General features: G+C 44.4%; 5 protein-coding genes across 33 annotated transcripts; 2 read left to right on the top strand and 3 right to left on the bottom strand.

The window, feature by feature from the left end:
• Window positions 1–13,394: 13,394 nt before the first annotated feature.
• On the bottom strand, window positions 13,395–24,989 carry SELE (selectin E). 2 transcript variants are annotated; one of them, XM_030573359.1, is made up of 15 exons: window positions 24,810–24,989; window positions 23,935–24,014; window positions 22,744–23,130; window positions 22,069–22,176; window positions 21,745–21,930; window positions 21,191–21,376; window positions 20,487–20,672; window positions 19,783–19,968; window positions 18,879–19,064; window positions 18,586–18,771; window positions 17,974–18,159; window positions 16,883–17,002; window positions 15,480–15,501; window positions 15,300–15,372; window positions 13,395–14,910 (listed from the first exon to the last, which is right to left on the bottom strand). In XM_030573359.1, the coding sequence occupies exons 2-14, from the start codon at window positions 23,969–23,971 to the stop codon at window positions 15,315–15,317; spliced, it is 2,034 nt and encodes a 677-aa protein (XP_030429219.1). In that variant the 5' UTR covers window positions 23,972–24,014; window positions 24,810–24,989; the 3' UTR covers window positions 13,395–14,910; window positions 15,300–15,314. The 2 variants fall into 2 exon arrangements, with proteins under 2 accessions (XP_030429219.1, XP_030429220.1); XM_030573360.1 differs by lacking the exon at window positions 19,783–19,968.
• Window positions 24,990–48,236: 23,247 nt separating this feature from the next.
• Window positions 48,237–51,395, top strand: LOC115656668 (14 kDa phosphohistidine phosphatase-like). The gene is made up of 3 exons (XM_030573706.1): window positions 48,237–48,475; window positions 49,034–49,158; window positions 51,190–51,395. The coding sequence occupies exons 1-3, from the start codon at window positions 48,334–48,336 to the stop codon at window positions 51,280–51,282; spliced, it is 360 nt and encodes a 119-aa protein (XP_030429566.1). The 5' UTR covers window positions 48,237–48,333; the 3' UTR covers window positions 51,283–51,395.
• A 16,600-nt stretch (window positions 51,396–67,995) lies between these two features.
• On the bottom strand, window positions 67,996–71,331 carry METTL18 (methyltransferase like 18). Of its 7 annotated transcripts, XM_030573623.1 has the most exons (3): window positions 71,248–71,306; window positions 70,443–70,551; window positions 67,996–69,419 (listed from the first exon to the last, which is right to left on the bottom strand). In XM_030573623.1, exon 3 carries the CDS (start codon window positions 69,157–69,159, stop codon window positions 68,056–68,058), a length of 1,104 nt encoding a protein of 367 aa, XP_030429483.1. In that variant the 5' UTR covers window positions 69,160–69,419; window positions 70,443–70,551; window positions 71,248–71,306; the 3' UTR covers window positions 67,996–68,055. The 7 variants fall into 7 exon arrangements, with proteins under 7 accessions (XP_030429483.1, XP_030429482.1, XP_030429481.1 ...); XM_030573622.1 differs by lacking the exon at window positions 70,443–70,551 and having other exon boundaries at window positions 71,269–71,331; XM_030573621.1 differs by lacking the exon at window positions 70,443–70,551 and having other exon boundaries at window positions 71,248–71,322.
• Window positions 71,332–71,399: 68 nt separating this feature from the next.
• C8H1orf112 (chromosome 8 C1orf112 homolog) lies at window positions 71,400–110,269 on the top strand. Of its 13 annotated transcripts, XM_030573729.1 has the most exons (24): window positions 71,400–71,521; window positions 75,500–75,539; window positions 76,936–77,024; window positions 78,322–78,426; window positions 79,403–79,543; window positions 81,249–81,411; window positions 81,707–81,791; window positions 82,200–82,338; window positions 82,879–82,959; window positions 84,754–84,818; window positions 88,902–89,050; window positions 89,966–90,095; window positions 91,245–91,431; window positions 92,913–92,995; window positions 94,358–94,409; window positions 95,183–95,272; window positions 99,698–99,883; window positions 101,590–101,712; window positions 105,660–105,755; window positions 106,269–106,382; window positions 106,836–106,940; window positions 107,333–107,413; window positions 108,332–108,451; window positions 109,468–110,269. In XM_030573729.1, the coding sequence occupies exons 1-24, from the start codon at window positions 71,423–71,425 to the stop codon at window positions 109,651–109,653; spliced, it is 2,709 nt and encodes a 902-aa protein (XP_030429589.1). In that variant the 5' UTR covers window positions 71,400–71,422; the 3' UTR covers window positions 109,654–110,269. The 13 variants fall into 13 exon arrangements, with proteins under 13 accessions (XP_030429589.1, XP_030429596.1, XP_030429598.1 ...); XM_030573736.1 differs by lacking the exon at window positions 75,500–75,539 and having other exon boundaries at window positions 76,934–77,024; XM_030573738.1 differs by lacking the exon at window positions 76,936–77,024.
• Window positions 110,270–110,329: 60 nt separating this feature from the next.
• Window positions 110,330–142,156, bottom strand: SCYL3 (SCY1 like pseudokinase 3). Of its 10 annotated transcripts, none has more exons than XM_030573744.1 (17): window positions 142,049–142,156; window positions 138,871–139,116; window positions 135,806–136,014; window positions 135,551–135,657; window positions 134,143–134,430; window positions 133,463–133,648; window positions 132,539–132,652; window positions 131,421–131,477; window positions 129,657–129,759; window positions 123,232–123,343; window positions 122,265–122,342; window positions 120,433–120,572; window positions 119,395–119,582; window positions 118,326–118,497; window positions 115,349–115,507; window positions 113,639–114,360; window positions 110,330–110,716 (listed from the first exon to the last, which is right to left on the bottom strand). In XM_030573744.1, exons 5-17 carry the CDS (start codon window positions 134,305–134,307, stop codon window positions 110,654–110,656), a joined length of 2,259 nt encoding a protein of 752 aa, XP_030429604.1. In that variant the 5' UTR covers window positions 134,308–134,430; window positions 135,551–135,657; window positions 135,806–136,014; window positions 138,871–139,116; window positions 142,049–142,156; the 3' UTR covers window positions 110,330–110,653. The 10 variants fall into 10 exon arrangements, with proteins under 10 accessions (XP_030429604.1, XP_030429610.1, XP_030429608.1 ...); XM_030573750.1 differs by having other exon boundaries at window positions 134,143–134,356; XM_030573748.1 differs by lacking the exon at window positions 135,551–135,657.
• Window positions 142,157–142,477: the final 321 nt, after the last annotated feature.

The following is a 142,477-nucleotide window of genomic DNA, read 5'->3' as shown; positions in this document are numbered from 1 at the left end:
GCAAAGATGTCTGTTAGGGCCAGGCACACAGTGTTAGCCCTGGTGTTGCCTAGAGCCGCTGCTTCTGGCCATCGGGTAGCAAAGTCCACTAAAGTCAGTACGTACTGCTTTCCTCTGGGCATCTTTTTTGGGAAAGGGCCCAGAATATCCACAGCTACTCGCTGAAATGGGACCTCAATTATGGGGAGTGGCTGGAGAGGGGCCTTAACCTGGTCTTGAGGCTTACCCACTCTTTGGCATACCTCACAAGACCGGACATACTTGGCAACATCCTTGCCCATCCCCTCCCAGTGGAAGGACTTCCCCAACCGGTCCTTGGTTCTGTTCACCCCAGCATGGCCACTGGGATGATCATGGGCTAAGCTTAAGAGCTTCCCCCGGTACTTAGTTGGAACCACCAACTGTTTTTGCGGCTGCCATTCTTCCCGGTGTCCACCAGAAAGAATTTCCTTGTATAAAAGTCCTTGGTCTATAACAAACCGGGATCGATTAGAAGAGCTGAGAGGCGGTGGGGTGCTTCGTGCCGCCGCCCAAGCTGTCTGAAGGCTGTCATCCGCTTCCTGCTCAGCCTGGAACTGTTCCCTTGAGGCTGGAGTCACCAGTTCTTCCTCAGACTGTGGACTTGGGCTTGGTCCCTCTGGAAGCGATGTAGGTGATGGGGTTGTTTCCGTTGCTGGTGAACCGCTCTCCGCTGGTGCACCTGAGGGTATTTCAGGCTCTGGCTGAGCCTTTTGGGTATGGCTGTCTTTTGCTTCGGCCAGTTCTGGCTCGCTGGCGCCCTCTGGTGTTGAGGTTGAAGATGTGGTTGCACTTGCTGGTGCTGGTTGCTGTTCCAGTTCCGGGCCTGGGACTGGAGATGCTGTGGCTGTTTCAGTGGTAGGCATGGAATCCGGGTCCACTACCTCTGTCTGGGTCTCTGGTAACACAGACGGGGCCTCTGTGGACGGCTCAGGAACAGGAATGGGTCTGGAAGCTTGCCTGGTTTGGCTACGTGTAACCATTCCCACTCTCTTGGCCCGCCTCACCTGGTTGACCAAGTCTTCCCCCAGTAGCATGGGGATAGGATAATTGTCATAGACTGCAAAAGTCCACATTCCTGACCAGCCTTTGTACTGGACAGGCAGTTGAGCTGTAGGCAAGTCTACAGCTTGTGACATGAAGGGGTAAATTGTAACTTTGGCCTTTGGGTTGATGAATTTGGGGTCAACGAAGGATTGGTGGATAGCTGACACTTGTGCCCCCGTGTCTCTCCACGCAGGAACCTTCTTTCCGCCCACTCTCAAATTTTCCCTTCGCTCCAAGGGTATTTGAGAGTCATCCGGGCCTGGGGATCTTTGGTGTGATGGTGGTGTAACGAATTGCACTCGCATGGTGTTCTTGGGACAGTTGGCCTTGATATATCCCAGTTCATTACACTTAAAGCATCTTCCATCTGATGGGTCACTGGGCCGAGGTGAGTTACTGGAGACTGGTGAGGTTGAAGGGTAGGGTATCTGTGGCTTTACTTGGGTGGTATGTGGGGTCTTTGGCTGTCCTCGGTTGTAGGGTTTATGGTCTGTGTGCCCCCTGGGGTAATCGTTCCCCTTGACAGTAGCTATCTTGCTTTCTGCCAGTTCCATCCATTTGGCTCCAATCTCCCCCGCCTCAGCGAGATCTTTGGGTTTTCCATCTTGTATGTACCGTGTGATGTCTTCAGGAACACCATCCAAGAACTGCTCCATTTGTATGAGGAGGTTCAGTTCTTCCAAGGTTTGAATGTTGTTTCCTGTTATCCAGGCCTCATAGTTTTTTGCAATGTAGTAGGCGTGTTTGGGAAATGACACCTCTGGTTTCCACTTTTGGGTTCTGAAGCGCCGACGGGCATGATCTGGGGTTATCCCCATCCTGTATCTGGCCTTGGTTTGAAAAAGTTTATAGTCATTCATTTGCTGCTTAGGCATTTCAGCTGCCACCTCTGCTAAAGGTCCACTGAGTTGTGGCCTTAATTCTACCATGTACTGGTCTTCGGGGATGCTGTATCCAAGACAGGCTCTTTCAAAATTTTCCAAGAAGGCCTCGGTGTCATCACCTGCCTTGTAGGTGGGAAATTTTCTGTGCTGTGGAGCAATAATTGGCGCCGGGTTGTTAGGGTTGGCTGGCACATGCAGCCCAGCTTTTGCCAACTCCAGTTCATGTTTTCTCTGTTTTTCCTTCTCTTCATTCTCTTTTTGTTGTTTTTCCATTTCTTTTTGGTGTTTTTCCATGTCTCGGCGGTGGACCAACTCTTCTTCTGCTTGTTTCCTTCGGTAGGCCACCTCTTCTTCTTCTAGTTTTCTTCTGTGTGCAGCCTCTTGGGCTGCCTGTTCTCTTTGGAAGGCTGCCAATTTGATGCTTTCTTCCTTTTCTTTTATCTCCATCTCTTTTTGTTTTATTTCCAGTTGTCGCCTGTGTTCAACTTCTCTGAATTGGTCTTCGGCCTCAATTTTTGCCTTGGTAGACATGGTTCCTGTTTTCTTGTGTTGGGGTGCCCTCCGGTGTTTCTCTTCTGAACTGCAGGCTCTCTGTTGCCTCCTGAAGTCTGCCTAGCAACAGTGCCTTTAGCTAATCTTCAATGTTAAGTAAACCTGAAAAACCACTTTATTTGCATTTATATAGTGCAGGGATGACTCTCAATGGGAGTGCTATTGTGTGACAAAAGACTCTTAATAGTCTGGTAATGGCTTCTTGCTTAACATGCAAGCCACAAACTGCCAGAGAGAGCAGAAAAAAAAATTCTCTCTGGTTCCCTTTTAAAACCAACTGTTTCTCTCTGCTAAAAAGCCCTTAGCAGAGAAAAGAAAAATATAATATTCCTACTGGCTTCTGGATTCTGTCTAGATCCCACCTCTGCCACCATGTCAATAACCTTAGTCCCAGATTTGGACCTTAGCGTCCAAAATATGGGGGTTAGCATGAAAACCTCCAAGCTTAGTTACCAGCTTGGACCTGGTACTTGCTGCCACCACCCAAAAAATTAGAGTGTTTTGGGGCACTCTGGTCCCCCTGAAAAACCTTCCCTGGGGACCCCAAGACCCAAATCCCTGGAGTCTCACAACAAAGGGAAATAATCCTTTTTCCCTTCCCCCCCTCCAGGTGCTCCTGGAGAGATACACAGACACAAGCTCTGTGAATCCAAACAGAGTGACTCCCCCTCTCCGTTTCCAGTCCTGGAAACAAAAGCACTTTCCTCTTCACCCAGAGGGAATGCAAAATCAGGCTAGCAAATCCAACACACACAGATTTCCCCCTGATTTCTTCCTCCCACCAATTCCCTGGTGAGTACAGATTCAATTTCCCTGAAATTTCCCAGAAAAGAAAACTCCAACAGGTCTCAAAAAGAAAGCTTTATATAAAAAGAAAGAAGAAATACATACAAATGGTCTCTCTGTATTAAGATGATACAATACAGGGTCAGTTGCTTAAAAGAAATATGAATAAACAGCCTTATTCAAAAGAATACCAATCAAAGCACTCCAGCACTTATATTCATGCAAATACCAAAGAAAAGAACCCATATAACTTACTATCTGATCTCTTTGTCCTTACACTTAGAAACAGAAGACTAGAAAGTAGAAACTACTCCTCCAAAGCTCAGAGAAAGCAGGCAGCCAGAAAACAAAGACCCCAGACACACAATTCCCTCCACCCAAAGTTGAAAAAATCCGGTTTCCTGATTGGTCCTCTGGTCAGGTGCTCCAGGTGAAAGAGACATTAACCCTTAGCTATCTGTTTATGACATAGGCACCAACTTCCTCCAGGTCCCGGGGACTGCTCAGCCCCCTACTCCACCCCAGACCCCACCCCCACCCCTGTCCTGCCTCTTCCAGCCCCTGCTCACCTCCAAGCCATGCCTCCACCCCACTCCTTCCCCAAACCCCGACCCCTTCCCTGCTTCTTCCTGCCCAGTTCCTCCCCTGAGCGCACCCCATCCCCGCTCCTGCCCCTCCCCCCAGTGCCTCCTGCATGCTGTGAAACAGCTGATCATGGTGTGCAGGGGGTGCTAGGAGGGAGGTGAAGGAGTTGATTGGTGGGGCAGCGGGCAGGCAGGAGGCACTGTGGGTGAGGGGGGAGCTAGCTGCCAGGGGTGCTGAACACCTGCTAATTTTTTCCATGGGTGCCCCAGCCCTGGAACACCCTCATAATTGGCACCTATGGGACAGATTGTTAGGCATAAGGGTTCACACATGCTGAAGAAGGCTACATAAAATGAAGTGGGCAATTAAGGGTAGCAGGCAGTAAGGTTGTTACAAAGTGTCATAATGAACCATAAAATCAGTGTCCCCATTAACACCATGGTTTTTAGCATCCAGCAGAGTAATGAATTGAAACTCCTAGGTTTGTCTTTGAAAGCGTTGTGCGGGTTGCCTTTGAGGATGAGGAATGATAGGTCAGATATGGAGTGATTGCTTTGTGAAAAGTGTTCGCCAACAAGCGATGGGGCATTTTTGGCTTTCATCGTTTTTCGGGTGAATTCATTTGAGAGTGCAGTAACTGTCTGGTTCCACGCACATAATTATGGTTGGTCCACTGGATGACACCACATGTTGTGATAGGCATGTGTAGGACCCAAGGATCTTGCAAGGTGTTTTGATCATGGTAGCAGTGGAGATATGTCTGCAGGTTTTGCATCTGTTGCTCTGGCAGGGTCTGGTGCCACTTGGAGTTGGCGTGTCTTGGTCTGTGGGGAAGTTGCTTCTGAAGATGAGCTTGGCAAGGCTGGGGGTTGTTTGAAGGCCAGAAGAGGGGGGTTAAGGAAAGATTTATTTCAGGATGTGGTTATATACAGGTTGTACAAATACAAGACTGATTTTGGGTTCCCAATTTGGGACATCTTCAAGGTGCCTGATTCTCAAGGAGCTCATGCTAAGCACTTTCTAAAACCAGGGCTATTTCAGATATGTCATGTTGGGCAGCCTAAATCACTAATCACTTTTGAAACTTTAGGCCAAAGAACACAGACTCCAGTCAATCAGGGAGGACCACATTTTGTGTGCATCCCCCCAGGCAGCGTTATGTGCACATCAGGACAACCAGGGCCCCAACATCTCTCCATGGAAGGCTTTGTGGGAAGGCTTTTTATCCCCATCTACTGTTTGATTGCAGGGGCACGCACCAGGAGCAGTCTGGGCAGCTCAGCTGATTTCGAGAAGAAGGAGAAGTGTTAAGTTACGTGAGAAAGACCAACAAAAATCCTCGTTGGCTATTTGCAGCTCAATGGCAGGAGCTCCGCCAAAAGGCATGTGTGCCTCCCAGTTAATGTCCCTTTCACAATGTCCAGCGGTCACAGTACATAGCACAGCATCAGTTCTAAAGTGAGATGCTTGGCAGATATCAGATCCCTCCCACAGAAATGCCACCAGCCCAGAAAGATTTTGGAAAGTTGTAACAGAAATAGAACAATTCACATCCATGCCACCTCCTCCAGCAGATGGAGTCTGGTGACCCCATTGGGGCATGGGCATCTGATACAGGCAAGTCTCATCTTACGCGGGGGTTCCGTTCCGCGGTTAGCACGTAAAGCAAAAACCGCGTATAATCAAAATTACATTGAGTTGAATGGTGGGCGGAATCGCCCGCACTACAGCTACAGTATTAAAATTGTTATTTTTCTGGGTTTTTTGCTTTTGCTGACCATGTAAAGCAAAAATCACACATGTTAAATGCGCATAAGATGCGACAGACCTGTAATAAATAACAACTATTTTCATTTATATGGAGTCCTTTTAGGTCATTTTACCACAACAATATATTGTGGTTCCGGCATTAATTAAGAGATGGATACAGAGTAATAATAATTCTGGGTACCGTGGTACAGAAAGGGAGGAAGCTCCAGTTTTAAAAATTATTATTTGCCTTACAGAAGTCTCCTGAGATTGGAGCCCCATTGCACTAGGCCCTGCACAGATGCATAGGAAGGGAGAATACCTGCTGCAAAATACTTACAGCCTAAATAGACAAGACCAACAAAGGGTGGGAAGAAAGAAGGATCAGTAGCCTCACTGTACAGCTGGGGTGACTGAGGGAGGGACAAATTGAGTGACTTGCTCAAAGGACCTGTACCTAGATCTTTTAACTACCAGGTCCCCTTTGAATGGCATCTCCACCCAGAACAGCAACAGGACCTTCCCCTTCTGCCCCAAATGCTGCCATTGCAAACCCCGGGCATTCCCCCTCTGGCCCAGTATACCTCCTAGTAATGGTGACTTCGGAAAGGTCCATTGAGGTCCTTGTGCAGCAGACCACCTACTTCCAGCAATGCTGGTGACAGAAAGTGCTTCACCCCAGTGCTCTACTTCTCGCATTGATCTGCCTGCAGAACACCCGGACCTCAGCCCTGATCTGCACAGCTCTCCTCCGAAGCCGATCAAGCAACCACCACAGCCTCTGCACTCCTGGCCGCTCCCGACAGAGACATGGGAGTAGCACTCACAGGAATGGTGGGTGGTGGAGGCAGTGTGCTTGGCTGCTGGCACTTCTTCATTCTGCTGGAGCCTCCCTTGCCTCAAATTCCCAGTCACACCTGTGACACACACAAACATATAAGCTCAGACCCACAAGGAAACGGTGCTGGCTGATGGCATAAAATGCTCACCTTTAATTACACCTCCACAGCCTCCATCCGATTCTCCTCCCTGGCAAAATCCATGCACACAGCATTTCCAGTGGGCATCACATACCTAGCGCAGAGGGGATGGTTCCCTGCACGGGAGTGAAGTGCAGTGGTTCCAATGTTAGCAGGAATCTGTGTTTGCTACATTGACTTGCAGTGCCTCTTGCTTTCCTGGGCTAAAGTATCTTTTACTTGATGCAATAATGAAGAATGTTTACAGAGCCAAAAAATCAATTTATTGAAAAGAAAATTCATGTATTGAAAAGAGACATAACTGCTTGGGAAACAGAAAGGGCAAGAGGGTGGGGTGGGAACAGTACAATCACAGATTTGCATATGTCCTGTCTGGGGAGCTGTGTGATGAGTGCTGCACTTCAGGACGGCTATACTGCATGGTGATGGGGGTTGAGTGCAGTGGGTAAGGGTCATAGTTTTCAGAGCTGGGTGGTGAAGCCACAGGTGTTATAGGCAGCTGGTGGTGGTAAGAACCCAGAGGCTGGGGAAAGTGGGTTGGAGGTGACATGGGGGCACAAGGGAAAGAGTTTTGGGACAAGGACTGCTGGGGGTGAGTGGGCATGGTAGTGTTCCGCCTGCGTTGCTACGAGTGCCTGTATCAAATCCGCTTGGCACTCCAAGATGCTTAGCAGCCGCTCTAGGCTTTGGTGCTGGCAATCAGCATTCTGCTGGCTGATCCTCCTTTCACTCTCCTGCCACTCCTGCACTTTTTGATTTTCATTACCTGAATGCTGCATTACTTCATGCAACATGTCTCCCTTGCTTCTATGTGGCCTCTTTCTGCTTGTTTGGAGTCTTTCGGCTGATGATAGCATGGACGGCTGAGATCTCAAGGTTGCATCTGTAAAGGCAAAATTCAAAACTTAACAGAGGCAGTATTGTTCACACCACACAGAGCAATGATTCTGCTGTACTTAAAGGAAAGCACAGTCTACACAATAGCATAATTTGCCCGTCCCAAAGCGAGCGCGCACAACCCACAGGAGCCCCAAAATGGTGAGTAAGCACAGGGTCAAGCGTAACTGACTTTTTCATGGTTGTACTGTCCTCTGGGTTTCTGTGCTTTGGGGAGAGCCAACAGCGGCAGGGGACCCCTATACTAAACACTGTCCCCAAATTTTCCACAGGAGTTTGTTGTGGAAGGTATCTCTCTGCTGAGGGTGACCTGGGAAGCAAGGGAGGGTCTTCTACTGTAATGTGGCTTCCACCCTGACCCATATGCAGCTTGCCTGTGTGCAGCAATGCCCCTCCTGTCCCTCATAGCACAGTGGAGCGGACAAGTTAGTCTTACTGGAACAAGGACCACAGTGGCTCTCCCAAGAAACATACGCAAGCACATTGCCCAAGTTCTGGATGAGACCTTCGAAGAGATCACTGAGGCTGATTACTACTATGTGAGAGAGCACATCAATGCCCTATTCCGCATCTAGGCCTGCATGCAGCCCTAACCCTCCTCGCCCCAAGAGCCCACATCAAATAACTTCCTTCCCAAAATAAAAGCCACTTAACTGGGAACCTCCTCTGGTGTTTGTCTTTCCCCAAGCACTGGCTGCCACGACTGCCTACCTTCCTCCTGGCTTGAGAACAGCTCCTGGCTGCATGCATCTAGGGATGCTGGGGTGTCTTCCTCCTCCTCAGCACCCTCACTCCCACTTTCCTCCTCCTCCTCCTGCCTTGTTGAACTGGGCTCTGAAGTGTCCATGGTGGTCCCCAGAGTGGAGGTGGGGTTGCCCTCAAGTATCACATCCAGCCCTTTATAGAAATGGCAGATCGTGGGGGCAGCACTGGAGTGGCGGTTTGCCTCTCGGGCTTTGTCGTAGGCATTCTGCAGCTCCTTCACTTTAACCCTGCATTGCAGTGCATCCCGGTCATGGCCCCTTTCCATCATGTCCCTTGATATCTGCCCAAAGGTATCGTAATTCCTATGGCTGGAGCGCAGCTGGGACTTGACAGCTTCCTCCCCCCAAACACTGATGAGGTCCAGCACCTCGCCATTGCTCCATACTGGGGATCGCCTGGGGCATGGAGACATGGTCAAGTGGAAAAATTCGCTGAATGCACTCCACACCTTGCTGAGCAAACAGGAAGGGGATTTTTCAAAATTCCCAGAGAATTTAAAGGGCAGGTCTGACAGTTGGTCACCTGACGGCAGGGGAGTAGAGTTCAAAGTGATGACCAGAGTGACTAGCACAGGAATTGTGGGACACTTCTGGAGGCTGATCAGAGTGCACTATAGGACCAGGGCGTCCACACTGGCACTTTGGCACTCCAGCAGGCGTGCAGCAAATGTTATTCCTCTCGCCAAGGTGGATTACCAGCAGCGCTGTAGCTGCGGCGTCAGAGCACTCTACATGCTTTGCCAGTGTGGACGGGTAGTGAGCTAGTGCGCCCGGGGCGCCTTTATTGCACTGTAACTCGCAAGTGTAGCCCAGGCCTGAGTCAACAGCAAAACTCCCCTGAATGTTAGTGGATGAGTGCCAGAGAGAACACCCCTCCTCCCCAGAAGTAGGTTATATAGGCAGTGGAGGTAAAGGGCAGGGTGGAGAACTGTGGTGAGTTAGCTCTTGAACAGCATTGGACAGGATTCCAAGCAGGGCGTTTAGGGCTAATCTACACCTCCCCTCAGGGAACTTGAAGGATTAACACTTGACATCTGTTCAGGCTGTCGGGCTCTGTCTTGTCAAAGGGGGACACATTAGCAGCCACTCTCAGCTCAGTAATCGGTTTGTAACAAGCCGTTGCAATGCTGTGCAGTGTTGGGCTGCTTGTTCTAACCAACTCCCTGCTTGGATTTGCTGCCCTGAGGTCTCACTAAGGCCCTGATCAGGGGCGGCTCTAGACATTTTGCTGCCCCAAACACGGCGTCATGCCGCAGGGGGCAATCTGCCAGTTGCCGGTCCCGCGGCTCCAGTGGACCTCCCGCAGGGGGAGGTCCCCTGGAGCCGCGGGACCAGCGGACCCTCCACAGGCATGCCGCTGAAGGCAGCCTGCATGCCGCCGAAGGCAGCCTGCCTGCCACACTCCCAGCGAGCGGCAGAGCGCCCCCCCCGCAGCATGCCACCCAAGCACGCGCTTGGCATGCTGGGGCCTGGAGCCACCTCTGGCCCTGATCCTCAATGGTATTTCGGTGCCTCACTCCCAATGGTTTCAGTTTAAAAGTCAAGGAACAAAGGGTAGGAATAAATGATAAATGTTCAGACCGGAGAGAGGTGTTCCCCTAGTAGTGTTCCCCAAGGATCAGTCCAAGGACCAATCCTATTCAATTTATTCATAAATGATCTGGAGAAAGGGGTAAACAGTGAGATGGCAAAGTTTGCAGATGATACTAAACTGCTCAAGATAGTTAAGACCAAAGCAGACTGTGAAGAACTTCAAAAAGATCTCACAAAACTAAGTGATTGGGCAACAAAATAGGAAATGAAATTTAATGTGGATACATGTAAAAATAATTGGAAAAAAATAATCCCAACTATACACACAATATGATGGGGGCTAATTTAGCTACAACTAATCAGGAAAGAGATCTTGGGGTCATCATGAATAGTTCCCTGAAGACATCCATGCAGTGAGCAGTGGCACTCAAAAAAGCAAACAGGATGTTAAGAATCATTAAAAAAGGGATAGAGAATAAGACAGAGAATATTTTATTGCCCTTATATAAATCCATGGTATGCCCACATCTTGAATACTGCATACAGATGTGGTCTCCTCATCTCAAAAAAGATATACTGGCATTAGAAAAAGTTCAGAAAAGGGGAACTAAAATCATTAGGGGTTTGGAATGGGTCCCATGTAAGAGATATTAAAGATGCTAGGATTTTTCAGCTTGGAAAAGAGGAGACTAAGGGGGGATATGATAGAGGTATATAAAATCATGAGTGGTGTGGAGAAAGTGAATAAGGAAAAGTTATTTACTTGTTTCCATATTATAAGAACTAGGGGCCATTAAATGAAATTAATGGGCAGCAGGTTTACAACAAATAAAAGGAAGCTCTTCTTCACACAGCACACAGTCAACCTGTGGAACTCCTTACCTGGGGAGGTTATGAAGGTTACGACTATAACAGGGTTTAAAAGAGAACTAGATACATTCATAGGGGTTAAGTCTATTAATGACTATTAGCCAGGATGAGTAAGGAATGGTGTCTCTAGCCTCTGTTTGTCAGAGGGCAGAGATGGATGGCAGGAGAGAGATCACTTGATCATTACCTGTTAGGTTCACTCCCTCTGGGCACCTGGCATTGGCCACTGTCAGAAGACAGGATACTGGGCTCGTGCTTGGGGCGGCAGATTCTACGGGGTGGCATTCTGCCCAATCCTAGGGCGGCACAGCCGCTTTTTTTTTTTTGGTTTGCCGATCCAGCTGCCCTGTGGGGGGCAGTGGTGTGAAGGAGGGGCATGCCCTGCTGGGAGCGGGCTGCACACTTCATCTGCCCCAGCCGATGCCAGCTATGCAGCAAGCCTGACAGCCCACGTCCTTCCATCCCTGCAGACTGGAGTGGCGCAGAGCCTGCCCGACAGGTGGCGCAGCGGTCAGGGCCGTGTAGCAAGAGCCCCGCTGAAGCCCTGGCCGCCCCCCTTCTCTCTGTGCTCCCCGCTCCCTCTCCCTCCCTTCCGCTAGCCAGGGCACGTCTGCAGCACAGGGAGTCCTCATGCACCCTGGCTCTGGCCATCCCACAGGTTTTTTTTTCCCCTGTTTTGCCGCTCCGGCTGTGCCGCAGGGATTTTATTTTATTTTATATTTTTTTTGCTTGGGCAGCAAAGAAGCTAGAGCTGGCCCTGAGTTGATCATCACCTGTTAAGTCCACTCCCTCTGGGGCACCTGGCATTGGTCACTGTCAGTAGACAGGCTACTGGGCTGGAATGGACCTTTGGTCTGACCCAGTATGGTCATTCTTATGTTCTTAATACATATGCACCAGCAGCAGACACAATTTTCTACACTCTGGGTCCTAGTGGTGCCACCCCCTCCCCCAGTCTGGCACCTAAGGCAGCCGCTTCAGTTGGCCTCATAGTAAGGCCAGCCCTGATGAACACTCCCTTCCCCAGGTGTGACCTGGTGGGCTAACTGGCCTAACACATCCATTAACTCTTTGTTTGCCAGTGTAAGGCACACACCCATCACATTTTGAATTAACAGTAGACCGTTACCATGTCCTCTCAAGCACCTCTTAAATAAGCTCTGTATAGCTAGCCCTTTTAAACCTTCCTCGTAAAACGATCCTTCCCGCCTCCCAATCAGTTGTGTTCCGTTCTCTGAATACCCATCAGTATCCTTCTGGTAAGGTGGTGCTTGGAAATCAGTGCAGCATACCAGGTGCAGTCCCAGGACAGCCATAGGAGGAGATGCAGTCATACTAGAACCATGGAGGGAAACTCCATCCTGTTAGAGCACTGCCTTGAGGAGTCAACATGACGTTAAAGACACAGCATAAACTAAGTCATGTTTAACATCATGTCAGTCGTCTGTAATTATCCCTAGGGTCAACAATGACTAGCTGACACGTTAAACATGACAGTACATGTCTATACTCAGGGCTAAATCATGTTCCACTCTGTATTCATTACAACAAATCCTGAAGGTCATGTTGTAATGCATGATTTCCCAGTGTAGATGGGCTTCAGTAAGAAGATTGGCCATGTTATATAAACACAGAGATGAACTCTTACCTCCCTGCTAGACAGCATGATGCCGTTGTGTATGCAGCCTGAAACTGCATTCAGCATTATTGCATTAATTTGTTTCATTTGTTGCCACCATTTCAGATCCATTTCTATGTGCGAGAGTTATGAAAAATAACTCACCATGGAAATGGATGCTTGTTGGTCCTCATTAAAAAGTAAGTGATGAACTGTCGAGTTTGTGATGGCAGGACTGTCAGCCTGCATGAGACTGTGCGCAAATGAGCCAGAACATCTGTGGATTTTGTGGGAGGGCAGGAAATGCTGTGTGTGTGTGTGTGTGTGTGTGTGTGTGTGTGTGTGTGTGTGTGTGTGTGTGTGTGTGTGTGTGTGTGTGTGTGTGTGTGTGCGCGCGCGTGCGCGTTTGAGAGAGAGAAAGAGTTGACAGTGACTCCGCATACAACTCTACATTGGCAAAAAATGAGCAGCTTTACCCCAGTGATGTGGCTAGACTCTACAACTTGGCACTGTATTTCCCTATTGCTTAGCACAAGACCTCCTCTAGTGTGATTGCATAGACTGCCAGGACAGCACTCATAGTCACCAGACTTTCCATCCCCATATTTTCCTTGTATATGGTTAAAAATCCAGCAGAGCAGGATGCTAGACACACATGTGGTGTGCGTCTATTCTGGATTCTGGTAGCTGATACATACCCATATCGCCTGATTACTTCTACTTCTGTTGTCATCTCCCACCTGCCCCATGTTCAAAAGAATGCTTCTCTTTCTTCCAGTGCTCATTGCTGCCGCAGGCACCTGTCTTATGTACCATGTACCTGAGCCGTTCTCTTTGCAATTCAGCACCTTGGATACTTTTCTGGGCTGTTTATACCGTGGTGGTTTGGCAGCCCTACAGTGGTTGGCAGTGAGCGCCATCTTCTGGCTACTCTCTGACCTCAGCCATTTTACCAATATAAAGAATGGAAACAAAGAATGTGAGAGCAAGCCAACTTCCTACAGCCCCAAGCCCTTTTACCTGTGTCACTCTTTTTTTTTAAACGGAGCTTTTTACTGAAGCAACATCCACATATCTTATACAAAGACTAATAATACACATTTCCAAAATGTAAACAGTAATCTCAAACCATTTTATTAATCAACCTCACATAGAGCACAGCACATACCAGATTAAAAGCAGCCACAACTGTGTAATCATAAATACAATAAATACATAACTTATTCAAAACCATACTGATAATATAAAACCGAAGCAGATTATATTCATTATATATAAACATCTTCTTATGCTGCCAGTTTATATTTAAATATACGGACATGAAAACCATAAAAGGGTACCTCTGATTGAGCTGTGACAATTTATATCAGGTGAAGCTCTGCCCCAAATATTCAGTCGCACATAACTGCTTCTTACAGAAACATCAGCCACTAAAATATGACCTCAGGTCTTTTCATTGGACTATTGTGTATGCAATGTTATCAAACGCAATATTCACAAAGGTGTCACAAAGAACAACTTGTAAGTTATGAAGGGCCTTTTCCTGAATCATTGAAATTAACGGGAGTTTTGCCATCAGTGTTAATGAGAGTAGGATTAGACCTCAAAGGTCTAATACATGATATTTTACTTCTATCTAGTGTTATGTTATGTTCTTATGTTCAGACACACATGAATGCACATACAGACCTTTAATCATGTCTGTCCCTAAATGACAAATAAATTTAAAGGAATAAGTACACAGAAGGCCTGTAGTCGCTACCTTTTGCGTTATACAACTGGCTATTTTATCTGAACAGAGTAGATGTCACATACTTTTTGCAGAACATCTATGATCCTGAACTCTAGGGCAGATATCCTACAGCAGTTCTACGATTTACAAACAGTATAGAAAGTGCACAAGAAACAAAATATATATTTATATAGATTACAATACTTAATCCCATGGGGATGAAATTATTTCAGGTCTACTTGCTGCATTCACGAACCAGGGTGCCTGGCATAATTACCAACTCTGATAGTGCTCCCATTAGCAAGGGTTTAACGTTACAATATAAAAACTCCTTGGGAACTGCAGCAAAACACCTTGCCCATAGTGTTACAAACAGATCGATTAACTGTGACATATTGTTACAGCACATTTACTTCAACAATTACCAGTGAACCAAATCAATGGTTTGTAAGGAAATTCCACAGATATTTCCCATTCTAACTATTTTGCTTTAAAAATTGTGACCCATGTGTTTCCATGGGAGAGATCTCCAGCCGTGTATATTGCAAAGTGTTCACTCCACCCTGGTACCTACAGACTGACCCTAGAGGAGTCCAACCTCTCCCATAGATAGCAGCTTTTTTTGTCCCCATCCAGAGAATGAATAGAGATCTCCCAATCACTGTAGCTATACATTGACGGGACCCATGTAGTCTCTTGGTAAACAGCTAGGGTTTTACCCACAGCTTGCTTCTCTTCAGTGGCAGAACCAGATGACTGAGCTCAGTATTTAGTAGCAAGACCCAAGGCTAATCATCTTGTCAGCAAGATGCATCAACACCTGGCCGCTTGCTGAGGACTGCATAGCTCCATTTCCTGAGCAGCTCTGAGGCATCAGTGAAAATAGCTTCAATTCCTGCAGAGAGAATAGATTTTCTTTTAAAACAGGAATATACAGGCAAAGGTTTGTATTCCCTTATTCCAAAGCTCTTTTGCATCTGGCCCATAGCCACAATGTAAAGGAGTTTCTACTATGTCCTAAGGCTGGGCACAGAACCTAACACAATTATCCTTTAGTCGTAGGAATGGCCATCGTTCAATCGATTAATCTGTCAATCTCTGGGTACTTTTATGGCCTCATCACCACGGCACGTATGCTAGGTGTCCCACGGTAAGTAAGGGGTTAATCTTATTGCTGGAAATACACAGCAGTTAAAGGTCATTCTAAAGAGCAATGCGTTCTGTGTTTGTTTGTGTTTTAAAAAGGAAACTAAATGATGAGTGTAAATATCTCACGTATCTTACCAGAGTCACTTGGCATTAGATTAGATGAGCAGTGCTTTGGAAGGTACTCTCTGAATTGAGACTCTGGCAGCTGCTGTAAGACATAGAGAAGAATTTATATACAACTGTTCTGTACATCAGTGTGATGTTAGCAAAGAATGATTGCAATGCTTCTCATGTGGTTTTTTAAATACAACGTACCTGGCAGGAGTAAATTTCTTTGCTGCAAGAGAAAAAAATAATATCATTAGCATTCTGCAGATGACAGGGATTAGTCCTGCTTTGAGCACAGGGTTGGACTAGATGACCTCCTGAGGTCCTTTCCAACCCTGATATTCTATGACCATCTCCATCTTGCAGGCTATTTATTTCATTGTTTTGTTGGAGAATTACCCCGCTGATCTAACAACAGAAATCTGTTATAGGCCGAGATGAGCTATTCTTCTCCTCTTTTCCATAACTTTTCCAACCTGTACTGGCCTTAGACCTGGAAGCTGTTCCCCAAACTGTTATAACCCATGAGCAGAGCAACTTGTTACATCTGGGTCTCTAGGACCAACCCCTCTGCTCCCTGTGAGAAATCAGAACTTACTAGTAGAACTAAACAGGTATCTCAATGAACGCTCCACATATATTTGCCTAACTAACACAGTGTATTCTCTTACGGTGCCTTTGTATCTCTCTTGTGTTCATGTTCCATTCATATTCTAACAAACACATTGATTGTCAAGAAAATTGACAGAAAAAATGCATTTTAAGTGACTATTAGGGAATATTCCTGGGAAGCAAATTCTCATCTTGTAAATATAAGTTATTTCACTGGAAACCTGATTTTATGTCTCATATAATCAGGGAAATGAAAGATAGCATGTGACTGATTTGTCCAATTAAAACTAATCAGTATTGCTCATGTTCTGAATATCAAATGCTTGTAACAAACTGTGAGCAAACTACAGAGGAGAAAAGTATTCAGCGAAAATAATTTTTAAAGTGCAGATCAATCAAAAACGGCATAAACTGCTTATGCACTACTTGTGAGAAGAAAGAGAGGCTCCATTTGACAAATAAATGATTTGCTCTGAATTATTCAGCTCTGTAGTCATAATTGTTTCTATAGATATCTGTTTCTATAACAGTCATTATTCATATCTCTAGAAACAAGGCAGTCCAATAAAAGACATAATTTCACCCACTTTGTCTCTCTAATGTATTGGGACCAACACAGCTACAACAACACTGCAAATGCCCTATCTGGCATACTGAGCAACAGCAGTTGGAGGCACCAGTGTCATTTCTGGTTGATGTCCTCCTAGCTGATCCCTGGTCAGTTCTCCTGGCAATAACTGCTAATGATTAGAGCTGGCTGAAAAACATATTTTATTTTCTGCAACAATGTTCAAAGAACATGAAAATTCTTCATTTTTTATTGAATTTGGGGAGATGTTTGTCAAAAACCTAAAAATGGAATATTTCAAGGGAAATTTGAAAAATTTCAACAAAGATGGGAATTTTCTCACTGAAGTTTCCACTTTTTTTTCTGAAAATTTTCCATCCAGTTCTACAGAGGGTGCAAATAAAGAAATGAACCTTGGTCAGTATCTCACCTTTCCTTCGAAGGCGCTTTACAAGCCATATGAGGAATGATGCTGTCGACAGGAGTGAGGCTCCAGTGGCTGCTATTCCAACAGAGACGTAACTGAGCAGTTCTTCAGGCACTTGAGGAGCTAAGAAGGCAAAAAAGATCCTATGAGATCAGGAGAAATGCACAGTCTCTGAAGTGCTTTCTGCTTGTTCCATTTTCATTTAGGCCTATTGCAAGCAGCCGGACAGCTGCTTATTTCCTTTGGTTTCTCTCACTGAGTAGTGGCACCTGCTATATGCAGGACTGGGCAGGGAAAGCCTCTGCATATGCCAAACAATGGCTGAAAGCTTTATTCTGAAAATAGTCCCGTCTAACTGGTGGCAGGTTAGCGAGGATGTAATTCTGCTGGGTCCCTTGTTACTTTGAATGGATGTTTAGGGTCAGATTTTGATATCTTTACTCCCACTGAGTAATGTCTGACTCCTTGAGCAGTCCCACTGAAATCAATGAATTTACTCAAGGAGTAACGTACAACACAATGTGAGGAAAGGTATCTTAGGGACGATAGGTGGGATTTTTAAAAGTGTTCAGTGTGGCCCATTGTTGCTCCTATTCCAATCAGTGATACAACTCCCGTTGACTTGGATAAGAGCAGAGTTAAGCCAAGGTGGAACATTTTTTAAAATCCTGCTCATAATTTGCAACCACTTATAGAAGTGAGCTATTTGGTTCTAGCCTGAAAATATTTAAGCTATGAGGTATGTAGAGCTGGCAAAAATAATTCAGTCTAAATACTTTTTTTTATTATTGGGTTTTTGCCTCAATGAAAATTTTCACAGAAATTGTTTCCTTTCCTTGAAATTTTTCAATTTTTTGATGGAAAGCCAAAAAATCAGAGACAGGAAAAATTTCAGCTGAAAACCAAAACCATCAGTTTCTGAGTTTAGGGGATTTTTAACAAAAAGTCAACTATTTTCAGTGGGAAAAATATGTATCTGACCAGCACTAGAAATGACAAAAGTCATTGCATTCCATCCTTCCCTAGATTCTCATCCAATAACAAGGCCAGGTCTCTTCAGCACCTAGTCACAAGTAAAAACACACATAAAATACCTTCGCATGTTGGCTGACTTGCAGTCCAGTTCCCTGCAGCGCCACACTGAAGTACGTGAGAGCCTTTTAGCAACCATCCCCCTGTACAGTTAAACTCGCAAACTGTGCTGTATGTAAAATCCCCAAGAGGGTGTGAACAATTCATGGAGCCCTTCTCAGGGAGTATCAGGGTTTCACACTGTGTAACTGAAATACAAAAACACATACAAATGGTTAACACAGACTCTAAGAAATGTCCAAAACTGGGTCCCACTATTGATGCTAGTAAAGGTGCACCATACTTCACCATCTGCATTTCGTTTCTGGGATAAATGACCTTGCAGTGAGTTTTTGCTAAAATATATTAGATTTCAGCAAAGTAAAGAGCTGGTAGTACTACTGTATCAAGCTAAATGTTCTGCACTTTAAGACTTCAGTGGGAATCACTTTAGATCAGATCCTCAGCTCATGCAAACTGGTGTAGTTCCATTTATTTCAATGGAGCTACATCAATTTGCAACAGCTCACGAGCTGGCCTTACTCTTCAATACACAGGGTTCGAGGTGTTATGTTTGTAACAGATACCTAGGCTCCTCAGCCTCACTTGATTATTTTGAAAGGACAAAGACCTACCTTCACACTTTGGGAAGGGCTCTGACCATTCTCCCTGCGCTGTGCACTGAATCTTGGGTGATCCACTTAATCTGTAGCCCTCCTCACAACGGAACTCACAGGCTGAGTTGTGGGTGAATTCTGGATGACGGGCGGTACACTCCACAAAGCCATTTTCAGGCCTGTTCACTGCTTCACACGTCACAGCTGAGACACACAGAGAGCACATCAGCGGTTAGTTTGGACGCCACAGGAGCACTCTACACAAGCAGTGGGAGCCGTGTACTGGGAAGGGCAGTGATAAAGAAAGGTACCTTCGCATTCTGGCTGCTGTCCATCCCACTCTCCAGAAGCACTGCACTGCCGCCTATTTGATCCCTTCAACACAAACCCTTCTTCACAGGCAAAGTCACAGGTTGAATTCCACAGAAAGTTCCCAGAGGCAGGAGAACACGTCACGGAGCCATGAGTCGGAGCCTTTAAGCCATCACACTGCACAACTGCAAATCACATGCAATAGCAGGGAGCTTAGTTTGGAGCAAACTAAGAGAAAAACGTTTCTTCTGTGTGGTAACAGAATATACATTGGCGGGAGCTGGGCTTTAGAGAGCGAAGCTATCTCCCTGCAGGCTAAGAAAGTGACAGGGGCAGAGGCAGTGGAGAGCTGAACTATACTTCTTCTGAGACAAAGAAAGGCCTGTAGGCTCCAGATCTGTCAACCTGAAACCCAATTGGAGCATCTAAAGGGAAAAACTTTTCTTCTGCATGGTAACAGGATATACATTGATGGGAGCTGGGCATTAGAGAGGGAAATTATCTCCCTGGAGGCTAGGAAAATGACTAGGAGCAGTTGGACCTGGGTGACTCAGGGGACTGGACATGGGATTTCGGGATGTCTCAGTATTTCATAACATTTAACCAAAATACAAATATATTCTTGTAAGATGTATAAAGTGTCTTTAAAAAAGGTTCTAAACTATGTCCCATTTCTGGTACTGACAGATGTGCATCAGACCTCACTCCAAATCAATCTGCATTTCAGATCTGAAAAAAATGATCTTTCAGAGATCTTTCTCTCAAGCACCTTAGAGTTCAGCCTTTCTGAAAAAAGGTGCTACGTGAAAATCAAGAGCTTATATTGTCATTGTACCTAGCTGATTGGCTTTGCAAAGCTTCTGCACTCGAAGCACTTGATAAGAATTGCTTAAGCTTAAGTACCTTCACATTCCGGCTGCTGTCCATTCCACTTTCCAGAAGTGCCACACTGCAGCCTGTCTGATCCCTTCAACACAAACCCTTCTTCACAGGCAAACTCACAGGTTGAATTCCAAAGAAAGTTCCCAGAGGCATGAGAGCACATCACAGAGCCATGAGCTGGAGCCTTTAAGCCATCACACTGCACAACTGCAAATTACATGCAATAGCAGGGAGCTTAGTTCGGAGCAAACTAAGGGAAAAACTTTTCTTCTGCATGGTAACAGAATATACATTGACAGGAGCTGGGTGTTAGAGAGTGAAACTATCTCCCTGCAGGCTAAGAAAATGACTAGGAGCAGTGGGATCTGAGTGTCTCAGGGGACTGGACACGGGATTTTGGGATGTCTCTATTTCATAACATGTAACCAAAATACAAATATATTCTTGTAAGATGTATAAAGTTTCTCTAAAAAAGGTTCTAAACTATGTCCCATTTCTGGTACTGATAGATGTGCATCAGACCCCACTCCAAATCAATCTGCATTTCAGATCTGAAAAAAATGATCTTTCAGAGATCTTTCTCTCAAGCACCTTAGAGTTCAGCATTTCTGAAAAAAGGTGCTACGTGAAAATCAAGAGCTTATATTATCATTGTACCTAGCTGATTGGCTTTGCAAAGCTTCTGCACTCGAAGCACTTGATAGGAATTGCTTAAGCTTAAGTACCTTCACATTCCGGCTGCTGTCCATTCCACTTTCCAGAAGCGCCACACTGCAGCCTGTCTGATCCCTTCAACACAAACCCTTCTTCACAGGCAAACTCACAGGTTGAATTCCACAGAAAGTTCCCAGAGGCAGGAGAGCACGTCACGGAGCCATGAGCCGGAGCCTTTAAGCCATCACACTGCACAACTGCAAATCACATGCAATAGCAGGGAGCTTAGTTTGGAGCAAACTAACAGAAAAACTTCCTCTGTGTGGTAACAGAATATACATTGGCCGGAGCTGGGCATTACAGAGTGAAACTATCTCCCTGCAGGCTAAGAAAGTGACTAGGAGCAGTGGGACCTAGGTGTCTCAGGGGACTGGACATGGGATTTCGGGATGTCTCAGTATTTCATAACATATAACCAAAATACAAATATATTCTTGTAAGATGTATAAAGTGTCTTTAAAAAAGGTTCTAAACTATGCCCGATTTCTGGTACTGACAGATGTGCATCAGACCTCACTCCAAATCAATCTGCATTTCAGATCTGAAAAAAATGATCTTTCAGTGATCTTTCTCTCAAGCACCTTAGAGTTCAGCCTTTCTGAAAAAAGGTGCTACATGAAATTCAAGAGCTTATATTATCCCTGTATCTAGATGATTGGCTTTGCAAAGCTTCTGCACTCGAAGCACTTGATAGGAATTGCTTAAGCTTAAGTACCTTCACATTCCGGCTGCTGTCCATTCCACTTTCCAGAAGCGCCACACTGCAGCCTGTCTGATCCCTTCAACACAAACCCTTCTTCACAGGCAAACTCACAGGTTGAATTCCACAGAAAGTTCCCAGAGGCAGGAGAACATGTCACGGAGCCATGAGCCGGAGCCTTTAAGCCATCACACTGCACAACTGCAAATCACATGCAATAGCAGGGAGCTTAGTTTGGAGCAAACTAAGAGAAAAATGTTTCTTCTGTGTGGTAACAGAATATACATTGGCGGGAGCTGGGCTTTAGAGAGCGAAGCTATCTCCCTGCAGGCTAAGAAAGTGACAGGTGCAGAGGCAGTGGAGAGCTGAACTATACTTCCTCTGAGACAAAGAAAGGCCTGTAGGCTCCAGATCTGTCAACCTGAAACCCAATTCCCTTTAAGAATTTAATTTTAAAATAGTGGGCCAAAGCCTCTATTGCTGTAAAGGGACAAAGCTGTATTGAAGTCAACAGCACCATGAGGATTTATGCCAGTTGGGATTTGGCCCACAGTTCCTTGAGAATTTACCTCTACATGCTGGAATGGGTGCAGACCAGTTTCCAGAAGAGGTACACCAAACTGGTTCAAACCCAGTTGATTCATAGCCTTCTGCACACTGAATCTCACAGGATGAGTTGTAGCTGTAGTTCTGCAGTGGATGGCTGCACTCCAGTGTCCCTTGATCGGGTTCTTTTAATTGATCGCAAGTCACAACTACAAAGGGACACAAGCAGGCCTACAGTCAGTACCACTTTCTCAGCAGCAAATGAAATAATCAAACTAGCTAGACCTACTGAAAACTAGCTGACATGCACATGTCCCTGTTTGAAAGGCGATAAGAAATAATCTTACCATGCTGGCATTCAGGCCCATAGAAACCAGCATCACAGAGGCAGGTATGATTGTTAATGGTCTCCAGGCATTCACCATGGCCACTGCAGGAAGACTGGTGACAGGAAGCTAGAAGGAAATTCAGCATGGTTATAAAACAATCTACCCCCTTTACTAGTTAATCTGTTTAGAACCATTGCAGTGCTTTACTTATCCAGGAGAAAACACACTCTGGATAATAAATACTTTGCAAAGTAAACAGTTATGCCATTTGAAATTACATTGGTTTTGCATCACAGCATTTCAGAAACCAAGACAATTGAACCTAGCCACTCACAAAAGTATTGCTGTGGCTGGAAAATGACTCAATTAATATCAAAAGTTAAATCACAGAAAGAACAATAGACTTTTACATGATTTAATAAAGGCTCTAAGTTCTGCATTATTCGTGTTAAGCAAGCGAATAGCCCTCAGTGGACCACTCACATGTTTAAAGTTAAGCCTATAGTAACAATGTTTAATGTGTGTGTGTGTGTGTGTGTGTGTGTGTGTGTGTGTGTGTGTGTGTGTGTGTATATATATAGAGAGAGAGAGAGAGAGAGAGAGAGAGAGAGAGAGAGAGAGAGAGAGGTTAGCTAATAAACATCCATGTTCTTATTCTCATATAGGTTCTTTGGGATTGATTGCATTCTGTACCTGCATAGCACAAGGCAACCTTCTGTTTGCTGCATCTTTCATCATTCCATTTGCCTGCATCCTTCTCTCTTTTGATGTAGATTTCAACACAGTCCTCATCATTCTTTTTGTTGTTTGGTTCACCCTTAGCCCAGTTTTTAGCCTCGTCAGTCAGCCGTTTTCTTGTTCCAACCCAGGTCCACTCATTATCAATCTTCCTGATTCCAATCCAGTAATAACTTGGATTGAAGGGTAAAAATGCATTCAGATGGACAATTTCCTCCTTATTCTGAATGGCAACCATATTTGTATAGTGTTTCCTACACCATTCCTCCGCAAGCTTATAGGTCATATTTTTTTCTGAATAGTGGTATGTCCAGCAATTGCCCTCCTCAAGCACCATGAATCCTAGAAAGAGAAGATGCAGAGAAGTTGGTATCCTTTTACCTGCACTTCCTGTTCTTTTATCAAAGGCCATTTTTATCCCTTTATATTACTCTGCTTTACGAAGAGCATTTCCAGGAAGAATTAGAATCTATCTCTTTGAGAGAACCGATCAGAAAAAGAGTTTCAGCAGCTAGAACTGCGGTATATAGCACAGAGATCTTTAAAAATACAGAAAAATCCCAGAACGTTACGGAGAGAGAGAGAGAGAGAGGAATGGAAACAGCATGGAAATGTAGTCCAAACATACAAAATGTCAGTGTCAAAATGCTCTTCCAAGAGCTAACAGAAATAAAGCTTTTGAATTAGGGATCTCACCTGCATGCTACGTTTTGGAAATAACTTCTACAGCAACCTAGACCTGATTGCTTTTTTCTAAAGAAGAATATATCTAGATCTCAGTGGATATTGCATATGTGCAGTTATTTGAGCCTGTGTAGGTATGGCTGTATTTGCTTTATACAAAGTTACAATAGACTCCCAATCAGATGTGTCAATATCAAATGTAGTGTCTCCAGCTTGTCCAGGATGTGGGCAGTCATTGCCCACACTGGGTGGGTATGCTGCACAACCCCACATAGGGGCCACTTTGGCTTTAACAGTTGAGAGAGGAAGCATGCCATGGCATCTAATGCTTTCTGGGCAAATGTGCCCTAAAACTTAACCCAGCTACTGCCCCCCATTTACTTCAGAAGGAACCTGCGAGAAAACAGCAGTGCTGTTACTTCCAGTCTAACTCGTTTTCCATTCAGATACGCACTCACTTACCGTAAGTGAGAACAGAGAGGAACCACAGGCCAATCATGTTTCTGGGGAACTTCGCTTCACTTTGCTCTTTGAAGAAATGGCTGCAAAAAACAAACATGCAGGATTACAGCGCATGGTTTAAGTGCTGACATTAACTTATTGCAATACAATAATATCATACGACATTATTGTCTATAGCATCCTTCCTATATGCTATTTCACAAATGACTTTATAGGGTTAAACAAGAAGTCTCTTCATTGGGCTTGTGTATTGTCTGAAGCAGATCTTAATGGTGAGGCAGACAGGAAATTAAAGTAACTTGTACAGGACATTTGTGTAGCATTACTTCAGATCTGACTGAATCTGACAGCTCTGAGCTGAGATCACTGGCAATGAGCTCAGCTCAGATATGAATACCTTTGGAAGGATTTGATTTTTATCAGTAAAAGTCGATAAACCTTGATTTCAAGTAAGAAAAATGCTGCTTGAGAACTTTTTAGAGTTTCATTTAAGGATCTTTATTTTGTATATTGTGACACAAGATATTGACAGTTTGTGTTTTAACTGTCATAAAGCTTTAACTTTTTGAATCTCAGTGTCTACTGTCATGAAATAATTATTGTCCAAGCCATACAGAGACACACACACACACACTTTCTGACACCCCATAATTTCCTAACACTGTGAAAATTTAAATTGATAAAAATTGAAAAAAAATGCTTAAAAGATATAATTTTGCACAAATGTGAACATTTAAATCAATAAAAAAATCTTTAAAATGCTTAAAAATAAACTAAACTTTTTATTCATCAAAATTATACAAAAATAAAAATTGAATTCTGCCAAGCATGGATATGAAATATAACAAAATTACTTGAGAGGTTATTATACTTACAGATTGTGGCTTGATGCCTGGTGCTACGTAGCAGCCTGGTAAAGATGTGTCTTCAGCGACTGTTTTCCTTTGCTAAGTCACTGCGGTGGTTCTTATGCTAAGACGCAGTGGAGAGCTGCCAGTCAGTGTGTACCCTTTGCCTTCAGCTCACAGCCTTTTTATTCTCAGCTCCTACTTCCTAGAAATTCCAGTGACATAGCTAAGAGGATATCCCCTAGTAAGAAAGTGAAAAATTCCCCAAGTATATCCATGATGCCAAAACTCACAAATACACACCCATATGCCTTCCTCTCCCAGACACAAACCAACACCATAGATTTTAATTCAGATTAAAGCACAATTCCAGGATTTCAAGAGAAAATAAAAATTCACACTCAATTAATCTTAGAATGTGGGTGAACTGATTCCTTACAGCTTTTCTGTTTTCATGGATGTGCTTGTTTTGTTTGACTATAGTGAGCTTTACGTTGTTCCCCCCACATCCACCTTCGATACAGTAGTAAAGTTGTGCTGTGTCTTCCAGAAATGTAAGAAAGAAACATATCATTTACTGACTCCCCTAGATGCTCAGATATCATGGTGATGGGCATGGAATGAGAACCAAAATAGATGGAAGTGGCATTTCACTAAAAAACCATCCTCCATCTCTATTACATTTCTAGATGCTTTTAACGTGAATGGGGGAGATATTCAAAGCCAGCTGGTGGATTTAGATGCAAAACTCTTGTTAATTTCAATGGGAATTATGTGTCTAAATTTCCTACGAAACTTGGAAAATCTTAGCCAATGATTATATTTCTGAAATATACAGAAATTTACTCAGCATTTCACCCACATCATTCTCACACTCTCCTGGGAGTCATGCATTGTAAATATATTAAAGAGATGTTCCTTATGAGGATATCATAACAACTCTAAAGTTAAAGCTGAGATGAATTTTGCAATTAAAATAGGAGGATGACAAATTCTTTGTTATGGATGAATAGTGCAGTGTGTCCTCCTCAAACATACTCCGGTTACTCTTTGAGTACAGAATGAATTTTCCAAGGATTGACAAGTTAATCCATTAATTTCTTTGTGAGCAATACTTCTTGTAAAATGTGCCCTTGAAACAGCAATGAGAGTTAGGCATCTAACTCGTTAAGAACTTTATAAAATCCCAGCCTTGGGTGTCATGGTAGTAAATGCACTGGAGATAGATAGATAGATAGATAGATAGATAGATAGATAGATAGATAGATAGATAGATAGATAGATAGATAGATAGATAGCCTTGTGCTACAGCAGAATCAGTGAAATGTTTAAGAAATAGCTATGATTGGCCACAATGCTCAATCTTTGACTTTGACAGAGAAAAGATCCAACAGAGAATATTGACTGTGCTGATCCCAGCCCTCATCTAATTCTTTCAATGACCAAAGCAAAATTATTGGGTGACAAGATATTTCTTGTACACAATGTGCACTTAACAATCAGAGCTTTCCACAAGAATTACAAGGCACTAGGCTAGGACTCAGGACATCTGAGTTCAGTTTCTGGCCCTGCTACCGACTTCCTGTGTGACTTTGGTCAAGCCACTTAGGTCTTGATCAGTTCCATTGAAATCAATGGGAATCTTCTCATTGACCTCAATTAGTGTTGGATCAGGGTCTGTGCCCCAGTTCCCCATCTACAAATTGGAATAATCATCCTTCCTTTCTCCCAGCCTTTCCCTGCCTTGTCTATTTAAATTGTAAGTTCTTCAGGCCAGGAACTCTCTCTCACTGTGTGTGTACAGTTCCTAACGTAATGGGGTTCCGAGCTCATCTGGGATCTCTAAGTGGTATTATAATACAAATTAATAAGAATGATGAGTTTAAGTACGACCTTCCTGATCATTTATTATTATGTATACAAAGACACAGACCCAGTGAGAAGAGCTTCAATACTCTTGGAAGTCAGTGAGAAAATTTTAAAAATCATTTATATTTTTTTCTAACATTTTTTATGAGCTTCCTATTTGGCAGATCCATATACTCAAACCTCCTCTTTTGTGCTAGAAGCAGTGAAGCTGCCTAGTGGAAAATTTAATCAAAACAACACTGTTGTTGGTGGATTTACAAGTGGGGGAGTGGGGGGAAATCCAGGAAGGTGTAGACTTATTAGTTTAAAATATCTTTCCTGCAGAGTGGTAGGCCAGACCGCTTGTCTGCAGCTTTGGCAGGAAAAATATCCCTGTGGCATACAAAACCCCCTATCAGGCTGTTTGCTTTGGCTGAATAAACTGCCTCTTTTCGTAACCCCGGCCATTTTTTTCTGTGTATGGCTCACAGTGGATTATTATTAGCCTTTCCATCAAATCACTTCTAACTCTTCCCTATTCTGTGCAGATGAGTCCTCAGAAATTGTGCATCCCCATGCAGAGGCAATTACACCAGTTCTCAGATTTGCATGTAGTTCAGAACATATAGGACTTGAAAGGAAATTGATAGGGAAGATGTGTTACCTGTAATTTCTGAAAAACTGTACAGGCAAAAATTCCTCAATGTAAAAACCAATGAAGTTTTGAAAAGATGTCATCAGGGGAATTAAAAGAACTGGGGTGCCTGCATCTCATCAATGCCCATTACAAAGGCGACTGCTTACTATTACAGTTACTAGTCAATGAAGAAAATGGGTCTTCGGTGACTGGCAAAAATTGGCTGTACACATTTTAACTTGCCTGCAGTTCCATGCACAACTTGTTGGATCTAGTGGGGGAAATTATGGAAAAATAAAAATTTGTATTTAATATACTCATGAGGCTAGGAAAAGCTGTGATGATAAAGCTACATGTAGACTCAGGGTCTGTCTACGCTGCAGGGTAAACCCAGAGTTAGTAGAACTCAAGTTAGCAGACCCTGGTTTGTTAACCTAGGACTTGAGCCCCTACACTTATTTGTAATACCAGGTTAGGAATTGTTGAACCCTAGTTCCCAACCTGGATCTCCAGCATTCACACTATATTACGTGGGCCTCAGTTCAACCACCCATATCCCGGCTTCCTAGTGCCCTCCTAAAATGTGGCCACTCTAGCCTTTTGTTCATGGTGGAGTTTGGGAAAACTTGACTGTCCAGAGGACAAAGGAAGTCAACCAGTGGGACTCAGGAATACTTTAAGTGGACTCCATGAATATGAGTCCAGGAGGTCTTCATCTGTACAGCAAAGCAATAAGGCTTGAACCCTGGGTCCCAGCTTGACTCAGGTCCACATAGTGTCCTGGGACTGATCCCTGGGTTAGCATGATTTGTGTATAGACAGAAGAGTTGAGCCTGAGTTCAAACCCTGGGCTTTCATTGCAGTGCAGACATACCCTCAGTATCTAAAGGCTTGTCATAGGCCTCATGCTTCATGAAACCAATAGAAAGGCAGCTAGAAGAACTGCAAAAACAAGGAAGATATTTTGTCCCCAGAGATCAATAACAGGCGGCACCAGTTGTATGTATTCCAAAAATACTGGAAGTGTAATTTGTGAGGACTATAAATGTACTATAAACCCCTAGCTGGAGGTGGATCAGCATCTCATTTCAAACCTCAAGACTTATTTGCTAAGCTGGCCAGAGACCTGAATTGTACAAAGTTGACCTGTCCTAAACAGGTCAGCAGGGGTGTTAAAGCCTGATTCAAAATCACTCCTTATTGTGAACTGACACATGAGGTGTTTAGTTATGAAAGGTCCCTGTGTAATGTAGCCACTACACTGGGAGGGCCTGATTCTCCCCTGCATTGTGTAGCCATTTGTACCCAGAGGAAGGTGGTGTGAAATCCTATTCTTCTGCTCTGGGTGTGTTTTACACCAGCTCTTCACACACTTTGCACTGGTGTCAATGTTTAGACAAGGTGCAAGGCACTGGAGGCTGGTCCACTCTGTGGCTCATTTGAATCTCTGTCAATGTCCCCTACCCAGGTCTGTACGTATTTTGGGTTGCATGGCCATATCCTCCTTCTTCATCACTTGCTTCCTTCAACTGATAGCAGTTTTCAGGTATCTAAAAGGGTGTCATCAGGAGGAGGGAGAAAACTTGTTCACCTTAGCCTCCAATGATAGAACAAGAAGCAATGGGCTTAAACTGCAGCAAGGGAGATTTAGGTTGGACATTAGGAAAAAGTTCCTAACTGTCAGGGTAGTTAAATACTGGAATAAATTGCCTAGGGAGGTTGTGGAATCTCCATCTCTGGAGATATTTAAGAGTAGGTTAGATAAATGTCTGTTAGGGATGGTCTAGACAGTATTTGGTCCTGCCATGAGGGCAGGGGACTGGACTCGATGACCTCTCGAGGTCCCTTCCAGTCCTAGAGTCTATGAGTCTATGAGTCTATTTGGCAGTGATGGCAGATTTCACCATCTGCTCTACATGCTTCATCCAGCAGCTCCGAGGGCCTCTTGCAGACCCAGTGCAACATAAACCACATGACCATTCACAGAACCATATGTTAACTTAAGACAGAAATAAAATTACATTACCTTAAAAGTCATTCATTGCACATATCTGGGCCAACACAATGTGCCCTCTTTGTGTAACCCATGCCTGCTTGGTGTGTTGCCCTGTCCCCCTTTAGGGGCATCAAGACCATCTAGAAATTAATGAGTCTGCTACAGCTTTAGCTAAGCACCTTTTAGCTCATGCAGTAGAGGCTTATACATTAAATTGCAAAGGTCCACAGTTCGATCCCACCCACCGACAACCAAGGTCTGTCGGCATTACATTTGCACTACTCAAGCCGCACAAAATGGCCACATTTTGGCTGTAAATGTCTGGCAGTGAATTCCCCCACTGGAAGGGAATTATCTGGTGGCATAAACCTGGCCGAAGCTACTCTTGCACCAGCTACCCCCAACCTGGCAGCGGGGGCATACCATGGGAGAGCAGATATTGGGTAGAGCAGAGTTCTGTAAAACCAGTCCTCCACCAGGGGCTGGACCAGCACAGAATCAGGGAGCCACCAGCTTCCTGATGCCCCCCACCCTTCCCTGCACTGAGCAAGGCTCAGACTAGGAGGCTTGACTGTCCATGTCCTTGTTTAGAAGGAATTCCCAGGAGTTATTGTGCAAGCAGGGGGGAAGGAAGGCGCAGTGGCAGCAGCCTGAAGATGTTTCCTGTTAGGTGGATTTCAGCTTAACCTTTAACACTATTCCTTTGAAGTATTCCTTTTGTTTTTAAAATAAAAAAAATGGAAAACTGATGCTGGCAGTTTTCACTAGGATCTTTACTGAAACACAGAGGGAGGTGTTGTATGAAACACTCAGTGTCTCATCCCACTTTGCATTCACTGGGGAAAAGCAAGGAGACGAATAATACAATTCCATAGAGAAAGGGAATTTTTCTGGTTGTGCAAGACAGTCTCCAGTCTGTCTGGATCAAGGCACTAGATGCATGAAATAGTTTATCTCCCTTCCTAGTGTCCAGAATTCTCTCCTGGTGATACCTTGTATGACTCAGATAATAGTCTGCCTGCTCCAAACAGATAATAATAAATAGACACTCCCACAGCCAATCTGAGGCTAGGGATCATGCATATTGGAGACCTTGGACTCCTTTAGGCAGCCACACTAGGCTGAATAAAGGAGCAGAGGAAATTGCACTTGGCAAAATGACAGGGGCTTATTAACACCTTTTAAAATAAAAGATTGCATTTCAACATAAATATGGATACATGCTAAGGCCCCATCTGCTCTCCAGCAAAAGGGATCTTAATTCTGTGACAAAATTTCTGCTCGGAAAACACTTTTTTTGATGGAAGACCCATCACACTGGAGCGTCTCTATCTCCACTGATCATAATTCTAGATCCAATTCAGAGTCCTGGACCTCATCTAGAAAGTCCTTAGTAGGATGCAGCATCAGTTCCTATGAGACAATCTCTCTACCAAAGCAGCTGTGATCATAATAACTTTGCATCCTTCAAGACCAGGATGAAACTGTCAGGAGTCCGTGGCTGAAATTTTTTTGTGCTGGGCCATAAATTATGGAAGTCCCTACCAGCAGAGCCTAGAATGAGCATAAGCCTCACCACCCTCAGAAACAAGTATCAGATCCATCTCCACATGCAGACCTTCCCATGAGGATGTCCCCAAGGAGCATACCACCAAACTCAGAAAAAGAAAAGGGAAACTGTCTATGAAACATAAAATAAAAGAATAAAAAACAATCCACTCAAGAAAGCAAGAGCCGCTGAGCATAGCTGTAGGCATGTTAGGCTGGATATAGTAGTAGATAATCCCATGTGAAGTTAAGGGGAGAAGAACTCACATCCATACTATGCTGTTTGCCTACACTAGGGCACATCGGCAGGTAGGATATAAAAGTTCTGGTTTTCCTTAATTCTGTGACCCGGGCCATAGATCTGATAGACAGGGTTCTATGTTCTTCAGCTTATTAAAGCCGAGGGACTGTTCCTCCTCCTTTTCCACCTTCTCTCTATATACAGGTATATTTTGAGGTTACTCAGGGAGATCTGATGTGCCAGATTGGATTCAGATTTCCTTGGCCTTTCAGTTCTGTGAGGTAGACACATTAATTTACTCCCTTCCATACTTGAAGTATTGGATACTGAAATCAGTCCAATAACAGGGGAAACTTTACCCCTTTCAGAAATGATCTAGAAGTTTTCCTATTCCGTTGGCTCACAGAGGTAAGGGAACGGGGACACACGCCTCCTATGAGGGCCTGTCTACTATCATAACTTCACTTACTGGAACTCAGGCTACTAGAAGCAAGGTTTTTAAGTGCAGGAAGAATTAATTGTGTGCTACGATCATACACATAATGGAAAATTGGGACAAGCCATCTTTATGTAGTCCTGTGATGGGGCACATAAACCTACACTGGCCAGGAAAGGGTTAGTGAGCTGCTGTGAATGCAACAGGAGTTGGTACAGAGGAAGCAGTAGATTTGGCCTGCTGCATCACTGTCAAAGCCTTGGCACAGGGACCCTTACAAGCTTCAACAGCAGCCTCACTGGCCCATGAAGTCTCTTGACAGTGAACAGTGCAGGGAAACCATTCTTTTTTTAGAACAGATCTTCTGCAGGGACTGCCTCTAATTTTCCCCAGTGTATTTTACGTAGCTTCTCAGAAAGCTCTTTGTCAGACTTTCCTGAGGAAGCAGCTGGAGCCATATCTGATGGGGTTCTGAAGCTGTCAGACCCTGTGCTGATTGGAGCACTACTGGAGACAGGAAGGTCTTGTACAGAGGGGTCAGTGACACCAAATCTGAAGCCAGTCTCATAGACCTATTGAGTAGAAACATCTGGAGACAGGCCTCTTTTGATTTTAAGGTCCTCTTGGAAAAGGACTTATGTATGACCCATTTACTGAGGATGTGAGATTCTCCCAAACAGAAAAGACAGTTAGTGTTCCCATCTTTAATGGACGTTGAGATTTCACATGAGGGACCGTACATATCTGGGGAATTTAAGACTGGAAGCTTGTCAAAAATTAATTGCCAATGGGTAAACAAGTAACTTAATCATACATAGAAACTAACCAGGTCACAGGGAATGGACAACAAACAACTCTCTCTTGTAGCCTGAGGGAATGAGAAGGAATTTAATGATGGCTGACCTGCTCCATCTTATATGCCCTCAGTGTGGGGCACAAGAACACTCAGAATGCATGCATGACTCCAGCGGACACTGCTGGCCAAAACACTCCAATCACGAGAGCACAGACACCAGAAGTGGAAAATGTTTTTAATCCAGCATGTAAAGGAGAATATCAGATCCTAAGTCTGAACGCAGGGACTCCTTGATGTGTCAGCCTCTGTATCCAGAGCCAATTCATAAGGGAGATGTCCATGCGCTTCAAGTACCAGGGGGTAGCCGTGTTAGTCTGTATCCACAAAATGAATAAGGACTCCAGTGGCACCTTAAAGATTAACAGATTTATTTGGGCATACGCTTTCACGGGTAAAAACTCCATTTCTTCAGATGCATGGAGTGAAAATTACAGATGCAGGCATTATTAAACCGATACATGAAGAGAAGGGAGTTACCTCACAAGTGGAGAACCAGTGCTGACAGAGCCAATTCAATCAGAGTGGATGTAGTCCACTCCCAACAATTGATGAGGGGGTGTCAATACCAGAAGAGGGAAAGTTGCTTTTGTAGTGAGCCAGCCAGTCCCAATCCCAATTCAAGCCCAAATTAATGGTTTTAAATTTGCAAATGTATTTTAGTTCTGCAGTTTCTCTTTGAAGTCTGTTTCTGAAGTTTTTTTGTTCAAGGATGGCTACTTTTAAATCTGTTATTGAATGTCCAGGAAGACTGAAATGTTCTCCTACTGGCTTTTGTGTGTTACTATTCCTGATGTCCAATTTGTGTCCATTTATTCTTTTATGTAGAGACTGTCCGGTTTGGCCAATGTACATGGCAGAGGGGCATTGCTGGCAGAGGGGCATTGCTGGCACATGATGGCATATATCACATTAGTAGATGTGCAGTTGAATTGGTCCCTGATGGTGTGGCTCATGTGGTTGGGTTATCTGATGGAGTCAGTAGTGTAGATATGGGGACAGAGTAGGCAATGAGGTTTGTTACAGGGATTGGTTCCTGGGTTAGTGTTTCTGTGGTGTGGTGTGTAGTTGATGGTGAGTATTTGCTTCAGATTGGGGGGCTGTTTGTAAGTGAGGACTGGCCTGCCTCCCAAGGTCTGTGAAAGTGAAGGATCATTTTCCACTATAGCTTGTAGATTATTAATCATGTGCTGGAGAGGTTTTAGCTGGGGGCTGTATGTGATGGCCAGTGGTGTTCTGTTATTTTCCTTGTTGGGCCTATCCCATAGTAGGTGACTTCTGGGTACCCATCTCACAAAGCTCAGCCACCAGGTGTGCCGTGGCCTCATCAGGGATACTGTTCTTGATAGCTGGAATATTGGTGTAAAGAATATACAATATGCGCTTCAAGAACATTTAAGGAACTGACAAGCAAAAAGGACTCTGTTAAAAGAGCCAAGAGGCATTGTGTGGATGTGTTGGATCCAATAACTTCAGATCCAATTAGAACCAAAATCCAAACACAAGAAAGGATTGAGCTCCAAAAAGAAGGTTATCATACCTTCACTTAGAAAGTTTTCCCTAATACTTAACCTAACTCTCCTTTGCTGCAGATTAAGCCCATTACCTCTTGTTCTACCTTCAGTGGACACGGAGAACAATTGATCCCTGTCTTCTTTATAACAGCCTGTAAAAGGGCGATGACTCCCCTCTACGGCGCCATTCCCTGGTTGTCCAGGGAATTAGCTCGCCAGCCTCCAGAGCGCTCTCTGCAGACCAGTGTCTCACCATGCTGCTGGCCCCAGTGTCTCTCCCGGACCCCAGTGCCCCTTCTCTCAGGGTTTCTGTGCCTGAAGTCCCCAAAATCTCTCAGGGTCTCCCCTCCCCGGGTAACCCCCAACCCCCTACCCCCACCTAGCCTCAGTCTTGGGCTACTGCCAGTCACCATCTAGCCCCCACTCCCAGGGGCGGACTGCAGTATAATTGCCACTCATCATTGACCTACTGCCTCTGCCTACCCTTGGGCTGCCCCTCTGCAACCCCAGTACCTTTCCGGCCTTTATCAAGGCCTGCAGCCTGGGGGTTTACCAGGCTGGAGCTCCCCAGCTCCTCTAGCCTTCCCCCAGCCCTGCTCCACTCCCAGTATCCTGCTCAGCTCCCAAGCAGTCAGGCCCTTCTTTCTCTACAGCTAGAGAGAGACTTTCTCTTGGCTTCTGGCCCCAGACCTCTTATAAGGGCCAGCTGGGCCCTGATTAAGCTGGCCACAGCTGGGGTCAGCAATTCACTCGGCTTCTCACAGCTGTTCTCACTGCCTTTCCCTGCTGCAGTCCTCTCCAGGGATGCTTTTAACCTCTCCCGGGCCGGCTCCAGGCACCAGCTGAGCAAGTTCGTGCTTGGGGCGGCAGATTCTATGGGGCGGCATTCCGCCCTAACCTAGGGCAGCACAGCCGCTTTTTTTTTTTCCGCTTCTCTGGCAGCCCTGTAGGGGACGGCGGTGCAGAGGAGGGGAGCGCCCTGCAGAAAACTTGGCAGGGCAGCTCGCGTCCTTCCCTCCCTGCCTACTGGAGCGGAGCGGAGCCTTCCCGGCAGGTGGCGCAGCGGTTGGAGCCACATGGCGACCGTCCCGCTGAAGCGCTGGACACCTCCCTTCTCTCTCCCCCCCCGCTCCCTCCCTCCCTCTCCTTCCCTCCCATTAGACCAGGCATGCACACTGCAGCACAGGGAGTAGGGTTTTTTGTTTTGTTTTTCCCCTGCTTTGCCAGTTGCACCGTTGTCGTCCCCCCCGCCGCTTTGCCGCTCCAGCTGCACCGTGTTCCCTCCTCCCCCCGCTTTGCTGCTCCAATCCCTTTTTTTTTCATTTGTTTTGGGGGGTTTTTTGCTTGGGGCAGCAAAAAAGCCAGAGCTGGCCCTGCAGGCCGGAGCGGGGTGATCACCCCGTTACACAGCCCTTAACATATATGAAGACTTATCACATCTCCCACTTCCACCCAATCTTCTTTTCTCAAGACTAAACGTGCCCACTTTTTTAAACTTTCCTCATAGGTCAGATTTTTTAAACACTTTGTCCAGCTGAGGCCTCACTAGTACAGAGTACAGCTGAACAATTACTTCCCATGTCTTACATACGACACTCCTGATAATGCATGCAAACTATTACCCTTTTTCACAGCTGCAGCACATTGCTGATTCATGTTCAGTTTCTGATCTACTGTAACCCCGATTCTTTTCAGCAATACTACCACAGAGCCAGTTATTCCCCATTTCGTAGTCGTGCATTTAATTTTTCCTTCCTAAATAAAGTATTTCGCATTTGTCTTAATTGACTTTCATCTTGTTGAATTCAGACCAGTTCTACAATTTGTCAAGACAATTTTGACCCATTCCATGGCCTGAACCATGTGTGCAATGCCTTATACCCATCTAAGAAGGAGACCTTTACAATATTAGTTAATAAAAAATTACAAACCCAACATAGATACCATGTTTTGGGAATTAATCATTCCAGAGAAGGTATTTCTATCTCTAATGTGTTGGGCTTGCCATCACAACGTAATGAAGAAGGTGTCTTTCCATCCTCCCAAACCTTCAATGATAATCACATCCACTGTGTCCAGTCTAGACACATAATTGTGTAGAGCTGTAGTGTCTTTGAATAATAAATGAAACCTAAACATAGTTTCTTTTTCCTCAAGTGTTCATTTCCTCATGTCTTTGTAGCATTTGGTAATGAAACCAAATAACCAGCATTTAAATAATCACAATGTTGTCAATCTATTTTCCGGAGTTATTAATATATTTTGGTATCATCACATGAATATAAACATTCTGAGGAAAAAAAATACAGTTCCAAGAGTGAGGCCTTGTAATAGAAGAACTTAGTCTTTTATTACAGAATCGTAATAGTTAGCAATCCATTGAAATACAATGGCATAAAACTAATGTAATGAAGTAAAAGATCCCATAGAAATGAAACCTGATTAATTGAAAGGGGCACTCAACATATGTTAGCTAACCCAGACCTAACTTCAACTTTTCCTAATCTAGACACACGTAAGATTCTTTAAAACCTTATGTTTATTAACACCTATTTAATTCAAGACACCTGAGTAAATTCTACCAGTTTACTCAGATGTCTGAGTTAAATAAATTAAACTCCTGTGTGAACACTCTTAATTAGGTTTAGCCTAATTAAGGCTATTTTATTTCTGAATGAGAGTGTCCTCACAGGAGTTTAAAACAGTTTAACTAAGCGACTTTAAATTCATATCTTTAATAATTAACTTTCCTGAGTCTCCCTCTATAGATAAGCCCTAAAATTTCATACACATCAATTAAGTGATGGGTTTATTCCTCAGTAGACTCTATCACGGTGTTCATCCCTGCAGAGCACAGGCTGACATCTGGGATGATGGCACCATCCCTACACATAGTGGGTAGTCAGACATTCTGCAGGGCATAGGTACCCAGGGGCATGGGGACACTGGGGAAGAGAACAAGAAAGTAGGGGCAGAGTCCCGGAGAATAATCTTCAGAGAGACACCTAGAGACAGATTGATTCCTGTCTCCCCTACAGCAACTCAGGCTCTTCACTCCTCTGAGCTGACTATTCATGTGAGTGTTTTTTATATCATGAAGGATGAGGTTAATACTATGCATCTGTGCAGGTTTTGCTGCTAACCTGTGGGATTCATGAGCTAATATGACAGGTTTCAGAATAGCAGCCATGTTAGTCTGTATCTGCAAAAAGAACAGGAGTACTTGTGGCACCTGAGAGACTAACAAATTTATTTGAGCATTGATGCTCAAATAAATTTGTTAGTCTCCAAGGTGCCACAAGTACTCCTGTTCTTTATGAGCTAATATGGTGACTAAATTGGAGGGGGTAGGGAGCGTACACTAGCTGTGGAAAGGTATTCATGTAGAAACTACTATAAATGGCTGCTGCATGCACAACTGGCAAACCAGACTCCCAATCTGCCCAGAGCCCATGCTGAGTGAGGGTCCATATAACATGCATATCTGATTAGCATCATATTATTGGCCACTTTCATGTTCAGCTGGAGTTTGCCCCCTCACTATGATGTTAGTCTCATGCACAGGTCTTTGAAAATACAGCTCTAGTTATCCAGCAATGAACCTTTATCATCAACTCCTATTTTCTATCTTCCATTGTATCTGTGAACTTCATCTCATGGAAGTTACCAACTCCGTATTACAAGGAAAAAATTAGCATGTGTTAAAACTTAGTAAAAAATCTTTAAACCACCAGCCAAAATATCCTCACATCCTGTGCCAGATTGGCAAAGGGAAAAATTTACAAGTTGGACTTTGAATACAGATTGTTTTCCTATTCAGGGATACATTAACCTGATCGAATATTCTCTATGGTTTGCGACAATCCGCACATCAGCTCTCACTGTCCCCTAATGCAAGTAATGTAAGTGCATCCCAGATTTCTATAATCCAGAATCTTCCTGGCCCCCTGGAATATAAGAGACTCCTTTGCCAAAGGGCTGGCAGGCAAATAGGTCAAAGAGTGAAAGATGATAATACTCATTTTGCTATTAAAATATTTGTGGATTGCAGCTATTTTTCACAAATGTTCCTGAAAGAACCACTCCACTGACTGGCAATTCAGCTTTTTCCTTTTTTCAGTCTCTCTTCCTTTCTCCTCCTCATATTTCAATCTGAATTGGCATGAGCAGCAACACCTGCCAATAGCTCACATTACAGTTGTACTCCCAGATTCTATTAAAGGCCAAAGTAGTTTCCAGCCCCCCAACTAAACAAACTAGACTATCACCCCCTGAAATGACACCCCCTCAGTGCTACTGAACTAAAACAGATCTTTAGGGATCCTTTCCATGGAGGGCTATTTGGGAAGTAGACAAAGTATATTCCCTTTGTAGGATTTAGCTACTGTGTAATAATACATTACACGTCTATCATGGTTTTATCTGAAGCCTGAAAAACACAAATCAAAAAGATGAGTGAGAGTGTCACTGAAAACACCATCATTTTGATAGTTCGAGTCAACAAGGAATTTAGTATCATCTAGGGTGGAGAGCCAAAATTCCATCCTGTGAGAGAAGCTGAACTCCTATACATAGAGCCAAGCTTAAATCTGAGAACCGTGTCAGTGACTCAAGCCAAGTTAGAAAAGAAATACTGTATGGAGTTCTGGCTTACAGGGACAAAACCAAGCTTTGGAACTTTATTATTTGTGGGGGATTTTTGCACAGACCTAACCACTTAGTGTTTAATTTGTGCCAGGGCTTGCCGGGGCTGAGCCCTGGCACCTCTAGGCTTGGCAGTTCATAGCTCCAGCACCTCTGGGCTTGCTGCAGCAGTTCTGAATGTAAAAAGTTGCTTGAGCCCCAGTACCTCTGTACAGTGCTTAATTTGTAATGAACCCCTCTAATATCACAGACATCAAATCCCTTTAATAGGAGCACTACCTACTGGGATATGGATGGGGTCAAACAGAGAAATTCCTTTACACTGTATTTTTGTTGAACAGCAAAAAAATCTTGAAGCCTGAATATGAGGCTTAGCCACTACTGGCATCACCTGTGTGGGGACTACCTGAGCACAGGAGGCCAGATTCAGCATTGCATGATTGCCCCTTTGCCCTAGCCTGACTGGTCAGAAAGCAGGTGTGAGGCTCTTCCCACAACAAATACTCCTCGCAGAGGAGGCTTCCTAAACCAGGCACAGAGCTGATTCTGCCAGCTCCGTGCCACCACTAGAGTAACCTCAGGCACAGAGGGGTGTTCTGGGACACAGCAAAACAGGGGCAGACTACAGGGAGGGAGCAGATCAGAAGTAGAAGGAGATATGGCTGGGCAGACAAGCATCCCTGCCCTGTGCTGGCCTTCATTACTCCTTAATAAGGGAGACAGATGCTCCTTCCCCTCTGGGGCACCCATGCCAGCACAGGGGTGAGTCTGCCCCAGGACTCTTGGCACCTGCTGTTGCCAGCATTCCTAGTTTCTAAATCCAAGCTCATAGTTTAGAATATCACTTAACTGGCCTCTCTGATGTTACAATGTACAGGGAAATTCTGTATCACCTTCTGAGACAATATTTTAATTATTTAGATTACCTACCTCAAGGTATTTCTCTATTTAAGTACAACTGAGGCTATAGTTATTCCACACAGCTTTAGGTTCTTTTTATAATGTTCTGTTTAGTGCTGTTTTAAGCTAAAGATTGGTTTTGGTTTTTTGCAAACACCCCCCCCTTCTCTGTTTCAAAGGGGTTCCATTGGTATAAAACTGGAGTAATGCAGCTGTGAACCAGGCTTTTTATAAAAACAGACCCATTTCATTTCATATTACATATGATCCCTATATTTATAGCCACATATTTGCATACACAGAGTTGAATAGTTGGTTCTGATCTGTTACTTCCTTACATTCATTTTATGTCATTGTAACTCAATGGATTTCTAACTATTTCAATTCTGTACTAGAAGGCTAAGTCCTTCTATCACAAGGCCTCACTCTTGGAATCGTATTTTTATCTTCAGAATGTTTATCTTCATTTGATGAGGCCAAAATATGTTGTTAACTCTTGAAAATAGATTGACAACATTGTTATTTAAATACTGGTCATTTGGTTTTATTACCAAATGCTACAAAGACATGAGGAAATGAACACTTGAGAAAAAGAAACTGTGTTTAAGTTTCATTTATCGGGCTGTTCATAGCAGTTAGGTTTCAAAGACACCACACCTCCACATAATTATGTGTCCTTTGACTGATAAGTCAAGCAGTGGGAATATCTCTGAGAGAGAAGTGGGGAGTTCCTATCAGATATTCTGAGAGGGGCAAACTGTCCACTATGATAACCAGAAAAAGAAACTGTGGCATGTGTAGTTCTGGGGAAAGATCTGGAAAGAATTTACAAAATGGTAAAAATGTAAACCAGTTTGCCTTTATAATGCTCATTTTCTGATGAAAACAAAACTAAATCTGGCAAATGATTACGAACAAGAAATGATGTGAAAAGAGCATTCTGGCTTGCATCTACAGTCACTCTATGTGGGTACAGCTCTGCACCATTGAAAACAATGGGCTCCTACATCACCAGGCTATGGATCAGCCTCCTAGCCTCTGTGATCCAATCTGTGATTGGACTTATTGCTGAGCCTACCAGCCCAGAAGCTGTCAACTGGTGCCAACTGCCAGTGGTTTTATGATGTAAATATTTTGCTGTCAGAACTGCCCTCAGAGCCACCAAATCACTACTCAGTGCACTAGGAAATTTCAACTCAGTTTTAAGCAGAACATCAAAAGTCTGTCCAGCACACGGACTTGATTTTCATACACACAATAACATTGTTTTATTATAAAACAGGCTTTATTAAAAAAGGTGTCTAACTGTTTAATGAAAGCTCTGACTGTTAGTATCATTACCCAAGTGCAACAAAAGAATATTTCAATAATTTTTAATATTAAAAATACACATCAAGGAGTGCAGTATAATGGATATGGTTATTGTCTGGTGTATCAGGGTGTCTGTCCCCTTTGAGGGTAGTACGGACAGTGAGTCAGTCAACCTTTGTTCTTTGCTCTTAAGATTCTTGGACTTCTGGAATGGATCAAGACCTAGAGAAGAGCAGAGCCAGGTACTGGAAGAAAAATAGTGTTTGGAGAAAACATGGGTATGGCATTCTGTGGTGCAATCCAGCCCAGTGAGGAGCTGTATCACCACTTACCCTGCAACTTGGGGTCCCTCACAAAGATTTGCTGCTGTAGCTCCTCACAAACAGCAGGCAAGTCACACCCTAAGTGTCTCTTGAAAGCCACAGCTCTGATCCAGCAACACTGATCCCAGCAGCCTGTCAGCAAACACCAGCCACACTCCAACTTCCAGCAGCCTGGGTTACTATTTGCAGGGTGACTCCAACACACTCCCAATCTCGGATCCCCACCCCTAACATGTGTTCTGCACTGTCCAGTCCTCTCCTGGACAGTCCAGATATTAGGTCTGTTGTCCCTCTAACGGGGACAAAAAACCAAAGTCTGCTACCTTAAATGGAGTTACCCAAACAATTCACAAGACTGGATTAGTTTTGATTAAAAAAATAAAACAAGTCTATTTAACTACAAAGAGAGAGATTTTAAATGAGTACAAGTAATGAGGTATTAAAGGCAGAAATGGTTATAAGAAAAATAAAGATAAAACTCTTTCTAAACTTCACAAACTAGACTTGGTTCAAGTTGAAGTCCCTTAAAACAGTTTCAGTACACTGCTGACCAAACTCTCTGGCCAGGATTTGCTTCCAAAGTCCATAGGCTGTTTCTTTTATCTTCTTAGTGGAGAGAGATGGAAAAGGAGAGATAACCTGGGGTGCTTTTGCCCTTCACTTTTATAACGCAGTCATTCTTTGAAATGCATTTCCTTAGAGTGAACCCGAGATAAATTTCTTTCCAGCTGAGACAAAGAAGACATGGAGGGTATGTCTACATCTACAATTTTGCAGCGCTGGTTGTTACAGCTGTATTAGTACAGCTGTATAGGGCCAGCGCTGCAGAGTGGCCACACTTACAGCAACCAGCGCTGCAAGTGGTGTTAGATGTGGCCACACTGCAGCGCTGTTGGGCGGCTTCAAGGGGGGTTCGGGGAACGCGAGAGCAAACTGGGGAAGGAGACCAGCTTCCCCGCGGTTTGCTCTCGCGTTCCCCAAACTCCCCTGCAAACCGCAGGGAAGGAGACCTGCTTGCTCGGGGGTTTGGGGAACGCGAGAGCAAACCGGGGAAGGAGACCAGCTTCCCCGCGGTTTGCTCTCGCGTTCCCCGAACCCCCCTGCAAACCGCAGGGAAGAAGACCTGCTTGCACGGGGGTTCGGGGAACGCGAGAGCAAACCGGGGAAGGAGACCTGCTTGATTACCAGAGAGGCTTCCTCAGGTATGCTGGGATACCTGCTTATTCCACGGAGGTCAAGAAAAGCGCTGGTAAGTGTCTACACTTGATTACCAGCGCTGGATCACCAGCGCTGGATCCTCTACACCCAAGACAAAACGGGAGTACGGCAAAACGGGAGTACGGCAAAACGGGATCCTCTACACCCAAGACAAAACGGGAGTACTCCCTGTTTGCAGCGCTGGTGATGCCCTGCAGATGTGTACACCTCCTAAGTTGCAGCTCTGTAACCCCCTCACCAGCGCTGCAACTTTGTGATGTAGACAAGCCCGGAGTCTGGTGGGGGAGAGGTTCTATGCTGTTGTTTTTTAAGATGCGGATCTGTTTGTTCCTGCCCCCATCCCTTGCCAAAGAATGGCCATTTGATAGGTGATGGCCCATCAGCTTTGATGACACGTGGCTAGAGGCATCAATTTGTCCTTTGTCTTTGAGAAACAAGTTTACCCACTCCCCAGACTTGTCTGGTAAACACACTTCAGTCATGATTTCAGCTTACTCTCATAACTTTATATGTAAAGTGGCTACATGCATTTCACCATGATATTATTGACCAGCAAGTTATTAGTTTTCAAATGATACCTTACATGGTATATTTTGTAGAAAGACTGTTATAGTAGTGTGTAGGGTGTGAATTCAGAGTGCATTCCGTCACAGCAGGCAACTGTCATTTTAAGGGCCTGGGACCAGGAGCCCTGTAATGTAGGGTAGGACGAAGCTCCTGTCTCTCCCAGTCAACCAGGACAAGCTCTGGGAAAGAGAGAAATGTATAATCTGCATCTTTCTTTAGAACAAGGGAAGGTTGCTATCTACTGACCTGTATCAGCCTAAGTAAAAAACAGGCCTGAACTCGGCCCAAAGAATGAGAGCTGTCAGACTCCTGGGTCAAGCTGAAGAAACCTCCATAAACTTAGAGACAGACCCAGAAGGAAGGCTGCAGGACTCCTGAACAAAGGAGAAGAAGGGTTGGGCTCATGGGCTAAAAGAGCTCTATTTGGGAGAAGACAAAATAAATAAAACTTATTCGAAGTATTCAGATTTGAGTGTAAATTATTGTGAAGAACTAAGAGGGAACTGAAGACAAGTTGCTGGAGGCCACAAGGTGGGATCTGATTTACACCTCACAATACACTCATGGTGCTAAGGTGTCTGGGGTATCTGCACAACTTGCATTGTGTACCTTTGCACCAAAGATGTGTGTGTGTATTCAGGATAACTGTACCTGCAGTAACTACCTCCCGACAAAACTTCCACAGCATACCCAATGATTATAGCATGGTATTTTTTGTCCCATAGTAGCTGCTCACATATAGAAGTTTTTGAGTCTGCTACAACCGCTAAGAATGCTAATTCTTTAGCTCAACCAGTAAAGGCCTACATTTTTAGATCCAGAGGCCCCAGACATCCTGAGCAAGGGTTACACCAGCATCTCTCTGCTACTGCAGCTGGGCTGCGTATGTGCCTGCTGTAGTCTCAAGGAGCACCTCCTGAGCTAAGGGTGGCATAAACAGACTCCCCTTCTTAGTGCAGATTTTATTGACTGAGTGAAATGCAGAAATAAAACTGACTTTACATTCATATTGGGCCTCAGAGCCTATTGATTTCCATTGACTTCAGTGGCCTTTTCATCAGGCCCGTTGTGTTTGAAACGCTAAACCTATACAGTGAGGGACAGAATTAAAAAAAAGCTGGCAATTACCCTCAGCTTCATGCGTTTAATGCCTTTAATCAGTGAGGATTCAATTTTTCCGTCTTATTGACTAAGGAACTGCTTCAGCTGTTATCTAGTATGAGCCATTAATGTTTCCTTTCCTTTGTAGAAAAAGTGCATTTAGATATTGTGAAGTAGACAACAGTCGCTTGGGCATAGCAAATGAAGAATTTCTGGTCTCTTAAGGAAATGCAGTTTAACTCTCTGGCACTGTCAGTGATGAGTAAGCCTCCTCTTTCTGTAAAGAGGGTACAGCTAGGAAAGTCCCTCTACAAAGTCCTACTTATCTGTCTTAGGACAGATACATCTCAGCCTCTGCTCCATCCGCTTTGTGCTCCCTGAGTAGTGCAAAGGAGACATAAACTGACCACAAATGGCCAGTTGAGAATTCCCCCAGCAAAGGGGAATTCTCCACTGGCATAAAATCGGAAGAGCTGGCACCTATGCCAGCCGACGCCACCACATGCTGGTATAGGGGGTTATGTAGGGATAGGGAGAAGTGGGGACAAAACAGAGCTCCATGACGCTAATTCTTAGCTCATAATATGAGAGAGTTGCCTAAAGACTGCTCTAATGTTCATCAGGGCCAGGGTTAGGATGACCTCTCCCTTGTCAAGCATGTGTCTGTGCAAGGAACCTGGCCCTTCACTTAAAACATCCTGTATGTGTTATAACATGCACATTACAGCTGTATGTTTTTATGGATTCTTATAGCTGTAACCCCTTGGCCTTCCTCCCCACCCCAACCACACAATTTTGTTGCCCCTTTCATTGTGACACATCTGAAATTAGGCTCCAAGTTTTTTTGCAGTAGATGCCACGGACCAATCGTCTGCTGGTGAAACTCTACTGATTTCAATAGAGTTATGTCAGGAGAAAATTTTGCCTCATGCCTTCTTATATGTAGTGTGTCACATTTATGCTTGTGGGCACTGTAGTGTTAATTAATAAACAATAACAATTAGGTAACTTCTGAAAAGGGATGAGGCTTGGTCTCCTTTTGTATTGGTGCCAAATGCACCCACAACATGTATAATGAATTCCTGGTGGAAGTCTTAGACTCACCTCTCTAATTACCTGACTTGCACATACAATCGAGTAGCCAGAAGCTCGGGTATTGATTTATGCTCACAATTCAATTGCAGGCCCCTACGGAAGGGAAATTTGGCCCTCTCTATGGGCTGAGCACATTAGATCTGAAAGTTATTGAGAAACAATGAACAGAGGACCTCACAAAGAAAAGAACACTTTGAATGATAAAACAATGATTAATTAACATGAAAATCTGCCATGACTAAAGTGCTCTTTTCCTCTTACAAGAGCAGGGGTTGGCAACCTTTCAGAAGTGATGTGCCGAGTCTTCATTTATTCACTCTAAGATTTCGAGTGCCGGTAATACATTTTAACATTTTTAGGTCTCTTTCTATAAATCTATAATATATAACTAAACTATTCTTGTATGTAAAGTAAATAAGGTTTTTAAAATGTTTAAGAAGCTTCATTTAAAATTAAATTAAAATGCAGAGCCCCTCCGGAACAGTGGCCAGGACCTAGGCAGTGTGAGTGCCACTGAAAATCAGCTCACGTGCTGCCTTCAGGACGCGTGCCATAGGTTGCCTACTCCTGTACTAGAGCACACTGGTTGTGACAATTCCATATTTCCATTCAGTGCCCTGTCTCATAGATTCTTCTCAGAGACCCTTTGTAACTTGGGAGACCCTGTCTGCAGTTCCTCAGAGGCAGTGTGTTCAGATGTAAAATGCCATTACTGGCACATCAGGTGTGGCTTTATCCTGTTTCTCTCAGACATCCGCTGTGAAACCCAAAAGTTTGAAACCAAAAAAACCCTTAATACCAAACTTAAGAGGTCCACCAAGAAGTGTCTTACCAATGAACTGTATAATCCTATTATTGCAAACCTTGTCCATTCTTCCTCTTTTCTCTTCCTCTGTCGGTTTATGATTCTTTTTTAACATGCCATGCCTGAACTTAGACATAAGCTCTTCCAGACAAGGACTGTCTTCACTTTCTTGTGTGAAGCCATTAGCATACATTAGGGCACTCTGAACTCATAACGAAGACCCAGATTCTCAAAGGTATTTAGGCTTTTCACTTCCACTGAAATCAATGGGCAAGTAAATAATAATCATCAATACCTTGTAATGTATTTACAATTATATCTCTACATCAGAACTCATTCAATTAAGTTCATGATCCCTGGGTACCTAATTTTTTTTTCTTTTCCATCCTATTTGCATGGCTACACATGGAGCATTTTAAACAGTTCTTTAATTCTTATATGTAATTAATATATTCGGTTCAAAAGGCTCTCCTGCCCTTTTGTTGTTGAAAACAGATATTTTATAATGTTGATTATGTCTACAGCACAAAACCACAAAACTGTATTGTCTTGGAACATGGTTGTGAGCAATTGAGTTAGATGACACAATGCTGACTACGCTTCAGCAATCAAAGTAGACCAGGATACACAATGTTCAGACATGTGCCCTACAAATGCTACGTTATAGTGGTCAGTAGTACATCATCTAACTTGATTATTCATACTGTGTTCAAATGCAGTCAAATTTGTATAGTGTAGATCAGTCCAGCTGGTTTCCTTATTTCTCTGGCTACCTTATCAGACAGTAGAAACACACAAATGTCAGAATGAGAAAGAAAGAAAATCTTGTGCAAAACGCGGAACCTAGGAACATCCACATTATTCCAGAGTGCAAACACATTATCTATCCCTTTCATGGCCATTGAGAATACCAAAAAAAAAGGAGTGCATTATATTGCCTCAATAATGAAAATAATAATAATTACTTTCTTAGTACTTATACAGTATTTTGTATTCAAAACACTTTACAGACATTAATTTCAAACAACTCCAAGACATAGTTAGATATTAACAAGCCAGAGAGAATGACCCAAAATGAGCACAGAACATATGCAAGGACCAAATACCAGAAACCAAGATTAGTGAGATAAGGCTTGTGTGGCATCACACAAGAAAACATTGCATTTCTTAGTACACGCCTAAGCATATTTTGGAATTTCCCTTTGAAAGACAGCTCTGAGGGCTTTTTCTTTTCTGAGTAGGCATTTGATGTCAACATACAAGAGAGTGTTTTTTCAGTATTCAGACAGGAAATAACACAAGAACAATATAAGGAACTAATTCGTTACCCAGTGAATGTTGTGGATGCAACTGTTTATATCAGCTTGGTCAGAAGAAATTTCTATACTTGATTTTTTTCCAGTGACTCACTGTGTGGACGTTAACAAATCATTTGGCCTCTCTTATCAAAGATAGAGGGGAAATAAAGAGGGGGAAATAGGCATATGACTCTTTTAGCTTTCTTATACAATATGAAGGTCAGCTATAAGGCTTTCCTAATTATTATTTCTTTTTCCAGCCTTGTTTTTACATTATAAGTTCAGATGTTATCTAAGATGGAATGAAAACTCGAGTCAATGATGACTAGAGAACTAGTGAAATGGTGACATCACAACATCCAAGTGAGTGAAAGCTGAGAAATTGAAAGGTACAAGAATTTAAAACTCTTTGTTTTTGTTAATGCCTGTTTAACCTTAAGTCATTTTCCAAATTACTGGACAAAAAAAGAAGAAGACAGAGAAAAAAAGGAATGAAAAAAAGAGAACATAAAAATCAATTTTTAAAAATATATTTATAAAAACTTTTTTAAATACCTCCAAATTGATCCATGTAAAACCCATAAAATAGAAGCAACTTAAGTATGTTTATTCCTTTTTTTTCAAACAGAAAGTATTGTGAACTTTCACAATCTGATTGCATGTCTTGTGACATCTGATGCATGTCTTAAACACACACCTCCAGGAATGAAGGGATCAACAGATAATCTTGGTTTTAATGTTTTTTTTTAAGTTTCTAGCTCTCATAGTCACAGAGAACAGCTAGAAAAAGTGACCCCTGACAAAGAGACAAATTATTATTATTTCAGTATTGCCAATCTCAAGAGATCAAACCCCATGAATCAGACTCCCCCAAATCATTAGCCCAAAACCCATAAAGATTTTGTTTTTTAAAACGGTGAGATCGTGTTTTCCAGTCTCTCTTGGTTTTTGAACGCCACCTACTCACCCCTCGTGCTCCCCTGCCAGCACAAACCCCCCGCCCAGCCTCATCGCCACTAGCACGGCCCCGCCTCCTAACAGTCACGTCACAAAGCTCACTGCAACTCCGGCCGCTGCTGTCCCTCAGCCTTAACGACAGCCGTAGCCCCGCCCCCTTCCTCAGGCAGGCTGGTAACGGTCCCTTCAGCCCGCCCACTGCTTAGTGCGCTTGGCGCATGCGCGGAGCCCGGGCGGGTCTCGGCCCCGAGGGGTGACCATGGCCGGGCAGCTAGAGTCGCTCCGCGGGGTGGAGATCGATCCGGACGGCACGTTCAAGTACATCCTGGTGCGGGTGCAGCGCGCGGGGGGAGCCGAGCACCGGGACGTCGTCAGGGGCACCGCGGCCGCCGAGTTCCACAGTGAGTCGGTGCCGCGAGCCAGGGCCGGGCGGGGGCCTGGGGACAGAGCCCGCTGGCGCCTCATGCGCCCCCCGGACCGATCCCCCCAACCGCTTTCGTGAGGGGGGAGCCGGCTGCCCCGCCGCGGGCCGCCCCTCCCCAACTGCTGCTGCAGCACCAACGGGGTGGCCCGACCCCCGCAGAGCTGCTGCTCTTACCCCCGCCCCCCGGGGTTGCTCCTAGGCCTCGGCCGCGCTGGGGGGCGGTGCCTCTGCAATCCCCCCGTGGCTGCGCCGGGTGAGGAGTGACTTGCTCTGGTGTCCAGCCCTGGTACATTTCAGTCCGAAACGTGAACTTCTGAGCAGCCTCTGACTTGGTGAGACAGTGGAACCGGCAGCCACTGTTCTGGGATTTGCTAGGGCCCAGCTGCGTAAGTAACAGCGGGCTTTTCCTTAACTTACCAGCTTCCCCAAGGAAACAGGAAAAAAAATACTAGGTTGCTGAAAAGAGAGGACTGGAAGTAATCACCAAGTGAAACCTGAGTTCTGGTTAATGGATTGAACTGGCTTCATTTTGCAGATCATATATTTGAAAAAGTAAACCCTGAAATGGAAAAGTTGGGCTTTGAATGCAAGTGCCTTGGAGGAGGAAAAATTGACCATAATAGCAAAGACAAGAAAATGAGGGTATTTGGTCTCTCCACAGTAAGTGCCATATATTAGTTTCCTTGAAAATCCAACATTTTAGGGCCCTAACCATTAATTAGTTAGTCCACACAGCTCACCTGTGAGGTGGGTAAAGATGGCTTATTTTAGATGGGGAAACTACAGCAGAGAGGTTAGATTGACTTACTCATCATCACACAGTAATTGGTGTCAGGGCTGGAACTGGAACTCAGCAGCTCCTAACTCACAATCCTGTACTGTTGCTATAGAGCATGCCTCTGTCTATGTATCTCTTACTTACATGGCTCAGTATGTAAATACATTCTGTTTATAAAATGACCAATAGAAGCAATGAATTATCCATATATGTGGAACACACTGCAGTCTCCATCCCACCTCACCACTGCAGAGAGCATATAAGAGGCAAGGATTTCTTGAGCTACTGATGTGGAGAGGAGCAGACTAGTTCCATGTGATGTAAAGACATGTTATTTGAATCCTGTACAGAAAGTAGCAGTTCTTCAAGGTCACTTTTCCTCCAGGTCAGTTATAGCCCCAAACCAGATTAAACTTTTTTTTTTTTTAAATTAGGGCTCTTTCTCAGATATCATATTGTGGGGGCAAAGCTCTATGGGGAGGGGAGATGGCCTGCAACATTAGGGGTCTTTTAGAGCCTGCTCAATATTTGTGGCAGAATCAAACAATTAATGACCAAACTCCTGGATTAATGGTGATAGTGTGCAGCACAGGCAGCAGCATCTCTCTCTCTCTCCTGCCACCAAGTTAGTGGGAGAAAGATAGTCAGCTGTACCCCACACCTTGTTTGCCAACTATTGTCAAATGCCCTGAACTTTACAGAAGCAGCTGTGTAACTGCAAAGTTTCACTTTCTCAGACAGAAAAATGGAGATACAGAAAAGCTGAATGGCACTCTGGAATAGTGGGTTACATCTTGGCCTGTAAATCAAAGCAACTTGGTTTTTGTCCTGGTTTTTTGTTGTGTGACTTTAAAAATAGGGAAGTAGTTGTGTTAAATGGGGCTATTGATACTTAGCTCTTGGGTAAACTATGAGAATTAGAGAAATGCTTGAGGAGTTTTTTGAAGTGAACTCTGTGGCTGGGATTAATAGCCTCAAGGAGCTCAATCACTATAAGGCAATGATAGTACCTTTGCCCAGTCCCCTGTAAAGCAATGTCTGAGCCAGCACTGGAGCTCAGCTACTAGCTTCCTACATTATCGGGTGTGGTAGGTTGGCTTAGACAATAATTTAATAGCAGTACACGTTGCGATGCAAAAAGTTCAAGCTTTCTGACCATTAAAACACAAATTGTCAACATCACGTCAAAATATACAAAGTAAATATCCTTAAATCAAACTAAGTTTTCAAGCAGCATGTTTCTTTGCCTATCTGTATAATTTGATTATTACCAATGAAAATATTTTGTGTGTATGGTGAAATTGATATTTACCAATTAAAAAGCTAATTCTTCCAAGGCTACTTATGTCTGATATAGCCATGCTTGTTTATGTGGGCAAACCTTGTGTGTAGAAAACTACTTTTTGTATTAGTTGTGTAACGTGCAGTTTAGATGTCAGTTTACTTATGTGATCCTCTTGGAGCAGAGTTAAGGCTCCTAAGTGAGAATCAATGCCTTGTTAAGTGCAACCTTAATTCTGATTTTCCTGAGTGGTAGCGATGTTAGTCTGTATCAGCAAAAAGAACAAGGAGTACTTGTGGCACCTTAGAGCCTAACACATTTATTTGAACATAAGCTTTTGTGGGCTAAAACCCATTTCATCAGATGCATGCCGATGCACACTCCATTAGTCTGTAAGGTGCCACAAATACCTCGTTCTTTCTTCTGATTTTCCTGGCTTCTAACTCTGAAACATTTTAATTCAGATATTCCTCAAAGATAATAAACAGAACTTGGTTCACCTCAGTGGGACTTCTGTGCAGGGGGAAGCATAAGGCCATAAATCTGAATATTTAAAATGTTAACTGGAACTTGATACTCTTGTAGCCTTACATTTTGCATCCCTTTAAAATCTTTTTTATTTTTTTTGCAGGGATATGGTAAAGCAGATCATGCAGTGACTGTAGAAATACTGAAAAAAGTATACCAAGACTATGAAATCACTTGGTCAGATGACAAGAAATGAAGAACTATTCTGGAATCTGAAATACAAAGCAGATATAGTATTGAAGTCTTCGTTATGCTCAAATAAATCACTGTTAGCTTTATCTGATTAAAAAGATTTGTGTGTTCACCATCCTTTAGAAATTGGAATTAAATCTTACTGAGGAAAACAGAAAGCAGCATAAATGCTGACAAGGTTAAAAATATAATACGAAAGAATTTGAAGAGCAACTAGCTCAAGACACAAACAATCAGCAAAATAATTTAAATACATCTGAGGTAGGCAGCCTGTTAGTCAGTAGGGCTACTGGACAACCCAGTACTAAAGGAATACTCAAGCAGGACAAGGCTGTTGCAGAGAAGTTAAATGCATTCTTTGCATCTGTCTTTATGCTAGAGCAATGTTTCTTAAACGGGGGTCCCTGAGAGTACACCAGGGGGTCCATAGGCCAAGCTGAGAAACTCCTCCCCCTCCCTCTCAGCATGCCGGGGAACAGGCTTCCTATCTGCCCTGGCTCCACACTACTCCCAGAAGTAGCCAGGATGTCCGTAGGAGGGAGAAAGGCGCACGGGGTCTCAGCGTGCTGCCTCCGCCCTGAGCACTGACTCTGCAGCGCCTATTGGCCAGGAACTGCAGCAAATGAGCTCTGGAGGGGCGGTGCCTGCAGGCAGGGGCAGCATGTAGAGATCCCCTGGCTTCCATGCCCAGGAGCCACTGTTAGATGGATGGACCAGTCACTTTTTGAAGCTGCCCCAGGCAAGCGCCTCACCCCCTCCCGCACCTGAACTCCACCCCCGGGGCTTGCACTCCATGCTGCACCCAAACTCTCCCCCAGAGCTCACACCCTAACCTCCTGCCCCAGCCTAGTGAAAGTTTGAGGGTGGGGAAGAGTGAGCAGAGAGCAGGGCCTTGGAGAAGGGATGGAGCAGTGGTGTGGCCTCAGGAAAGGGGGGCAGGGCAAGGCTGAGCAGGGAGACTGGGGGTCCCTGAAAAATTTTAAATCAAAAGGGGGGTCCTTGGGTTGCTAAAGTTTGAGAACTGCTGCTCTAGAGTATTTGGGGTCATTGTCACTCATGATCCTTCTTTTTAGGTAACACATCTCTACTGTCACTTCAATCTGAGGCAGTTCCTCAGAAGACTTTGGAACAAATTGGTAAACAGTAATAAGTTATCAGGCCCAGATGGTATTTACCGAAGTTCCCTGTAAGCTGCATGGCCATGCAGCAGCCTTTTCAGTGCTGCGCAGGTGCTCAGGGAACCTGCCCAGGGACCTGCCACTCCAGGAAGAGGAGTGCCCCTCCCCCAGGCCCCAACCTGCCATGGCTAGGGTAGCCCTCCCCTTTAGACCAAACTATGCCGTAGCCTGGACTTGCCATGACTGGGGTGCCCCTACCCTGGACAGGGTGGCACATCATGGTCTGGCCCCAGCTGTGGCCGGGGCAGCTCAGCGTGAACCCAGGTGGTCTGGCTTCAGCTGCCATTAGGATGGGCCTGGCCCAGACTGGACCTGTCGTAGGGCACTCCTTCCTGAACCTAGTTCTAGCCAGATCTGCAGGGGCCAGCAAAGGGGTGCCTATCCTGCAGCCCCAGCCCGGAGCTGCCATGACAGAGAGGCGCCTCTCCCCTGCTAGTCCAGGTGCTGCTATGGGGAGAGTGGGCTGGGGGGAGTCCTCTTTCCCTGCCATAGCCCAGGAGCACCCTCCTGCACCCCAAACCCCTCATCTCCAGCTTCACCCCAGAGCCTACACTTCCAGACACAGCCTTCACTCCCTGCATCCCAACCCTTTGCCCCAGCCCTGAGACCCCTCCCACACTTTGAACCTCTCAATCTCACCCCCACCACATGAATTTTGTTATGTGTCACATATCTCCTCCATATTTGCGCACACAATAATATTCATTCCACACATGGGTAGGAAAAATTAGAGGGAACACTAGTATTCACTCAGGAGTTCTGAAGGAACACAACTATGAAATTGCAGAACTATTAACTGTGGTCTGTAACCTGTTGCTTAAATCAGCCTCTGTACCATATGATTGAGAGTAGCTAATATAATGCTGGTTTTTTAAAAAGGGTCTAGAGGTGATTGGTTCTGGTAATTACAGGCCTGTAAGTCTAATTTCAGTATCAGGTAAACTGGTTGAAACAAGTAAAGAACAGCATTATTAGACACAAAGATGAATATTATCTGTTGGGATAGAGTCAACACAGTAAAAAGCAACAACGTCCTGTGGCACCTTATAGACTAACAGAAGTATTGGAGCATAAGCTCTTGTGGGTGAATACCTACTTCGTCAGATGCATGTAATGGAAATTTCCAGAGGCAGGTATAAATATGCAGGCCAGAATCAGTCTGGAGATAACGAAGTTAGATCAATCAGGGAGGATGAGGCCTCTCTATTCCATACAGACTATGGCCCATAACATTCTCTTTCTACCATTAAGCTCACTATGTTTCCTTCCACTTCAAATTTCTATACTTACTTCCCCTCCTCCATGGCATTAAGTTTACATTTTTTGTCCTAGCCTTCAAGAGCTTACATATGTCTACATTGGATTTCATCTGAAGTCTTCACTTACTGCATCTTTCCCCATCCCTTCCTATGGTAGTGATGTTATCCTTAATTCCCTGCTAACTAACATATCCCATAATCTTTTCAGTATTTTTCTTCCACGCTGTTCCTCTCCACAGAATGCCCTACTATTACATACACAATTTAAGGCTCTCATCTGCTACCCGTCCTTGTGGGTACTCAGGGACAAGGGACTCAGCTTAACCCTCTGTAGGCTCAGGGCTCTGGGGTCTGCAGAGCTTTTTCCCAGTGAAAGAACATTCACAACAAACAACACATCAATGGCATACACATGCCAAGCATCTAATGCTCACCACTCCCAACAACAACAGACAGACATCTCTCGATGGCCAGTCAGGATCCGCTCTCATCCAGGGCTCTGGGTTCTGCACAGTATGGTCATGCAGGGGTTAAAAGTCCTGGCAGCTTTGGTCTTGAATTGTATCCTGGAATTAAGTTCCAACAAGCTTATTTTCTGACCCTCGTTATAGTTAAAATGAGAGTTCTTCTTATCAATACCGTAATCAATTATTTTACTCAAAGCATGACTATGCACTAAATCTAACCAATCATAACCCCTAATGGACTAAAACAATTTCTCTAGCAAAATAAAACCTGATAATTTCTACTTATCAGCAAAAGCAAGTTCTAACAAGAAACTCAGACAGGCACCCAGTAAGAAATTTGCAGAAACTCAAGGTTATTTTGTCCATACTCCCTTCTATTCCCATGAATCTGTGATTTTAATTTAACTATCCCTGTTAGTAATGCAGCTGATATTTTTCTGTCTATACCAAAGCCAAATACTCCTGATTTTATAGTTATATTTCCAATTTATGGTGGCCGAGCATACAAGTTATGCTAAGTCCATATGCTGTGAGTCATGTCAAGTCCAGGCCGCTCATTACACTATTATCTGTCAACATAATTCCTTTGTTCTTAAAATCTCCCCTGAAGACTACTTCTGTATTGCCTACAAGTAGTAAATCAATAATGTAAATATAGTTAAATCCTTGTTATTCCCTCTGCTAGGATTCTTGATGCATCCTCTACTTGTGGTATCCAAGAGATAAGTTTGCTGCTACAAGATCCATTTTCTATCTATCTGTTCGGCAGCCTATGTGAAATGCATGGTTGCCTCAGCCCAGTTTCCACTATACAGGTGTCCCATCACAAAAAAAAAGCTACCATGGCTGCCAGTGTTAGTGGAGAGGCCATGATACCAATTAGCCACTTGTAGTCAGAATCCCACTTCTTAATTCTGGACAGCACAAAGCTAGCACTTGTGAATTAACTAATAATAGTTGAGGTCACGATAATACAGATCCCAGCTTTGATTTCCCTACAGGGATTATGACTACAGAACATGTTTCCATGCCAATGTGTCTAGTAATCAAGAATGGGATAAGAAAACCAGAACTGTTTCTAAATAGAACATTTCCCAGTGAGCATTCCCTTATGCATCTTCCCCTTGTTTTTGCCCTAAACTTTTCAACAGAAAAAGATAACTGTAAGTGCTGCTGTTGTACTGCCTCACTGGTTCCTGTGCATAAAATTGGACTGATTGATGGTCTCAGTTCCTGTAATCAGCAAATACTCTCTTCAAAGAAAGGTCATCAGATAAGGCAAACTCTTTCACAGAAACAAAGTCTTTAAAACTCATTTTCCTGAGAGAATTGGAGAGGATTGTTATAAGTCTTCCTGCAGTACTGATTTACTGGAAAGACAAAGCCAGACTGGATTTCTGATCATACAAGTCACACTTCCAAAACGTGAGGGTGGAGTTGGGATGAGTTCTGGGAATGTGGAGATGAGAAAGAGGTGTTGGGCTGCAATCTAGTTTGCACACACAGGAAATTGTAGATGACTCAGTGGTGCATCGTGCTCCTACAAAGGGGACTTGAGGGGATAGAATCCAGAGGTTTCTTCCCACCCATCTAGTAGCAAAGAGGTAATAGGAGTGGGGGGAGGTGGGGGGTTGTGATGTGGTGTACAGGGAACGCTGATTACTTGCATTCCTCACTTAGCCAGAAGAAGGGGGTAGGGTAAGAGGCTATTAATTCCAGATTTTGAAAAGATGAATTAGAACTAGTCTAAAGGGTTGTAATGATTTGTCAGTTGGGGGAAGCAGTAGCATCACTCCTCGTCTAAGAGTGTGCACGGGTAACTTGAATCCAGCTAGCATAGGTAGCAATAGCACTGAAGACAGTGCATAGCGGGCAAATGAGCCAAGTATATACGCAGGGTTCGTGCCAGACTTGTACTTCCCATCATCAGCATGGGTAGTACAAGCCTGACATTGACACTGGGTATTTACTTGGCTTGCTAGCCTGCTCTGCACTGTTTTCACTGCTATTGTTATCTGTGTCAGGTGGATTTAAGCTAGTTCAGGTAGGCCAGCCCATGCAAGGCTTTTGCTATGCAGACTTACCCAGAAGGGAAAGAATGATACTTGTGATAAATGAAGAGGGGGGTAGCTCCCTTTTATGGACACCAAGCCAGCCACTTAGCTATTAGTAGCTGTAAATCCCTGTTAGTAGCTGTTCTCTACTGGCTTTACCTGTAAAGGGTTAAAAAGTCCATAGGTAAAAGGAAGGGAGTGTGCACCTGACCAAAAGAGCCAATGGGAAGGCTAGAAATTTTTAAAAAATTCCCCTTTGTCTGTCTGTTTCTTGTTCTCCTGAGAGGAGAGATAAGGCTGGAACTATGCTGTATGAGCTGGCACCAGGTATGAAAAACCATCAAATCATACCTAGAAACTACTCATTTGAAACCCCAGATATGTAAGTAGATCAGGAAATGTCTAGGAAGACGTGATTAAATTAATCTCTTTTACTTCTTTATGGCTTGTGGATTTCTCTGTGCTAACCCCAGGTGCTTTTGTTTTGCTTGTAACCTTTAAGCTAGACCTCAAGAAAACCATTCTTGATGCTTAATTATTGTATTTGCTCTTTTTAGATCTAGAAATAGCCTAAGTTCTAGATATATTTTCTTTCTTTTTGTTTTTAATAAAATTTAGCTTTTTTAAAGAACAGGACTGGGTTTTTGTGTCCTAAGAGGTTTGTGCACAGGTTGTTTAATTAGTTGGTGGCAACATCTGATTTCCTTTGTTTTCTTTCTCAGCTTGGGGGTGTGTGTGTGAAGGGGCTTAAGGGTACCCCACAGGAAGGAATTCCCAAGTGCACCATCCTTGGTTTCCAAAGGGTTTTTTTTGCACTTGGGTGGTGGCATTTATCCATCCAAGGACAGAGGAAAAACTCCTAAGGTTACAGCTTAATACAACCCTGGAGTGGCCAGTATTAATTTTTAGAATCCTTGGGAGCCCCCACCTTCTGCACTCAAAGTGTCAGAGTGGGGAATCAGCCTTGACATGGTGTTAAAGGTGGGATCATCTTGAACCAGAAGCACAGACCTCAGGATTTTAAAAGGACACATTTTTCCTTTTGGCAGCCTGCAAAGTCAGGAAGGTTTGTTTTCTTTCTTTCTTCTTTTCTTTTCCTTTCCTGCCTGAGGCGGAACAGGCACTGTCATGGTATAAACCCCCAGTCCGAACCTTAGCGTCCAAAAGATGGGGTACCAGCATGAATTCCTCTAAGCTCAATTACCAGCTCAGTACTTGTAGCGCTGCCACCAACCAGGAATTCCAGTGCCTGGTACACTCTGGTCCCCACAAAACCTTGCCCAGGGACCCCCAAGACCCAGACCTTCTGGATCTTAACACAAGGAAAGTAAACCCTTTCCCTCACCATTGCCTCTCCCAGGCTTCCCCTCCCTGGCTGACCCTGGAAGATCACTGTGATTCAAACTCCTTGAATCTTAAAACAGAGAGGAAAATCCACCTTCCCCCCTCCTTCTCTCTCCCCCTCCTAGACTCACCCTGAGAAAGTAATCCTAACACAGAGAGAAAATTAACCTCTCTCTCTCCCTTCCCTCCTTTTTCCCCACCAATTCCCTGGTGAATCCAGACCCAGTCCCCTGGGGTCTCACCAGAATAAAAAAATAATCAGGTTCTTAAACAAGAAAAGCTTTTAATTAAAGAAAGAAAAAACAGTAAAAATTATCTTTGTAAATTTAAGATGGAATATGTTACAGGGTCTTTCAGCTATAGACACTGGGAATACCCTCCCAGCCTAAGCATACAAGTACAAATTAAAATCCTTCCAGTCAAATACACATTTGAACTCTTTCCAGCCAAATACACATTTGCAAATAAAGAAAACAAACATAAGCCTAACTCACCTTATCTACCTAGTACTTACTATTCTGGACATATAAGAGACTGTATCAGAGAGTTTGGAGAGAAACCTGGTTGCACGTCTGGTCACTCAGAACCCAGAGAGAACAAGCACCAAACACTAACAGCACACACAAAACTTCCCTCCCTCAAGATTTGAAAGTATTCTATCCCTTGATTGGTCCTCTGGTCAGGTGACAGCCAGGCTCACTGAACTTGTTAACCCTTTACAGGCAAAAGAGACATGAAGTACTCCTGTTCTATTAACCCTTAACTATCTGTTTATGACACCCCCCCCCAAATCGCTGACAGTGTGTAACCACACTGGCAGTGATTTCTCCCTAGAACTTTAGAATAAACAGATTAATAAACACATACACCTTTACATATACTACTAATTATGTAAAACTACAAGATTCTTCACATCGTAAGGACAATTTTTAACCAGTTGATTCTGGGAAACTTTCACGGGAGAGTGCATCAACTCCTTGACCTGTTGCCGCTGCAGACGTTCCCGGGTTGTGGAGAGGTTCACGTCTTCCACGCCACCATCACTTTTCCCTTCATAGTAGACACTGTCAGGCCATTCAGCGTCATCTCCTCCCTGGGCTGTAAACTGACAAACCTGTAAGTCTCTGGAATAAAAAGGCTTGAGAGAATTAACGTGGTACACTCTGGGCTTTAGGGAGGAATTGGGAAATGCTATGAGGTAGTTAACAGCTCCCAGGCGCTCTTGGACCGTGAATGGCCCTTCCCATGATGCTTCCATCTTATGGGCCTGTTGCGTCTTCAAGACCATAACCTGGTCTCCTACCTTGAAGGAACGCTCTCTGGTATGTCTATCATACCAAGCCTTTTGCTCTTTTTGAGCATCCTTTAGGTTTTTTTTAGCGAGGACTAAAGAGTGTCGGAGGGTGTTTTGTAGGTTGCTTACAAAGTCCAGAATGTTAGTTCTTGGAGAGGGTGTAAACCCCTCCCATTGCTGCTTCACCAACTGTAATGGCCCTTTAACCTCGGGGCCATACGCAAGCTCAAACGGTGAAAACCCTAAACTGGGATGCCCTGTAGGCAAAGAGCAACTGCTGCAACACTAGGTCCCAGTTATTGGAGTGTTCATTCACGAATTTACGTATCATGGCCCCCAAAGTTCCATTAAACCTTTCCACCAGGCTTTGGTTCGATGGTGGTATGGGGTGGCAACTAAGTGACTCACCCCATGAGTCTCCCACAGTTCTTTCATGGTCCCGGCCAGGAAATTAGTCCCTGAATCCGTAAGGATGTCAGAGGGCCAACCTACCCTGGCAAAAATGTCTGTTAGGGCCTGGCTCACAGCTTTAGCCCTGGTGTTGCCTAGAGCTACTGCTTCCAGCCATCGGGTAGCAAAGTCCACGAAAGTCAGTATGTACTGCTTTCCTCTGGGTGTCTTTTTTGGGAAAGGACCCAGAATACCCACAGCTACTCGCTGAAATGGGACCTCAATTATGGGGAGTGGCTGGAGAGGGGCCTTGACCTGGTCTTGGGGCTTTCCCACTTTTTGGCACACCTTACAAGACCGGACATACTTGGCAACATCCTTGCCCATCCCCTCCCAGTGGAAGGACTTCCCCAACTGGTCTTTGGTTCTGTTCACCCCAGCATGGCCACTGGGATGATCATGGGCTAAGCTTAAGAGATTCCCCCGGTATTTAGTTGGAACCACCAACTGTTTTTGTGGATGCTAGTCTTCCCGGTGTCCACCAGAAAGAGTCTCCTTATATAAAAGCCCTTGTTTTATAACAAACCGGGATCGGTTAGAAGAGCTGAGAGGCGGTGGGGTGCTCCGTGCCGCCGCCCAAGCTTTTTGAAGGCTGTCATCTGCTTCCTGCTCAGTCTGGAACTGTTTCCTGGAGGCTGTAGACACCAGTTCTTCCTTAGACTGTGGACTTGGGCTTGGTCCTTCGGGAAGCGATGTAGGTGATGGGGTTGTTTTCGTGGCTGGTGAACCGCTCTCTGCTGGTGCACCAGGTGGTATTTCAGGCTCTGGCTGAGCGTCTTGGGTATGGTTATCTGCTGCTTCTGCCAGTTCAGGATCGCTGGCGCCCTCTGGCATTGGGGTTGAAGATGCGTTTGCAAGCGCTGGCGTCAGTGCTGGCAATGGTTCTGGTGCTGGTTGCGTTTCCAGGTCCGGGTCTGGGACTGGAGGTACTGTGGCTGTTGCAGTCGTAGGCAGGGGATAAGGGTCCACTACCTCTGTCTGGTAACACAGACGGGGCCTCTGTGGACGGTTCAGGAACAGGGATGGGTCTGGAGGCTTGCCTGGCTTGGCTGCGTGTTACCATTCCCACCCTCTTGGCCCGCTTTACCTGGTTGGCCAAGTCTTCTCCCAATAGCATGGGGATGGGATAATTGTCATAGACTGCAAAAGTCCACATTCCTGACCAGCCTTTGTACTGGACAGGCAGTTCAGCTGTAGGTAAGTCTACAGCTTGTGACATGAAAGGGTAAATTGTCACTTGGGCCTTTGGGTTGATGAATTTGGGGTCCACTAAGGATTGGTGGATAGCTGACACTTGTGCCCTCGTGTCTCTCCACGCGATAACCTTCTTTCTGCCCACTCTCAACATTTCCCTTAGCTCCGAGGGTATTTGAGAGGCATCTGGGCCTGAGGATCTTTGCTGTGATGGTGGTGTAATGAACTGCACTCGGTTGGGGTTCTTGAGGCAGTTGGTCTTTATATGTCCCAGTTCATTACAGTTAAAGCATCGCCCAGCTGACTGGTCACTGGGCCGAGGTGGGTTACTGGAGATTGGTGAGGTGAGAGAATAGGGAGTCGGCGGCTTTTCTTGAGTTGTAGGTGGGGTCTTGGGTTGCCCTCGGGTATAGAGTTTGTTGTCGGTGTGACCCCTGTGATATTCGCTTCCCTTGATAGTAGCTTTTTTCTTTTCTGCAACTTCCACCCATCTGCTCCAATCTCCCCTGCCTCAGTTATAGTTTTGGGCTTCCCATCTAGGATGTACCTTTCTATTTCCTCAGGAACACCCTCTAAGAACTGTTCCAATTGTATTAGGAGGTGAATGTCGTCCAGAGATTTAACATTGGCTCCTGATATCCAGGCATTATAATTCTTTCCAATGTGGTAGGCGAGTCGGGTGAATGACACATCTGGTTTCCACCTTAGGGCTCTGAACCTTTGACGAGCATGCTCAGGTGTTAGCCCCATTCTGATTCTGGCCTTGGTTTGAAAAAGTTTATAATCGTTCATGTTCTCCTTAGGCATTTCAGCCGCCACCTCTGCTAGGGGTCCACTGAGCAGTGGCCTCAGCTCTATCATGTACTGGTCTTCAGAGATGTTGTACCCATGGCAGGTCTTTTCAAAATTTTCTAGGAAGGCCTCAGTGTCATCACCTGCCTTGTAGGTGGGAAATTTCTTGGGATGTGGAACAATAACTGGCGAAGGGTTGTTAGGATTGGCTGTGTTCTTCTGCTTAGCTTGTTCTAATACCAGGGCCTGCTGGTAGCCCTCCCTGTGGAGTTCTATCTATCTTTTATGGGCAGCCTCTCTTTCTCTTTCTCTCTCTTTCTTTTATCTTCAGCTCTCTCCTGCGGGCAGCCTCTCTCTCTCTTTCTCTCAGCTCCATCTCTTTTTGTTTTATTTTTAATTCTTGTAGTTTCTTTTCCATGTCTCGCTTGTGGTCTGCGTCTTTGATTTGTTCCTCTGCCTCCAGTTTTGCCTGTTCCTGTTTCAGAGTGTCCTTGGTAGTCATGGTTTCTGAGTGTCCTTGGTAGTCATGGTTTCTGCTTTCTTGTGTTGGGGCGCCCTCTACTGTTTACTGCCTGAAATGCTGCTTCTCTGTTGCCTCCTTAGGGTTGCTTAGCAACAGAGTCTTTTTTTAACTCCTTCTACCTAGCTATTCCCGACAGAGTTAGAAAGAAAAAAAACCATTCATTTGCAAATGTGTTTTGCTGGTGTATGGTAACTCACAGCTGGAGTCCCTTTGTTTAACAAAAGACCTTGTTAAACCCTAAAGCCTTTGCCTTCAGAGTACTCAGAAGGGAAAGACCAAAAAAAACTTGCAGGCCTTTGCTTTTAAAAACAATCTCCTCTAACTTGCTTTACACACAGCTAGCAGGGAAAGAGAAAGTAAAAATCCTACTGGCTTTTGCTTCTAAACCCAAACCTCAGTCTGCCTGCAGATAGCTAGCAGGGAGAGAAATAAAAACCTCACTGGCTTTTGGATTCTATCTTATCTATCTATCCCACATGCTGCACACCATGTCATGGTATAAACCCCCACTCTGAACCTTAGCGTCCAAAAGATGGGGTACCAGCATGAATTCCTCTAAGCTCAATTACCAGCTCAGTACTTGTAGCGCTGCCACCAACCAGGAATTCCAGTGCCTGGTACACTCTGGTCCCCACAAAACCTTGCCCAGGGATCCCCAAGACCCAGTCCCTCTGGATCTTAACACAAGGAGAGTAAACTCTTTCCCTCACCGTTGCCTCTCCCAGGCTTCCCCTCCCTGGGTTACCCTGGAAGATCACTGTGATTCAAAGCCCTTGAATCTTAAAACAGAGAGGAAAATCCACCTCCCCCCCTCCTTCTCTCTCCCCCTCCCAGACTCTCCCTGAGAGAGAAAGTAATCCTAACACAGAGAGAAAATAACCTCTCTCCCCCTTCCCTCCTTTTTCCCCACCAATTCCCTGGTGAATCCAGACCCAGTCCCCTGGGGTCTCACCAGAATAAAAACACAATCAGGTTCTTAAACAAGAAAAGCTTTTAATTAAAGAAAGAAAAAACAGTAAAAATTATCTTTGTAAATTTAAGATGGAATATGTTACAGGGTCTTTCAGCTATAGACACTGGGAATACCCTCCCAGCCTAAGTATACAAGTACAAATTAAAATCCTTCCAGTCAAATACACATTTGAACTCCTTCCAGCCAAATACACATTTGCAAATAAAGAAAACAAACATAAGCCTAACTCGCCTTATCTACCTAGCACTCACTATTCTGGACATATAAGAGACTGTATCAGAGAGATTGGAGAGAAACTTGGTTGCATATCTGGTCACTCTCAGAACCCAGAGAGAACAACCACCAGACAGTAACAGAACACACAAAAACTTCCCTCCCTCAAGATTTGAAAGTATCCTGTCTCCTGATTGGTCCTCTGGTCAGGTGACAGCCAGGCTCACTGAACTTGTTAACCCTTTACAGGCAAAAGAGACATGAAGTACTCCTGTTCTATTAACCCTTAACTATCTGTTTATGACAGGCACAAAAAGGGTTCAGTCTGCAAAGCCAAGTGTCCAACAAGCAATTTTTTTTTCTAGCTTTGTGGCAACTAAATAGCTAGGCTATAGTAGGGCAGCGCTGTGCATGAGGTTGCAGTCGGGCACTCAAATCTTAGAGCAACCAGTCTTCCCAAAGCAGCACTCCACGGAGAAGACAGCCCCAGATCAAGCCCAGACATTCTGCTCCATGACAGAAATGCAGAAAGGGGATGGGGGACTGGAGACTTCCTAGAAGGGAAGGGTCATCCCTCCCCAACCTGATCCTGGTGCCAGGATGGAGGGATGTCTTTAGCCCAGGCTGAGTTCTAACTGCGGAAGAAAGGAATTTCTTCTAAAAGATGAAGCACGTGAAATCGGAGGAGACACGCTTGAAGGCAGAAGCAGAGGAGAGGAGAGAGGGCGAAGGGCTTGGAGGCGGAAATGAAGCTGAAGCACTTGGAGCTGGAAAATACTAAGCTGGATCAAGCAGGTAGCTCTAACAGTCCTTTACTGCTCCCCATTCCAAGAAAATCCCCTCCAGACCAGTTTATGGTGGAGCTGAGGCCACCAGTCAGTGGACTTTTAGCAAAAGTGGCAGCTGAAATGCCTAAAGAACACATGAACGAGTACGAACTTTTTAAAACAAAAGACCAGAATTAGGATGGGGCTAACTCCTGAGCATGCCCGTCGGTGGTTCAGAGCTCAAAGGTGGAAACCAGGCATGGCATTTTCCCAACATGCCTACCACATAGTAAAAAATTGGGATGCTTGGGTATGAGGCTCAAATGTTAAATCTTTGGAAAATCTGTCTGTCCTAATACAAATGGAGTAGCTCTTAGAGGGTGTTCCTGAGGATGTAGAAAGGTACTTCCTAGATTGGAAGCCCAAAACTGTAATTGAGGTGGGGAAGATCAGAGCCAAATAGGTGGAGGTGGCTGAGAAGAAGAAATCTAGTAGCAGTTGCTGCGGATACCAGACAGGGCAACCCAAGACAACACCCCACCATCGGAGTCAGCCCAAGGCCCCACCTCACAAGGAGAAGCCCTCCATACAGCCAGGGAAACCCCAGATGCCCTCTCGTCCTACCACCCTACTGTCCAACCACCCACCTCACCCCAGCCCACAGTCAGTTGGGCAATGCTTTAAATGTAACAAGTTGGGACATGTGAAAGCCAACTGCCCCAAGAGCACCAGACTGCAACTCATCACCCCTAGGGTCCCACCAAGGGCCTTCAGGCCCCGTCTCACAAATGCCCCCAGAGCAATGGGAAACTGTGTGTCAGCGGGAGGAAGATGACTGCGTGGAGAGACACTGGAGCACAGCACAGGTGTCAGCTATCCACCAATCCCTGGTGAACCCCAAATTCATCAACCCAGAAGCCTGAGTGATAGTGCAACCCTTTAAGGCCAGATTTTTAAACTTGCCTACCGCCAAGATACCTGTCCACTACAAGGACTGGTCAGGAATATGGATTTTTGCAGTCTATAATGATTATCCCATTTCCATGCTACTGGGAGAAGACTTAGACAACCACGTGAGGCTAACAAAAAGGGTGGGAATGGTCACCCGCAGCCAGACTAAACAGGCCTCCACTCTTAATTTGATTCCTGTGCCTCCTAGAAGAACCCAATCTGTGTCTTCTGATACCACAAGCCCGGGAACCCAGCCAGAGGTGGTGGAACCAGACCCCAGCCCAAAGTCTATGGCAGCAGTTGTAAAACCCGTTCCTGGAACCCAGCCAGAACCAGTCCAAGGATCAGAACTGGCAGAGCAGTCAGCACCAGAGCCTATGCTTGTAACACCACCAAAGTCAGGGGAGCCAGCACCAAAGGGTGCCACAGAGTCTGCACCTGCAGCAGTAGCTAAACTGGCGCAAAAAACTCAACCGGAGCATGAAATTTGACCAAGTGCACCAGTGAAGAGCAGTTTACAATAGACGGAGACACCCCCATCACCTGCATTACTTCCATTGGGATCGAGCCCAAGTCCCAACCCAGCAAGGAACTAATGTCTCTAGCATCAAGGGAGCAGTTCCAGGCAGAGCAGGAAGCGGATAAATGCCTTAAGGGAGCTTGGATGGTGACATGGAATGACCCATCCAAGGACAGAGAAAGGCTGTAACCTTGGGAGTTTAATACAAGCCTGGAGTAGCCAGTATTAATTTTTAGAATCCTTGTGGGCCCCCACCTTCTGCACTCCAAGTGCCAGAGTGGGGAATCAGCCTTGACAATACCCATCTTCAAACCTCAGACTTACTAACCTCCAAAACCAATGGCCAAATCCATCACCCTTAAAGTACATGACTGCTGCTGCTGACTTTAGCAGGAGTAGGATCATGGACAATAAAACATAAGGAAAGTGAATGGGGAATTTAGAAGCTCCAGAGTTGTTTTTGCTGGTTTCATCTCAAACAAATGACCTAAATGGATTATTTTCTTTATCTACCTTTGGGCCATGATATGGAAAGGGGAAATTAATTATACTATGTTAATTCTCTTGTTTTGTAGTTGCCTCTAGTGCCTGTGCTATAGCAGTAATAAAACCTCCAAGTATAAAGCCTGAAAAGGTCTGATATAGAAAAACCTCAAGGATGTTTCAAGAAGCTGTAGCTAAGAATAAAGTGAGGAAATTAAGCAAAGGAAAATTCATGCTGAACATCAGTATAAAGCCTGAAAAGGTCTGATATAGAAAAACCTCAAGGATGTTTCAAGAAGCTGTAGCTAAAAATAAAGTGAGGAAATTAAGCAAAGGAAAATTCATGCTGAACATCAGGAAAGAACAGTGGGTTCTGATAGTGAAGTATATTCTCAAAAGGATGTGGGGAACACTACATTGCATGACTAGTGACATTTACAATGTGGGAGAATACAGCAGTAAGCCAGCTCAAGGTCTGCAGTAATTGGCTATTAGTAAATACCTTGTGTGTATTGCAAGGCACACGTTCAAAGGCTGAATACATTCAACTATCTGAGCATTGCACTAGAAACCTAGGAACTAGGCTGCCATGGCTTATTGGCGCTGGAGGGTGTCTTTCTTTTATATATATAAATCTAAAAGAAGTCTTCTGAAATAGTTTTGGGGACACGAGTGGAAGGAATTAGGCAACTCTTCCATTATGGAAACAAGTACCTTGCAGAAGGATACAATATAGTAGATGGTTATTAGAACCTTTTCATCAACAGAACACATCTAGGATTCTCCTTCTTGCGTATCATGCTCCCAGTGCAAATGGATTGCACTCCCTTAGCTCTTAGACTTTTGACTCCCTGAGGCAATAGTAAAGTGAGACACACACACTGGTCATTATTGCTCACAACAGGTTGTGACTCAGATTGGAAAACAGCAGCAATGCTCTGCCAACCTTTGTCCACAGCCTCCCTCCCTTTATACCCAAACAAGTTGCCATTAAAAGTAGATTACCTTATAAAATCTGCTCAATCACCCTTCTGTGCTTTGGCCAGTAGTGTAAATATCAACATTATATATAGGGCTCTTTGTTTTCAGCTTTTTGTTTTAATCTGCCAGGAATTTATCAGTGTTTATTCAAAATTTAAAAAAACAGTGAAAAATGGGTAAAAGCTGAAAATGAAGGGCAGCAGGTGGTGGGAGAGGGGTGCTCGGTACTCACAATCTGCAGGGGGCAGGTGGTCTCAGCAACTTGGGCCTGGACCCCTGCCTGTCTTCCTCCCTCACTGTGAAGAGGAAGATGGTGCTAGGATGAGGGGCCATAGAACGTGAAAGCTCCACTCCATGAGTACTGGACCTTTTGCCAGATAGAGCCCCCTCCCAATCCTAAGCCTTCAACATGGCCCCAGGGCACAGAGCCCTATTTGCTTCACTTGCCAGACAGAGTCTCCTCCTGACTCCACCAGTAATCAGAAGATGCAGCCTTCCACTCTCCTCCTGACCCCTGCCTGTCAGACAGGGGAAGCAGATAGGGCCCTGCTGAAGGGCCAGGGTCAGGAGAGGCTTTGTCCAGAGGGGGCCAGTACTCAGTGCAGTCTTCTGGTCCCTTCCGAACACCGGCCTTTCAGACCCTGTCCGCTTCTTCAGTGCAATGGGGGAGCGAGATGGGTAGGGAGCTCAGATAGCCCAACCACTGCGCTTAGGACAGAATGTGAAGACCACGCTAGAGACTTTTAGGTGGATAGGATGTAAGTTTGTAGTTTGAGTAGGATATTTACAAGTTTTAAACGAAGCCCAGGTGAGGGTTGATTGCTAGCAATTACCATCTGATGACCCTTCAGTGGCTTACATTAAATGAACTGGTTTCAGTCCAGTCCTTAGTGGACCAGTGTCACTGCCACAATCAGAGTATTCACCACGACACTTGGTGGGCAGCCTCAGCAGACAGGCCAAGAACTGAATTAGAATGGAAGCCGAGTTCCCTTACCTGTAGAGCAGAGAGGAGGTAGATGGATGAAGCAAGTTGCACTGCTGCTTTCTCTGTTATATTTGTTTTATGACAGAGAATTTAAGAGTGCCTCACCTTGTCAATTTGGCACCTTCTGACAACACTTATAAAAACTCGTATGAAAAAAGCAAATATATACAATTATATAGTGAAAATGAATTCTTCACCTTTTTCTCCACTCACCCAAAGAAGGAAAAAGCAACCTGACCTATAAGACATTTCAGAACAACTCAACAGATAAAAAGGCAGCGGGGCATCTGGTTATAAATCACATCTTTATTAAGATATTTAACAGGCACAATGGGGAATGAATGGATTAACTGGAAATCTTAAAGGCCATTTCAATAATGTACCGCATCAGTCCTTCATCGATAACCTTGACAGTTCTAGTCCTGAACACATTCCTCTCTTCAATGAATTTTTCAAAGATATGCACACCACCTCCCACTCCAAAATAATGTGCTTTGGTAGCCAAATACACGCAGCCATTTTTATCCAACAGTTTAGAAATCGTATCATGCAAAGCACTGTAGTAGTCAGGATTGTAGATGGTCTCTGATGTGAGAATAAGGTCATACTTTGAAAAGGGTTTGTTGCCACTTAACAGTAGTTGGCTAAACTCAGTCCATTCTCCGGAAAAAAATCTGCACTTAGACATTAGAGCTGGTATGAAGTCTGCTTTCCTGTGCTTCTTTGAAGGAGGTTCACTAATTCTGCCATCACCACCACCATCAGTCCAGTTAGCCACTACATTAGGCAAGGTTATTTCATCAATCACAGTGCAGTTATAGTCCTGAAAGTGGACTTTTTCAGCTTTTCTCTTTAATGCAAGTATTCCCAGCAGCCCAGCCCCACAACCAAGATCCAAGACTGTCTTGTTGATAAACTGCATTTCAGCCTTTGACAAATAATCCATGAGATCAAAAGTGCATTCCCATATTTTCAGCCCTCCTTCATAGATGCCTGTGATAAGATCAGAGTGAGAAGAAATACTTTGAGACACTATGTCTTCTTCATGGGAGTCATCTGAAAGGGTCATTTCCATCACAGAAATATTTACACAGTATAGGCCCTGTACAGTGTCCATAACTTTATTTTCTAACACTTTGCTGAAATCTTCAGGAATATTATGCTCTTTGGCAACTTTAAAGTCAGCTCGTTTCTTTGGCAGCACCTGGACCTGGCTTTTATCAGGGTTACAGTTTGCTACTGGATCTGTAGTTTTGGGTGTTGCCTCATGTGCGCACACAGACTCCTTGTGCACAACATTTTCTTCTGATGAAATTTTTTTGCTCTTTTCTGTAGATCTGCCTGGATCCAAAGCAGGCTGTGCAGATTCCAGCTGCAAGGCTGTATCACCAAGAGTCTCAAGTTCATTTTCTGCTTTCTCTTCAATAGAGAAGTTAAATTGAAAAGCCATTTTCCTATGAAGTACAAAAAAAATAAATCACAGCTTATATCCAAAGTTACAATCGGGCAGACACTCATCCAATGAAACTGTTAATATAAATGTGATTTTTCTTCTATGGCTTGTGCAGATAAGAACTTGCTCCCTGGCTGTAAGGCTGCTCTGCCATAGTTAAAAGCTGTCTGCAAAAACCTTTACATTAGTCATCACTATGAAAGCCTCTACTTTGCAGGTATAATGGCCACTTTCTCTGCAAATTCATCTGTTGAATTCTATAAAAAGAGAAATATATGTCAAATATCACATTTCATTAAATTGAAAGATAAATACTTTGTGCTTGTATCTATCCAAAGGACAACATAAGTTACAAGTATTATCTAGTGCCACCTTGTAACATCCCTTTTAGGTAAGCAATTTTTACTATTCCCATTTCACAGAGGAGAAAACAAAAGACAATTAAGGGATTTGTGAAAGGTAATGCAGGAAGTGAATGGCAGAGTTGAGTAAAGTCTGGTCTCCTGAATAATTTAATCTTGTGCTTTAGTCACAGCCTTCCTCCTTGCAAAGCACACCGACAAGTTCAAGAAGATATAAATCGCTTGCCTACAGGAAACTAAAATTTAAACTTTGATTGTCCGACAAGAAAATGTCATTGTCCCTAATTTCAGATTGTGGACTCATTCTTGTCTGTAAATTAAAAGATTATTGCTCTGCATTCTACTTGGTCTATTTTAAACCACTATGCCAGGGTTTCTCCTGTTCTTTTTCAGGGCATCTGATTCTCACTTAGTATTATATGTTTGGTTTTGTCCTCACTTTACAATAAAAGTGACACCATCAGTCGGAAACTGTGCCAGAAATGAGACAATTTCTAATTTGAATAAGAATTCTAATATCTAAATAATATTATGGCTCATATGCATACCCATCTAGTTTGAAAACTAGATCCAGCCACACAGACTAGCACTACTCTAGTTCTCCACTAGCACCGCCTGCAGTAGGGTGACCAGATGTCCCGATTTTATACGGACAGTTACTATTTTTGGGTCTTTTTCTCATATAGGCTCCTATTACCCCTCACCTCTGTCCCAATTTTTCACACTTGCTGTCTGGTTGCCCTAGCCTGCAGCTGCACTAATTCTGCACACATTTCACCCCATGCTTAACCTTACTCCTGTGAGCAATCCCACTGCTTTGAGGGGTTCTTGTCTTTAATGGACAACAATCTTGTGAGCAGAGTTTAGCAAGTGCATAAATGTTTGCACGATTGGGGCCTAAGGCTCTGTTCTTCTCACCTTACTATTTGTGCTACAGTAGCCTCTGGAGTCTAAGATCGTGGCCCCACTGTGCTGGGCACTGTACATGTAGAGCAAGAGATCGTTTGTCCTGAAGAATTTGCAATCTCTGAAGAGACCAGACACAGGATGAGAAGGGGAAAAGAGCCAGAGAGTTCAGGAGTGTGACTTGCCTAGACACTCAACAGGCCAATGGCACAGCTGGGAAGAGATGCCATGTCTCCTGGTGCTCACTCCCCTGCTCTATCTGCTGCTTCCCCAGAACAAATCTGTCCGTGGCTGGCTGGGAGGGAGGGCGTCACTCACCCTGTCTGGGGCCCCCCTTGTCCCTGGCTGTCTGGGGGGGAAGGGGGTCACTCATCCTGTCTGGGGCCCCTCTTGTCCCTGGCTGTCTGGGGGGGAAGGGGGTCACTCATCCTGTCTGGGGCCCCTCTTGTCCCTGGCTGGCTGGGGGGGAAGGGGGTCACTCATCCTGTCTGGGGCCCCTCTTGTCCCTGGCTGGCTGGGGGGGAAGGGGGTCACTCACCCTGCCCGGGGCCCCCCTTGTCCCTGGCTGTTGGGGAGGGGTCACTCACTCTGTCCCGGCCCTGGCTGGGGGGGAGGGGGTCACTCACCCTGCCCGGGGCCCCTCTTGTCCCTGGCTGGGGGGAGGGGGTCACTCACCCTGCCCGGGGCCCCCCTTGTCCCTGGCTGGCTGGGGGGGAGGGGGTCACTCATCCTGTCTGGGGCCCCCCTTGTCCCTGGCTGTTGGGGAGGGGTCACTCACTCTGTCCCAGCCCTGGCTGGGGGGGAGGGGGTTACTCACCCTACGCGCAGGGCTACATACAGCACCTACCGGCCCTGTGCCGAGCCCGGCCGCCTCACTCCGCCGCGCGCTCTGCCCCTCCCCTCCCCACGCGGCGCGGCCCTGCCGCGGGGGCTGCTGGGAGAGCGCGAGCCGCGCCGTGGCTGCCGGTGGCGGGACTGAGCCGGGCTGGGCCATGTCCCCGGCGGACCCCGAGCTGCTGCTGCGGGAGCTGGGCGGCTGGGACGGGGCGCTCTGCCGCCGGGAGCTGCCCTGCGTCCTGCCCCGCCTGCTCATATCCTTCTGCGGGGCCCCGGCGTGTCAGTGGGGCTGTGAGTGCTGGGAGGTGTCGGGGGGGTGCGGCTGGGCCATGCAGGGTGTCAGTGGGGCTGTGAGTGCTGGGGGGTGTCAGGGGTGCGGCTGGGCCATGCAGGGTGTCAGTGGGGTTGTGAGTGCTGGGGGGTGTCAGGGGGGTGCGGCTGGGCCATGCAGGGTGTCAGTGGGGCTGTGAGTGCTGGGAGGTGTCGGGGGGGTGCGGCTGGGCCATGCAGGGTGTCAGTGGGGCTGTGAGTGCTGGGGGGTGTCACGGGGTGCGGCTGGGCCATGCAGGGTGTCAGTGGGGCTGTGAGTGCTGGGGGGTGTCGGGGGTGTGCGGCTGGGCCATGCAGGGTGTCAGTGGGGCTGTGAGTGCTGAGGGGTGTCGGGGGTGCGGCTGGGCCATGCAGGGTGTCAGTGGGGCTGTGAGCGCTGGGGGGTGTCGGGGGGTGCGGCTGGGCCATGCAGGGTGTCAGTGGGGCTGTGAGCGCTGGGGGGTGTCGGGGGTGCGGCTGGGCCATGCAGGGTGTCAGTGGGGCTGTGAGCGCTGGGGGGTGTCGGGGGTGCGGCTGGGCCATGCAGGGTGTCAGTGGGGCTGTGAGCGCTGGGGGGTGTCGGGGGGTGCGGCTGGGCCATGCAGGGTGTCAGTGGGGCTGTGAGTGCTGGGGGGTGTCAGGGGTGCGGCTGGGCCATGCAGGGTGTCAGTGGGACTGTGAGTGCTGGGGGGTGTCACGGGGTGCGGCTGGGCCATGCAGGGTGTCAGTGGGGCTGTGAGTGCTGGGGGGTGTCAGGGGTGCGGCTGGGCCATGCAGGGTGTCAGTGGGACTGTGAGTGCTGGGGGGTGTCACAGGGTGCGGCTGGGCCATGCAGGGTGTCAGTGGGGCTGTGAGTGCTGGGGGGTGTCACGGGCTGCGGCTGGGCCATGCAGGGTGTCAGTGGGGCTGTGAGTGCTGGGGGGTGTCACGGGCTGCGGCTGGGCCATGCAGGGTGTCAGTTGGGCTGTGAGTGCTGAGGGGTGTCGGGGGTGCGGCTGGGCCATGCAGGGTGTCAGTGGGGCTGTGAGTGCTGGGGGGTGTCACGGGGGTGCGGCTGGGCCATGCAGGGTGTCAGTGGGGCTGTGAGTGCTGGGGGGTGTCACGGGACTGCGGCTGGGCCATGCAGGGTGTCAGTGGGGCTGTGAGTGCTGGGGGGTGTCACGGGACTGCGGCTGGGCCATGCAGGGTGTCAGTGGGGCTGTGAGTGCTGGGGGGTGTCACAGGGTGCGGCTGGGCCATGCAGGGTGTCAGTGGGGCTGTGAGTGCTGGGGGGTGTCAGGGGGGTGCGGCTGGGCCATGCAGGGTGTCAGTGGGACTGTGAGTGCTGGGGGGTGTCACGGGACTGCGGCTGGGCCATGCAGGGTGTCAGTGGGGCTGTGAATGCTGGGGTGTGTCACGGGGGTGCGGCTGGGCCATGCAGGGTGTCAGTGGGGCTGTGAGTGCTGGGGGGTGTCAGGGGGGTGCGGCTGGGCCATGCAGGGTGTCAGTGGGGCTGTGAGTGCTGGGGGGTGTCACGGGGGTGCGGCTGGGCCATGCAGGGTGTCAGTGGGGCTGGGGGGTGTCACGGGGTGCGGCTGGGCCATGCAGGGTGTCAGTGGGGCTGTGAGTGCTGGGGGGTGTCAGGGGGCTGCGGCTGGGCCATGCAGGGTGTCAGTGGGGCTGTGAGTGCTGGGGGGTGTCAGGGGGGTGCGGCTGGGCCATGCAGGGTGTCAGTGGGGCTGTGAGTGCTGGGGGGTGTCACGGGGGTGCGGCTGGGCCATGCAGGGTGTCAGTGGGGCTGGGGGGTGTCACGGGGTGCGGCTGGGCCATGCAGGGTGTCAGTGGGGCTGTGAGTGCTGGGGGGTGTCAGGGGGCTGCGGCTGGGCCATGCAGGGTGTCAGTGGGGCTGTGAGTGCTGGGGGGTGTCAGGGGGGTGCGGCTGGGCCATGCAGGGTGTCAGTGGGGCACGAATGGGGCTGTGAGTGCTGGGGGTGACAGTGGAGCACGAATGGGGCTGTGAGTGCTGTGGGGTGACAGTGGAGCAGCTGGCAGTGATGGGGCACTGGGGGGTGGAGCTGAGGTGCTGCAGGGTGTCACTGGGATTGAGGCTCTGTGGGGTGCCCCAAGGATGGGACTCTGTAGGGTGTCACTGGGGCAGTGCTGGGGCACTGTAGGATGTCACTGCAGTGAGGCTGGGATGCAGGGCCAGAGCCAGGGCACTGGGGGGTATCGCTGGGGCCAGGGTGCTGTGGGGTGTTGCTGGGACAGGAATGGAAGTGGTATCAGGTGCTGATGGAGTGGCACAGGGGCAGAGTTGTGGGTGTTGGGGGTAGGGATAGGGCAGGTGTCTGCACTGATGAGAGCTGATGTGGGGTAGCTGTTGGGTGGTGTTGGGGCAGTCATAAGGTTGATGGGTTAATGCAGGGTCTCCATTGCCCAGCACTGTTGGTTTCTGACTGCTAGGCACCCATAACTATTTGCAGCCCATTGCTTTCTTACCCTGTTCTCCAACCTTAGCTATCAGTTGTCGCTAGGTTTCTCTGACTTCCTCCCTGCTCCCATTGCTGTGTACTGTATTTAGTTTTTGTACACTTATCCCACTGACCCCTAAAACTATAAAGTTCCTTCAGGGCTCTGGATGAGTGTGGGACTCCTCCTCGCAGAGCGGCTTTTGGGGTCCTGGCTTTTCAGTTTAACTTTTCTAAAGATGAGGTTACCAAAATAAAAATAACAGAGTATCACAGAGTTCTGAAAATAAAGAACATGTGAGCCTCGTTAGCAAATGTAACAGCAGTGCAGTAAAGTGAAAATTCAATTTAAAAATAATTCAGTATTCCAAAGGGGTAAATTTTGAAATGTAGCAACCCTGAATTCTAATAATCTTCTTAAAATAACACACTTTACAAGAATAAACATGTAAAAGGAAAACTGCAGTGAAAAGAAGATTCTGATTCTGACACTGAATTATAAAAGATGAGTAAAAGAATTTATGAGCACCAACTTTTAGTTATTTAAAGTTATTGAATGTTATTCTATGTAGAGAGACAAGGTGGGTGAGGTAATACCTTTTGTTGAACCAACTTCTGTTGATGACAGAGACAAGTTTTTGAGTGCCACAGAGCTGTTCTTCAGGTCTGGGAAAGGAATTGCCAGCCTCACAGCAAAATGCAAGGTGGAACAGATTGTTCAGCATAAGTAGTTAGCACATATTGTAAGGGACCATTGAAGGTAGAGTGGCTTGTTTACTCTTCTGCAGTCATAGGACAAAGAAGGGGGTTTATAGGTTACAGATTGTTGTAATAAATTGTAAATCCACAGTCTCTCTCTTGGGTCCATGGTTTTTTGAAAGCATTGTGCAGGTTTCTTTTGAGAATGAGGACATAAACGCTTTGTGAAAAGTGTTCACCCACAGGGGCTATAGGGTGTTTTTGCTGCTGGGAGTTCCTTTAGCAGACCTGAAGAACCTGTGACTCAAAAGCTTGTCTCCAACAGGAGCTGGTCCAATAAAGATATTACCTCACCTGCCTTGTCTCTCTAATATCCTGGAAACATTACACAAGTACAACTACACTGCATGCTATCTTTTATGTAGACAATCTGATTAACGGTAGGTTAGAGAGTGTGGTTACTGGAATGCATTGGAAAGTAGGAATAATTCAAAATTATAAACAAAATTCTATTCATTTTTGTATTTGATTAAAGTAGTTAAGAAATATTTTTTTTTGTTGCGCTAATTCACTTTGAAGAAGGTGTCTGTGTGTATATAGTCATATTTATATTGGTCCTGATCCTGCAAGCATTTAAACACATGGTGGACGCTACTAAGGAAATAGTGCCATTGCTTTATCACATCCTTTAAAGTGTTTGCAGAACTGGAGTCATAGCAACTTCCATAGTAGGATTAGTCTGTACATATTTGGGTTTCTTTTCTTTAACATTTTTACTCTGTGTATCAAAATTCTGACGACTGGACCGAGCATATTCGTAAGTTATAACTTTATTTGGTGTTACAGTGCCTCTTTCCTATAAGGCTTTTTGTATTACAATTATTGTACTGTAGTCCCCGTGTTAATTACAAATACTTTTACAAAACCAAGGAAGATAATGTTATAAGACAGTCTTCAATAATCACAGACATTCTGAACAACTTAAAAACAAAAAGAGAAATAGATTCATGTGTGTGTATGAAGATGTTTTTCCTTTTGGGCCATTGATAATTGCTAGGGTATTTTTTAAAAATAAAATCTCTTTTCACTTTCTGTCTCATTTGTACACTAGTATCGCAATTTGTCATCAGCATGGAAGTGGTTCTAAGCCAGGCATGGGCAAACTTTTTGGCCTGAGGGCCACATCAGGTTTCAGAAATTGTATGGAGGGCCGGTTAGGGGAGAGGGTCGTGGTCCAGCCCCCACCTCCTATCCGCCCCTGCCCCCCAGGATTGCTGCCCCATCTGCCCCCGGCTCTCTGTCCCCTGACTGCCCCTGCACCCCCTGCCTCTGACTGCCCCCGCCGGCCCTTCCAATCCCCCCCTCTCATTCCTGACAGCCCCCCAGGGACCCCTGCCCCATCCAACCATCCCTTCTCCCTGTCCCTTGACTGCCTCTGGAATACCTGTCCCTGACTGTCCCCTGCCACCCCATCCAACCCCTCCTCTCATTCCTGACTGCCCCCCCCGGGACCCCTACCCCCATTCAAGCCCTTGCCCTCTGACCGCCCTGCCCCCCCAAACTCCCCTGCCCTCTATCCAACCCCCCTGCTCCCTGCCCCTTTACCACTTCCTAGAGCACCTGTGGCTTGCGGCGCTACAGCTGCACTGCCTGGCTGGAGCCAGCCACACTGTCAGCACCGCACAGCGTAGAGCACCGGGTCAGGCCGGGCTCTGCAGCTGCACTGCTCCAGAAGCTCGCAGCCCCTCATGCCCAGAGCATTGTGCCCACAGTGGGGCAAGCTGAGACTGCGGAGGAGGGAACATCAGGGGAGGGGCTAGCCTCCCGGGGCAGGGCAGGAGGGTCCTGTGGGCCAGATGTGGCTGGCGGGCCGTAGTTTGCTCACCTCTGTTCTAGTCCATGTGGCCTGGTATCCTATCTATATTATATAGTGCTGTATATCAGACTGTTGCTTCCTGGGAAGGTAAAGACCCCTATATTCATGCACCTCTCCAAATGGGCATTGTTATGGGGGTGGGGTGGGATTCCATTCTTCCTTCCTTCCTAACCCTCTCAGGCTATCAATTTTATTTGTTAAGGTCACTATCCCCTTTTACCGTCAGAAAGAATACTTGTGCAGTTGCAAGTATTTTTATTATAGCAGGACTTTGGTGTTGATATCTTTTTGATCATTTTATGGTGTTCTCCTTTACTGCAAATATTTTGCTTCACAGGTGTGCTGAGGATTCTGACTGAAATGTTTCTGCCTCATATCAACCTTTCAGAATTAGAGCAAACCTTTTTCTCAAAAGTGTTACCCAAGGTATGATGTCTTCCGTAATGTGAAGAATCAAACATCAATACAGTACTAAAAACCTGGTTACTACAAAGTCTGTAGTAGTTTGTATGATAGAATTCTTGTTTTGAAATCAAGCTAATGTTTGAAATACATTCCCTTTCACTCTAAAATGATCTCATGATTCTATATCCTGAGTCCTGCTCCTGTGATTTTTATTGTTGGTTTCAATGGCAGGAAGAGTGGGCCAATGATGTTATGCATGGTGGAGTCAATAATAAAGTGAATTTTAAAAGCCTGTTTTGAGAAAAAATGACCTATTAAAACAGACGATAAGCAACTGCAGAATTACATTATTATGATTATTATTATAATTTGAGGGTGCTTCTTTGGCTAAATAAATTGCAAGGCCCAAGACTAAAGTATTTGTAGCAAATAATCTATAAGACCAAATTAACCTGGGATATGGTCAGTCCTGACAACATGAAATACTCCCTATTTATTATAGTTATACTGAAATTCTTAAATTAAATATTCACATTTTAAATGAAATAGAAGAGACTACAATAGGGGTTGCCTAGCTCCCTAGGGGTTTAATTCCCTAGAACCCCTGCTTGTAGACAACAGGAAGTCTGTAAGAGCTCCTGGTCAGTTCCTACTCCAATATTAATCATCATCAACAGATTTTCAGAGCATAGAAAGAAACTGGTTCATAATGTGCATATCCTAAACCTTTGTAATTTCACCACGTTAGTGATGCAACGTTCTATATATGCTTGGAAAGAACTGCTTATATCTTTCTAATTCCATGACTAACAACGCTAAGGCATCAAGACCAACCAAAAGAAAAACAAGTCTTCAAAATGGCATGACCTCCAAACCTTTTCAGAATAACAACCAACAAAACAAAACAAAACTCTCTATCACCAAAATGATTGATTTGAACCAAACTTAAGAGAAGTCTGTGCTAGGGTATGATGTAGTACATACAATTTGTAGTAATGTGAATATTGGTTAAAGTTGGGGTTGGAGGTTAAATAGGAAGCTCCTTTAAAGTAACTATAGAGAGACTCATTTCTGTGTACTAACAGAATACGTGATATCTGCCCCCATCTTAAATAGAAGTGCAGCCTGTGGAAACTGCAGGTTATGACATGCAATACTTCTTGCTTCAAACAGCTAGGCTGTGAAGCATAAGTGTCTGCATTCCACACCTCCATGCCAAAGATGAAAGTGGATGTATGATGAGTGCCCTGGTTTTATACTGGGTATATGTTGGAGTCTAATAATATCAGTTTTATTTTAATTTGCCATATTCTGACAGGCAATACAATTATTTGATGATTTGTTGTATGAATTATCCAGTCAAGCCAAAGGACTAACCAGCCAGAACAGAGAATTATGCAAAGCGATGAGGAATGTTTTACAGGTAAGTCTATTGAAATGAGCTGTAAGAGCAGTGGTTAGGTGATTATATATTTTTTACCAAAAATGTGGAGAGATTTGTGAAGTGTTTGTGCCAGTAACAACTGAATGTAAAATTCCATTCTGGATTTGTCATAGTGCAACTAGTTTGAATATGTCAGGCAGTGTCCATACATTTCTGTTGATAAAGGGTAGTTCAGCATGTGTATAAATACTTTCAAGATTGGGGCCTTAGACCTCCAGCCCTCAGCATTGTTAGTCTTGATTTTCATCATGTTGCATTGTGAGGTTTCATGTTTATCTGTCATTGACTCTATGTGATATTCCATCATCAGTAATAAAGATTCTGCCAGCCAGATTCTGCCCTTCATGACACACATGCAGTTCCACTGTATTCATTAATGTTACAAAAGTGTAACTGAGGGTAAAATTTAACCTGCAGTTGGATTTGAGTTAAAAATTTGATAGATCATGTGTAAGCCAGAATAGAATCCATTTTTTTATCCAGGATCTGGACTGGGTCAGCTGTGCTAACAGGAATAATTAGTAGTAAAAAAAAGCAAGCAGATGTTGTTCTAAATGCTCTCAAGGAGCTGAGCCAGTATTTAGGAAGGTGCCATTTTTTTCATAATCACCTTTTAGGGTATAATTGTGCTTTGACAGCTCTGTTAGTTGATACTGTCAATCTTGAAATAATAAATAACTGATAAACAGCAGACAATACAAACATGATTCTCATGTAAAGAGAATATGACATCACAGAAAAGCTGTGGTCTGAAACTGCTGCTGTCTTTTTTACAGAGCTTCATTCATCTTTCTGGCTTCCTAATACTTTTCCGTTTGCTAATGTCCTAAAAGACAGAGAACAGTTTAGCCAAATGCACAAGGGAAGAGCTGCTTAACAATTTTTGCTTTTTGAATTAACTGCTTCAGTGTATTGTTATAGATTGTGCCTTCAGTGATGATGATCTCACTTGCAGACTATGGTGCAGCTGCTGGAAACTCTGACGGGTTGTGTGCGACATATCTGTACCCTGCAGGAGCCTGTGCCTCTAGAGAGTATCCGTAGCCTTCCCTCTTCCATTCTTTATGTAATCAAAAACACATTTATGCACTGCAAGGTAGGTCTCTGGATTAACAGGAGAAAAAACTATTCTAGTTCTAGTTATAGATCATTTGAAAAAATCCTTTGAGATGTGATTTTTGCTTTGAAAAGTTACTTTTGTGTCTTTCCATATTTGTTGTCTCAATATTGGATCAAATGTGCTCAGTTTACAAGTATGAAGATGGCTTTTCCAACTGCCAGCTCTGCAAACTCAACATAGCCTCTGAAAGCCAAGCTCAGTTATTTCCATCTTGTGCATTATTACCAGTAATAAAGGTGATTCTGATGAAATTCATACCGTTTAAGATGAGAAGGGATCATTAGATTATCTAGTCTGATCTGTATACCACAGGCCATTACACTTCACCTGGTTACTCCTATATTGTACCCAATAAGTTGTTTAACTAATTAGGTCCTCATTCAGGGCCGGTGCAACCATTTAGGTGACCTAGGCGGTCACCTAGGGTGCTGGCATTTGGGGGGTGCCATTTTCTTCAGCAGCGACCGCGGCGGCCGGATCTTCAGCCGCCCTAGTCGCCACTGGCATTTAGGCGGAGGGAGCTGGGGCAGGGGAGCATGGGGAGAGCCGCCTGCAGCAAGTAAGAAGGGGGCAGCGCACAGGGGAACTCCCCGCCCCAGCTCACCCCTGTCCCACCTCCTCCCCTAGCACGCCGTGGCCTCTTCACTTCTCTCGCCTCCCAGGCTTGCGGCGCCAATCAGTTTAGGTGCCGCAAGCCTGAGAGGCGGGAGAAGTGAAACGACCACAGCATGCTTGGGGTGCTTGTGCATGGAGCAGGGGTGAGCTGGGATGGGGGAAGGGGTGCCTCAGAGCGGGGGGGGGAGCTGCCGCGGGGGTGTGTGCTCAGGGTGGGGGCGCGTGGGAGGGGGGAGAGCGCAAGATGGAAGTTTCGCCTAGGGCGTGAAACATCCTTGCACCAGCCCTGCCCTCATTGACACCCGTGCAAGCCCATTGTCTTCAGTGGTTTTGCAGAGGTGTAAGTGATTATAGATGTGTTAATATTAACCCTATAATTCAGTGCAAATTTCAAGGGATTGGGATTAAATACTTTGCGTTATGTATAAAAATACGTTGGTGTGACATTTACAGCACCTGCAGATGGAGGAAAACTGATTGTTGTGCTTGAAACCTTTACTGCTCTAAGCAGTGCCAGTATCATAAGACACAGTAATTTGTCATCCATCCTACTGGCATCAATTTCCCTTTTGAGCTTGTCTGCCTTGCTTATTAGAACCTTTAAATACTTATGGAGCCAGATTACACAGTGAGACCTTGCTAAGGACTTCTCCAGTAAGCAATCTATTATTAAGAAAAACTTTAAAGTACTGGGAAACTTTTGGGATACAACTATGTTTATCATGAAGTATGGTCCTAGATTTTGATAGAAATCTGATTTTAGAGTCTTGCATCAAGGGTCTGATCCAAAGTTCAGTTAAATCAGTAGAAAGACTCTTGCTGATTGACTGGTCTTTGGATCAGGCCCTAAGTGAGTAGGATTTTGTATTTCATGCATAGTAACCACAGATGGTTATTTAAAATCTACAGCTCTTGGTGGTTGTGTGAGTTGAAGTAGATGTTTGTATTCCATGATTCTGCGCCCATTGGCATTTGTAACAAAAATCCCATTGATTTCAGCAGGAGCAACATCAAGTCTTGATTCTCAGACATTTTCTAACTCTCCCTAATCCCACATTTCCTACAGGACAGCGAGTCACTGTACAGTGGGTGCCTGCACTTGATTTCTGACCTCCTCCAATCTCTGTTTAAAGAGACCTATTCTCTTCAAAAGCAGCTTATGGAGCTGCTTGATATGATCTCTATGGAATCTGCTTCTGCTGAGGACAGTATTGTAGATATGGTGTCAGGTTTGTATATGAAAAATGTTTCTTTATCCTGCCCAGCCCCCTGTTTTCTACAGACGGTGGGTCTGATCCCCCCAAAATGCAGAGCACTTCCTGCTAGATGTTGAGCACCCTCAATTCTTGTTGCCTTCAGTGGGAGTTAAAGGCGTTCAGCACCTGATAATTGGTCAGTTTTCCAGAACTGGAAGGGGTTTTGCAAATGCAGTGATGTGACAGCTGTGTCTGGGTTTTTTTCAGGCATTGAATATACAGGTCCATTTAAATTCAGTGTTTGTTTGCTCTTACTGTTCCTCTGCAGTGATCCACACTGTGCTGGAGATCTGCTCTGTCATTTCCAACATGGACCATGCCCTTCATGCCAACACGTGGAAGTTCATAATCAAGTATGTTTTAATACTTTGAAGGTTGCTGTTGTGTATTCCAAGTGTATTTTAGAGCCATTGGTTTATAACCTGTTTAAAGCTAGACTTTTCAAAAGTGCCTATGGGAGGTGGGGCCCTGATTCCCACTGAAGTTCAACTAGTAATGCATTCTCAGTGGAAAAAGTTATAAGCCTTCTGTGCTTCAATGAATAGTCACAATGGGACTAGAGAGGTTCTGTCTCTGATTTCCTTGGCATTTGTCAGGACACTGCTGCATTAGTGCACTCAGAAACCCTGGTGACAGGTGCAGTGTAGGAGCCTAGACAGAGTAGATTAGGGTCTATGGAATAGTGCTCCTTATGACCTGTTGTCTCTTGATTTGTTTCTGACAATTAAGCATCTGATCCCGTTCCTCTCTGGCTTTGTTAGGCAAAGCCTCAAGCACCATTCCCTTCTACAGAGCCATTTGAAACACACGGACATCCTCAGTGGCCTGTGCAAGGATACCCTCTTCTCGTTCCATTCCTGTTTGCAGCTGGCTGAGCAGATGAAGCTGTCTGGGACGCAGGTGAATGAACAATCCCCCAAAACTACTTTTGGGCTTGAGAAAGAGTCGGGTTAGGAAGCACTGGAAAGATAGATATGTTTGCTAAGCAGTGTTACTGGTGAAAAAATAGTCTCATTTTACACACTAGATACTTCACATTGCTTACAAGGTTCTCTAGAAAACCACATTGAAAGGGAGTTTAATAGCACTGGTTAGTGTCCAGGATACTTTGGGTAGATACAAAGAGTATTCTCCCTCCCACCCAACCTCCAGTACTCTATCAGGAATCTCATTCATCTCACATACTGCTGCTTTGCCTAAGTCAATTAAAAGACAAAAAATAATGGAAGTTTCCTGTGAAAAATTGTTTTGAGATTCCAGGGACATCATCCATTCTTAGAGGTTTTCCCCAATTTCTGCTGTTTGTGTGGAATCCATGCTTCCTTTAACAAACAAAATAAAGTTTATAGCCCTGTTAATAATGTATCTTGCAATGTTGCTTTCTTTGATATCTTCTTAGTCTGTCCATGGTGTTTTCATTGCTGCTTTCCTTTTTGATAGGAGAGCACTGACTACAAGTTGTTCCAGAGGACAGTCAAATTGTGTAGATTCTTTGCTAATTCTCTTGTTCACTACATCAAGGTAAGATTTATTATATGGGTCCTACATGAGTATAAAACTAACTCTGTACTGTGCAAATAGACACACTGATCAAGTATTATGTGTTGCTACCCTATACTTATGACTGTGGTATCTGGATGACATAATTAACACTCGTACTTTCCTGCTTGTGATTTATTATCTCACATGTAATACAATTTGGATACCTAATACTGTTCACTACTTCTGCCTATCTTTTGCAAAATAGCTGCTTTGCTGTATTCTTCCAGCTGAATACCGTGCTCTCTGACTCCATCAGATTTCACATGCTAAGCAGGGTCAGTACTGTAACTGGATGGGAGCAGCGAGATGCAGCAGGCATTGGCTTCATTTGAACATGTTCTGTTGCTGAGAAGCCAATATGACCATTTGCCACTAGGAGGATGGATTTGATAGCATGAGAGGCAGTATGGTCTGGTGCAGTGGTTTTCAACCTGTTGTCCACAGACCTATGGGGGTCCACAGACTATGTCTAAGAGTTCCAAAGTGAGTCCATGTCTCCATTCGAAAAATGTTTAGGGGTCTGCAAATGGAAAAAAAGTTGAAAACCACTGTTCTAGTGGATTAAGTACAGGACTGAGAATAAAGGATTCGTTCATTTAAGTCCTGTCTCTGAGTCTTTGGCTTTGGTCAAGCCATTTAACTGTTGTGCCATAGTTTCCGTGTCTACAGAATTGGAATATTAATACATCTACCAAGTGACGGTGTGAGAGAGAAACAGATTCACCAGTGGCTTTGGGGCCTAGTGATTTCGACCCCCAACTTACTCGAACAACTGCCCTTTGCAACATCTGTCTAGATGTTGGCAACTATCCATATTGCCAGCACAAATAGTTGGATTCCATTTCTGCAGCAGGAGGCTGGAAGGGTGATACCTGAAGATCTCAATCACTGTCCAACATCTTTTTATAAAATAGGTTAGCTAAGTTTGGGATGTAGCCAAGAGAATCCCCTTCCTAACCCTCCCCACAAATCCTCTGGCTAGTCTTGTGCAGCAGTGTAATAGTGCTGAACAGGAATCAGTTCCATGTGGAGATGGGTGGAGAAAAATTGTTACACAGAAAAAGATGTAAGGCTATCTCTGAATGTGTGAGTTCTGGTGTTCGATTATTCTTGAAAAAGACCTTAAGCTCCCTCTTAAAGCAAATGTGAGCAGGAGATTTAAAAATAATCTGACTGGACTCTTTTTCTCCTGGGATTTTCTGCAAGCTCCTATCACCTACCTAGGGATAACTACAGAAAACCACTTTCCTCTTTCCTACTCTTTCTCTCTGTCGTTTCCTTCTCCCCCCACCTCTTTCTTCTGATATTCTTTTTTTAACCTTTTGGTTACCCGTTTAAGTAACACACCAAATAGCAATAACAAATGCAGAGTAGATGAGGTATATAATCAGCTTGTCTGTTGTATTAATGTCAGTTATCTTTTTGTTTATGCATGAGATAGAATCAATAGTCTTTAAAATACGTGAAGAGTGCGTTTTTGTTTGTTTGTGATTGACTGTGGTTATTGCTCCTGTAAAAGAAGTTTAAGAAAACCCTTAGCTTATTAATTTAGCTTTCTAAAGAGGAGAAACACATGATAATTTTACTGGATAATTTGTCATGTGTTGCGGATTTTGCATTTCTTTTGCACTATGCATCAGAGCAGGCAACAACTTTTAAAAATTAGACTTCATAATAAAGCATTTCACAAATAAATTCAGGTAAGCGGAAGAAAAATATATTTAATCGTTATTTCATTTTGAAAATACCATTCAAAATTGTTGGCTTTTGCAGGAATTTATTCCTTTCCTCTCTGATTCCTGCTGTCGATTACACCAGCTGTATCTTCAGATATATAGGTAAGTGAAACACAAAGAATAGCTCTTTGATTCCACTTCCGGGACATCCCTGTATCAGCTCTGAAAGTGTCTGTTGTAGTTACAGCAGTTCCGAATGTTACAAGACTTGCAAAAATAAAAGATTGCAGCAGTCACTTTCTGATTTGTTATATGTAGAATAGCTTTGGTGTATGGCGGTTAGAGAAATTTGTACTTCCTCATGGGAAACTTACTTTGGGTGCTTTAGTGTGATCTGTTTGTCTGTGTAGCTACTAGGGGAGGGCTAGCTCAGTGTTTTGAGTATTGGCCTGCTAAGCCCACGGTTGTGAGTTCAATCCTTAAGGGGGCCATTTAGGGAATGGGGGTAAAAATCTGTCTGGGGACTAGTCCTGCTTTGAACAGGGAGTTGGACTAGATGACCTCCTGAGGTCCCTTCCAACCCTGATATTCTATGATTTTAACCTGTCCTCCAAATGCCACCAGAAAGGAATCAATGCCATTATTACCAACGTATTACCAAACTCCTCATTCTGTTGCATTTTCGGTGGATCTACCTGGGTAGACCTTACTGTGCAGATGGAGCTTTTAACAACTGAATTTCTTGTGGTTATTCACTCCACAGGGCCTCTGCAATGAAATAACGAGGCAACATTTTGTTTAAAAAAAAGTGCAAAAGAAATTTAATGCACTGTTCAGGTTAAAATTAAACCCCACAAAGGCTAGGAAATAATTATTGTCCCACAATAACCATAGTTCTGTTCTACTTGGTATTGCACTGTGACAAAGTTTGTTATTACGTAATCACTTAACAATGGAACCTGCTCTTTCTCCTTTTAATTGAAAGTATATGTGTGGTGGGACAGTTTATTTTAGTTGCATTCTGGTGAAAACATAAACCACGTTTTATGCGCCTCAGCAACAGTTATTTTGTAAAATAGTTCTTTCACTGTGATCGAACATGGAAATATTCAGCCTGAGCAGATTTTTAATTTTTTTTAACAACTTTAATGAGGGATTGAAAATAGAATTTCACTAAAAAACATTCAGGCCTTAGTATTATACTGTAATCTTGTAAAAAGGAAAGATGCCAGGCTGACTAATCCTTGCTGAAACACTCTTTGCTGCGGCTCTGCAGACAAATCATAGTATCATGGACTTTAAATTGCTTGTCACTTTTCTCTGAGACAGGATACTTATTCAGTTTGCTCCAGCAATGAGGAAAATAGCATCATGTAGGCATAACTGAGGGCACATTTTGATGCTGGACTTGGAATTTAAGCCCAGATCCTTCAGTGAATTGGGTGCAGATGGACACTTGTGCACATTTCATTGCACGATCACGTTGTTCGTTAATCATTTTTGTTTATGATGTGTTCTCTCTTCTGCATGTACTGATTTGGCAGGGCTTACAGGAGTGACAGTGTTAAAAACTAAGCAAATTTATTGAATAATAAGGTGCCATTTTTACATAGTCTCCTCATAATCTGTTTCTATAATGCTCATCTGTGTAGTATCTAAGGGCTTGTCTGCATGGGGAAATTTACTGGTACAATTATATCGCTATAGTTATTAATCATGTTTAGAATGGCAGTGCCTAAGGGCTGGCCAAGAATGGGGCCCAATCTGCTACACTCTGTACCAACACCGAGTAGTAGAGAGTTCCCACCCAGAAGAGTTTACAATCTAGTCCGAGCAGACAGACATGGGATTGGGAAGTAAGTGTGTCCACGCTGGGAATTATACTGGTATTATTAGGCTGGTATAATTAGGCTATATCGAATAGCCCTAAAGTCCTTCCTATACTTCCTACACGTTTATGCCATTCTAGTTTTGAAAAACATGTCTTTGCAACTCTTACTTTTTATACATAAAAGTTTTAACCAAAACACAGAAAACTGCCACACCCATGCCAATTTCAATGTGGAAATAAAATTCAACATCTACCATTATAAAGAAAAATCACTCAGGGAAATGCCAGTTATACTTGTTCTTTCTGGGAGATGCAGAAATTCAAAAATTAAAAAAAACAAACCAAAACACGACCCCAAAACACTTTAGGCCTACCTCTTAGGCAGGCCTACACTTAAAACGCTGCATTGGTGCAGCTGCAGTGCTTAAGTGAAGATGCTCCTACACTGACAGGACAGCTTCTCCTGTTGGTGTAGTTAATCCGCCTCCCCGAGAGGCAGTAGCTGTGTTGATGGGAGAAGCTCTCCTGTCAACATAGTACTGTCTGCATGGGGGGTTAGATAGGTATAACTGTTGCTCAGGGTGTAGATTTTTCGCACCCCTGAGAGACATAGTTATCCAGATACAGGTCTGTAGTGTAGACCTGTTCTTACACTAGTAGGGTGTCCAAATGCACCTCTGCATTCACACCCTACAAGCTACTGTACTAATCTTTGTACAAAAGATCATGATGAAATGTGTGTAGCAACATAATATGTAAAGTAGTGAACATAAGCTGAAATTATGACTGAAACGTTTTTAACAGACAAATCTGGGAAGGAGGTAACCTGTTCCTTAGAGACAACGGACAAGCTAACACCTCTAGCCTGGTGTCATCAAAGTTGATTGGCAAATCACCCATCAAGTGGCCATTTGACAGTGAATGGGCGGCAGGAACAGACTGATCTGCGGTCAGGTCTGCACTATGAATTTACATTGGTATAACTACATCACCCGGAGGTGTGAAAAATCCACACCCGGGAGTGATGCAGTTAGTTATACACCAGTGTAGACAGACCCATGTCGATGGGAGGGTTTGTCCTGTCGAAATAGATACTGCCTTTTGTGGAGGTGAATTAACTGTGCCGCCAGGAGAGGCTCTCCCGTTGGCATAGTAGCGTCATCACCAAAGCGCTATAGTGGCTCAGCTGCGCTGGTACAGTGCTTTAAGTGTAGACCTGCTCTGCACTTTAGCAAGCAACAACATGGAACCTCTTTCACCACGAGATGCCATGTCTCTATCCTCACAATGGGAAGGAACTTTATCTAGAGGTAACCCTCCAGAAAATGCATCTCAAAGGGTGACTGGACTATAAAGGTGAGGGGCAAAAACACCCCAGGGATACCTTTCTTTCTCTCCCTCTCTCTCTCTTCCTCTCTCTTTCACCTAAGAAGACAAAGGAACCAGCCCTTTGACTTGGTGACGGTATCGTGACCTGAGAATTTGGTCAGCCCTGGTGCTGGGAACTTGGGATAAGGATTTTACCTGGAACCAAGACTAGTTTAGTTTTAGCTACTAGAAAGCATTTGATCTGTATTTCTCTTATAACCATTTCTGACTTTAATACTCACGCTTGTACTCACTTAAAATCTCTCTCTTTATAGATAAATAAACTTTTTATTTTTTAACCAAACTGTTTGGGTAACTCCAGTTAAAGCAGCAAACTGTTGGATAATATTTGAACTGCCCAGGAGAGGTTGGACAGTGCAGAACACACATTTTGGGGACAGTCCAGGACTGGGAGTGTGTTGGGGTCACTGCAAATAGTAACCAAGGACTGCTGGAAGCCAGTATGTGGCTGTTGTTTGCTGACAAGCTGCTGGTGTCAGAGTTGCTGGACCAGGACTGCAGCTACACACAGATACTCAGGAGGTGACCTCCTGCTGTTTGTGAGCGGCCCAGGTTGGGGGCTACAGCAGCAAAGCATTGTGAGGCACCCACATTTGCAGGTCAGGTGGTGACAGAACCCCCCACTGGTCTGGATTGCACCCCAGAATGTGACAAGTAGATTTTCACTTGATGCCCTCTCCCTCTCTGCTGCTTTCTCTCATTCTGTTTCCTCTTTTTTTAATATTTTGTTTCTCAGTTATTCTTCCTAAGCTTTTATTTCCTGCAAAGCAAAATGTCGCAGAAGCAGATTAGAGAGTTTTTCTTACTGTGGTTAATAAAATATAGGCCTTCAGTAGTTGGTTTAAAGGCAGAATATAGACACATGCTCACCATTTTAAAATACGTTGTTAGATATGAAACTTATGCTTCTTTTTGCTTGTATTGATAGATCTTTTACTCCACAATAATAGTAACTCACATTTTTTGTCTCTTCGTGCTATTTGAAATGCAGTGCTAATGAGTAGCTCTGTATTTTTTTCCCCAAGCAAATTTCCTCCTAGTCTGTATGCTCCGGTGATTTCAGAGGCCCATCGAGATGAAATAGCCAGGGTTTTTCTGGCGGCACTGGACCCTTTCGTTCACCAGCTTCTTCCCTTCAGGCCTTTTCTGGAGCAGGTATTAAGAGAAAAATTAGGTAGGTTCAAAAATATTACTGCCTGTGTTTAATAGTACAGTTGTGCCATCTCTCAGGAATAGAACAAGGTGTCTTGACTTTGTGCTTCACTCGCTATACAACACTTCTGCATATGTCATAATGTTGGTATCTTATTTCTGTGGAGTAGTTTTAATAATGGATCCTAAGTAATACTTTAAAGTACTAAAGGATCTTCAGCCAAATACAGCACTAGGTGGGGTGAACATTGCACAGCTCACAAAACAACATAAAAGGTTCTTTAACTCTATGACTGTTATTCTGCGTGCACTGGGAAAATTGCATTAAAACACTGATCGATTATATTGAACAAATCATATTTTTAGTTAAGATGCCCTTTCAACACACAAATCAACACAAAAGTGGACTAACTGAAAATAAATTTTCTGCCAAAACTGGTTTTTTGATGGAAAAATTGGGTTTTTGACACCCCCCCCCAAGTGTCTTTTCTATGGAAATCTTTTCATCCAAAACTTGCATGTTTTTCCCCCTTGATTTTCAGGGAAACCCAAAATATTTCAACCAGAAAATAAAATATTGGAATTATAGTCTGACCACAGAGTCAGGGCCATAAAGGAGCATGAGGCACTCTAACCACAACTCTCATGAGGCACTACATTAGCATTTCTGACTCAAAATTCTTTGTTTTTTGGATAAAATGTTATGATTGATTATTTTTTGCTGAAAACATGAAATTTTCTCTGGGACTTCACCTCCCCTCCATTTTCCAACCAGCTCAATCTCTGAGTGACTTTTGAGCTTCACTAGCAGTATTGGTGTGCTTTTCACTCAGTCTTCTGTTGTTAATCACTCGCCTTAGCTTAGTTTTGGTTCCATCAAAAATGTGCCTTACAAATGCAAGCGTATTTCACAAAAAAAAAAATAAATTCCCTGCAGATCTTTCTCCTGAGTTGCATCTGCCACAGTGTCATCTTCTGGTTACCGTAATGGACAAGCTTCCCTCTCAGCCTGAGGATGTGCAGTCTCTCTGGATCACAGGAAGCCAGTTCTCAGAAGAGGTTCCCAGGTAATTTTTGCCTAGAGCAGGCAAGCTGCACAGGCAGACATGAGGGTTCAGGTGCAAGAGGCCTCTCAAGCTAGCAAATCAGTAACATTAGCAGGCTCTGAGGGCGCACTGTCTGATCTGTGGCCAGATGTGCTGGTGGATGTGATGTAATTCCTCAAGGGTGCACAGTACAAAGCAGAGATGCACTGATCAGTTGAGGGAAGGGATGGCCTTTGGGCTCATGCAAGGATGTAGGGGGCCCTCGGGGTCGAATTTGTTTTTATCTCCAAAATGAGTCAACTTTCCCTCAAGTCAGCATGTTTGTTTATTTCCCTGTAGCAGGCATGCCGTATACTGAGCGCCCCCTTATGGCCAGAGGTGCCTCAGCAGTGCCCTGCCTCTGGGCTCCCCCTGGGTCCCTTTAGGAAATCCCCACAGTCTTTCTCAGGATGCCTCCACCCACCCACTAACTGGGGTTGTGTGAGTAGATGAAAGCAGTTCACAGTAATTCTCAGTGTCCCCAGAATAGTTAATTACAGCAACACAAAAGTTCATGCTCGCTTCCCGCTCTTTTGCTGTATGCAGAGCTCTTATTCTACCACAGACTGTTGTTCATGGAGTTGCCAATCCTGTCCTTCCGAGCGGGAGTTCAGTATCCTGGCTCTGGTTTCCTTCTTCCTGTCAGCTTACTCTCTGTTCTGAGAGAGTGAAAGTAATATATATATATATATATATACTGTGCTCCTTCGGAGATCTTCCCCCGATCAGTTAGGGGAGAGGGTAGCCTGCCCAATCCTATACTACAGGCTTCTCATCCTGGCCCTTAAAGGGACAGTGACTGGATTTTTCCTAACGAACTACTAATTCACCAGGATCACTTCCTCTCTTCTTGCTACAAGGCCATTTCCAGGGCCTCTGCCCTTTATTCCAATGTCCCTGGAACAGGATCTCCTGGCCAGTGTACCCTGTTACAGCCCCAAAAGCCTCTGCTAATCATCTGAGTTTATAAGCAGAAAGTTAATCAGAGTTGTAAATCTGTTACTACAAAAATATTGGTGTTATTGCCACAGCTCCCAACAGGACACAAGAAGGAGTTCCCCTAGCTCAGATGTTTGTTCTTGGAGTGTGAGATGTGGACAGCAGTAACCCCACTCTTTCATTGTTCTGCAGGCTCTCTTTGTTCTCAGCCTTTTTTCTCGGTTTCCAGCAGTGCTCTGGTGAGCTCTCTCTTCCTGTTTGTTTGCCGGGAGTGATGGATAATGGACAAGCTGAAGTTCCTGTCACCCTGTATCATCACCTCTGTGTCCACTTGTGTGCCTTCATTGCATCCACACCCCCATCACACTTTCCTCAGCTGGTAGGTTAGTTTTTGGTTTAGCCATGATCACCTTTTCAGCTGTTTCCTTCTGGTGGATTTTAACTTTTTCAAAAAGTGTCCCCTTCCTCACAAACCGAGCTCCAAAGGTGATGTGTCCAGGCATGAATTGGTTTCGCTTTACTTCAGAAGGCACATACAAGGCAGGTAAGACTGCAGATGTGCAGCAAATGTCATTTACCAAAAACAACTGTATAAACATGGTTGGAGACCTCCGATGTATTAGGAACCTGTTTGTAAAACCGCAAAAGGAGCGCAAAAATCCAGCTTCTTTAAAAAAGCTGTTTAGTACTTTCTTTTAATACAAGTTCTGAAGATGGTCACCTCTCTGAGACTGAGAAATTCCAGCTGCAGATTTTATCTCCTAGAGGATAGGACATCGCAACTACTGTAACATAGGCTGAAAGTCTTTTGGTTCTCCACCTCCAGTTTGGGGCCATTTACAGTTCCATGAGCCAAGGGTATTAAGTTTGTCAGTGTTTTAGTCATTCACAGTGCACCTAAATGAAGTGTTATCTAGTGATCAGAGTAGTGGCATACTAGTCTACCACTGTATTTTTGTGATCCAGTTCAATCCTGTGCCATAAAAGAGAAATAAGTAGTTATCTACCTTTTGTAGGCGGGTTCTGAGGCTTAAGTCATTAATGTTTTTATAATGCTTTGAGATCTTATCAAATTCCCCTATGTTTGGGACAGTATATACAGGTAGACAGAATAAAGGACACTATATAAATGCAAAGTATGAATAAGTCCAGGAAGGCATAGCCTTGTGTCTGTATGTTTCTATAATTAAAAAAAATCTTTTCAGACAAAAATTAGGACTGACGCCTGAATTCCTCACTCAGAGATAACTCCTACTGAGGCAATCAGATGTTTTGCCTGCCTAGATACTGAATAAGGATAGCATTTGGTCTTAAGTTTAGATCTGCCCCCCAAAAAGATAAAATTTTCATGAAAAATTTGTCCCCCTTTTTGGTCCAAAATTCTAGCAAAAAAATTAACCATATTTTTCATTGAACATTTTTGAAATTTGAAAATTTTCAACCAGCTGTAGTAAATTCTCACACATGGCCAATGTTAAAAATAAACCTATTGTTGCTTGCTTGCCTTTATAACTGAACATGCAATATTAAAGCCAATTTGCTCCTAGGCATTTTAACTGCACAAACTGACAAGTCTAATTCTATATGCAGTGTAGTTACAGCCATGTCAGTCCCAGGATATTAGAGAGACACGGTGAGTGAGGTAATATCTTGTACTGGATCAACTTCTGTTGGTGAGAGAGACAAGCTTGACCTGAAGAAGAGCTCTGCATGGCTTGTCTCTCCCACCAACAGAAGTTGATCCAATATATTACCTCACCCACCTTCTTAGTCTAATTATGTGTCACACTAGTAAGTGGATTAAAAGTAGAGAGTAGAACTGCAATCTGTTCATAAGTGCCTTCTCTATTCTTTCCTCAGGAGCATGCTCTGCTGGATGCAGTCCTTGGTTCTAGTATGATCACCTCTCTACTGGCTATGGATTCATGGTGCTTCCTGGCCCGGTAAGATACCCAATTATTGTAGGGTGAGGAGCAATGCACTGTATTGTTCAGGCTGCATGAGCATTGGCTTCCTAACTTCATGGTTTAAATTGCTCATAATTCTCAGGAAGTTTAACTTGTAGAGCAGCCATGTTCCAGGGTTGGTCTCTGCTCAAAAATGTAGCTTATTTTGGAAAACAGGAGCAGAAATGGTTCAGCTGTTTTTCCAGCATGAGGGGAAAAAATACTTTTATAAAAGATTTCTTGCCATTTTTTTTCTAGCAGCTCTACAGTGGAATACTGTGGGTAGCAAGTTTAAATGTGGCATGGAAATAGCCATCTCTGAGGAGAGAGAAACTTTAATGCTCCAGGAGGTTTTATTTTGACTTGGGCTGAAGGAAAGGGATGAGAAAGGCTTGAGGGAGGGCTCTTGCAATGTACCTCCTCAGCTGTGCAGCTGCTAAGTCTCTCAGGAGAGGGGCTTTCTGTTACAGTCCTTGTAAAGTGTGTGCGACAGGACATTCTGGTGGGATCTGGCCAGACTATTGAATTTCCATGTTGGACTGGCAAATTTTGTCAAGTCAACAGAGCTTTGAAATCCTATAACGTGCAGGTGCTCCTGTTTTTAGGGGTATTTTTTCTTTGAAAAACAACCCAGCCTTAGGAAATTCCATACCAAAGAATCTCTAGCTACAGGACGTTAACGTTGTGCAGCTGAGCACCCAAGTCACAATATGCCACTACTAAGGATGCACTTGCCACTTAAAACTTGGTCCCCCGGTGCACATGCATTGTGCATTAGTGTTTAAAGACAAGATCACAGACCGTTTCTCAAATAATATATTAACATAACATTTTTTACCAACCTTAGATATATTTCACTAGTATCATGTAACTTTCATTCCCATATATTTACACTAATTTCATTGTTATAATAGTCCAGTGTATCTGTATCCACTTACAAATTTTATACAAGTTCTCTTCACTCTATGCCACTTACTTTAATTTATTATTTATTTGATTAACATCAACAATGTGCATTTATCATCCATGTACTATGCACTTGTGTATACCTCTTTTTTTTCTCTTCTTGCATTTCAATCATGGTCATGCTACACTGGTGTATAGTGGTCCTATGTTTTGATCCGCAAAAGGTGGGTCATATTTCCTCCTTCCTCCTGCTAATGCATGTCCTCTATATTCCTTGATTCGCTGGCCACAGAATGGCTTTGGAATTTTCCCCTGGCAAATGAAATATACAGAGGCCCTTAGGAAGAACCATTTCTCTGCTTAGTGTGGCAGAGTGCGAACTACTCTCTCCGACCCAGCAGAACAGGGCAGCTGTGCTAATTGGCTTACTGACCTCTCTCTCTTGCATCCCAGGTATGGAACGGCTGAATTGTGTGCTCATCACGTCTTTGTGATAGCCCATTTGGTGAGTAGCGTGGCAGAATCTGATGTATGCATGTACATGTGTGTGTTTGGGCAGACAGGTTTTCAGCTGTTTTTGAACAGATCATGCAAGGGATAGAGAGTAAGGAGACCTGAGTTCTAACTCCAGCTCTCCTGCAAACTTCATAAGTGACCTTGGACAATTTTCTCATCCTCTCTGTGCTCCATCTTCGCTATCAGCAAAATGGGGGAAATTCCACCCTCCCGAGGGTTAATAATTAGTACTTGTAATACTATAAATATATTTAGTGGTGGTGTAGGTAAACAATCTGAAGGAAGGGGTGAGAAATATACAGACACTGCAAAACTGATGCAAGAGCTGTTAAATTAGGAGTTACAGTAGTGATCCTATATGATAAATTAGAGGAATGGAGAGAGAAGAATTCAATGAGATGCCCCAAGGATAAATAAGAGCAAAGTAGCATACATATGCAATAAAAATAGCACCATGAAATAGAAAACAGTAAACCAGTAGATGGCCTGTAATGCAGGGAAAGACCTGACTGTAATGGTGATGAACTACCAGTGATCACTCATTGGGATGTTTTGATTAAAAAGGGAAATGTAATCATCTTTGGTGTAAGAGGAGAATTTGTTGCTGCCTAAACAAAAGCCCAATATTAATTTTGTAGGTCATTTTCCTGAGTCACAAAAGTCTTTTGAGTCTTTGAAAATGCCAGCCTGTAGGATTCATGTGCTGGGAGCAGTGTATTTTTCTTAATTTGATTAGCTCAATTCCCTGTTATCCTAATTCAGATAAAGTCTTGCCCTGGTGAGTGTTACCAGCTCTCTGTCTTGGGGGTCCTGCTGAGGCGTATGCTGTTTTTGATGGCTCCAGATCACCAGGCAAGTATAGCACCAATTTCCCTAGTCTTCTGCTAAGCCAGATAGAAATCCAGTTGGCCTCCATTAAAACACAAGCCATCCATTTTCAGTTCAGGAGGGTGGAGCAAAGGTTTCCTGCCATCCTGATGTTGTGAGATGATAAAGCAGAGCAAAAGATAACATACCAATACAGAAAGGACACGGGGGGTTACCTTAATAACTAACTCGGCCCCTGTGCTGTCCCAGAAGTGCCTTCTCTTACCACTTTAGTTCTTCCTTATTATCGATCCAGCTTTGCTTTGCCAGGATGATCCGAGGAATGGAAAACACGTCATACGAAAGGAAACTCAAAGAGCTTGGCTTGTTTAGCCTAACCAAAAGAAAGCTGAGGGGAGATATGATTGCTCTATATAAATACATCAGAGGGATAAATATCAGGGAGGGAGAGGAACTATTTAAGCTTAGTACCAATGTGGACACAAGAACAAATGGATATAAACTGGACATTAGGAAGTTTAGACTTGAAATTAGACAAAGGTTTCTAACCATTAGAGGAGTGAAGTTCTGGAACAGCCTTCCAAGGGGAGTAGTGGGGTCAAAAGACATATCTGGCTTCAAGACTAAGCTTGATAAGTTTATGGAGGGCATGGTATGGTGGGATAGCCTAATTTTAGCAATTAATAGATCTTTATTAGCAGGTAAATGTGCCCAATGGTCTGTGATGGGATGTTAGATGGGGTGGGATTTGAGTTACTACAGAGAATTCTTTCCTGGGTGCTGGCTGGTGAGTCTTGCCCACATGCTCAGGGTTTAACTGATCACCATATTTGGGGTCGAGAAGGAATTTTCCTCCAGGGCAGACTGGCAGAGGCCCTGGAGGTTTTTCGCCTTCCTCTGCAGTGTGGGGCAAGAATCACTTGCTGGAGGATTCTCTGCACCTTGAGGTCTTTAAACCATGATTTGAGAACTTCAGTAACTCAGACATAGGCTAGGGGTTTGTACAGGAGTCGGTGAGTGAGATTCTGTGGCCTGCATTGTGCAGGAGGTCAGACTAGATGATCATAATGGTCCCTTCTGACCTTAAAGTCTATGGGTGTGTGTGTTTGTTGTGCTATTTTCCCTGTGTTTTAGGCTGTTTCCCAGTTGAGAGATGGTGAGAGTTAACTCTGCTTATTCTAATAATGACTAGTTCACTTTTGAGTCACAGTATAAAGGGAGACCATAGCTGTATGTATAATGTTTAAAGGCACAATGGGCGTGTTGGTTGCAAAAAAATGACCGTTAAATAGTAATAAAAAAACCAACAATGCTGAGGTAAATTAATAAATGGTACACAGGAAATCACTAGGGTAAAAAGGATACTCAGCTAAGTGGTTTAGTTGCTTGGGAATCGGCCTCTACATGCTTCTTAAGAAAAGGCTGAATAGCAAAATATTTATGATTTGGTCAGTGTTTCATATTAGTATGCTCCTCTATGGTATGTCTGCATCAAGCTTTACAAAAGCAAGTGTCCAGTGTGGGAATGGTGGCATTTCCTTGCTGAGCTGCAAATCTGTAAAAAAGTCAAAGGGGATCAACCTTGGTTGCTGCAAACATTTGGACTAGGAGTTAAAGAGCTGACCCTATGGACCCTGAGGCACTTTTAGAACTCTCGGTGAAGTCCATTGGTCTGCTCACATGGATAAAGTTACTCAGTGAGTAAATGTAAGCAGGAGTAAGCAGCCTCATCCACCTCTTCCACCTGATTACAGGCCACCTAATCAGGTGGAAGAGGTGGATGAGGCTTTTTTCAAACAACTAACAAAATCATCCGAAGCCCAAGATTTGGTGGTGATGGGGGCCTTCAACTATCCAGATATATGTTGGGAAAATAACACCGCGGGGCACAGACTATCCAATAAGTTCCTGGACCGAATTGCAAACAACATTTTAGTGCAGAAAGTTGAAAAAGCTACTGGGGGGAAGCTGTTCTAGACTTGATTTTAACAAATAGGGAGGAACTCGTTGAGAATTTGAAAGTAGAAGGAAGCTTGGGTGAAAGTGATCATGAAATCATAGAGTTTGCAATTCTAAGGAAGGGTAGAAGGGAGTACAGCAAAATAGAGACAATGGATTTCAGGAAGGCGGATTTTGGTAAGCTCAGAGAGCTGATAGGTAAGGTCCCATGGGAATCAAGTCTGAGGGGAAAAACAACTGAGGAGAGTTGGCAGTTTTTCAAAGGGACGCTATTAAGGGCCCTAAAGCAAGCTATTCCGATGGTTAGGAAAGATAGAAAATGTGGCAAAAGACCACCTTGGCTTAACCATGAGATCTTGCGTGACCTACAAAATAAAAAGGTGTCATATAAAAAATGGAAACTAGGTCAGATCACAAAGGACGAATACAGGCAAATAACAGGAATGCAGAGGCAAGATTAGAAAGGCAAAGGCACAAAATGAGATCAAACTAGCTATGGGAATAAAGGGAAACAAGAAGACTTTTTATCAATACATTAGAAGCAAGAGGAAGACCAAGGACAGGGTAGGCCCACTGCTCAGTGAGGAGGAGGAAACAGTAACGGGAGACTTGAAAATGGCAGAGATGCTTAATTACTTCTTTGTTTCGGTCTTCACTGAGAAGTCTGAAGGAATGTCTAGTATAGTGAATGCTTACGGGAAGAGGGTAGGTTTAGAAGATAAAATAAAAAAAGAGCAAGTAAAAAATCACTTAGAAAAGTTAGATGCCTGCAAGTCACCAGGGCCTGATGAAATGCATCCTAGAATACTCAAGGAGTTAATAGAGGAGGTATCTGAGCCTCTAGCTATTATCTTTGGGAAATCATGGGAGACGGGGGAGATTCCAGAAGACTGGAAGGAGGCAAATATAGTGCCCATCTATAAAAAGGGAAATAAAAACAACCCAGGAAACTACAGACCAGTTAGTTTAACTTCTGTGCCAGGGAAGATAATGGAGCAGGTAATTAAAGAAATCATCTGCGAACACTTGGAAGGTGGTAAGGTGATAGAGAATAGCCAGCATGGATTTGTAAAGAACAAATCATGTCAAACTAATCTGATAACATTCTTTGATAGGATAACGAGCCTTGTGGATAAGGGAGAAGCGGTGGATGTGATATACCTAGACTTTAGTAAGGCATTTGATACGGTCTCGCATGATATTCTTATAGATAAACTAGGAAAATACAATTTAGATGGGGCTACTATAAGGTGGGTGCATAACTGGCTGGATAACCGTACTCAGAGAGTAGTTATTAATGGCTCCCAATCCTGCTGGAACGGTATAACAAGTGGGGTTCCGCAGGGGTCTGTTTTGGGACCGGCTCTGTTCAATATCTTCATCAACGATTTAGATGTTGGCATAGAAAGTACGCTTATTAAGTTTGCGGACGATACCAAACTGGGAGGGATTGCAACTGCTTTGGAGGACAGGGTCAAAATTCAAAATGATCTGGACAAATTGGAGAAATGGTCTGAGGTAAACAGGATGAAGTTTAATAAAGATAAATGCAAAGTGCTCCACCTAGGAAGGAACAATCAGTTTCACACATACAGAATGGGAAGAGACTGTCTAGGAAGGAGTATGGCAGAAAGAGATCTAGGGGTCATAGTGGACCACAAGCTTAATATGAGTCAACAGTGTGATACTGTTGCAAAAAAAGCAAACATGATTTTGGGATGCATTAACAGGTGTGTTGTAAACAAGACACGAGAAGTCATTCTTCCGCTTTACTCTGCGCAGGTTAGGCCTCAACTGGAGTATTGTGTCCAGTTCTGGGCACCACATTTCAAGAAAGATGTGGAGAAATTGGAGAGGGTCCAGAGAAGAGCAACGAGAATGATTAAAGGTCTTGAGAACATGACCTATGAAGGAAGGCTGAAGGAATTGGGTTTGTTTAGTTTGGAAAAGAGAAGACTGAGAGGGGACATGATAGCAGTTTTCAGGTATCTAAAAGGGTGTCATCAGGAGGAGGGAGAAAACTTGTTCACCTTAGCCTCCAATGATAGAACAAGAAGCAATGGACTTAAACTGCAGCAAGGGAGATTTAGGTTGGACATTAGGAAAAAGTTCCTAACTGTCAGGGTAGTTAAACACTGGAATAGATTGCCTAGGGAAGTTGTGGAAACTCCATCTGTGGAGAGATTTAAGAGTAGGTTAGATAAATATCTATTAGGGATGGTCTAGACAGTATTTGGTCCTGCCATGAGGGCAGAGGACTGGACTCGAGGTCCATTCCAGTCCTAGAGTCTATGAGTCTATGAGTCTATGGTTGAGAGTACCATTTGCTGAATCACACTGCCTCAGTAGATCATTCTTACACACCTCATGTGGGGCTCCTTGTCAACTGTTAAAAGTAGCATAAATCAAGGTACAGGTTGTAGGTTTTCCAACTCATCACTTCCAGGTTCTGTCCTGATCTCTTTAATTAACATTTACTTTGACTTGCAGGTGGAATTTACCCAAAAGTTTCCTCCCAAAGAAGCAGAGAACCTGCCCCTGTGGCAGCATATTTCTCTCAAGGCCCTAACTCCTGATGTTAGGAAACAAGTGGCGCACCAGCTCTGTGCGGTGGGGCTCACACAATGCAGGCAGTGGCTGAGTGGCAGGTGCACTCTGGGAGAACTCCCACCTATGGTAAGGGAAGGTGTGACTCTGTTCATTAAAACTGGAGCTCCTAAGTGATAAGGAGCCTATTGTTACTCTGGCCCTGCTTGTTTATCTTCCCCTATTGTGTAGCCTTACAATATGTTTAGATTGCAAGCTCTCTGGACTAGGAAGTATCATTTTATTATGGGCCTGTCTACACTACAAGCTTGCATGGCACAGCTACACCGATTCAACTGTTCTGCTGTAACGCTTCTGGTGAAGACACTCTTAACGCCAATGGGAAAGATATCTCCGGTTGGCTTACTAACTCCACCTCCCTAAGAGGCAGTAGCTATGTCGGTAGGAGAAGCTCTCCTGCCAATATAGTGCGGTCTACATGGGAGGGCTAAGATTGGTGTAACTACGTTGCTCAAAGGTGTGGATTTTTCACACCCCTGAGTGACATAGATATAGCGGAGTAAGTGTTAGTGTAGATCAGGCCTATGTATGTGTACAGGGTGTAGCACAGTGGGACCCTGATCTAGGCCTCTAGGAGTCACTGCAGTACAATATTATGAAGAGAGCTATCTTCTCCCCTCTCCCTCAGTAAGTGCATGCTAATAATTCTTAGTAGCAAAAATGTCAGATAACTCCTGTGCCTGTGTCAAAGGGAGAGCTAAGTTGCAACTTTTGACCAACTTTCTAGAGGGCTGATTACTGAACAGTTCTGACAGCCACAATGGGAGCTACTGGCTATTTGCCATTTTTGAAAGGCAGGTCGCTTGTTTAGGTGACCAAATATGGAATTAGGAACCTAACTTTAGATTCCCATTTTTTGAAAATCTTGTGGATCAGAAAGAGCCCATCTTTGGGCCTGCAGTGCCTTCCTTGCAATGTTGTGTTCACGTCTTGTATGCCCACTAACGATATTTAGCAAAAGCTCCGCGGATCAATGATTATTTTAATTATTTTTTGATCTCTTGCCAAGCATACGTACAGTGTTCTCGCTTAGACTTCTGGTGTGGTTTTGGCTAGAAGATTTCTTTTAAATAAGATCTCTGCTGTTCTCGCCAGGGCCGCCCAAAGGATTCAGGGGGCCTGGGGTCTTCAGCGGCAGGGGCCCCCCGCTTTGGTGGTAATTCGGCGGCAGGGGGGTCCTTCCACTCTGGGACCCACCACCGAAGTGTCTCGAAGACCCACGGCGGGGGCGCCCACTGCCGAATTACCACCGAAGACCCAGAGTGGAAGAAACTCCGGGTGCCGGGGCCCTGTGAGAGTTTTCCGGGGCCCCTGGAGCGAGTGAAGGACCCCACTCCAGGAGCCCTGAAAAACTCTTGTAGGGGTCCCTGTGGGGCCCGGGAAAAATTGCCCCATTTGTGCCGCCCCCCCGGGGCAGCCCTGGTTTTTGGAGGCTGGCATACCTGAAAGACAAGCACTGGTTTTCCTTGACAACCTAAGGAGAGTTGAGTGTGACTGGAGACCTCCACCTAAAAGGCCAGCACTTCAGGGTTCTGCTTCCTATGTTTCTATGGTGATTAATAAGACCGCTAAACCCTCCCCTCCTTATTTGTGCAGAACTACTACTGAAGGCAGTGGGAGTTTGCCTTGTGAAGGGTGGCATGAGTAGGCTTATTGCCTGGTGGACTAGCAGAACTACATTACTGACACATTGGGCCTCTTGTGAGGCTTTAGCAGCTGAATCCAGTAGGCCAGGTGTTTACCTTGCTCCTGACCCCTCTCTCCATCTCTGCTAGAACATTGCTCTCTCTGTCTTGCTGACAGTGTGCAATTCTGCTGGCGACACTCTGGAGGCAGGACTACAGGCGGCAGTGCTGGGAGCTGCTGGTCAGCTCTGGGCACACCTCACAGGCAAGCAGGTGAGGGAACAAACTGTTCCAACAATGTAACACATCGCTACCCAGAAGGGCTCATGATGTTCCAGCATTTGTGTGTTACCAAGGCATTTAACTGGAATTGGAGCAGCTCCTTAAAGCGCAGTGCAGCTGAGTCCCCGAGCTTCAGACATCATGGTGTCTGAGCCATTGCCAAGTGCTTTGGGGATTGAATTCTTTCCACAAGTACGTTTGTCCCCAGTGATATGTAGCTGGAACTGTACATGTAGTGATGAGTCATATATTACCCCACATCAGTTTTAGATGGACTGTTGTCTAAAACGAGCCTAGAAGGGGGATTCTGCCTCAGAAATGGGGAAAAAAATTAATAGAAGCAGATGAACCAGACAGTGGGGATAACTTAATGACCTTATTTTACTAAGAATAAACAAAGGTAATATAGGATTTCCTTGTGATGAGAATTGGATTAATTCTGGCTCTGTTTGGCACTGAACTGCCTGCAAAAGCTCTATTCTGAGCTCAGGCGAGGGATGTGGTTGTACAGAAAACAGAACATAACCATCTTCTGTAGAAACAACATGTGTTTAACTCCTTGCACTGGTGATAAAAGAACATAGAGACATTTTATAAAGTCAGAATTTCCTCTACAGTATTTAAATCTAATGATTACTGTTCTTTCTTCGAAGATCTAAATGTATAAGGCCAGATCCACAGCTGTTGTAAATCAGTGGAACTCCACTGAAGTCATAGTTCTCCCACAGTTCAAATAAAGTCAATGGAGTTATTCCAGTTGATACCAGCTGAGGGCCTGACCCATGTTTTTTTAACCCATTACTAATGTGAATCATAGATCATAGAATATCAGGATTAGAAGGGACCTCAGGAGATCATCTAGTCCAACCCCCTGCTCAAAGCAGGACCAATCCCCAACTACATCATCCCAGCCAGGGCTTTGTCATGCCTGACCTTAAAAACCTCTAAGGAAGGAGATTCCACCACCTCCCTAGGTAACCCATTCCAGTGCTTCACCACCCTGTTAGTGAAAACGTTTTTCCTAATATCCAATCTAAACCTCCCCCACTGCAACTTGAGACCTTCACTCCTTGTTCTGTCATCTGCTACCACTGAAAACACTCTAGATCCATCCTCTTTGGAACCCCTGTTCAGGTAGTTGAAAGCAACGATCAAATCCCCCCTCATTCTTCTCTTCTGCAGACTAAATAATCCCAGTTCCCTCAGCCTCTCCGCATAAGTCATGTGCTCCAGCCCGCTAATCATTTTTGTTGCCCTCCGTTGGACTCTTCCCAATTTTTCCACATCTTTCTTGTAGTGCGGGGCTCCAAACTGGACTCAGTCCTACAGATGAAGCCTCACCAATGCTGAATAGAAGGGAATGATCATGTCCCTCGATCTACTGGCAATACCCCTACTTATACAGCCCAAAATGCCATTAGCCTTTTTGGCAACAAGGGCACATTGTTGACTCATATCCAGCTTCTTGTCCACTGTAACCCCTAGGTCCTTTTCTGCAGAACTGCTGCCTAGCCACTTGGTCACTAGTCTGTAGCAGTGCATGGGATTCTTCCGTCCTAAGTGCAGGACTCTGCACTTGTCCTTGTTGAACCTCCATCAGATTTCTTTTGGCCCAAACCTCTAATTTGTCTAGGTCCCTCTGTATCCTATCCCTACCCTCCAGTGTATTTACCACTCCTCCCAGTTTAGTGTCATCTGCAAACTTGCTGAGAGTGCAGTCCACGCCATCCTCCAGATCATTAATGAAATATTGAACAAAACTGGCCCCACGACTGACCCTTGGGGCACTCCGCTTGATACTGGCTGCCAACTAGACATGGAGCCATTGATCACTACCCGTTGAGCACTACTATCTAGCCAGCTTTCTATCCACCTTTTAGTCCATTCATCAAGCCATACTTCTTTAACTTGCCGGCAAGAATACTGTGGGAGACCGTATCAAAAGCTTTACTAAAGTCAAGGAATAACTCATCCACTGCTTTCCCATCATCCATAAAGCCAGAATGAAAACCATTGCCATCTGGAGTAGCACACCAAAACCCAGGGCCTCCTATTGATCTGCAGCAGAAGGTTACCTAACCAACACTTCCTATGAACAGTGTATCTTGCTGCTTTTGAAGGTGCAGTCAGGGGAGTCATCATGGTTTGTGCTCAGATTGGGGGGTGGGGGAAGAATAACTATTTGCCAAATGGTTATGGAGAAATAGGTTGAGACACATCTTACCTGTTTGGTTTCTGTGAGAGGGAGAGGATACAGATGCCATAGATTTTTAATAAAAATATCACTAGTAGAGTATCCTGTAATATACAACCATCCTAAACAATTCTTTTTTCCTTCTCTTTGATTATCATGAGCATAAGAGCTGCCATACTGGATCAGACCAATGATCCATCTCACCCAGTATCAGTCTTCTGACGGTGGTCAGTGCCAGATGTTTCAGAGAGAACAAACAAACAGAACAGGGCAATTATCGAGTGATCCATCCTGTCATCCAGTTGTAGCTTCTGGCAGTTGGAGGTTCAGGGACACCTAGCACATTTGGTCCATCGATGGACCTATCCTGCAGGAACTTAGCTAATTCTTTTTTTTAACCCATTATACTTTTACATTGGACTTGCCAGAGTTTATGCATCTGTCTATTTTCCTCAGTAGGATTTGACTTCCAGTTTTTAAAGAATGTTTTTTTGTCTCTAACTGCCTCTTTTACTCTGCTGTTTAGCAATGCTGGTGTTTTTTTTTTTGGTTCCGTCTACTGTTTTTTAATATGGGGTATACAGTTAGTTTGAGCCTCTATTACTATGTTTTTAAATAGTCTCCATACAGTTTGCAGCCATTTCAACCTTCTGACTCTTCCTTTTAATTTTAATTTAACCAGCTTTGTCATTTTTGTATAGCTCTCCATTTTGAAGTTAAATGCTACTGAGGCGAGTTTCACTGGTATCTTCCATCTTACAAAGATGATAAATTTAATTACATTATGGTCACTATTACTGAGCGGTTCAGCTATATTCACCTCTTGGACCAGATCCTGTGCTCCACTTAGGACTAAATCGGAATTCTCTCTCCTCTTGCGGGTTCCAGGACTAGCTGCTCCATGAAGCAGTCATTGTTGGTGTCTAGAAATTTGATCTCTGCATCTTGTCCTGAGGTGACATGCACTCAGTCAGTATGAGCATAGTTGAAATCTTCCATTATTATTACCATTTTCTGCCTTTGAGCCCAATTGTCCTGAACATTTCACTGTCACCATCCTGGTCAGATGGTTGATAGTACTTTCCTGCTGCTATACTCTTGTTGTTCAAGCATGGAATTTCTATCCATAGAGATTCTATGGTATTATTTGATTAATTTAAGACTTTTATTTCATTTGACTCTGTACTTTTTTTTCAATATAATGTCACTCTCCCACCAGCATGACCTACTCTCATTCCTACATATTTTGTACCCTGGTATTACCAAGTCTCATTGATGTTCCTCATTCCACTGAGGTTCTACAAAATCTAATATATCAATATATATTAGATAGCTCAGTGGTTTGAGCATTGGCCTGCTAAACCCAGGGTTGTGAGTTCAATCCTTGAGGGGGCCATTTAGGGAACTGGGGTAAAAATCTGTCTGGGGATTGGTCCTGCTTTGAGCAGGGGGTTGGACTAGATGACCTTCTGAGGTCCCTTCCAACCCTGATATTCTATTAAAAAATATTCTATAGCCTCACTTAACACCAGGCACTCTAGTTTACCCCCCCTTAGTATTTAGACTTCTAGGCTTTCTCACTGCATCTCATGGGAATTGTATCTGTGATTGTACTGTATTTGTCTGAAGTTAAAATACTTTGGGCACAATATTTGCAGTCTCATGCTTTTTATAAACCAGTTAAATTGCCTTGTAAACAGAAGTGCTATGATGCTAAATAATATGCTCTTCTGATTTGGTGCAGGTCTCAAGTCAGCCATGCCTCCAGCAGACACTTTGCTTGCTCCTTCCACTGCTGGAATTTTTCATCCAAAAATTAGACCCTCAACTGATAACTCAGGTAAGAAACATCTTTTTGGGCAATATACCTCATGCATGCTGGATCTCTGTTATTAAATGAGATCACATCTAATGAGTTGTTTCATGGTCTGATTTCTACCACTTAGCATGAATGAAGAGTTCTTAACTTCATTTTGATTCCTTCCTACACTGTTTTGATGACTTTGCTATGGTGTTTGCTACACATTGGTTCACATCACTTCTGGGACTCTGTGTCTCATTTTTTTCCCCTGGGTTTAGGGCAGTGATGGCGTATGATGTATGTTTCTCTTTCAAATGCATTTTGGGTTTTTATGTAAAGATTCCATTTTTTGAGGGGTGGGGGTGGGGGTAACATTTTGAAAAGCTCCAGGATACTTGCTTTTGTTCCATTGATGCATCTGTTGTCCTGATCTAACTCTAGATTTGAGTGAACTCAGACTTGATGGTCATTGCAATCGCCAGTTGAACAGAGTTTTTTCGTCTTATTTGTTTCTTATTTGATGGGGCTTCATCCAGATCTATTTTCCTGCAGGTGTTTGCAATGCAGGCTTCCCTCCTTGAGTTGGATCCCCCAGATCATGTTCGCTTGGCAGCACTGGATCTGCTCTCTTCTATGGGGAAACTGTTTATGCCACAAGAAATCCAGGTAAAGGCACCGGAGGCAACATTTTGCCCTGAGCCATTTGTATATATTATTAATGGGTTGTGTTCATGGAATATGTAGTACAGTGCCACTGGACAGTGGTTCTTGGAGACATTGATTTTCAAACTAGGGCATAATACTTCTATGGCAGTTTTATATTCCAGTGAGACTGTTTCTGTTACTCCCATTGCCTGTAGGATGCTGAGTGCATTCATTTGTATATTGTTTTCCAGGAGCTGGATAGAAGGGCTGATGTCTGAGCTCCAGATGGGAAGGAATGGGTTTTGTGTACATGTTCTCTCTTACTGTTTTTTGCCAGCCAAGGCTATTGCAGACTTTTTCGACCTGTAGACTCTAGGCTTCTGACTGGAATATTTCTTTAATGATGAATCAGGAAGGCAGGATATGCTGATTAGCTTGCCACAAAAATCTGACTAGTGTGCGCTTCCCTTTCAGGGGCAAGTTATACCCAAGCTGTCATATCTCTTTGCTTCTCTGTTGGCTGACAAGACTTGGCTGATTTACCAACATGCACTGCAGGCATTCACTCACTTTGCAGAGGTAAGACTGACACCACGTATTAGCTCTGTTAATATTTCCTTGTATATATTAGTTCCTCTAGCATCTTAATTTTTGTTGCTCTTCTCTGAACTCTCTCCACTTTGCTCCAGGATAGATACTGACAAAGTGCTTGAAATTGACCTCAGTATTCCATATGCTATTGCACGAAAATTAAAGGATTAACAAAATGCAAGAGAAATACAGTGGCCCTAGGAAGCTGAAATGAAAACAGATTTCCAGTATTTTTTTAAATATGCCCTCCCTCCCCCCAATCCTCTTAACACAGAATATTTTCCACATTGTTTTGTAGATGCTCAACGGTTCATCTTTATTATGGCTGCATTGAACATTAATCCACTAACCAACTTTTTCTTGCTCAAAAACTTTGACAGGCAACAATGCATGAAGATGTAGTTCCTCAGTGCCTTAATTCTGAAGAAATTAAAAACAAAGTTGTTTGCTTTCTGGCCAAGGTATCGTATTGAATTATTTTACTGTTGTCTTGCTTGATAGAAGAGGGGCTCTTGCCCACAGTAAACTGACACGACTGCTCTGTAACTGGAATCTCATTGTTTTCTTGAGCCTTTTCATGCCTGCTAAAGTTGTCTAGAATGAGGAACAGTGATGGCAAATGCTGTGCAAGTTTCCACCAAAGACTTTCCCAGTGCACCTCACCTCTGATTTGTTAACATCCCCTACTATTCTCTTCCTGAGTACAAGGTGACTAAATTGGCTGCTGCTTCGGGTAGGTGAAGAGGCATCCATTAGTGAGATGAAAGATTGCCGCTCACTTGTGTTCAAAGTAGTTTTAGCTCTCATGCGTCATTTCTTAGTGTACCAATTAAAGTGGGCACCTAAATGAAAATAAGTGACTAGCACAGTGCATTGATTTTCTTCATGCAGAAGCCTCCACAGAGAGTTTTGAGAAAAAACTAATGGAAGAGTATTTTGTACTTCCTAGAAGAGGACTAGTAAATGCACTGAACTCATGACCATTAAAAGGTGAAGAGTTGTCTCTGCTGTTAACAATCCTTGCCCCCTTTGCTGTGCCAGCTTTCCACTGGCCAGCAGCACTTCAGAGGGGACAGCACAGGAGTTTTTGCCCGTTGTACTGCATAGGGGAGAGGCAGCAAAGCAACTGCTACCTGCAGATGTCAGACACGAAATGATGCTGCTGTAGCCCACATCAGACTGAGCTGTTCTCCCAGCCTAGTGCCATACGTGTGCTGGTTAAAGCCTTGCTGAAGAACTGCAGTTTAGAAAATAAACAGATTACATTAAAGAGTATTTTCATTGCCAGAGTGTAATATTCAAGGGGTGAAGTCATGGAGGCTGGAAATGCTGCTGTGTTTGGGTTTGCTTAGTTACCTCTCCTGTGGCTTTTTCCTCAGGCAAGGCAGGGAGAGGAGACAGAAGAAGCAAGGGCAGAACGAATGAAACAGGAAAAGGCCGTTTGCAATGCGCACTTGCTCAAAATGAAAATGGATGGAGAATGGGGCTCAGCATTAGAGGTAGGTGTCTCTTTGAAAGCAGCTAGACTAGGTTTGTATTAGTCCTTAGCTGTGCCCTCATCCATGGGGAATGGCGCTGTCCTCCCCCCAGCACTTGCTGTGAAGAGGGCACACCCTCCTGAGCTGACAGGGTCTTGCTCTCACCCACCTGCTGCACTTCAGTGCTGGGCTCTGTACTGCCCTTGCAACTGCCACAAACTCACTCTCCTTTCTGGGCTGAGGAAGGGAGCTTGGAAAAGCTGTGCCAGTCAGGAGTCCTGGCCTGCCTCTGGTAGTCCTGTCCAACCCCTGGAAGTGCTGCTAGCCCTCAGGTTCCAGGCATCGGGCAACAGGCCAGTTTTGGAAAGGTTAAGGGGGCGTTAATGTGACTTTCAATTTCTTGACAATACAAGGCTGTTAGGGGCAGGTATGAGAAACAAACCTGTCTGAGCTGAGCAGAGCACTCCCTAATGCTGAATACAGCGAGGCTCCCCAGAAATGGCTGAGCTCAAAGCAGCCAGTACAATACTTCAGGCACATTCAAGACTAGTTCTTCTGTTCCTAGCTGATTAACACCTGTTAGACTGGCATAAGCCAGGGCTATGTGATTTCATTTCTGCCCCCCAGTAACAACTGGAGAGAAGGGAGATGGGCGGGGTGTTGAGATGTGCCCTATTGCCTTGTACTCGCTCAGGGAGGAGCATTTAAATGGGAACCTGTTGGCCCTCAGCCTTATGACACTGAAAGGAACTCTGTCCAAAAGTCAGGAGCCCCCATGCCTCTGTTAATTGGGATACTACACTTTATACTGAACCAGTAAGTGAGACATATAAAACTTGGTTAGGAGAAATTCTCACAGCTTTAAACAGAGGTAGGAGCCTCAGAGGTGAAACCTACATGAAACATCCCAGCTGAAGGGGCTTGTATGTGTGACTACAGGGCCTGGCTATTTTTCATCTAAGAGGTTGAGGATGTGGCCTGTATCAATGGGATTAAGTAAATAGTAGAGGTTTAACAGCTCACATTTTAATCTGCAGCCCTTAGCAAAGAGAGCTTGTCACTCACCCTGTGAGGAGCAGTACAAGTCTGCTATAGATGCTGCAGAGAGCGCGCTGGAAGCTGTGAAACTGCTGCTGCAGAGAGGCCCATCTCCTGCTTGGCTTGCAGTGAAATTAGAGGCTCTACAGACAGCAGTAGCCATCTTAAGAAACACTGTACGGTAAGGTGTTAAACCAGTACTGAGCTGTTCAGTGTCTAATACTGGGGAAGATCACAGCTGGAAAACGAACAAACTGAAAATAAGGGGAGTTACCAGTGATACCCTTCTACAAAACACCCTGATTTTGATTCACCCACTGTAAATACAGTTTTGTTTAATGTACCTGACTGTGTTAACTTTTAAGGCAGAAGGCCTGTCTTCCAAAAGAGTTAGTTAAATTCAACATCTTAACCCTTCCAACTGATTCCATGTGCTACTCTAACTTGGACCAGGGAAAGCTTAACAGGATTGTGTAGTAAGGTATTTGAATCTTTTGTATTAAATTGGTAACAATGAGTGTGTGAAGTTTGAGTGTATTTTAAAAAGCAAGGCTCCATTCTCTCATGGAGAAGACAGGCACCTGAGCTGCTCTGTTCGACTCGGACACTGTACTGATCTTTTGAAAATAATTTTTATTGGTCAGGTTAAAGAGCACAGTGAATTTAGAGCTATGATACACTTTGTGTTAAACACTCTTTCCTTTAATGGTTTCCTAGCATACTGCACCCACCCAGCCATTCATTCTGGTAGAACAGCAATAAATAGGTCATCAAAATAAACTGTACAGTCTAAAAAGTTAAGGAGCCCCTTCACTGTGGCTTATTTTTCTAATAAGAAATGGCACAACCATTAATAAAATGTATCTGAACTACTGCAATTTTCATTTATTTTCAAGAGTTTTCCAGAGCAGTGATGATTCCTGAAACAAGAGTATAAATCACGCTTTCAGCTCCAACTCACAAACCATTCAACATGTTCCAGTTTCCACTTGCCAGGGCTATACACCTCACTTGTATATATGGCTTCAGCACAGGCTGGAAAAGGAGCATCCTGGTACAGGAAGATAGGCTGCTTTGGGCTCTCACTGACTGCAGGGGCAAGTGCCTGCCTTCCTGGTGAGGTAATAATCTAACACATCCTGGAAGCAATAGGCCATAGACTGCCCTTGTTTTTTCCCCCATCCATCACCAGTTAGTATCATCTTCCCAGTTCACCTCTTCCTCTTCACCCCAGCCTGCAGTTTCAGCCTAGAATAATTACATAAACTGTGTCAGTAAGAACACACCAGCTGACAGTCATGCAGAGCTACACCCATCCATGTAAAATAGATACATTAACCCAACCCCTGAGAACTACACTAGACATCAGTAGGGCCCCCTGCTTCTGGGGGAATTCCTGTTTGGTTCACAGTTGGCTGAGAGTTGTTGGAATTCTACCTCCTTGACCCAGGTTTTTGGTAATCCTCTGGCCTTTGAGTAAATTGCACAGCTGGTTGGTTACTGGCTGGAGCAGCAGCAAAATGTGCTGTAATGCCATGCACCTCTTCTTGAGGGCCTGGTAAGGGGGCAAGAGAGAGAGACAGTCCTTGCCCCAAGGCCACTAGTACTAGAAACCACCTCAGCAGACTCAACAAGAGTGTCACGTTTGCTGGATTAGCACCAGCTCTCACCCTAAACTCCTGGCAGTTCCAAATCCAGCATCCCTTCCATTAAATCTTTATATACACATCATATTCCATTCTAGAAGAGCCCATAGACATAGTAGATGAAGCAGTAAGTGACCTAAATAAAATATTACTGGGGCTGAAAATGAGGGGTGACCAGACCTGTCTGTACTTTGCCTGCACTGAGCACCCACAGGTACTTGTAGTGACAATTTTCTGAGCAGAGCTCAGCTGTCCCACTTCTAATAATTTACTCCCTCTGGTACCAGAAAATAAGCACGTGTGCTATTTTTAGAAACAAGCCATCTCTTCCTCCCAGAACAGTTCAAACAAAGCACTTGAAACACTGCATTAAGGAGGAGCTGTTGGTAGGCAGTTAAAACATCAGCTGCTTTAAAATATCACTTTGGGTGAGATTTCAACCCCCCCTGGAAAGCTCTGGTAAAACAGCTTTGCAGAGAGGTTCTGCGCACCATTTCTAAGAACCTGAACTCTCCCACCCCAGAGGTAGGAACTTACATGCTACAGCCAGGCACTAGAGTTAGCACAGTGAGGCCTGGCTCATAAATACATCCCTTCCTGCAGTTTTGTGATGAGCCACCATGGAGCTCTGTGCTAAGATTAAAATAGCCCTCCCTGTCCTAGTTAGGTCAGCTTTTAGACTGTTTCACCCACCCCCAAACTAAAGTAAAATCCTTGTGCTGCAATCATTTGGGACCACAGCGGTTCAGCCACTCACTAGGAGACCCAGCATCGATTCCTGCATGGGACCAGGCAAGTCACTAACCTCTATCTGATAACACTTCCCTACGTCCCGGTGTGTTGTGCAGATAAATGCATTAGGTGCTCAGATAGTATGATCAGGGCCATATCAGTACATTAGATAGCAGTGGTTTCCAAAGGTGGTGTGCATTAAGCTAGCAATGACCAATTATTTAACACAGCTAGGAGAGTCAGGTGTTTTGCAGTCAAACAATGGTTTAAAACCAGTCAGTCCCTGCTGTGACTCGCAAATGGGAGTAAAGTACAATGGCAGCAAGGTGGGGTAACAGCACTAGTCCCCCTGTTCCTAGCCATATCACACAGCAGAGGAACACATGCTATTAACACAGGAACTGTTATCTCTAAGGGAGGTAAGGGCTCCTCCCTTCCAAAGGGCTGAGGAGGAAGGTGTCTCTATACACCTCCCTCTCTGCATGCTCTGGTGGCAAATAGGGGATGTTCCCTTTCCTGCTAGCACTGGCAGTGATTATGCTTTGTCCTGCAAGGCAGCCTCTCAGTCCCCCTCAGCTCCGACAGCACCACCACTGGCTGTGACAGGTCACCCTGTTCCATTTCAGAGACAGGCTGTTTGGGGCGGGAGAACAGCCTTTCCTGCTTCTCCCCTTCTTAGGAGCACCCAAAGCCCAGGACTCAGTCAGATAAGCAGATTGTTCCACATGCAGAGCCATAACCCTGTCCCTCACTGCTGCAGAACACAGCAGCAGTCCTTGGACCCTGTGACAATCCAGCAGAACTTCCAAGTCATGTGCCCAGTTCAATAAGCAGCCTAGGACTGTTTTGATCTGTCTGGTACATTATACAGGCACGTGATGACAGAAAGCAGGATTACACACCACTCTACAACTCCCTACAGAGAATATGCAGGTTTCTAGCACCACTGGCTATTGTGAACAAGCTGTTTCTTTCTGCTTTTCAGATCGTACAAACCATTTAAAAGGCGTTCGCTTGCAAGCTGCATAGACCCCCTGCCCTTCCTATTTTATAGTAGGTTTATCTTTTAAAAGGGATTACAGAACTAATGAGAGTCCCAGAACCAAAACATCCCATTTACTGCCATGCAGTTCATGCTGCACCCCACAATGTGCCTCAGCTGTTGTAGCAGGACTGCTACAGCTGAGAGTGGAATTTAGACTCCCAGCTTCTTCAAATCTTTGGCCACTCCACTGAATCTACAAGTTCACCCTTGTGTTGAAGGTATCTGTCTAGTAGAAGCTGGGCTAGGACAATCATATTTCACGCAGGCCACTAAACAGCCTCTATCTGGATCTGAACTCAAGAACTAGAAGGAAAAGTTTATATCCCCTTCCTAGTCCTCAAGCCACTGTGCCTATTTGTCTTAAAGGCCACAGGTTTACCCAAACTGTACTAATCAGTTTCACATGCCTCTTATCATATCTGCAGCTACAAGAGCTGATCAAACTGACAGTGCCTGATAAGATGCATCATTCAGCACCTCTACAGCAGTCAACTGATGTCCACCTGTTTCCCCACCTGCAAAGACGCCTTCCTCTCCCCCATGTTATCCACTGTCTAGATGAAGCTGCTGAGGCAGCATGCACTGTGCCAGCACTGCACAGATGACACTCAGCTGCTAAGGACTGAGGCATAGTGGCAGGTTTGTGCAGTACCTGCTTGCATTTTGCATCCCTTGAAATGCATTTTTCCTTCTACAATTTGCCACATCACTCAATATAATCCCCCCCAACCCCCCCTGTATTCTCACCTCAGTGACTTCAGCTGCTGCAAATTTGGATGAAAACTGCACTATCTGGGAGGTATCCTCTCCACTGGAAACTGCACTTAAGTGACTAAGAACAACCGAGTCTGTCCTCACTTCAGGTAAAATCAGGAAAGCTGCAGATGGTTTAATATCTGGGGTCATGTCAGCAAACCAGTCCAACTCAGGATCTCGCACTGGTTTCCTCTTCACTTGGATCGTGAACTCTTCTCCTAAGCCAGACTCCCATGGAGACTTGGGAGACTTTTCCAGGAATGCTGTTTCTCTCAGCTGGTCTGGGTGGTCCCAGCTGTCATTGCTCCAGCAATTCGCAGGGCTGGACATTGGGGGAGGACTAGGTTTGAAGCTTTTGGATTCTCTGCTCAGCTGAAGGGCACCAGGGAGTGGCCTCTGCACTTGGACTCCATCAGCTCTTGTAACATTGAGGCTGTTTCCTGAGAACAGTTCAGGAGCAGGTCTGCTGGGCTCAAAGTTGTCCGAGGGTTCCTTGTCCACATTATGAACAACATTAGGCTCAGTGCTGCCTTGTGGCTCCATAGGCCGGAGCTGTATGTTCACAATTTTCTGAGTCTCAGGCTCTTCGGACTCACTCCAGTCTGGCCATTCCTCTGCTGGCTTTTCAGAAGTATTCAAAGGGCTCCTGCTGCTTCCCACAGTATTCATTGCAGCAGGATTTCTATTCAGGGATAGCTGAGGGTCTTGTTCAACTGTGGAAGACACAGGAATTACACACCTGTTTTGGATGGTGCTAAACTGTGCCTTTCCCATAAAACTGGGAACGTAAGTTATACCTAAAACTCCCACAATGCCTAAGTCTGTCAATAAGGAAACACCACACCAGCCTGAAAACAGCCTGCTCAGGAACAGCCACACTAGATCAGAACGATGCTCCACATAGCCCAATGCCTTTTCTCCACCAGTGATCTATACTGATGCTTCAAAGTGCTGTTAAAGGAGAAGGGAAGGCAGGGCAGAAATGCCTCTGCCTCAGAAGCAGTGACTAGCTTCCTGCCTACAGTGGGAGGGTTACTAAGCTTGGAACATCTAACCAGCAAGTGCCCAGGGCCTACTAAGTTGCTACTGGACAAAGGCAAAGGAGAACTGAAACACAGATGGACATTTTGGATCAGCTTGCTGAAGACAGGGGAGCAGCAAGTGCATGAATGGTGCCAAGTGCAACTAGCTAGTGAGTCATGACAGCCTTCAGCTCATTGCTGGAGCTGCTCTCCTACCTAGCTATGGGGGGGAAGGTCAGGACACATAGGAAATCTCTGTGGTAAAAGGGCCAGGGCACAAAGGCAAACAAACACGCCATTATGGGTACACATCTGTGTTGCTCAGATTGCCAGCAGTGTCATTGTTTACTTCAGTCTTCCCAATTATCTTTCATCCATCCCCATTCAAATCAAGCACTGACAGCCCCCCTCCAGTACTTAGCTTTCCAAAGGTTAAACATACAAACTGTTCTCCCAAACACTGTGTTATGTTCTCCCTCTGCACTCTCCACTCCCTACATTTCCTAGCTCCTTTACCTGTCAGGTACACATGGCAGTGAGTCACTCAACTGAAAATGGCACCTCTGTAGCTATTTCAAATCAGCAGAAGGCAGTGCTGTTGTGCTACCACCAAAAAGGATATTCTTCATTAGTGTTTAGTAGCAAGGACTGCTCCAGTAAGAAAGCTCTGGAGGTTTACCTGTCTTTAAGGCCACTTGAGAGTCTTTTCTTGGCACATGTTTCTCGCTGCTGAGGGACATGTTTCCAGCAATGGGGCACTTGGGGAACACACTGGAAGAGTTGTTCTGCAGGGGCTGGGAGAGCTGATTTCTCTGGTTGCTAACGTGAGTTGGGGAGTCTGCAGGGATACAAAGCAAAAACACAAAGGACACTTGCTCAATAGCTGCTGCTCTGCTCAGAACAAAGGCACAACAAAGATCTTATTACATTCAATTGCTAGGATGAAACTCAAGATGGCCCACAGCACAGTAAACACACAAGCCACCTTCATCTGCAGCACGGAGATCTGACTCATGGAGACCATTGGCCCAGCATGAAGTGATCCATAGGGATTCAAACCACATTGGATCAAGATGGAGACTTGCAAGCACATGCTTGTAGTAGTCATGGCCTGCACCTCTAATTCACCCACAATTTACTCCATTTTCTGCAATTTGCTGGGTCTGCAGATTCCTGGCAACTTGCTAAGGCAGCCCTTGAATCGGCAAAATGTATTTGTGCTCTACATTTGAGGTCTGGGTGCTTTGCAGACCCCTGGGTGAACGCAGCAGCCATCACTGCACTTTAATGAAGTGAAATTAATATAAGCCCCATTCCCATCCTATTACCATGCATCTAAGATGGCAAACAGTGTTTGTTCAACCATCTGTCTCCCCAATACAAGTTTCTGCTCTGCAGGTCACAGACAGTCACAAGGGTTCCACAGGGATTCTCGTGTTATCTCCTCCCTTGGCTCCTCTTTCCCTGCCATACACATGCAAAACAAACTCTCATAGGCTGGGACATAAACTAGTCTGCTGTTCAGTACAGGAACCAGCTGATAGAGGTGTTTCAGCACACAGCAACAGGCAGCCGGCACTGGTGCAAATGAAGCCAGTCACTACGGCATTGCCTGTGTAACACTAAACTCTGACTGGACCTTGGACCTCTAGATCTTAAAAGCTGGAGTCTCTTCTGCCTGAGACAGAAGAGCCAGGTCTATTTGCCAAGGCTGTAGCAGGCTCAACGAACTTCTGTTTGAGGTCCAGGCACCACTCAAGGTGGACAGAGCACCGTACTGTGATTTCTGTCACCTTGTGTATCTGCACAAATGCAGTCCCCTAATGTAACACACTTTACACCAGTATAGGGTGGTTTGTATCAGTGTGGCTTTGACTGGTTCCTTCCGGGGTGCCACTTGGAACTGGGGCACCACTGAGCTCGCCTGACTCACCAGCCTGGGCTCCCTTTCAAACTGTGGTGCTGTGATAAGTTGCCAAGCTCTCCAACCTTGCTTTCATCAGCATACAGATAGGGACACACCCAGTTGCAGCTTCAGATCAGCCTTGCATGGGAAGGCTCAGGTAAGGCACCTCCCAGTTGCAAAGACGCGCACCCCCCTCTGGAGTACAAACCCAAAATTATACTGTCTTACGCTGCACAGGCAACTGTACAGCGTAAGCTCATAAAATTCACCCTCCTCCCTCAATATGGAGAGACATATGCAACAGCTTTCTGCCCCAAGTTACAATTTCCACACACACTGGTTTTAGACAAAACGAAACAAGTTTATTAACTACAAAAGATAGATTTTAAGTGATTGCAAACAGATCAAAGCAGATTACCTTAGTAAATAAACAAAACTGCAAACTGAGCTTAACACACTAAATAGGTAGGATATGAATTAGCAAATTCTCACCCTGAGTGATAAACAGGCTGGCAGATTCTTAAGGCACAAGCATCTTTGGTTTTCCCAGGTTTTCATACACAGGCCAAAAATCCCTGTAGCCTCGGACCATCATTTCCCCAGTTCAGTCCTTGCCCCTTTGGTGTTTCCAGATGTAGGGGGAGTGAGGTACCATCATGATATCATTGTCCCCCTTTTATATCTTCTTCCCACTTGCTGGAAAGCTCCTTTGCTGTGACCTGGGTCAAACAGTTCCCATTGTGTAGTGCTATCTCCGAGAGGTTTCTATTGTACACAGTTCCTGGGGTAATCCTTGTGCTTGTGCACATTTTCTCAGTGTGCCATTAACATTGTCTGGCCTTTTTACTGTTGTACCTGAAAGGCTGCTTGTGGGTGTTTTCAACCTCACAACATGTTTCAACACCACCTACATAGCCAAACTTCATAACCTGACATATGACGATAGCACATGCAATCCAACAAGATATTGCTGTCTAGCAGATCAAGACTTTTAGAATGATACCTCACAAGACACACTTTGTACAAAACATACCCTAATTACATGACACTGGTGAATATTGGGGTGCTAGGGTGTCACATGACTTATCTGTTTCCAAGCCAGGTAAGTTGCACCAGTGTAAATTGTGCTAATGTACACTGCCTACTGCCGGAGGGGTTGTGTTAATGTAACTATGCAAGGCTGCAATACAGGTATAGACAAGGCCTACAGCTAACATCAAGACAAAACCAATTAGCTTCTGCTTTTTCTTCCCCCCCCATCAAGGGGGAAACAGATTGGCCACAAACAGTTAAAATGCCACAAGATGCCAGACACAAGGTCCACTGCTCCATTTAATACCATGTTGAACTAAAAGTCATAGAACTGATTGAAATTTTAACTATTTAGGAAGGATTGGTTACAATACTAATACTCCCTGCTCTGTCCCTTTAACAAAATGGAAAGTTGTGGTTTTGTTTATATATGGCTGTTCCCAGTGTGGTCTTTCAACAGTGCCTTTGTCCCTGGTGGTTTATTCCTCTACATCTCACAGGAGCAGCTTGTGGCAGGAACAATCTGTTGCTAAATACGTTACCCCAGGCCTATCTTTGCAGATCATTTTTTCATTGTTGAGGACAAGAGGCCTTCACTTAACAGCTTAGCCACATGAGGGACTCTCCCTAGAGTCCCTGTCCAAACAGCACAGGCAAGATTGGACAGCACAAATCAATCTCACTGTGCTGCAATCCCAAACTCTTTGCATTTACATACCTGCTGGCGAAAGGTCCGTAGTTTTAGCGAAACTCGGTGCGGAGCGTTTGAAAATCTTAGTTCTTCCACCCCCCACAACCACTTCAGGTCCAAGCAGAGAGACCAGAACCGCTAAGCCGTGCAGCGTTATCGCAACAATAGAGTCACTGGAATCTCGAAGGCCCAGTAGCACCTAGGGCGAGACCAGAAAGCTATCAGAAACAGCAAAAAATCTGAGCAGCTCTTTCTTTAGCTCTTCCATTAAAGAAGTTTAAAGCATGTTTCTGCTGTTCTTTCATCTAGACAATCATGGGGATAACCACTTATGAAACTCACTATTAGTGTCATCTTCTCTCTGGAAACAAAATCCAATATGTATATCACCTCCCTGGGTAGGAAAGTAGCCTTACTCCTCACTGGGGTTCAAAGCCTGATTCATGTAACCAGTTAAAAAGGGTCACCCATACTAGCTCCTTGTGAATACTGGACCACTTTGCAAATAATTTGGCACAATTCAGAATGATCAGTAATCTCTGCTCAAAAGACTCCCACAACTGAGATACTGGAGTGGCATAGGACGGAGAGGCAGTGTATTGTTATTCAGCGAGAGGTCATAAGTCAAGCTTGATGTGTATGAGTTGTGGGAGGGGAGGAAGGAGGGGTATCCTAGCACTGGAATATCTATATATTTCAGGAACACTGGCATAGCTAGGGCTAGAGGGCAGGACTGGAATATCAAGGGGAGCTCCAAATCAGGACTGAGGTACCCTGGCATAGATAGGGTAGAGGGGGCAGGACTGGGTTAGCAAGGAAGGCTCCAGCTCAGGATAGAGGTGAACTGACTGATCTGTGAGGAGGTGCATGGGTGCAAGGCCTGGAATAAGCAAAGGAAGCTGCATGTCAGGGCTGAGATGCATTTGGCAGAGTTGGGTGTTTGGGGAAAGCTTACACAATTTGCCTGCACTGTGCTTCACTGTTGCCAGGACTAGGAGATCTTTATGTATAATAAGCAATAGAGGCCATCCCAGCAGCAGAATCCCCACATTCTTGAGACGCCATGTCAGGTCCCGTTGTCTGCCTCATCATTAACCTGTGGCAATATGATGTTTTTCAACTCATCCTGCGTGAACAGTTCCGCGTAGGTGTCAATGTGAGACAGCAGCACCACTCGCACGTGCTCTTCGTGGACCTCAAACAGCTTCAGCAACACAGGAGTGACGTGCGTCTGGAAGAGGGCTGGTGACAGCAGGCAGGTGGTCTCACTTTCACCAATTTTATCTAGGGAAGAGTTGAAACATGGGACAGGCTACCTCCCAGACCAGAGACAACTCGCTGCAACTTAACGCTACTCTCAGCCGCCACAGCCAGCGGCCTATGGCTTAGGTCTGTCACTGAGGAGCCCGGTTTGAATTGTAGTCCTAATGCCACGCTCTCTTGGTCAGCAGGAGCCAGGAGTGCTGCAGATCTAGCATGTTCAGGACATCAGAAGGGTGGGGCAGGAATGATTTTCATTGCTTGACAGTGGCTCCTCTGGGCAGCTAAGGGCACACAAGTCCCAGTGGCTGCTTAGGCAAAATTGTGAAGGAGGGGGAGCAAAGAAAGGGCACAGGAACTACTGAGGGAGAGAGAGAGAGACAGAGCACCCCAGCAGGGGAAAGGAGGGAGAGTGAATGCCTCCTGGGGAGAAAGAAGTTGCCCCATGCCAGCGAGGTGGCAGAGTAACCTGCTGCCTTCCCACACCTCAAGCTAGGGGCAGCCTTGTTATCTGCAAGAATGCTAGGGCAGGGGAGGAGAGAGGAGGTATACACAGCTGCTGCTCTAAGAAATGCCCCTTGCTCCACAGTCCTGCGGAGGGCCATTTATAGCAGCATGGAAGAAGGCCAGACAATTGCTAATCCCTTTTTCAGCAACCACGGGAGGCATGTGACAAAGGAACAATGGAAAGTTTGGTGGACGGGAGTACTCCCATTATTCTGTATCTGGAATGACAGAATTGTTGGTACTTTACCTTACAGTACTTGCTTGGCTTAAGCCAACACCACTATTAAAACCTCTGTTCAAATTAACTAACCCCTCTGATTTCACTCCAAATGAAGTGTTTGCCTTGACGAGAGAATATTCAAGTCACCTTTCTTTGGACCTAGCAGATGTGGAAGGAAACTCTTGACAGCTACTGGCTCAGCAAACACAAGCTGATTAAGTAAGAGAGGCACCAGCCGTGAAGCTATCAGCTTCTCTGACAAACAGGCCACTTTATCCATCAGGAATCTGTTTTGAGAGAGAGGAGTTAGTATGAGGGTAATTTTTTATTTTCTTAAAATTTGATTATGACTTGGTTTCAGAATGAGTTTCCATTAAGTATCCCTTTCCCCTCCCTCTCTATTTAGACTGTGGGCTCTTCGGGACAGGGGTTATCTCATGGTGTCTGTACAGTGTCTACAACAATGGAGCCCTGATTCTGATTGGGGAATATAGGCCCTACCTCAAAACAAATAATAAGGAAATGGATACATCCTGTGAAACCTCACAGCCAAGCTACTGACTGGCAAGGATTACACCAGCCAGCCAGCCAAGGAAGCCCTAATCAAATTCTGTAGCCAGATTATAAATATTTCTGTCTTTTATAAAACTGTCCATCACCATAGTTTGTGTCTGTGTTTCCGAGCAAGGAGCTCATATGAGCTATCACAGTGTTAAAGCCCTAGAGTTAAAATGCACTTACATCCCAACCTCCATACACATTACAAGGGTCGCCCTTCTGCCACTCGGTAACAGACAAGCATGTTTATTCAACAGGACATTGCTTCCCGTGCAAGGAAGCACATTAACTCAGGAAGACCTTCCCTTAATCTAAGGCAAAAAGTATTTCAGAAGTGATCTGTACAGGATTATTTTTAAATGGTTCTTTACCATGTCTAAAGTAGGCCTGAAAGCCGCTGGATTTTGGAAAATTCCAGCCAAAAGAGTTCAGCTGTTTCCAAGAGTGAGGCCAGGGAAAAATACATTTTACCACAATAAAAAAATTCTGACAGCCTTATCTTTGAGAAGCTCTAGTGGTGCCAAAAGTCTTAGTTAAGGGAGGAAGGTCTTGGATTCAGTTCATCAAATGAGCAGCATTACAATGAACATAAGCTCATAATACCACACCCCTTCTTCCCTCACCACCACACACGATGGCACCACGATACTACAGCATAGTAATATCTTGAAAGTGACACCATGGCTGATGCAGCAGTACGGGGAAATGAATAGTTCTGCCATGTAGACCAAGTGGGATCTAAATAAAAACCTTCTGCTAAGTTAGTCATGCTTCTCCTTATCTGTACTGAACAAACTAAACTAAAATTTCCCATTGTGGCTAGTGGACAATATACAACCTAGTTTCTCTTCACAGCCTACCACCCAAGGGAAAGCTTCTGCCCTTGGTTTTGCCTAAGTTTCCATAGAGAATCCAATCAGACCTCTAAAATACACCTGAGATTTCAGACTACCATGTCCACCACAGTCCAAATCTTCTAGCTCATTTCCAGGGAACAACAGGACCAATTATCTCAGCAATGAAAGCACTTGCTACTCACCTAGTTTACACATAGTTTTTACTTTTCTTGGAGTGATAACCATAGTGATCAGCTGCACATAGAAAATTGTGTAGATACCATTTGCAAGAAAAATTAATTGTTTGGAATCAAACCACACAGCAAAGGTGGTGGCAGGTATATCCTATTCAACACTAACAATGGATCTTCTTGGAGTTTGTATAAGATTACATTAAAATCAGAACACACCGGTGATGTTCTGTGTAAGAGACTGAGATCCACAGATAGAGGAAGTATCATCCCAGCTATAAACCTTTTAAAGTCTTGCTGAGATCCCATTTTGAACATGACAAAGTCATCCCCCCCTCCCATAGCAATAAATGCTCTCCACAAAAGGTTAAAGCTCTTAAAACTTTTCACTTACTTGAAAAATTCAGTTTTCTCCTCCTCAGTCTTTAAGGTTAAACTTTTCAGAAAGTTCACAACTTCCAGAAAATCATTCCTGGCCATAAAAAGAACAAAGGAAGGCTAAGAATCAGGAACTCGAGATTCAAGAAAGCCACATCTTGCATTAATCAGGCACATGGAGGAGGAAAGGGGAGTAACAAGTCACATGACATTGGACTGGGAACATCAGAATGACAATTTGGGCCTCTTGCATTCCTCACTGCAAGTGTGTGCTTCAGCCCCCATTGTAACCATTTCTAGCAGGGGGATTCAATCTCCATGGTCCATTCCATTCTTAGCCTCTCTTGAGGCTATCGAGGCCGTTGAAAGCAATTATGTGATTTGGACACTTGTCCATTAGAAGCTAGACTGAAACCAAGAGTAATTTCCTCAGTCTGCTGGCCTACAACTGGAATTGAATGATGCAGCTATATACAGTATGAACTGAACAATAGTACATTTGCAATCTCTTGAGCATGCTACCCAAATTATGGTGAGAAAAGGAAATTCCCACAACAGGCCAATAACACTACCCCAAGGCAGCAACATATTTAGGTGATGGCAACTGTAGGTCTGTAGAGACTGGAAGTCGAGATGGATCTAAGATAGAGGTACCTCTAACAACCTTGTCTTCTATGCCCTCCATCAGCACCTAGCATGAAGTAGGGGAGATAACATTTGTGATGCACAGGAGTGTCACTCTTTCAACCATCCTGCTGATAATTCAACAGCCCGCTATGAGGGTTATGAGGATTTCTGAATTTAAGGAGTCTCCTTGTCAAAGATCCCACATGACAACATACCTGTGAGCTTGGTAATTATGTTTGCAATTCATGCATCAAACAAGAACCAACAACCTTTCAGAATGAAATGAGTGATGTCAACAACACAGAAGTGAGGAACAGGGAGCTATATCCAAACAGACAAAGCATTCATTTCCTCACCTGAAGAACTCATGAGACAGTAAGCTGGATAGTGGTGGACGACATTTCGGATCTGGATTCAGCAGTGTACAGTGCAAGGTCTGTTGAAAACTGGAGAGAATATCTGCTGAAACTGAAGCCAGAGCGAGCATTAGATTTCATTCTCAGCACTGGGTCCAGACCACACTTAGAGACTGCCCCTTCCTCTGCTGCAAACTTACTATGAAGTGCTGATAGGTAGCAAAATAGTCCAGACAGCTACTAATCAATAGCAGCGGCTCATAAGCCTCTACCTTTTTTAGAAAGGCCATTTTCCATCAACCTCCTCCCTACCTGAGCCATCTAGCCACTGAGTGCTGATGAGTTTAGGGAGTAAGCATGGACAGTACAATGTATAAAAAGCCAATTCTAAAGGGAACGCTTGCTCCTAAGCTTGGTGAAGAGGACAAGAGAAGGTTCTTTTGAGCAGCTTCCTTTTGCCTCACCCATCACATTCCCACTGCAGCAACTACAAACATCCTATGAGAGAAGACAGGCAGGACCTCAATTAAGAGCTCTATTTGGTGTCATTATAATTAAAGTCAGTTGGACAATTACAGGCATGGGCAGACTTCCATGTGAAGAGATAATAAAAATGGATTCTTCAGGAAACGGATGAAAAAGGTGACATGACAGAGAAAAAGGAGCATTACAGAGAAGTGAAATCATGATCTTGTGTTGTGAGAGAGCATAAATAGGATAAGAGGCACAATAGTCCAGTGGACTGAGCATTGTTCAAGGAGCCAGAACACTTGGGTCTGTCACTGACTCCTCCCTGGGAAACCAGGTCAAGTCACTGCAGTTTTGTCTGCCTTGGTTTCTCCATCCATATAATGGGAATAACGATATTCACCCCCTTTCTAAAGGGCTTTGAGAGCTACAGATAAGCACTACGTAAGAGTTTACTGTTAAGAACAAGGGCGCTCACAATGACAAAAGGCAGCAAATTTAACACTAAAGACAATTTTTTCCTCTCATACCTACTGTGCCTAAATAATTACTTTTGAGGCAAAGAGTTTAATATGATTCAGGATTATTTGACATCTATGGCTACAGTAGCTAGGATAAAAATGAAGGGATATCAAACGTCATTCTTCAAGCTATGTAAGTGGTGGAGGGTTTTGGTTTTGTGGAACATTGGTCCACCTTCTATGGAAAGAAGGGGCTGTATAGCTCAGATGGCCTCCTCCTCAGTAGAAGGGGGACCAATCTCCTTGGAGACAGGCTGGCTGGAGTACTCAGGAAGCATTAAGCTAATAGCAAAAGGGGAGGAGAAAAAAGACGATACAGACACACAGCACAAAATCAAGATGCTGAAAACAAAATTAATCAAGAAACCAAAGGACATGAAAAGAAGAAATTCCTGAATTGCCTATACACCAATGCTAGGAACATGGGTAACAAACAAGATGAATTGGAATTGCTCATTTATGAGCATAAATTCAATCTAATTGGTATTACTAAAACTGGGTGGGATGAGTCACATGATTGGAATGTTAAAACCAAAGGTTATAACACATTTAGGAAGGAGTGAGTGGGCAAATGGGAAAGGGACATGGCACTTTATGTCAAAAATGGCATTACCTGTTTCCAAGTCACTGATAACTCAGAAGAAAATTATATTGAATGCTTATGGATCAATGTGCTAACAGATAAAGCACAAGATAGGATTATTAGTTGATGTCTGCTACAGACCATCAAATCACACTAGGGAACTGGATGACCACCTCCATACACACCTGTTTATAATTTGTAGGAAAGAAACCTGGGTGATTGGAGAGAAGGGATTGGACAGGATGTCAATCTGAGTGACATATGCCGGAGGTCTCATGCTACCAGGACTAAAACATCCTTGAGATTTCTAAACACTGTCATCTATAATTTCCTAACTCAAAAAGTGTTGCTGCCAACATGGGGGAATTCTGTATTGGACTTAGTCTTAACTATGAAGAGGAACTGATCACAGAACTAAAAGTTAATGGTAGGTGCTAGTGATCATGACTTGCTCAGATTTATAATATGCAAGAAGAAGAATATCCAGACCAATAATACTTGGTGCTTTACAATGACCAACTGCAAAAAGCTGAAAACAACTATGAGCCAAATCAGCTGGGAGGAAGAATTTACCAGAAAATTGCGAATGATAATTGGGAATCATTTAAGGACACCTTACTAAGTGCCCCAAAAGCCAAAATGCCACAATTGAGAAAGAAGTCCCACGCTAGTTAAAAATCCAACTTGGTTTAGAGTGGAAGTGAAGGCAAATGTAAAAATAAATAAATAAATAAAAATTGATATACAACAAATGGAAGAAAGGAGAAGTTGATAGTAAGGAATATAAGTCAGAAACTGTAGAAAACTGATACGAGAAGCCAAGGGACACAAAGAGAAATCCATGCCCAGTACAGTTAAGGACAATAAGACAGTTATTTAAATCATAGAATATCAGGGTTGGAAGGGACCTCAGGAGATCATCTAGTCCAACTCCCTGGTCAAAGAAGGACAAATCCCCTGACAGGTTTTGTTTCTTTTTCCTCCCCTTCCTTTTTTTTATTTTTTTATTTACACCACCCTAGTTCCCTAAATGGCCTCCTCAAGGATTGAACTCACAACCCTGGGTTCAGCAGGCCAATGCTCAAACCACTGAGCTATCTCCCTGCCCTTTATATTGGGAATAGGTCTGTCAAGTGAATAAAAATATTAATCACAATTAATCACACTGTTAAACAATAGAATACCATTTATTTAAATATTTTAGATGTTTTCTACATTTTCAAACATATTGATTTCAATTATAACACAATACAAAGTGTACAGTGCTCACTTTATATTTATTTTTATTACAAATATTTGTACCATAAAAACAAAAAATAGTTTTTCAATTCACCTAATACAAGAACTTTAGTGTAATTTCTTTATCATGAAAGTTGAACTTACAAATGTAGAATTATGTACAAAAAAATAACCGCATTCAAAAATAAACAATGTAAAACTTTAGAGCCTACAAGTCCACTCAGTCCTACTTCTTGTTCAGCCAATCGCTTAGGCAAACAAGTTTGTTTACATTTGCAAGAGATAATGCTGCCCACTTCTTGTTCACAGTGTCAACTGAACGCGAGAACAAGTGTTTTCATGGCACTGTTGTAGCCGGTGTTGCAAGATATTTACATGTCAGATGTGCTAAATCATATGTCCCTTCAGGCTTAAACCACCATTTCAGAGAACATGTCCATGCTGATGACAGGTTCTTCTTGATAACAACTGAAAACAGTGTGGACCAACGCATGTTCATTTTCATCATCTGAGTCAGATGCCACCAGCAAAAGGCTGATTTTCGTTTTTTTGATGGTTCAGGTTCTGTAGTTTCCACATTGGAGTGTTGCTCTTCTAAGACTTCTGAAAACATGCTCCACATTCCTCTTAGATTTTGGAAGGCACTTCAGATTCTTAAACCTTGGGTCAAATGTTGTAGCTATCTTTAGAAATATCACATTGGTACTGTCTTTGTGTTTGTCAAATCTGCAGCAAAAGTGTTCTTAAAATGAACATGTGCTGAGTCATCATTTGAGACTATTATAACATGAAATATATGGCAGAATGTAGGTAAAATAGAGCTAGAGACATACAATTCTCCCCCAAGGAGTTCAGTCACAAATTTAATTAATGGCCCCCTCCCCCCCTTTTTTTTTTTTAAAACGAGCATCAGCAGCATGAAAGCATATCTTCTGGAATGGTGGCCAAAGCATGAAGGGGCATACAAATGTCTAGGATATCTGGTACGTATATACCTTGCAGCGCCGGCTATGAAATTTCCATGCAGACGCCTGTTCTCACTTTCTGTGATACTGTAAATAAGAAGTGGGCAGCATCATCTCCCATAAATGTAAACAAACTTGTTTGTCTAAGCGATTGGCTGAACAAGAAGTAGGACTGAGTGGACTTATAGGCGCTAAACCTTTACTCTATTTTGGTTTTGAGTGCAGTTATGTAACAAAAAAAATTTACATTTGTAAGTTACACTTTCAGGATAAAGATATTGCACTGCAGTACTTGTATGAGATGAATTGACAAATACTGTGTCTTTTGTTTATCATTTTTACAGTGCAAATATTTGTAATAAAAATATTAATATAAAGCGAGCACTGTATACTTTGTATAGTAACTGAAATCAATATATTTGAAAATGTAGAAAAACATCCAAAATATTTATTAAATCTCAATTGGTATTCTGTTTAACAATGCAATTAAAACTGCAATTAATCGCAATTAATTTTTTTTAGTTAATTGCATTCGTTAACTACAATCAATCAACAGCCCTAATTAGGAACAAAAAATCCTTGACCATAGTATTGGTTCTTTACTAGATGGAAATAGTAGAATTATCAGTAATAATGCAGAAAAGGCAGAGGTGTTCAGTAAGTATTTCTGTTCTATATTTGAGGAAAAACAGATGACAATCTCATCATATGGTGATAACACTTTGTATTCCACTGGTATTTCTGGAGGATGCTGAACAGAAGCTACTAAAGTTAGACATTTTTAGATCAGCAGGTCCAGATTACTTGCTCCTAAAAGTTTTAAAAAGAGCCAACTAAGCAGCTTGTTGGACCATTAACATTGCTTTTAAATAACTCTTGGAGCACCGGGGAAGTTATAGCACACTGGAAGAAAGCTAAGATTGTGCCAATTTTTAAGAAGGATAAAAGGGATGACCCAGGTAACTATAGGCCTGTCAGCCCGATGCCAATCCAGGGCAAGATAATGGAGCAGCTAATACAGGACCTGATTAACAAAGATCTAAGAGAAGGTAATGTAATCAGTGCAAATCAGTATGTGTTTATGGAAAATAAATTCTGTCAAACTGGATATCTTTTTTTGATGAAATTACAAGCCCGGTTGGTAAAGGTAATAGAGTTAACGTAACCTATTTAGACTTCTGTAAGGGGTTTGACTTGGTAATGCATGACATTTTGATTAAGAAACTAAAATGATATAAAATGAACATGGCACACATTACACGGATTAAAAACTGGCTACCTGATAGGTTGCAAAATGTAACTGTTAACGGGGTCGATGGGTGGCAAAGAGGGCAATTGCCCATGGGCTCGGGCAATTTCAAAGGGCCCGAGGGCCCCTGACCACTGCAGCAGCCAGGCATGCATGTGGAATTGCCCGGGGAGGTTGCAGGGCAGAGCTCCTAGGCATGTGTGGGGTGGTACCGATGGCAGTGCAGGCAGCCGGCAGCAGCTCGCTGGGTACCAGCCTGCACAGGCAGCAGCACCACCCAAATGTCAGGTGGACCGCGTCTGCGCAGGCTGGAGCCAATTGACTATTCTGCCCTGGAGCCTGGAATTGCTGTTGGCGGACCTGCTTCTAGTGAGAGACTCAAAGAGCTCAATCTATTTAGTTTAACAAAGAGAAATTTAACAGGCGACCTGATCACAGTCTATAAAGTACCCCCATGGGGAATAAATATATAATGATGGACTCTTCAATCTAGCAGAGAAAGATATAACATGATCCAGTTACCAGACACTGAAGCTAGACAAATTCAGACTGGAAATTAGGTGTACATTTTTAACTGTGAGAATAATTAGCAACTGGAATAATTCATAAGGGTTGTGGTGGATTCTCCATCACTGATCATTTTAAAATCAAAATGGGATTTTTTTCTAAAAAATATGCTCTCTGAATTATTTTGGGGAAATTTTATGCCTTGAATTATACAGGAGGTCAGACTAGATGATCAACTTGGTCCCTTCTAGCCTTAGAATATATGAATCTGTGTGTCATTTCTACCTTCTGATTGCAGGGAAGGATCAATCTTAACAGTAATTTGCATTTACATAGTTCCTTTGATTGAGCATTGCAAAGTGGTTTACAAAAGATAAATCCATTATCTAAATTTTGCAGATAGGGAAAGCCAACAGATTATATAATTTACCAAAGTCATGCACAGGGGAAGTGAGATTTTGGAATCAGACGTTGCATCCCAACAGCCAAACCAGGATGCCAGCTGCTGGACAATCCTCCCTAACACTGCTGTACCCTAGTTTCCATTGCAAAAAAATTCCCATCCCAGTCACTGACACCTGGATTGAATTTCCAGTCAGTATGCAAGCTATAAAGAAAAAGCAACCACAAAGAAGTCTCCTGTCCTGTCAAGGACAGCATGGAACAGGAAGAGCTCTTAAGGGAGAGGTTCTCATTTCTGAAATACGTGGAGAGTGAAATGGACAATCACTTCTCTACAATAAAAGTTTTGTCATGCTGCTTCTGAGACACTCTTTGCTATTGGAAAATGAATACTTTGGGTCATTTACGCAAGGAACAAGCTACATGGGAAAATGTGGTGTGGGAGGTAGCAAAATAAAGTAATTTTATTTCTTGTCTTTGAGGACTCTCACCCTGATCATTTAAGAATGTCAGCAGATTTTCAACCATTGTTCCAAATGAATAGGCATCCCGGGCATGTCCGTGGCTGTCAGGAAGAATTTTGAAATCTGCAGACTGAAAAAATAAATCATCATAAAGCAGGAGCCTGCTACACAATTTCCATGAGTCTCTACTCTCTCCTTACACCTTCTGATTCTTTGTATAGTACCATTACTCCACTCAGTGCATTACAAGTGGAATATTATGCAAAGCTCAAAAGCCTCTAGGGCCTTAAAGAGCTTACAGCCTAGACATACAAACAAGAACATCACAGTTAAACAGTGCCCCATGAGTTCATCCAGCAACTGTAAGCCAGAAGCTTTCTGCATTTCTATGGAAACCGATGTTAATCAGGGAGAGAACTCGCTCTCTTCTAGTCTGTAAGCAGTCTGCATTACACTATAGACATGACAGCTGGTTAATAAGGGAAACACGTGGACATTAAATGCAACAGCATCATAAAACTATGTAGTTTTAAAAGGATCAACAACTTCTCACAGCAAATGTTAACGGAATGAGGCTTTAGGTTCTTTATAGTTTAAAAAATGAGCATATTGTTTGCACCAAGTTTTACAAAATTAAATTGGCGAGTTTTAAAATACAAATGTTCAAGATGATGACGACTTTCTTTTCCGGGTGCAGCTTACCAGCTTCTTAAATTTTGACTTTCTGCATAGAACAAAAGTTGGCTTCATTTTCAGAACTGGCACTTTATAAATTCTTAGAATACATGTGACTGGATTGCTCTTGGGAGTATAACATTTACATAAACCACTACAACCTTCAAATGGCCACGAGTCGTGTTCGATAATCAGTCTCTACACATGCCCAGCAACCTTTTAAATACTTGAACTGGCCTGTTCTTCTGGCCAATTTTATCTTATAAAACTTGGTGCACAAAAATTTGCTCAGCTTTAGAATACTTAAAAATACCAAAGTCTTGTTTGGCCGATGTTTGTTCTGGAAGATTACTGGTCAGTCTTTTTATGGCTATTTAGCTATGTGGTCCTCTGGCAATTTAACAGAAATAGTAAATAATATAGCAGGCCATTTACTTTAAGACTTCCTAAGAGAAACATAACCAGTACCTAGCAAGAGTACAGAATGTTTTTTTGAAAAAGGAAAATTATGCCTAACTTGGAATCTTCCTTGGAGATATGAACTAGTTCTGGAGCTATAAAATAAAGACATGTTCTATCACATTCCATATAGCTCCATCCCGATGATAAAGAAGAGTTTAAAAAAATAAAAGAAAAAGGAGCATCAAAACAAAAGAATCTCTGGCAGATCTCTGAGCATTTGTTCATCCTACAACCACCCTCCTCTGTAACTGCAAAGCTCATCAACTGTGGATATTTATTGTTGGGGAAAAGTGTTTTGTATTTATTTATCAAGAGAAAGATAGAAGCAAATATTGTCATTTCACTATTTTAAAAATTAATTATGTAAGCGTATAGTGTTCAGGTGGAAAAATTTTGGGCACGGTTGTAAATATTAAGGCTGAGACACAAATGTGAACAAATATTCGCTGTTAGGCCTGTTGCTCTGTCATTAAAGTATTCCGTTGAGTCACCTCCCCCTTTCACAATATACAAGTTATGGACAGTACAACACAATTCTGAAGTTATCTAGATGGACATATCTGCGCTTATTTGCTTCAATATTGAAAACCAAAAAATCCTGCAGCAAAAACAGATTAACTTCTGATCAACCCCGAGTACAGCAATGCTACTCACCCTCTCTTCAGGAGGGATGGCTGCCTGGTCTCGCACTGACTTGATACCACAAAGGAACTAGAAAGAGGAAAGGAAAACTTCATGTTAAATATTTTGAGCTAATCATTTGTCGCTTGGTGAGCTGGCACCAAGCAGCTGTGGATGAAACCCAGCTTTTTTTGCCCTTTTTTCTTCTCTCTCTCTCAAGACTGGCTGAATGTACAAGAGTGGGTTCCCCCCTTCCACATTCAGTATAGGGTATGCCTCACTACCTTACCAACCTGGAGAGATAGCTCTGGGCTCTAGGCATCAAGGATAAAACACCAAGATGCCCTGCAGTTGCTGAATTTTACTAGAGTCAATTCTGCCTTCAGTCTTAAAACCATATCCCTACATGCTGTACCTGGACCTCTGGATCTTTAATAATGGTGGGATTTTACTCCAATGCTCTTGGTCAAAATTTCACCTCTTGTAATGTTGTGCATCACGAAAGGTAACAATTGCCTGGCCAGCTGTCCCTCTCCAGGAGGTGGTAAAACTATTAGTGATGCTATGTGGGTACAGTTTATGAAGAATTTGGGGTTCCTTTGGAATGAAAGCCAGAATGTATTTGAGTAATGTCTCACTGCAGCACTGACTCTGCACAGGATGCAGCTGAGTTCAAGATAGACATTTTCCTCCCAACATCAATAATGTGCAACGCAGAAGCCAGCAGGGAGAACCAAAGTGCCCTTTAAATGAGTGAGGATGTTAACCTGTTTTAATCTGGATTCAGCTTTTCTGCTTCAGGGAAAGAAAGCAAACTCTTTTACTAACCAGTAGCAGCGGTTGTAATGAGGACAGACTTCAAGTTGTTCCCACTCTCCCTCTCCCCAACCCTAACATCTCCTTGCAGCCACTTCTAGTCCCCTTGAATGACTAGTTAACTTTACTCACACATGGTCATTTATGGTAACTGTGTTCTTAGAGCAAGCATGCAGGCCACGGATCTGGGAAGCAGGCTGATACGCTTTTAATATTAATTCTCAATTTAGGCAATTGGATACATTTTAAATTTAAGCAAAGCTTACTAATGATGGAGCCCCAACAAGCCAGAAACCCTTGTTCCAAGCATTGTGAGTGGGTTGTTTGGCTCTTACCTCTGGGGTGGCTTCATTAAGGTTGCAGACTGTTTCCATTCCTCCTAGTTTCCAGTGCCCATCCTCACTTACAAATACAGATGATAAACAGATGTTGTTATGCGTTAGGTTTCCCTAAAATATAAAATAAACAATAGACCTGGGGATCGATGAAGGTATTAAATCCGTGTTAGCACTAATTTGGTGCTCTGATGATCTGAGAAAAAGCTGCTGAAAAGTACACAGATCAGCAATTAGACTGCAGGTTCCTTAATGGTTTTGTAGGCCAAACAGCACCTTTCATAAGGACCGAGGCTTTAAAGGAGGCCAAGTTTAACTATCACAGTCCTTTTACTCTAATTGCAAGTTACAAGAGGCCCTCCATATCTGAGCACCAAGACTTAAAGTTACACTGGCTTCAGATCTGGGATTTGCTAATTCAATCCTGAACACATGCCTAAAAAGCACTGCTAGACCAGGGACAAAGTCTGATATCTCATGTACCACTAGGATGATAAACAAATATGTTATGCTGAGAATTCATTTCCAGCAGCATCTGTTCATAGCTCTGACAAGTCATGCGATCTCAGGCCATAAAGTCATGACATTCTCATAATTATCTTCCCTGTTCTGGCTTTTCAGATACATTTTATCATTCACTGCCTCAAAAACAGCAAGTGAGAATTCTTTGTACCACCTAAAAGCAGTCTGGAACACCAGCTGCCAGATTATTCTCTATCAGTCTGAGATAGCTGCTAATGCCATGTCACAAGTGAAGTGAAATAAAAAGCAGGCAAGGAACAAGAAACGTGAGATTTTAAGGTCCAATACCTCACAATCATCCACGTAAGCCCACTGATAAAGCCTTCCCTCTCCTCATGTAATCCTGCTCCTGCTCGGAGCCCAAACCTTACACATTCACACCTGTTTCTGTTGGGAACTTACCCTGTCATGAAGGAAGATGAGAGCTAGCAATAAGTCATAGATCCCTGCACAGATCTCATCTGAGGACAGCATCTCCAGCACCATCTCCAAAGGCTTTACACGCTCTGTAACCAGGTGAATCCCATCTGTTTCCACAGTACAAGAGAGGAAGCGCAAAAGGCAAGGGTGGCGCAAGGTTTTCAGGTGCTTCAAAAATGACAAGGAGAAAACAAGTCAGTATATATCCCACATCCCTTATAGGCAGGGAGTTTAGTTGGGATTAATCACTTTGGCATCTCCTCACATGCAAGTGCTTAACCATACAACCTTAATGTCCTTTTAAGTGAGTTTTCCAGAGGGAATTATAAATTCCAATCCCACTCCCTACCAGAATACCCACCACTACATACTGCTCTTATTTTGATCACACTGTACAATGTTTTTTGTCATATCAAAATCTTATTTAAAAAATAAAACTTGTATTTGGGAGCTGTGAGAGTGTCCCTGTAATTAAGGAGATCTGCTAGAAGCAGGGATCATTACCCTTCAAATGTATTATAAATTACCCTGTTTCTTCCTCCTCCCTCCCAAGGGACTTTTAAGGACATTCATGTACAGGAACTGATAGCTTCACTTTGGTACTAAAAAAGGCAGAGAGAATTAGAAAGAAGCCTGTTATTCAGCAAGGCCACGTTCTCTACCTTGGCAGCTTTATTAACTGTGTCTTCATTCTCTGTTTTATACACAAAGACCGAGGCAAGCTTGCCATCTTGCAGTGCAGCCGGGTAAATTGTGAGTCCAGTCGGTAAGGTATATGGTGGCTCTTCCAGTGTGCAGCTCTTTAAAGCACTGTTCTCCGAGCCCATCACTTGCAGAACTAGGCCGTTGTGGAAGGTCTCTCGGTGTCAAATAGGCCTTAGGGTGAACAGAGGTTTTTCAGACAATTTAATTCCAACAGGCACCATCCAATTTATTCTTCAGAACATTTTCTGAAAAGTGTGAAAAAACACATCAAAAAAAGGTTATCTTGTTGATGTACCTGAGTCAACCGTTCTCTCCCAGGAGTTTCAGCAGATAAAAATCTAAAACTCAGTCATTTATGTTGTAAAGGTAATTAAGGGCTTGGACAGCTCTAGAGATAGAGACTTTGGCCATGGCTACACTTACAGTTCTGCAGCGCTGGTAGTTACAGCTGTGTTCGTACAGCTGTGTAGGGCCAGCGCTGCCGTGTGGCCACACTGACAGCTACCAGCGCTGACGTGTGGCCACATTTGCAGCATTTGCAGCGCTGTTGGGAGTGATGCATTGTGGGCAGCTATCCCAGCATTCAAGTGGCTGCAACGTGCTTTTCAAAAGAGGGGGGTGGGGTGGAATGTGACAGGGAGCGTGGAGGAGACGGAGAGAATGGATTTTTGGTGTTGACTCTGTTCTCAGCTCCCTGCCTTGCAAGTTCTAAGGACTGGAAGACACACAGTGCCTACCTTCAATCGTTTTAAAAGTTCTGACCCCCTTCCCCCACCCCTCACTCATTCACTAAATGCAAATTATGCACTCCTAAACAGCCGTCAGACCAGATAAGCATCTGCTCAACATGGACTTCCCCCTCCCCCTCTGCCGTGTCAGCGTGCTGTTTCTCTCTTCAAGCAAACAGCTGTGAATATTCCAAAGTAATTTCCCTGCCTGCCTCCGCTCGCTCAGCAAACAGGAGCTGTGTTTGTTTTTTAAATAAGCAGTTTGGCTGAACTCCGAGCTCTCCCTTTCTTCCGGTTTGTTGTGGACAGGAATTCTGGGATACCTCCTTATACCCCGGAGGTCAATAAAAGCGCTGGTGGGGTCCACACTTGCTGACCAGCGCTGGATCACCAGCGCTGGAATCGCTTCACCCGAGGCTCGACCGGGTGTACAGCCAGCGCTGCAACCAGGGAGTTGCAGCGCTGGCCGTGCTTTGCAAGTGTGGCCACATCCTAAGTTGTAGTGCTGTAACCCCCTCACCAGCGCTGCAACTCTCTAGTATAGCCATGGCCTTTAGCTGTGGAACAGGTAAAGCACAAACAACTCCATGCAAGCTATACCATAAGATACTGCTAATTTGGCCACGTCTACACTTACCAAGGATTGATGCTGCAGCAATCGATGCAGTGGGGGTCAATTTAGCGGTCTAGCAAAGACCTGCTAAATCAATTGCAGAGCACTCTCTGATCAACTCCGATGCTCCACTGGAATGAGAAGATTAAGGTAAACTGATGGGAGAGTGTCTCCCATTGACGCAGTGCGGTATAGACACTGCAGTAAGATGACCTAAGCTATGTTGACTCCAGCTATGTTATTCACATAGCTGGAGTAGCGTAATTTAGGTCGACTTACCCCAGTAGTGTAGACAAGGCCTATGTCTGAATCTCACCCTACAGGATAATTCAGTTTCCATTCAATCTTTGGAGTCTCTGCCAAAACTCTCCCTGGTGATGGTGATCTGTCATGTCAATAACTGCCTATTGGATCTTCACCAAAGGCAACAACTGATATAGCTTTAAGCCATCTGACAGTCATGACTTTTGGTCTTCACTGATCTAAACCTGATGTAAAAAAAAAACAAAACAAAAAAACCCAAAACAAATCAGGAACCTCAAGGTGAGGGGCTCCTCTTTCCATCACCAAATCCCCTGAGCCAACTCTCTCTCTAGATCTAAATATTTCATTAGGTAAAACTACAATGAAAATTAAATGGAATTAGAAAGGTCTGCCACACCATCCTGCTGGTGCAGTACTGACAAATGAAGGAGTTCCTTAATCTCTTTGATGTTGCCTTATATACTTGGTATACCAAGCAAAATTCACCTCCACTGCTGCTCAGCTGTAGCAAGTGCATCATCACTGAAGTGTTGACAGATCGGTGGTCGCAGGAGACACCACCACTGAAGGAGTGACTGGACACAACTTTTAGTTTCTACCATCACCACCCCAATTCGCCTCTTTTTGTTTTTGTAGCTTGCCTTAGAACTGAATGTATTTTCCTCCTGACTGCCTTCTTTCCATCTGGCTAATGTTGGCAGGCAGGCAGGCAAACCTAACCTCCCTCCTGTCCCCACACCACTATATTTACAGTGGAGATGAAATTAACCTGAATTTTTGTTTTACTTCCTTGCTTGTGAACCAGCTCCAGAAGATAACAGTGGAATACACGCAATGTTCTTCTGGGGGCAGGAGCCCTTTTAAAAGTATTGGTAGGATAGGCCTGTGCTCTATAGTCAGTGTCATGCTGACAGGCTACCTCAGGTAATGAGCAAACTTTCACCATGATATACCCAAAAGGTTGGCCTCTCTTAAATTATCAAAAACTAAAACATGTAGAAGTGCAGGCTAAGGGAAGGGAAATCATGTCTTATCCTTGAGGGCATCTGCTCAGCACTGTGGGGATCAGAAAGGAATTCTTACCCCATCCCATGTAAATTATTTTGCACAGCTGGAAGATTGCATTATGGCATTTTTCGCCTTCCTCTGAAGCATGAGGCACAGACTACTGCTGAAAGCAATATAACACACTTCTTGACCTCTTGGTCTGATTTTTATAAGGCAAAGCTTCCATTCTGGCTTCTCTCTAGTTTTTTCTCCCTTCTCAGGGTTCATTAGTGTAGGATATGTGTTGGTAGATTTTTCTGTTATAGGTTCTTGGTTTTGTTCTCACTTACTGCTTCAATTAAAAATTAGTTATCTAACTGGTTGCCTTGAAAAATATGGTGCATTACAGTCTAAATGTTTCATATTAAATTCTTATTATTTAATAAATCAGTTGTGCAATCCATATAGTCAGTGTGAACTTTGGGAATGAACAATTTTTTTTTTTTTTTTAAACAAATGTAGCTAGGTAAGAAACTATCATTCGAAGCTAGAAGCCCAGCAGGGGGCACTCACAATAGTGGGGTACTGATTTTATACAAATCTTACATAAACACTATCTCATCTTTTTATGCTTGGACAGCAATGGAGAGATGGGTTGTTCTATAATTAACAGTTAGAATCCTGCATATGCTTCCCAGTAGGATGTATCTATTTTAATAAAGGTCAGATGTGGCAACTGAACTGTTTGTCTCTCTTTGAAAACTAGAATGTAGTACAGCTTCTTATCTGCCTTCTCTGACACACAGCTCACCAGCTTGTAGCAACTACATGGATGCAGGATGGCATGAAGGAGATGGACTAAAAGGCCATTTTATATGCAAAAAGGGGCCAAATTTCAGACCATGCTTATATCTGACACTAAAGAGAGTGAAACACTTTCTTCAGAAACAGAAAAATTCACTTTCAAACAGGAAAATACTTCTTTTAATGGGGGACTCAAGTCATTTAAGATGCTTTTTTGTTACCTTCAGCAGATGGCTGGTAGTGTGCACGTGCGCAGGAGAGCATGGGGACTGAGTCCATAGAATTCAAAAACGGTGCCTATAGAATAACTCCTCCAATACCTAAACAGTACTCAGGTAAACAACCTCACTGTCTAAAAGATCTCTTGCACACATTTCATGGGTCCAGACTTGTAGGTTTAATCCTGAGAAATTATGTTTTTACCTAAATTTGACATTTGAACATTAACATGTAACAAGATGTGGTCATCTTGAATTGTGTTAGAATGTTTCATGTAACTAACCCTTTACTGGGGGCTGGGGAATGGACAGATTTCTATTACCTAACCACAAATTTGAGCACACTGTCTAATCATCATCAGCGCTGCCAGTCTCAACATCAGCTTCAACTTGAGAGTGATACGTCCCTCCCTGGATCACCTGAAACAAATATATCACTTGGCATCCAGATTGACAATAGCCCTATTACTTTGGGATCTGATAGCTAAACAAGACTGCTACCATGTCAAATCATTACAGAGAGCTTATAAAAAATTGTTGATTTATTTGAAACAGTTTATTCAATCTGATAATGACTTGATTTTATTACCCTGACTGATTTTATATTAACCCACTTTGTTCTAATTGAATTTGTTTATATCTACTTTATTTTATGTTTTTGCTTAAGTAGCTGGGCCTAGATTTTTTTTTAAAAGGTATTTAGTCATTGCTCCATTCAGCATGTCAACACCTAACTGACCTAGGAGCCTAAGTCTCATTTTCAAAAGTAACTTTTAGGCTCTAAATCTCTTTGTATCTTAAGTGTTTAGGTCACTTTTGAAAGTGAGACTCAGGCTTCTAAATCAGTTAGGCATTAACACATTAGGGGGGCAAAAATATCTAGGCCTTAGTTAATAAAATTGATACAATTGGAAATCTGTGTGGTTTGGATTTTTTTTATCCTCAGAGACATCAAGATTCTAGACCTGAGGGATAAATACAAGAGGCAACTCTGTGGCCCAGCTAATGGCGATCCACACAACTGCTCTACAGTCCTCTCATAACTGGTGCCTGAACAAAAACACTGTTTACCTTTTGAAGGACAGTTGATTACATATTATTTCTTTCAATAAGCAATGTTGGTTCCAAAACCACCTTGGAGGTCGTGGGGTGGTGGATACCAGTCGATCATCCTAACGGCTGACCAATTCTCCACAAAAAGTCTATGCTCCCCACACAACAGAGATTTAGGATAACTTGTGTAATTCATGTGCGGCTTTGCCATTTCAAATTCATGCTGATAATACCCCACACTTCAATAAAAAGAGGCAGATAGTCCTAGAGAAAGAAATATGTTTGTCAAGGAGCATCTTTTACAAGCACTAAAGACATTTCTTTTTGTTTGAGTCCTTCATAACTAAAACCCTGCAGCTAGCAAGCTGTGTGTTCATCCTTTAGCTGCAAAGCAGGAACCACTCTGAGTACCCTTATCTTTCTACCTTTGTGGTAGAAGGGGATTGCCGAGTGAATCCAGCTTCTTGAAATTCTTGCTTTTGGACAGAACTCATTTTCTTACATGTCCCTCCAGCCAATTGTCTCCTGGCAGCTGACACAATAGGCTGCATGTACTTCATGTCACTGCCACCAGAGTCAGGAGAGCTCTTCTCTCACCTTACTAAACACCAAGCACACTTCATGGACTCAGACTAATGCTTGGCATGGAGTCTTAGGAAAAAAGTCATGTGTGTAAACATCACCTCCCTTCATCCAAGCAAAAAGCACTTTTGAGACTCTAAGCATAGTAGGGGCTGAATGAGTGGAAAAAACCAGGATATTTCATATCTTGGTTTCACCGATCAGTTTACCAATGAAAGAGACAACTATCTTCAACAAATCCATTCAAACAAGAAATAGTGACAAAGAACATCACCACCTTTCATGCAAGGAACTCCAGACATATAATTGCTCCATGAAACATTCTCTTGCACCCCAAGATAAAGATACTGAAACAGTAGCTACCCAACCTTTTTCTGGTGAAGGTCCCCATCCCCCTTTGATGGATTGGGTGCCCATTCACACTGTGTTACCCATATATCCTGGCACAACTACAACCTCTCCATTTTCCTCTGCCCATTCACTCATTCTGGCTCTTTTCCATCTTTTTTCCTCCTCGCCTTGTTTCCCCTTTTTCCTTTCTTCCATTTTCTTGCTCCCTATTCCCTGCTTGCTTCCCGTCTTTCCCTTTTCACAAAAAGGCTGTATAATCCTTGAGATTGAGGGTTGACTTGTAGATCCATGGAGGTGGGCATCATGCCCTCTTGCGGTGGAGCCACGTAAAGACTAGGCTGCTGCCTGAGACTGTGGCCCTCTACATAGAAACTACCACCACGATCAAAGATGCCTTACTCACCTGCTCCCAGGCAGCACTGAATGCATCACGCAACTTTATCTCCACTCATCCAACATTATGCAGCTTTCCATTCATCCCCTCCTCCACCCCTGCAACTTCTTAAACTAGTCTGATGCCCTGCCCAGGCTAGTGCAGTGTTTCCCAACAGCAATCATCCCAGTGCCTCTTTTGGGTGTAGCGTACAGAGTGAATTTCTAAACTTATCACTAACTGCACAGATCAAACTGCCATCCTGCAGTTTGCAGACTGCTCATGAACAACCCTACAACCAAATACAGTATGTGAACAATGGAAAATGGCATCTTTTGGCAAGAAAGCTAATTTCCATTTCACCCTTTCTTGAGGACAGCTGAAACTTTGGAGGCTGGGGATTGGAAAAGATAGGTTTTAAAGTTAAGGAAGGTACTTTGAAAGCATCTAGTCTGTCCATTACCCAGTTTCAAACTACAAATTATTTATTGACAAGTCACCCATAACAATTCCAGGGTATCGAGTGTATGTATATGGGGGAAGTATTGTTCCCCAGACTAGATTTTTGACACTAGAGGATCAAATCTTTGTGCCGCTGAGTTATAAATAACTTTATTCATCCAGGGGCCTGGTGAAGTCAAGCATATTTGTCCCCACAAAGCACAAAACTCCCACAGGGCGACTGAACTGCAATGTCATATTTGCACTAGAAATAAACACCCATTGAAACCCCCTGACAAGAAATAAACATCCACTGAGATCTCCTGACAAAGCTTCTCAGATCCAGCCGGTGTCCTTGGGAAGGACCTGGCTCCCATGATCTTGCCTCGGTGCCATCACAGGGACACAGGACGATATCCCACCCTGTGCCTCAAAGTCACCTGATAGATTTGTTGGCCCTGGCAGGCTGTCACTGGGATAGCCCAGGGAGAGATTAGTGACCTCTAGGGGCAGCCAGCCAGTGAGCTGCCAGGCAGAACCCTAGCCCTGAGCGAGGAAAGGATCTACTTCCTATCACACACCCGATACCTCTCCCACCAATAACCCCTGCCTCTCCCTCACATCACCCCTCCTTAACCCTGCCCCCACCTGCCCCACCGATAGCCCCTGCCTCTCCCCCACATCACCCCTCCCTAACCCTGCCCCACCGATAGCCCCTGCCTCTCCCCCACATCACCCCTCCCTAACCCTGCCCCACCGATAGCTCTGCCTCTCCCCCACATCACCCCTCCCTAACCCTGCCCCACCGATAGCCCCTGCCTCTCCCCCACATTACCCCTCCCTAACCCTGCCCCACTGATAGCCCCTGACTCTCCCCCACATCACCCCTCCCTAACCCTGCACCCACCTTCCCCACTGATAACGCCTGCCTCTCCGCCACATCACCCCCCTTAACCCTGCCCCATTACCCCCACCTGCCCTACCAGTAACCCCTGCCTCTCCGCCACATCACCCCCCTTAACCCTGCCCCATTACCCCCACCTGCCCTACCAGTAACCCCTGCCTCTCCGCCACATCACCCCCCTTAACCCTGCCCCATTACCCCCACCTGCCCTACCAGTAACCCCTGCCTCTCCGCCACATCACCCCCCCTTAATCCTACCCCATTACCCCCACTTGCCCCACCGATAACCCCTGCCTCTCCCTCACATTACCCCCTTAACCCTGCCCCCATTAACCCCTGCCCGCCCCTCCCCTCACCCCATTACCACTCCCCATTACTCTCTGCCTGCCTCATCAATAATAACGTCCCCATTCACCCACTCCCTAATCCTGCCCCCATCACCGCCTGCCCGCCCCATTGATAACCCACCTCCCTCCCCCCACCAATGACTCCCCTCCTCGACCCCATTGGCCCCGTAGCGGGAGGGGGCAGGGAGCCCCCCTCACCTGCCTTGCCCGGTCCGCTGGGGGAGGGGTCGGGGTCGGGGCTCGAGTCTCCACGTCGGCCTCAGCCCCGCCGACAGCCGCCGCCTCTCCCCACAGATCCGCCGCCGTCGCCCGCCTCTCCGGCTTCCGGCCCCGCGTCGCACCATAGAGTCGCTCCGCCGGCGGCAGGAACGCCTCCCGGACACGCAGCGCGGCAGCGGCCATCTTGGGCCGGGGTGGGGCGGCGCAGGCGCAGGGTGAGGTTTAGGCTGCGGGCGGAACGCAGCCAGCGCCTGAGGCTGGAGGCGGCCATTTTGGAGAGGGGCGGGGGCGGGCCTCGCGGGGGCGGGGTGTATGGTCAGCTCCCGGGCTATGCCCGGCTGTGGGTAGAGTGCCGCCGCCCTGAGTGACGTAGGCAGCTCCGCTCCCCTGTCCCAGCATCCCCCCAGG

This window comes from Gopherus evgoodei, chromosome 8 (assembly GCF_007399415.2).
Source record: "Gopherus evgoodei ecotype Sinaloan lineage chromosome 8, rGopEvg1_v1.p, whole genome shotgun sequence".
Taxonomy (NCBI): Eukaryota; Metazoa; Chordata; order Testudines; family Testudinidae; genus Gopherus; species Gopherus evgoodei.
Note: the sequence above shows the minus strand (reverse complement) of the source record. Positions and strands in the feature narration are given on the sequence as shown.

Coding starts and splice junctions, on each gene's coding strand:
- SELE (XM_030573359.1), bottom strand. CDS start 23,971: ATGATTGGCCTGTGGTTCCTCTCTGTTCTCACTTACG. Junction 17,003..17,973: donor AAGTCAGCCAACATGCGAAG/GTATTTTATGTG, acceptor TTGCCTTCTTAG/CTCCTCAAGTGCCTGAAGAA. Junction 15,373..15,479: donor AAGAAATTTACTCCTGCCAG/GTACGTTGTATT, acceptor TATGTCTTACAG/CAGCTGCCAGAGTCTCAATT.
- LOC115656668 (XM_030573706.1), top strand. CDS start 48,334: ATGGCCGGGCAGCTAGAGTCGCTCCGCGGGGTGGAGATCGATCCGGAC. Junction 48,476..49,033: donor CGCGGCCGCCGAGTTCCACA/GTGAGTCGGTGC, acceptor TTCATTTTGCAG/ATCATATATTTGAAAAAGTA. Junction 49,159..51,189: donor GGGTATTTGGTCTCTCCACA/GTAAGTGCCATA, acceptor TTTTTTTTGCAG/GGATATGGTAAAGCAGATCA.
- METTL18 (XM_030573622.1), bottom strand. CDS start 69,159: ATGGCTTTTCAATTTAACTTCTCTATTGAAGAGAAAGCAGAAAATGAA.
- C8H1orf112 (XM_030573729.1), top strand. CDS start 71,423: ATGTCCCCGGCGGACCCCGAGCTGCTGCTGCGGGAGCTGGGCGGCTGG. Junction 106,383..106,835: donor TTATGCCACAAGAAATCCAG/GTAAAGGCACCG, acceptor CTTCCCTTTCAG/GGGCAAGTTATACCCAAGCT. Junction 108,452..109,467: donor AATGGGGCTCAGCATTAGAG/GTAGGTGTCTCT, acceptor TTTAATCTGCAG/CCCTTAGCAAAGAGAGCTTG.
- SCYL3 (XM_030573744.1), bottom strand. CDS start 134,307: ATGGGCTCGGAGAACAGTGCTTTAAAGAGCTGCACACTGGAAGAGCCA. Junction 123,344..129,656: donor GACATTCTTAAATGATCAGG/GTGAGAGTCCTC, acceptor CTCTGGCTTCAG/TTTCAGCAGATATTCTCTCC. Junction 120,573..122,264: donor GAGAAAACTGAATTTTTCAA/GTAAGTGAAAAG, acceptor CTCTCAAAACAG/ATTCCTGATGGATAAAGTGG.